At 41.7% G+C, this 144,179-nt stretch overlaps 1 protein-coding gene across 1 annotated transcript; it reads left to right on the top strand.

Moving 5' to 3' along the window:
• The first annotated feature begins 79,344 nt into the window (after positions 1 to 79,344).
• Positions 79,345 to 140,838, top strand: PREP (prolyl endopeptidase). Its single transcript, XM_033143515.1, has 15 exons — positions 79,345 to 79,561; positions 82,495 to 82,569; positions 86,238 to 86,371; positions 88,475 to 88,605; positions 88,831 to 89,040; positions 89,791 to 89,912; positions 97,750 to 97,855; positions 104,441 to 104,632; positions 109,474 to 109,671; positions 113,997 to 114,100; positions 126,964 to 127,100; positions 130,021 to 130,115; positions 136,310 to 136,441; positions 138,635 to 138,791; positions 140,108 to 140,838. Exons 1-15 carry the CDS (start codon positions 79,517 to 79,519, stop codon positions 140,400 to 140,402), a joined length of 2,133 nt encoding a protein of 710 aa, XP_032999406.1. The 5' UTR covers positions 79,345 to 79,516; the 3' UTR covers positions 140,403 to 140,838.
• Positions 140,839 to 144,179: the final 3,341 nt, after the last annotated feature.

The following is a 144,179-nucleotide window of genomic DNA, read 5'->3' as shown; positions in this document are numbered from 1 at the left end:
CTCAAGGCAAATCTTTAAAAAATGCAGTATAAGCACAGATAATTGGGAAACACTGGCCTGCAAGTGCTCCAATGGAGAATAGCCTCTACCAAAAGTGTCATGGACTTTGAAGAAGCACAAACTCAGGATGAAAGGGAGAACAAGCTAAGAGGAAGGCACGTTTGGCAAATCCTCACTGAGATCAACTCCCATCCGGAAACCTATGTCCCCACCGTGGAAGATGTGTGGATCCAGGATTGGCGTCCAAAGTCACTTATGGACACACCATTAAGACCATATTCATGGAAGATAATTTATTCGGCTAGTGAGTGATCACCAAAGAAAACTCTTAGATTCCACTGAAATGCAAGACGCATGTTCCTTTAAAGAGAGATATTAACTGCCTTATAAAATCGGAAGAAATATGCGATTAAAAGCAATCATTAGCTTTTAAAGCTCAAGCAAGCTCTTTATTAGGTGTTAATAATTTTATTAGGTGCTGAATTGCCTTAGGGTTGGGACCAGATGATTCAGTACTAAGCATCTTGATGCATCATGAGTCCCCACCCCCCTTTTCCTGCTGTGGCATGTACACATATGAAGCTATGTGTACATTGATGGAACAGGTAATTATTTACAAGGCACCTCTCTTGTCTATGGCCAGGTGTAAAGCATCACTAATGTTAGCATGTCATTATTCACATGAATTCTTTTCCTGTATCTTCATAAGAAAGGTCAAAGGAAATTGCACTATGGTGATCTAATGACAATAAATCTGACAGCTCCCTAATCAAATCCTTTTTATGTATAATAACTTTTTTTTAAAAAAATCAAATTAAATAAACTGTATTGTAAAATTTACTTTAAAATACATAGGGGTAAAAGAACAACTGTATAATTCAAACTAGGGTAAGTAACACCGCACCAGCAGCAGCCCTCATTCTAAATGATTCATGTAATGTAATGTAATGTCTATTTTGCCAACCTGGATATGAATAGAAAATTGTGTTTTGTATGTAGCAATGCAAGACAAGCACAGTTAAAGGAAAGCTTGTGATATACTCAGTTGTTGTCCAGATGTTGGATATAATCCATAAATGGATGCCAGACTGTGTGGAAGTCCAGTCATTTAGCTTTCCTTTGGTTCCTTTCAGTGCAAAAATACATTTATCTGCCATTGCTATATTCCATAATCTATGCAGCCAAGCATCAATTGTAAATACTTCCACTAATTTCCAGTGTTTACCTGTCTCCAACTAGGCTGCCAGAATAAAAGCATAGCAAGGATCCATGCGACACATATTTATCAATTTTATCACACAAATCAAATCATTCTTAAAATCAATGGGGAAGGTCTAGGTTCATGGCTCACCAAACCCATTCCTAAGCAGGCTAGGCGCTCACTCTTTTGTTTCTTAAGAGCTTTTATCAGATAAATACCTGACACATCAGGAATACAGCAAAATGAATCTTGACTTTTTAAAAAGGTTTTAAAAACAGGTTTCCTAATAATCACCAAGAGATCCGTACCCACATCCAGATGTACATGCAGGACTTTTTACAGCCATTTAAGGATCGTGCAACTGCCTTCTGCCACAATGCCAGTTCCCTCCACCAGTGGGGAACTTTTGCCCTTCCTAACGTTGTTAAACTCAAACTCCCAGCATGGTCAATGATCCACACACGATGGGAACTGAAGTCCAACAATGTCTCCTATGCACTCCTCCCCCAGCACAGACATTTCAGCCCCAGAGAACATTTGTGCCACCACATGGCTGTCACCTAAGGAGTCTTTTTTTTTCCACTCTTTCCATTCTGGTTACATGTAATGAAAAGAAATGTATCAGGGTCTCTGTGTTACATTGACATTATTGTGCTCTATTTTCCTCACCCCTGTTCCACTTCAGCCAGCTTTTCTAAGGACAGTTCTGCTTTGAAAGATGATTCAAATGTAAACTGTCTGAAGTGGCAGATATTCCACTTCAGTGCAGAAGAAAGCGAAATAGGTAGTAAGAAAAACCCAAGGCAATGCTCTGAATTTTCAGAGCAACACTGAATATGATGGCAGCAGATCTCTGCACTTACAGCTTGGATTTCAGTAATGAAGTAAGAAACAGGATAAGTCCTATCTATGGATCAAAAGGACAATGCAGCTCTGGAGAGCTGAAGGTCACCACTCCTTACCTCAATGCAACACTTCTTTTGAGGTGTTTGGTTTTATACACACCATGCATTTAAAACGCCCTCCCAAAGAATACTGGGAAATGAAATTTGCTAAGGGTGCTGGCAATTGCAGCTCTGTGAAAGGTAAAGTACAGTTCTCATGGTTTTTTCAGTGGGCAGGTGGGGATAGAATGGATGTGATGTAAATGTATGGTGTGTACACACCCAAATTCTCTTAGCCGGGGTCACTTTTATGATATCGCCACCTGGCTGAGAGAAAAATGCCTTGGGAGAGAGCTATGTGGAGATTTCTGAACTTTTCACATGCACACTTCATTTTGTGATTGTAGCAGATCCAGAGTGAAACACAGAGATCTGCCACAATCACATCTATTTTACCAGCCCTTGAAGGGAGGTTGATAAAGTTTAGCAGAAGTGGCTGGTGAGGCAGCACAGGTGGGCCTCCATTGCTCTCCTGGCTTCCCAACATAGCAGATCACTGGCGCTTGCTGAGAAGGGAGGGGTGAGGCATGGGGAACTCAATGCTGTGCCACCGTTGGAGCTAAATGAGACTCGCGATTTGGATCTGATTATGTTGGGGCACATTGCAGATGTGTTTGTATTGGCTCATGACACGGAATGAGAGAGGAGGAGGAAAGAGAAGAAGGTAGAAATCCCTAAGATAAGCCAGCACACTTGAACAGCAATCCTTGAAACAATTTAAAGTGGTTTCTTTGAATAACTACAATGCAATCTTCTATAAGTTTTGTATTACATTAACTATCATAGCTACTTCTAACTGGGTTGGTGGTTGTGGATTCTTTGTTACTATCCTTAGTAGCAGTCATGGTGCATGAGATAGGGTGGTCCTGTACCAGGGTGGGCAGGGCAGGATGGCAGAAAGGTGAGGAAACATGGGGTTGGTAGCTACAGGTGCCTATGTGCAGCAGCACCCCATCTCACAGGCTGCGACTGATCCCTAACACCTTTATTGATTCATTTTGTTTCAGGTATTTATCACAACTTATCAGCAGTGTGAATTTTAAAAGCCCCACACCATACAGAGCATAAGAGCAATAAAAGTTAATCATAAAAACAGAAAAACTGCCTTAAAGTAGTTTAGAAACCACTCTTACCTAATCTTAAATGCTTAGGTTCCCGCAGAAGAGGGAATGGCTGTGAAATGTGTAAATGTTCTGCATGTGTTAGTTACATCACGTGTTCTGGCCCATACTGCAGCCCAAGTTCCATGAGTCAATCATGTGCAATCTGTTATACGCCATTTATGTCAATGACAAAATTACTCCAGATTTCAGTGGTCCACACTATGGAGTCAGCAGCTTAAGAACTAGAGTTGGTGTTTGCTAATGTAAATTTCTAAGATTACTACAGTAAATTTCTTGAAGTAGGGCAACATTTACACTGACGACTTCACTGTAATTAACTGCAGCATATTTGGAAGGAGAAAGCTACATTTGAAACATGAATATACTTTTCAAAGGCATTGCTGTTGTTGAAAATAACATCCACCTGTATCCTCTTTCCTTGATGCCTAGAAGTCCCACAATAATGGAGCCAGGGCTATCTGAAATGATGGTGCAAGTCCAGCAAACTGATACCTTGAATGCCCATACAACTTGGGCCCAAAGTACCTGAAGGACTGCCTGATTCCTCATGCTCCGCTTCAGTCCCTGAGGTCTTCTGATGGGGCACTTTGGTGGTCCCACATGCCTGGCCTTTACCAGAGGCTGAGCCTTTGGTGTGGCAAGCCCTGCCCAGCGAAACTCGTTGCCAGTAGAAGTCTGGCAGGAGTCATCCTTGCCCATTTTTAGACATCATTGAAAACTGTATTATCCAGACAGATCTTGTAAATCTGTGTTTCTTTGCCAATCAGCTTTTGCTTTCTTCTTACTTGGTTTTACTGTGTTTCTTAGATTGAAATTTTATATGAAATGAATGAGTGAATATAAAAGCTCTGCTGTTATTTATACACTTGCTTGTATGCACCTTGCATGGATGTTTCTTGTTATTGTATCAGGGCTCAAAAATATGAATACAGTACCTGACTCTTCCTGGTATTCTGAAAGAGCACGACTAACCCTACTGGATTTCAACATGCACAGTTTTCCTTTGGATGTCAATGCCTCCAAGAATACAAATTCTTACTCACTTATATTTTGGTAGACAACACGAACTCTGCAACAGGAAGACAGATGGGAAATCCTGGGGTGGCAATCCCACCAGGCCACCCAACAAAACAAAGTGAAAGAGCACATCACCACATCATATGAAGACAAGCAAGCAATGCAATGAAACTGCTGGTCTAATTACATGGCAAGCACTGTGGGAAACCAGATCCATTTCTTCCAACCACTGTGCATATGTGTCTTTTTTAAAAAAAAGAAGAAAAGAAATAAACATTAGAAGCACATCTTGTAACACTGATTTGTTTTATCAGTTGGAGGCTAAGAAAATTCTCAAAAAATACTTAATAGCCCACTAATTGTGTGCTAAAGTCAATGGGAATGACAAATGTGTATGCACTTTCAAGATTCCAGCTGTTGGCTCATGTGGTGATAATATTTTGAGTATCAAAGCCAACGTTTTCATTTCTTTATTCATTTCTTTTGATGGGTTTTCCCCTCGCAACTATTTAGTCAGCTTGATGTAATGATATTTAGCAAGTATTTACCATGGACATGTGCAGAAGAATGGATAATCCTCAACAGTACATAAGAAAATGTTCTTTGCATTGATGCCTTACTTTACAAGGGGTCACAGAAGACATGTGGGACAATCACATCTATCTTAAATGCTTTCCTTACCTAGATATAAATGGGGGTAGGAGAGTCCATTCATTAGGCAAGAAATAGTACAAAGAAGAAGCAGGGAGAGCTGATTTACCTCGCCATGTTCCACTGCTATTAAGAAGTCCCCCTACCCACCTCATTTCTGATACTGGAAGTAAGCCAGGCAGGATTGGCTCTAGCAGGTAAGTGCTGCAACAAGGATGGAGAACATGAAGTCCTCCAGATGTTTTTGACTATAATTCTCATCACCCCTAATGCTTGGCCATAGTAGTTGGGAATGGTTGGTGGTGAAGTCCATCAACATCTGGAGGGCCACAGGTTCTCCATCCTTATTCTATAATTATTCTTAATGACAATCCAGATTGGGTTTTGGCTACTCCCCAAGCAGAGTTATTGCACAACAACAGAATCTTCCTCTTGAAACAACATCACCATAAGATCTAGGTCTACATATATTACCATTGAGAAGCTGCACTGATAATATCAGTTCATGAGGAAGAGGAGTCTCTTAAGTAAGCAGGACCTAAGAAGGGAAATCTTCCTCTCCTATTGCTGTCTTTGGTTCTGCTATTCCACGTGTTTCCATAGTTGCCCAATGATCGTATCACATTGCTACAATTATACCAAGAACACCATTATTTTTAAAAGAGACCTCTTCTCTCTCTCTCTCTCCCTTCCTTCTCATAGAGACTCCATATACTCTTCATTTTCATACAGAATCCCTGGTTCAGGTCCAAACACCAGCGTATGGTAGCCTGAGGTACTGCTGTGAATAAAACCAGATTGCTGTAGGTAGGAGATTGTAGTTAAAGGGAAACTCTGATCAATCTTGTGAAACAACTGCCATACCTAAGAGGCATCAAGACTTGATAGTCAAGTTGTACCACCATCATTTGCAACTTTTAAGGGTATGATTGTCCTTGAATAGTTTCTGTCATTATCCTGACTAAAGAGATTTGTATGGTAACAGTGTGAGGTGAAGCAATATTTAAGCCTTCTTAATCATTTTCTGTTTTTCGTTTGGAAAAAAATTAAACTAGATGGAAGGACTTGAAAAGCATTTATAGAACACAAGCTCAGGCAAACTGAATCAGAGTTTATGAATGATAATCAGCTTTAATTGAAGACCATAATCTTTGTTTCCAATTATAGCTGACTCACTTTGTTTATTTGTTCCTGTTGATCAAGGAAGTGTCTTTGTTCCTGAGGAAATACATTCTGTGGCTCCTCAGTCATGAACCATGACGGAGAGACCTTCTGAAAGTTTTCACTCATTTAAATGTAGAAGGATGTTGAGTGTGGGTTATATGTGCTCCCCCCTCTTCTTCTTTGTTGATTGGTTAGGGCCCAGCATGATGAGACTACTGAAGTAAACAGTTGGAGAAATGTTAAATATAGCTTAAACAAGAGGAAAATGACTTCCTCAATTTAGCTCAGTGATTTTGGAGAACAAGTATTGTCCGAACAATACATAACATTACTAGCTGCTTCCATATTAGTGTGGAATTGATAAGCTTTACTCATTTGCTTATTATGGGGTACCCACAAGACATTGCCATCCAATTGCTGTCCTCAGGGCTGGCCCAATATATTTTGGTATCTGAGGCAAATAAAAAAATCCACCTGAGATCCATAGTTTGTTAAGGGATATAAATACAGTGCTTAAAAATTGTTTAGGGGTACTCTCATTTTGACTAAAAATAAATAAATCACAATTTTATAGTTCAAATCTGGAAAAATAAATACAGTAAATGGACAAAAGTACAAAGATTCACAAAATGTTTAGGGGTATGTGTACCCCTGCATACCCCCAGAAAAAGCACTGTATAAAAATATATTTGCAGGTGCCTCTTTCCCAACTCCATTCATCTTTCTTTGCAAATTGCCTCTACTCTTTCCTCTTTGGAACAGATAATAGGGCTCCCAGAGAGGGAAGAAAAAGAGGAGAGCTTGCTATCTGACTCCTATTCCCCACTGCCTCACTCCCTCATGGCCTTCAGCCTCCAGCAGCTTCTTCAAACCATGGCCAGTGCCTTCAAAGTTGTCTGGGCAAGCAAATGGGGTCCTGGTGGCTGCCCTGCATTGTTGGAGTTGTTGTTCTCAGCTCCACAGGCTACCATTACTTCTTCTGGCTCCTGCCCAAGAAAACTACAATTCCCAAAACCCATTGTGAAGGGTTTACCAGGGCTTCTGGAAATTGCTGGTGGTTCTCTGATTGGTTGCAAACAAGGAGCCAGACTTAAAGGCCCAATTGTGGTTTGCCATGGTGCCCCCCACTTCCCACTACTGGTATACACCTATAATCTACAAAGCCTGATGCCACACTTACCCAAATGGCACATGAACACTCGATTCAAGGATCTTCTATCTTCTGAGCAAGAGTCAGGGACTGGGCAGAGGAGGGGGAGGAATGGTGGATACCATGCCAGAGAAGAGAAAGACAGTATAGATTTACAATAGGGGTTTGCGGAAGGTCACAGCTCAGAGGCTGCATAGGGGAGAAGATGAGAAATATTGGGAGGAGAGCAGGAAGAAGAAGAAGCACCAGGGGAGAGACAGCTGACAGACTCAGTGTCTTTAGAAAGCATTCCAGACCACACCCCTCTCCCAGAACCCTGGTGGGCATTGGTAGTAGGAGAACAGAAAGCTCAGAGGCAGAAAGCAGAGGTCAGCCAACAGAGGGATGGTGTATAATAGGAGAGATGGATGGGGTGGGGCTTTACTTGGAGCTACGCCATTACTGAAATAGAGGCACCTTACTAAGCCTCTCTCTTTGAGTATTGAATCAAAGACTTGGTAAGAACTCTTCTTGTTTATCTGATTCTTGGCTGCCCAGCACGGGTGGGATCAGATTCCCTGAAGCCTGACAGCAAGCTGTATTGACAACTGAGTTAACAAATCAGTTTATCCACAAAGAAAAAGCTATGGTTCTCTTTCAGGCTATACACTGGAAATGGGTAAGCTTCCCAAAACATCCCTTGGGTTAACTCAAAAGGTATTGAAGTTCTTTAAAAAATCATTCAGTCGGTAGAACTCAAGATAATTTCGCCCTGAAGGTTCAGAAAAACAGTTTTGGAGTCTTTTCCCTACCCACTTAGGAACAAATAGCCTCTTTACTTCTTGTCAGAAGTGGGCAGAAGACCTTCCATAGAGATGAAATAAGAGGGTTGGAGCCAGAGTGTCTTTATTGTAGGCCTACAGTATGACCCTAGAAACTGACAAAAGATATCAACTAAGTTTGACATCCAGTGGCATCCAGTGAAGACATGAGCAGCATTATAGAAATACTAAACTTTTCTTTTGAGTAACCTTTTCGCATCAAAGTGGGGAACATTAAACTATTCAGTTCCTGTAAATACGGATTACTTTTTTGTCTGGAATGCATAACCTTGAGGTGGTGAAATACTAGGTTTTTTTTAACACTGTTGAACAGTGAGGAAGGGGTTGTTCAGGGCTCTTCAAGCAAAAACAAGCTTCCAGTTCATTCTATAAAATGGGGAATATGACGTAGAGAACAGAGGTTATCCCACAGAAAGTCTGATGGCAGCAGTGACTAATATCTTTTATACTGCGTTGGGTAATCTGATGGAGTTTGATGAAACAGCAGGGAATGATTTAGCACAGTGTGCATAGAGCTCTAAAGACAGTTATCTTAATAAAAAATGACACTGTGGCAAAGTCACATTTGCCTTGAATGAAGCTAAAAGGCACCCTGAGGTGACTGTGAAACGGCATCACTATGGGCCACTGCTATTCATACTGATCAGCTATAGATGGTTAAACTTTTGATGAACTGACACACTTGATCACTGCAGCTTCAGCTGTAGGCTTGGTCACACCTATGTTCGTGTACTTCACTTGCTTCTCATGTGATTTCTCTACCCTTGCCTTGATTACCTGCATCATAGTGTGCGACCTTAAACCATTTAACATGGTTTAAATTTTAAATTTAAAAGAAATATGTCTGGAATATGTGACATAATATGGAAGTTCTAGTTTTTGTCTTTAACAGCATTTACAGCTATTATCTTTAACAGCACATACAGCATATAATGACATATACAGATCTATAAGTCATCACTTGCCATCAAGTGATGGCTATGGCTATGTGGACCAGACCATTGTGTCTCATGGAATTTGCCCAACAGATCCACCATACAGTCCACATCCATTATCCTCAGGGTTCATTCGCAAACCAAATACTAGTAGTTCAGAAACTTACTTGATCTCAACCAGAAAGTGGGGAGCAGGAGTGGGAAATCTCCAGCCTACAGGTGTAATTAGATCTAACACAAGTCCAAGTTTGAACTACGTGGTTGTTTTCCTCAAACCACACCCAGCTGTCCCTAATCTGACACCATATGTGACCTCAGGTGTAGGGCTGGTAAGAATGAATCTACAAAGGAACAATAGGGAGCTGAAAGTGAACTACTGAATGTTACTTGAAAGTGGGGCTCACTGACAACACTGATCAGCTGACCAGCACTGACAGCGAGCCCTACTGGGATTGACTGGACTAGGATGCTAATAGCACACTTTTAAAGGGGCACTCTGTAACCAACAATCAGCCGATAGGTGGCCACATTGAGCACCTCTGAAGATAGATGGGAGGGTGCCATAGGTTGGGGAAATTAAGGATCATCCCACTAGCCAGATCCAGTTCCCCTTTGTTTGTTCTGCACAAACCTGTAGCATAATTAGTTCAAATAAACAACTGTCCCACAACAAAACCCCACCGCAATGATTGAAAATGGCTCTTGCTGCCAAAACAAAATAAAAATTTCTTTCCAGTAGCACCTTAGAGACCAACTAAGTTTGTTCTTGGTATGAGCTTTCGTGTGCATGCTGCCAATTAGCTACTAGCCTAAGTTCAAATTGCTGGTACAAAGCCCTCTGCAGCTTGGGACCAGGATACCTAAAATATTGCCTCATGCTGTACATAGCCAACCAATAACTGTGCTCTGTGGGAGAAGGCATCCTGCAGTTACCATCTCATCAGGTCCTTTCTGCCTGATGTAGGAATCAGCCTTGAGTGTGGTGGCACCAGCGCTTTGGAATTCTCTTGCTCCATTGCATATCAGACAAGTGTAGTCTCTCTTGTCTTTTCAGCACCTGTTGAAGGTCCTTCTCTTCCAACAAGCCTTCTACATGGGGATTTCTTTTATCCCATTCGGTATCTGTACTGGATTTGACATTGTTTTTATATATGAAGTTCTTTATATTATGTTTCATTTTGGATGCTTTTATTGCCCTGTTCTTCATTGTGGCATTACTTTGGCATGCTTTATAAAAAGCGATTCACACATGATTCACACATGATTCATTCATTCATTCATTCATTCACCTGTATTATAATGCAGTTCCATTGCAAGAGATTTTTGTCACTTGTCACCTGGTCACATAACTAGGCCATGTGAAAACAGAGGGAGATGAAGGGGCAGGGGGGAATCTATTGGCACCCAGGAAATAGCACGTGAAATTATTGTACTAGAGAATTATTGTTATCTCACATTTCAACCAAACCATTTAGCCTAGTGGCTAGGCAGATCTGTTAATCTGCATCATGAATATTATTGTTTATGAGCAACTGCAAAAATGACAGTCCTTCTTGACAAAATTCTCTACAGTTTTGCTGTTCAAATTCCAGGAGATGCCCAAGTAGGCTGTATGTGTGTGGCAGAGATAATCAGATCTCTGAAAGCATATTGCTGAATCCTAGTCAGACCTAGTCAGAAGAATACAGCCCATCCATTGGGGGGAGTTAAAATCATTGGGAATTTTTTTTTTAAATAGTTACTTAAATAAGATTCACATGCTGAGATGTGGTGAGGTGACGCAGAGTTGATTTTCCCTTTAGTAATGCTGCCTGTGCCCACTTCAGGAATGCACTTCCCTTAAAAACAAAAGTCCAGGGAAAGGAAGAGTGTCAAATATCCTCCACCAGTTTCAGAAATAAAAACACCATTGCCGAGCCAATCCAAAATAAATATAAAGTCATCCGAGGCTGCAAAGAAGGATATAGACTAATTGAAACAGGTTTCGAGAAGGGCAATAAAAATGGTCAACAGCATGAAAAACATGTCATGTGAAGGAACTCGGTATGTTTAACCTGGAGAAAAGAAACCTGGAGAAAAGTTTGATAGCACTTCAAATATCTGAAGGGCTGTCACAAGGAAGAGGTCAATTGCACTCAGCTGCCCAAGAGGGTTGGATTAGATATAAGGAGCAATGTCAAATTTCATTATCACAATAAAATGTAAATAAGACTTCTATTGATCACAACATCTTTGCACATCTAGAGAACAGTTGCATCTTTTACTCCCTTTCCCCTCAACACTGTGTATGGTATATATGCATTAAAACTCCTTTATCTGGGAAACCTGGGCTAATCAGCATGTATTCTTATACTCAGAGATGCATGTACATTTGTATATATTGCTCACCTTCCAGTAGGAAACGTAGGTGTAAAGTCCAGCATGGTGTAAATAAACAGAATGTCTATTTTGGAATATAGGGATGCATCCGTCCAACATGAGTGTGTGTCAGGCTTCCCCAACCAGGTGCCTACCAGATGTTTCAGTCTACAGCTTTCATCATCTGCGAACATTGTCCATGCTGGTTGGGGCTGTTAGGCGTTCTAGTCCAAAACATCTGCAGAACACCGGGTTGGGAAAGGCTGGTGTACAGCATATCCCATCCCAGTATTTTTAATAGAGACTTTCCTTTTGCATCTAGAAGACACGATGTTCTGTGTAATAAATGCCCCTTGGCACTACCTTAGATAAACAGAGCCAGAGTTTTTTTGGCATATGGGAAGCACGGGTAGAGGTACCATTCTAGGATCAGAGAGAGCAGGATTCAGATAGGATGGTTTAAGTAGGCCTTGGATATGCCATCCAGTGTGTGGGACTTTAGAGAAGTGTTTCCCCTGGCTCCTTGAAGTTTCAACCAAGGGATTCTCAAAGCCAGGAAGCCAGCCAGACATTGAAAGTACGCACTGACTCCGAGGCTGTGTAAACCGGAAACAGCCATGTACTGTGTACTTTCCCAATCCAATTGACTGCAGATATCTGGCAGAAGTGTTGGAGTTTTGAGGGGAAGCCAAGACATATAACCTGGAAGATTGGTCATACATCGCTCAGGCAAATTCCAGAGGGGTAGTTCTCTAAGTCTGCTGCACAAACGCTACAGAGACTCTTACAGCATCTTAAAGACTAACATACTTCTCATAAAGCAAGCTTCTGTGGAGTAGACTCCACTTCGCCTGATACATGCATAATTGTTCATAAATAGGCACAGAACAGCAAGGGGGGTTGGATATGAAGTGGGGTCAAAATGCCATGAAAGTCTGGTCCTGTGCTATCTCTTGTATTCCATGGCTTTCCTGTGTGGAGAGTGATCCCAACAGGAATGAGCAGGATACTGTCCCTCCCCCCTTCTCTCCTTTGTAAACACTAGCAGCAAGGAACCATTTTTTGGGCCTGAGGGCTACATTGTCTTCTGGGCATCCTTCCAGAGGCCGCATGCCAGTACAGTGGTACCTCAGGTTACATACGCTTCAGGTTACATACTCCGCTAACCCAGAAATAATGCTTCAGGTTAAGAACTTTGCTTCAGGATGAGAACAGAAATTGTACTCTGGTGATGCAGTGGCAGCGGGAGGTCCCATTAGCTAAAGTGGTGCTTCAGGTTAAGAACAGTTTCAGGTTAAGAACGGACCTCCAGAACGAATTAAGTTCTTAACCCGAGGTACCACTGTACTGGGTGGAGCCAGAGGCAAAAGTGAGCAGAACAATCAATGAGCAGCAGGCTAGTTTATTCACAATCACACAATCCGTCCAGGCAAACAAGAAGTATTATCAGAGTTCAAGAACAACCAAGGAGAGGGCAAAGTAGGTCTGGCAAGAGGTGCCTCTCAGCAGGATGCGTGGCCTGCGGGAGAGTCCTGGGGGCCAGATTGAGAGGTCTGAAGGGCCACATTTGGCTCACAGGCCAGAGGTTCCCCATTCCTGATATACATACTTGAACATGTGTGCAGGCTGGTCGATCAGCTGCTTCAGGGAATGGGAGATCTGTTCCTACTTCCCCTATCCCATCCAGACCCCCCATTCTGATCAAGTTCTGGAATGGAGGGCTGAGGCAGAATGGGGTGGGGTGGGGTGTACCAATCTCCCATTTCCTGGACCACTCTGGTTTAGGAATGGGCATTTGTTTCATAATAGATGGGATAGGGGGGTGGTTTGAACTGGATGAGGTTTATTTGGGTTAACTTTCATTCATTATGAAATGAAATGAAATGAAATGAAATGCAAAGAGCAACAAATTGTTTCCATTACCCTGTTACCTCATTCATTTGGGATAGTTTAACCTTTTGCAGTAGCAAAGCACCTTTTGGCAGTTAACTTCTGGCAGCCAGCATTTTCTTTTCCCAGAATGTCCCAATTGTTGCATAATTCCCAGCCATTTGGGGTGGTGTAATTGCAGCCACCACACACAAAAAATGGTGGCTTCCACTTGGAATATGCAAAGTTTTTGTCATGTATGCCATTTTCCCCAGAATGACACAATGTTCTTGGGGGGAAATGGTGGCCATTAGGGGGCACGAACCAAGAAAAGCTCTGCTGCTGTGACCACAGGACTCAAGAAGAAATGAAAGAAAGAAAGAAAGAAAGAAAGAAAGAAAGAAAGAAAGAAAGAAAGAAAGAAAGAAAGAAGTATAAATGCACTATAAATGCAACAAATGTGATCTAAATGAATGAAAGAAATGTGATTTTAATAAATGAATGAATCCTATAATAAAAACAAGTGGAATTTCAAAGCAAAGCAAAACCTTGCGGAGTCCTTTTCTGACGCACTGAATGCACATGTGCTGAGGAAGAGAAGGAGGGAATGGGGTTTATTTAGCTCTGTGGGGAATCCCTCTTCCTGGAGTACTGCAGCCATATGGGGAAGTATTATTATATAAGGATTTTATCCAATTTGTAAATTGATACATTGACTCCTTTTCTGCATTTTGCAGATGTTTAATAGAATTACCGGTACTCATGTAATTACAGGTATACCATGGGCCCAATGTATAAACACTACCACTAGTTTAGAAGGTTTAGAAGGCTAGACCACATGGCACACACAGTCCTGCCCTCTTAACAGGAGAGGATGGCTCAGGGGTCAGAAAGAATGGGTGGACTGTTGCCACGACTGTCACCCAGCATATGCTATCTGAGATGGTTGCCTCACTCCGTCTAATTGTAGGGCTGGGCCTGCAGAATGCCAGGATTCAAATCTCCAGCCAGCCATGAAGCTCACTGATGACTTGGAACCTGACACATTATCTCTCTCAGCCAAACCTGTCTCATAGGATTGGTGAGGGAAAAATGAAGAGAAGAACCATAGGTGCCTTCCTTTAAGGAAGGTTGTGATACAAATGTAAACAATTAAATTGACTATTTTCATAAAGTGTGTGAATCCTCTTCAATCAACAATTTACCCCCACCCCAAACACTGAAGACACTGGTACATGTGATTTCATGCCTTCTTACAATCTTTACAACCCAAGTCACATTGAAACAAACACAGCTTTCCCCCCACCATGAACATAAGTTGAGCATCAATGGAGAGGCTGAAGCAGGTACCCCCTGAGATACTATGAAACCCATGAGGAAAAACCACACACAGATGTGAAGCAGTACTACCCAACTGTGGGAGCGATGCTGAACAGCTATTATGTAGAGGCCATTTCCCCCTTTCCCCCCAAGTGACAGAGGTAATGTACAGGCCTTGCATTAAGGCTAGTGAGGTGAAGGAGATTGTTATATTTGCAGTTTTAACCAATTTCTCTGTTTTATGCTCTGTCTATATTACCATCTGCACACTGAAAAGCTGTCTTGGCTTCTCTGTGCTTGTGGGATTTTTTAAAGTAAACCCTAATAAAATGCTTCCTATCATCCTGGTTTATTGGAACAAGGAGATTTCCCACAGAAAGCGTGCAAACCCAAGAGGAGCAGTAAATCCGCTGGATGACATTTTTACATCCCAAACTATACTGAGTGAATAAGCAGTAAAATGTGTTTTTATCGTGTTTTAAGTTAAGGGGTGCTCTCTGTTTGTCTGACACATTAATTTGGATATAAGGCTATTATATTCTTTCTCAGTTTTCCTCTCAGACAGAAACTGTAGTTATGGCAAGACACTTGGTTGCGTATCTTGCCACAGGTAATTATAAAAGCTTGTATCCAATGTAGTGCTAAGCATATCATCCTACCAGCGCAAGGTTTTCTGGTCATTCAATGAGATTTTCACCTCCCTCTTCCTCCTGCCTCAGATCTGCTGTGGAGGGTTTGGGGAAACCCCAGAACAGATGGGAGGGGGAAGAGAGAGGGAGAAAAGTCCCATTGTGGAAACATAGATCCTTGCAAGGATGGAATGCTTACTTTTTTTTAAAGGAGCCATCTGCAACCTTTAAAACAATGGCAGAATTGGATGAAATTTGCAGGTTTATCTCTTTCTGAGAAGCTCAGTCCTGCCAGATTTCTGAAGGGTTAGCTCTAGTACGTGTCCTGAAAGTGCAGCTTTCACAGTTTTAAGGTAGTGGGGGTGGGAAGGTTTTGTGTGTGCATATTAGAGTGTGTGTGTGTGTGTGTGTGTGTGTGTGTCAATTTGTATGAAAGTACCATACACAAGGGAGATTCCTGTAGATAAGAAACATGTCAAATTACAGACTAACTGGTCCAGGTTTGTGTTTGCATGTTAGGTGCTTTTAAAGCTCATGGGGGTGGGATGTGAGAGAGAACTAAAATAGATTCATTTCACTCCCTGAAATGTGGCATGTCCTGTTTTGCCTCCTGAGGTGAAACAGGAAAGAAGTGCTGCCTTACCTTGCTGCCACTGCTGGCAGTACTCCTGCACAGGGCGCTGAGCTGAGGGGGACGCATACTTTTAAAAAGGAAAAATATGTTTTGTGGGAGGGCACTAAAAATTTTCCTTGCTCCGGGTGCCATATTGCCAAAGTCTGCTCTGAGTTGCCCCTGTGGTGAGGAGGGGACAATGCAACTGGAGCAGGCCCTGATGTTCTATATCCCTGCCTCCCTTGCTCTCTTCCTCCTTCCCACTTTCCTAAGACACACCTGAACAAACTGTATGCCACAAGCAGCTTTTGTAGTGTCATTTAGGTCTCATGGCTTTTGACTATGATTTTGATAAGACGTTTGGAGGAGGCTAAAACAGGATTGCCAAAGAATTGATGCTTTTGAATTATGGTGCTGGAGGAGACTCTTGAGAGTCCCATGGACTGCAAAAAGATCAAACTTATCCATCCTTAAAGAAATCAGCCCTGACTGCTCACTGGAAGGACAGATCCTGAAGTTGAGGCTCTGGTACTTTGGCCACCTCATGAGAAGAGAAGACTCCCTAGAAAACACCCTGATGTTGGGAAAGATGGAGGGCACAAGGAGAAGGGGACAACAGAGGATGAGATGGTTGGACAGTGTTCTCGAAGCGACTAGCATGAGTTTGGGCAAACTGTGGGAGGCAGTGAAAGATAGGCATGCCTGGCATGCTCTGGTCCATGGGGTCACGAAGAGTCGGACACGACTGAATGACTGAACAACAACAACAACAACAAAAACAGGATACCAATACTTACCATTTATATTGTCCTATGCAGCATTCAAAACATTTTGCATATGCTAGCTCAATGAAACCAACAACAACTCTATAAGGTTTCATTATTCTCACATTGCGTATCAGGAGCTGAGGCTGAAAGAGTGAGTGGGTTGCCCAAGTCTGCCTGTTGGGCTCCTGGCTGAAGGGAGAGTTGAAATGGGGACTTCCTGGTGATTTATAAAGATCTAGTTATTTAGACTAGTAAGTCAGTTTAGGAGACAGAATAAACTATTATTTTTCTGGGGTACATTTGCTTAACACAGCAACATGGGCACAACACACACATACCACATTATACCAAACACTATAGAAGAGAGGAAGGCTTTGCAGTGTATACATTTGCACTGTATATCATCCATGACTTCCCTTATCAGCAGAGAAGATCAGTACCAGGCTATTAACATTAACTACTGTACATATCAGATTTCACCGAGATAGATGGTGCCACAATGAGCTCTGTTTCGGAGTTAATGTCAGCACATACATTTCCGAGTTTTCACTCTAAATGGACCTGAAATGTTGTGTTCTCCGAAGCAGCCCAGAATATTTCCTGCCACTGGCAGAGTTGGCATTAGCCATTTCTGTGTTTTGCTTTCACTTCCCACCCGGGCGCCTTAGAGCTGTACCAAGCCAATTATACAAATGCATCCCATCACATCCATCAAGGCAGCAGCTCTGTAGGTCCAATTAGACTAATCCTGAAATCCCCTTGGTGGCTTAAGTATGTTTAAATTAAAGCACATTTATACTGAGCTATGCTGTTATATTTATAGATAGCCTGAATATCTCATTGCTCCCACTTCGGAAAATTTAATTCATACATGAAGCCATGTACACAGAAAGAGGACAGGCGAGATAAACACAATAAGAGATGTGCCTTTCTCTCTCCCTCTCTCCCCCCTCTTTATTTTTGTACATAAACGCAAATCAAATTAATGAGAGAAATCTATTGAGGTCAAGAAACTTAAGATACACAGCGTGCCAGACGGCTCAAATCAGGGCAATGAGACAGCTAGTCACAGCTACCCTTAGGCTCCATCAGTGCACCAGACTAGGAGTTAGTACAACAAATTGGGACCAAAATAGTTCCATCAGGCCCTATAAAGCTTCAGATTTTGGACACGCCCCTTGGTGTGATCAACTTGCTGCCTACCTAAAGACCAAGCAGCTTAACAGACCGTCCATGCCTGCAGGCTTGACCATTGCATACCTTGCAAATCCCTGTGCTGTCACCATACTGGGGCACAAATTTTGTGTGGCCCTGGGATAGTCCCAAAGGCTAGACAGAGCAGCCTGAAAGGCCCCAGGTCCTGAGGTTCCTTATCCCTGGTTTCGATGGTTAAGATTTGGATCAAAGGGAGCAATCCTTACTTCAAGTCAGGAGCAAGCAAGGCTGAATGGAGCAAAGGAGCCAGCGCCACACCCCAGGCCTGGTCCCTCATGCCAGTCTGGGTGGAGGGGGCAGCAAAGTGAAATTGCTGTTTTTCACTGCTCATGGTTGTCGTAGCAGAGAGACCTAGATCTGGCTTATCACTAATAGCTAGACCAGCTTTGGATTCAGAAGATCTGTGGCCTGTCCAGTTCCATGCCATCCCATAAATTTCCCATTTTGTGGGTTGACAGTGGCTATTGCCAGAAGAAGTACTGCTGGTGGTAGCTTATACCAACCTGCATCCACAGTACAGAGACCTCCCATCAGCAGACCCAGGCAGGCAAACACCTTCACTGATACCTAAACCTCTCCAGGATGGCAGTTTAAGGTTTGGGAATGTTCAGCTCCACTTAATCGGTTCCTTCCTGAAAGAGGGCACGTATTGCATTGAGACCTGGAAACCGACACCCTGTGTTGTGGGTGGGTATGATTGGTCAGCCACAACACGTACTTTTCAATACTTTTCTGGTACGGGTCTCAGCACAACAAAATGCACGGCCTTTCCCCATTCTGCTCCCACCTCCCAATTAATGTCTTTTTGCTTATTTGTTTGTTGGGATGCTGCATTTCATGCTCTTCGGGGAACACCACCAGCACATCTCTGAGTTGGCCGTGCCCTGCTGTGTCACCACTCCAGCTTCATGCAGAAAGCCAATTGTCTGAAATTAGCCCCACATGAAAATTGCAAAAGTTCTCCTATGCTACGCTAGTTTTGAAGGGTTTTCTCTGATGTGGTAACTTTGGTGATTTTCACACAGAGGTTTCAGACAAATGGCTCTTCACATGAAAAGGTAGTGGTAAAGTCTCTGCGTGGAGACTTTACCCCCTCAGTTGTACATGCATGACTCATCCCTTTCAGACTTTTCACTGCAGTCAGTAAATAATTTGAGTCTGTTACCCATGTGACTTGTTGCTATGCCAACAGCTCTCAGTCATATCTTGGAGTCTTAGCTGCTCTTCCTTCCACTTTGACCCTGTCAGTATTTAATAAATCTCTTATAGTCAAATCTCTTCTTGTTGTTGAGTTCCTCAACACACCATTACTCAGTTCTGCTTCCAAAACTTACTGAACAGTGATCCTTCTCACATGGTGGAGGTATAGCCATGTGACCGTGGCTCTCACCCATCACATACATATAACCAGTGCTATTTTTCTAGAAAAAGAAGTGCCAGAACTCACCATGAACACTTCCCTTGTTCTCTTAGAATGGCAATGGCACCCACCTGAGAGGTGCCAGAACTGAGTTCAGACAAGTTCCAGCTGAAAAAAAGCCCTGAATATAACTTAATAGATGAAGGCGAGACAGGCATGTGACCTGAGGACTTGTACACATGGAGGCTTTTCTCACCTTCAGAAAAAGGGCAAATAATCCTGCAAATCTGACTTATGCACAGCCAATTCTCTGCATGAAGCACACAACCCACACATTCTATTAAGTGTGTGTAGGGGGAGAGAAGGTTGTGCACTCACTCCTAGAGGTGTGTGAAATGCCACTGCTCCCCTCAGCTCCAACTGGTTGTGTTTCTGCAATAGACAAGGAGGTACAAAGTGTCAGTGAAGTTGGTGCGATGCAAACACACCAGTGGAACTACCTGATTGGCTCTGCCAGACTGCACCGGCCTTGCTGCTGTTTCACGACTCCTTCCCCCAGCCTCCAAGTAAGCAACCATCATGTGACCAACCAGGAATTAGGTGAGCATCCATGCCCTCAACTCTTGGTGACTACCAGTTAATCATCAGACACTCGTCGCACTGGCAAAGTATATCTTTCAGTGCCTTATTAATTTCTTGGCTGGGTCACTGAATTTTTATTTACACAACTTATAACCTGCACCTTCAACGTAAATCTGTGTTTCCAGGAAAGCTAAGAAAGTAGCAATCTAAAAACAATAGAAAACAAAATAAAAGGATATAAACTAACACAACAAGCTAAAATGACAACAATCTACCTGTACTTAAATAAACGTGAAAAATAAAAACAGCTCTAACTTTTTAAAAATGTTATCATTAGCGGTACTAAAAAGCTCAAGTGGGGTGGAGAGTACAATGAGGGTGTGAGGTAGGTCTTCCTGAAAAGGAAATTCCAAAGGTGAGGAGCCACAATGGCAAAGGCTTTCTCTCCACTTCGGATCCACCCAAATAAATGTCTCAGATGGCAATCTCAGTGGATGGGTAGATTAATGTGAGGCAAGGTGATCTAGCCAGTATTTGGGTCATATGGGCCTTCTTATAAGGGCCTTAAACTACCACACCTATACTCTCCCCCCATTGTTTCAGTATCTTCTCTCTGTTGTTAACTGCAATAAATGACAAATTTCATGCTAAAGAACAGCGGAAGGGTTCTTTCCAAGAATAGGTAGGATTTTCAAAATTAATTAATTTGAGAGGGAGAAATGTGGAACGCTTAGCATAGTGATAAAATAATTCCCAGCGAGCAAAAACTTGCCATGTGGCTGTGGCAGGAGGGGGAGATTCATGACTAATAAGAAAGTATGTTTCACTTTCAGACCCCCTAATATGTGAGTCAGTCATCACGAGGGGATGTGTATCAGATGACAATCAGTCTCATGACAATCTCTACAGATCAGCTTTGCGACCAAACTCGGGAATGGGGACACGTGTTATTTAAACTATGTCTGCAAGGGATATGAGAAAAGTAGGAATCGTAACTTAAAGTCAACTTGTGCAAACCAAACCCTGCCCATGCCAAGGTGCATGACAAGACATGGCCCCAAATCTTGGGACCCATCTTACAGTGATTAGGGAGACCTTCCTTATCCCTCTCCCAGGCCTCACAACTCAGGGCAGCTGGCTTCCAGAAAAGTCCTTCATCTTCAAATGTGCCTAAGGGTGCTCACCTGTTACCTTACCTTCCCCACACCACCCAGTCAAAAATGTGACCAACTAAACTATGAAACCTACCGGTAATTACCTAAATCAGTTTGTTTAACAGCAGCAACCCCTTCTTAGTCAGCCCAGAAGCAATTGGAAAACCTATACTAGTACAGAGGGGTGTACTAGTGTGAGAAATGGTCCTAAGAGGCACTTAGGGGTGTTGCCAAGGCATATAAAGGCTATATCAGCAGCCCCAGATGCTAATATACACAATTTTTGTGTATATTTTGTAGCAATCCAAGAGTGGGCCTTTTCTGTGGTGGCTCCCCACTTTTGGAAAGCTCTCTCCAGAGAGGCTCACCCCAGGCCTTTGTTTCATATTTTTAGAAACCAGGCAAAAACATTTCTCTTCTCCCAGACCTTTGGCCAATTAAACAATCCATGGCCTTTTAAACGTGTGTGTGTGTGTGTGTGTTGTTATGGTGTGTATGTTTGTGTTTTTATACTGTAAACTGAACTGCCTCGTGATCTTTAGATGAAAGATGGTACAGAAATTTAATGAATAATAATAATAATATACACATTTTTGCAAAACAATTTCTCCTGATGTAATGCATGTTTGTATGTTACTTTCACTAATGAATGTGTTGTGCATGTTTTACTCCCAATATATGCCTTTTTGTACTCAGTACTTGGTTGGAGAACTGTATCACAATATAGTGTAAAATTTTGAAGGATGGCTGCTATGTTTCAGTTCACATCTTGTTTCAGAAAGTGCAAATTAGAAGAGTTCAGCTTTGTATACAAACCAAATCAAATTTATCCAGTATCCCTGTGGCCATAGGTTACCCAGCTAGGATTACAGATTTCTATAACTAATTTTTTTTCCTTGAATCAAAATCCGTTTTATTCTGTGCACCCACTGAGAACAAATACATCACTATAAGCACTTCAAACTCCTGTTGATTTCAGCAGGGCAAATTTAGCTCTTCCCACAATGAAAGCAATGGGAGTTAAAAGTGCTTTACTTTAGCTTGGTTCTGCCCAAAGTTCCTAGCAATCCAGTTGTTATGAATGAATGAATGAATGAATGAATGACAGGCATTACAGACTCAGTGTCCAGTACGGAATAGAGTGTTGGGCTGGGGTCAAGGAGATCAAGATTTCCATTCAGCCATCAGGTTCCCTGACCTAGAGCCACTTACCTACTTCTCAAGGTTGTTGCAGGGATAACATGAGGGGGGCAGGGACATGAATCCTGCCTTGAGTCCTATGGAAGAAAGGTAGGATAAAAACAAATTAAGTAATTTCTGTGGGTTGGAGCCATAGACAAGTTGAACTTTGTTTCCAACGAAATCAGCAGGACTCAAGTCATTACTAACTAGTCCCCCTGATTTCACTGGAAACAAAGTTCAGTTAATCTCATGTGGATCCAATACTGTGTTCTCCCTCCACACACTCAGTCTTGAGCAGAGACATGAGCAACATTACCTTACTGGAAATGAAACTTCTGAGCTCCACTTGGAGGAGTTATAGAGCATCAGAGTTTCTCAGAGGGCTACTTCCCACATTTGTGAGAGTGCTGTTGCAAGTCTCTTGTTCTAACATTGGAAGAGTTATAAGGAGCTGTTTGGCAGATTTGTGTTGGCCTCATAACGATTGGTTGGAAATTCTTTCCATCTAATTTTTGTCACAGAATAAGTTTATACTCTGGAGCCATGCAAGGGCTTTTTAGATAGGTTTCAGAGCAAACCCTTTTTGTTGTTGTTGTGTTCTCTTGCCGTAGATACATAACTATCTTGACTCTTGTACATTTCTGACGAAACTCTGAGAAAGTTAATCTGTATAAGCTCTTCTGAAAAGCCATCAGACAACACTGGGGGGGGGGGGAGGAAGACCAAATCCAGTTAAGAATCCAGACATAGCTCTGTCTGACTTTCTGATTTTAAAAAGTATTTGAAATAGTTATGGGGCCCAGCTCTTTCCCAGTTCTTGTTTACTGTTAATTTTAATTCACTCACTTCATTGAAATTCATATTAGATCAAGGCTGAGGGAACTTTTCCAGACTGTGGCCCACATTTCCTCATGGACAACCTTCCAGGGGCCACATGCCATTGGTTTAACCTGACAAACAGATTGCCCACAGGAGTGTGTGGTGCCCTTCCTACAGCTAACCACATGAAATCCCTGCTTTCTCTGCTTTAAATATATTGAAAGTTGAGGTAGTAGGTTCTGTGCTTCATATTGCTTTGAATATATTGGCCCGAATATAAGCCACACCCAACTATAAGTCGCACCTTTAAAATTCAAGAGGGGGGGAGGAAAAAAAGACAATACTCAAATATAAGACGCTCACTTAAAATTGGCGGTGACCACCTGGTCCGAGCAAAGAATTGCAGCCCTAGAGGACCCAGACGACGCACTGGGGAATGATGGGGGGGCTGCTGCTGAAGAGGCCCCAACACTCCTCCAAAGCACCAGCCCTACATGATGAAGCTGGGGGGAGATTTGCATAGGGCAGCAGTGGAGACAGCAGCCTACCTAGGCACCCACAACCCGCCGCTGGCTGCTCCCCCAATGCTGGGCAGGCACCCCCCGCTCCCTAACAGTGGGGGTGGGGGCCGACTGGGCAAGAAGAGACATTCTGCTGTCAAAATGAAGGGGGAAGGGGGGAATGCCATCAGCAAAGCGGTGTGGCTCCCCCCCCCCCGGAAACAGCACGGGAGCGTGGGGAAATGGCGTGCAGCCTGCCTGCAGCTCCCAAGCCTCCCCCCAAGCTGTCGAAATGAAGGGGGGAATGCCATTGGCAAAGCTTGGGAGTCGCAGGCGGTTGGCATGCCGTTGTCCCACAACCCCGTTGGCCCTCCTGGGCAGCTGTTTCAGCAGCATATCGTAAGCCACACTTTAACTTTTCATGATCGGAATTCAGGGGGGAAAGTGTGGCTTATAATCGGGCCAATACGGTATTTATCAAGCAAAACTCAACATGGTCTTCACTACCACCAAAATGCGTAGTTTCAAAATATTGTAGTTACAATAGAATTATTTTGTTTTGGAATTTGGTTACATTTTATTGTTAATATGGCTTTGTTATTTTTGCAACTGAAAGAGTCCCAAGATACTTGCCAATATCCAGGGGAAACCCAGGGAGACATTGCCTCAGGCAATAATCTATGGGCCAACTACACATGACCTTAACTTTTGCTCTTCAGTGCAGAACTCCCCCCCCCCAAAAAAAAATCACCAGTGCATTGCTCCTGAATTTCATCCAGATGCAAGCATCAACCTGGATCAAGGCCCCCCATACTTCTAATTTGCATTGCAAAAAAGGGCCCCATTCATATCTTCCCTGACTTGAGTTCTGTAACACAAGCTGCTCCTCAGTATTAACTTCAGGACAAACTTGAAATACCTATAAATGTACCTTTGCATTTGATGAGCATTATTTTAAAAATGCAAATAGCAGCAGCTGTCGTATGTGTGTGATTAACAGGATTGGAACAAGCAGAGAAGTTTAACCCTGTGATGGTGCCAATGGGGGATTTTGTCCCAAACAGTAGTTTCAAAGAGTGTTTTTCGTGAAGAGAGAGGTAGGAGAGGTTGCTATCCTGATAATTACCTCCTCAGCTCAGCAGTTGCTATCTGCACTTTTAAAAACATGGAAGTCAAGTTTAAAAACTCATTCAGCACCATGTGCAGTTTGACCCTAAATCTAACTGGCTGGACTGGGCGATTCATTGCTTCCTCTAACTTGCCTCCATCTGTATATCTGCTTCCTGAGACAGAACTGGAACATACTGAAAGAATCCTAATTATTTGGTGATGCTTTCAGTAATCACGTAAGGGAAGCTTGTGAGAGCGGTCTGAGGTAGCCTTGGAATGCTGAGGACCTTACAGTAATTGAATTAGATCACTTACAGTAAGAATGGGGTGTCCTTTCCTGTTCTTCTCTTTGAATTATTGCAACACAGGATTCCCCTCTTTCCCATCAGCTGCCCTCCCTCGCTTCCCATTTCCCACCTTCTGAATTACGGTATGCTTCCAGGGCTCCTTCAGAAAGTAAACCATCTTCAGGTGTTTCAATGGATTTATTTGTTTTGTGGGTGAAATCCATACACATTCGCATAGCTGCAGCTTGATGAAGAAGGAAAGGGCAAATAAACCTGAGTGCTGTGGTTTCTTTGAAAATTTGTCTGGATACTGGGTGACAGCGCCAGCCCTCAGCCACAGTACCTTGACTCATCCTGCTGCTGTCTAGCAGAAGGGATTGTCCCCTTGGGAAAGAGCTGCGCCACATTTGCAAGCACAGAGATGACTGAAATGAGGCCGTTCTTGATCTTTGTGTCATTTCCCGGGGGGGGGGGGTGTTTCAGCTGACTCTCACTTGCAGTCGTCACCCTGAGAGAAGAATGCCTACTATGAAAGTTTTCATAAAATGGTAGCAGCAGTGAAAGTCTTCCTATGATTCCCAGCTTAATTTTGAAAAAGAAGTGTCTGTATGTCAAGAATGTAATGTCACAGATACACAGAAAAGACAGACATTTGGTTTTCCCTTTGTGTATTTTCTGTAAGAAAGACAACTTTTGGCTTCAATTAAATCACTGCTACTTTGTCCACACATTTTGTACACACACACACACACACACACACTTATATCCAGCTTTTTCAGGATACAAATATTTCTGAGACAGCTTAGCAATAATGTAATATGATATTTATATTTATATCTATCATCTAGCTCTATCTATCATCTATCTATCTATCTATCTATCTATCTATCTATCTATCTATCTATCTATCTATCTATCTATCATCTGTCATCATCTATCTATCTCTCAATAATAATAATAATAATAATAATAATATTGTTGTTTGAACTTGTCAGTTGCTTGTTACACAAAAGGTATCCTTACAACATATTTGAAATTTTGATATTTACATATGTAACTTATAAAAATTAAACATTTAAGAGCATCAGCATAGGTAAAAATCAGCAATATAAACAATATCAATATATAAGAAGCACCCAGAATCCTTCCCACAGGGCAGCTGTTATGTGGTAGTGGGCAGCATGGGGTGGGTCTGCTAGAGCAGGAACAATGATTTGCAGGGAAGGTGTCAGCCTTTCAGCTACTATGATGTCTTCTGAGAAGAAGGCAGCTGGTGGCACATGACCCAGTGTGGAGGGGAGGGAGGCAGTCAAGCTGGAGCAGGCCCTGAAGTCTTGTTTACCTGCCTCTCTCCCCGCTCCTTCCTACAGAGCAGATCCTGCCAAGGGTTCCCAGGCAACCAAGCAGACATGAATGGCAGGGATTAATGTAGCAGGTGTGGCTTCTGATGCACTTCTTCCTACTCTGGTGATGTCATTTGAAAGCATGGAAATCCAGCTCAGGGCAACAACAGCTCCTTGGCAAACATCAGAAAAACCTTTAAGCAGCCAGCACTATCAGTAAAGTGCTGTTTGCCCTTTAGAAGCGGTAATTAATTTTATATTCTGTTTGTATAGCTATCTTCACCTCTGTCCCAGATACTTCAAATGTGGCTCACCATACTTGGTAAAATAACCTCTACAGTCTTGAAACTGCTCCAGGCAGCAAAAACGTGCAGTGTCTAATGGATGAGGAAGTCACTTTAATTTGTGGAACTCGTTAGTTAGACATGACCGTATTGAAGAAGCACAGAACTGAAGTGAACCATGTCTTGCCCTTTCAGTGGTTTAATATGGGCACTGTGGGTTGTTTTCAGTGCTAGTACTACTCAAAGTAGACCACTGAATTTAAAAGACATGACTAATTTAGGCCCATTAATTCCAGGTAGCTCATTTGGTAGAGCATGAGACTCTTAATCTTTGGGTTGTGGGTTCAAACCCCATGTTGGGCAAAAGATTCCTGCGCTGCAGGGGATTCAACTAGTTGACCCTTATGGTCCCTTCCAACTCTACAATATGATGATTCACAGCTAGTTTTTGCTAATAGGCGAAGACCTTCAAGGCAATGATGACAGGATTTGCTTTCCTTGGGGATTCTGGGAAGGCCTTCAGAGCTTGTGGCATGTTAAACTGAATGCAGATTGGTGTAGCACTCACAGAAGTTCAGTAACATTGCCTTTTCAATGAAGATGTGCCTCTTTGTCCAGACCTTTGAGAAAGAGTGAGGCAACAATAAATTTTGATTATTTTGGCTTTGTTGCCGCTGCCTCTTTTAACATTTATTCTGTATTGTTCTGATGTTATTGTGATTAATGCTGTTGCTTCTTACTTTGTTTTAGTTCTTATAGCATATAATTTGATTTTAATATGTATGAATTTTCTGCCCTGATACCTTCAGGTTAACTCAAGGGTGAATTATAAAGACCTTTAATAATAACTAATTGAAAAGCTGCCAGGTTTTGCTGCCTGTCTGGGTGGGGGATGGGACGGAACGGAAAGACAAGTACCTGACAACCCACAATACAGATGGATAGGTAGGATGTGTTTGGGCCTTTCCTAAACAGAAGTTTAGGTGGGCTTGGGGGCTTTAATGCCATAAGTCCTGTTTTGTTGTGAAAGGGGGGAAAATAAGGAACAAGGGTGTTTTCTTCTTCTTCCAGAAATGGAAGGAAGGCAGGGAAACAAAATGCTCTAGTATAGTTGATTCAGTGCTAACAATGTTAATACAGTGGTGCCCCGCTAGACGAATGGCTCGCTAGACGAAAAACTCGCTAGACGAAAAACTCTCTAGACGAAAGGCATTCGCTAGCGGAAGGCTGCCCCGCAAGACGAAAATGTCAATGGGGCTGCCTCGCAAGACGGGAATTTTTTTTTTTGCGCGAAAACCTCCGCGCTGCATTGCCGCTTCGCTAGACGAAAAATTCGCTCTACGAAGACACTCGTAGAACGAATTATTTTCGTCTAGCAGGGCACCACTGTACTACATATTATTACAAAAAAGTCATATTTTTTTTCCTGGTAGAGATGTAGCAGGTTTGCATATTTTCCTGAAAGTTCAGGTAAAATGGAAGGTGTTATCTCCTTTCTCCCTCATTCCACACCCAGCTAAACTACGTGATTAAGAGACCAAAAAAATGCTGTACAAAGTGAGATGACCTCCACTTTGGGTTATCTGAGTTTGAGCCATCAGTGTCTAATGCTGTCTTTAAGAAGGGCCTGTGCAAGCATTCTGCAACGCTCATGGATTTTAAACTGGGATTTACAGCATGTCTTGGGTGCTTTAATGCCATAAGTCTGTTTTTTCTCCATCGTTATGTTGCTCTCTGTTAATAGTTGACAGGTTCCTTATGTGAAGCATCTGCCAAAAAAACAACCCAAATCCAAACACTTCAAAATAAGACCTACTGAGAAGTTAAGGAAATTTGCAATGGTTACGTTATTAGAAGATGCTTATATTCCACCTCTCCTCTAAGCAGCTCAGTGAATCAAACATGGTTCTCTCTCTCTCCTCCTCCTATCTTTACAACAACCCTGTCTGGTAGGTCAGGCTGAGAGATACTCAGCCAGTTACCTTTGTGACTGAGCAGACACCACACTCGCCATCCATGAGCCCAACTGCATTGGTGATGAATGTGGTGCTAAGCTTGCATCAATCCAGTATCTGGCTAGAGATTTGTTTTTGGTTTTTTAAAAGTAGAATCACGGTTTGTACACATATAAACCTTGAGCAAGCATCTTGCTTTCTGGTTATGTTCCTGAATTTTTCCTCCAGTGCAAATTAACTTTACCTACAACAGTTACTTTGATATGGATTAGATCCATCCATTCACCAGTACCTTACATTAAAAATAAGTTGCAGTTACCCCGCTAATTCTTTTGAACTTTCAGGTACAGCTTGTTTGCTTATTTGTTTACTCGATTACTTTTAAAAAAATTGCCCTGCTTTTCTTTGTAAACTCAAAACAGCTTAGAGAAAATTCATAAAGTATATGAAACACTGTAAAAATTGGCTGCCCTGTGGATAGAGATGACATGGGCAATAACTCTGTTTCTACCATTTAATTATAATCCTCAGTGATAGATATAAATGATTGCAGGGTCAATCATACTTTATAGATGCTCACCTATTAGAGGAAGAAAAAAAATTACTAGTTTTTCTTGCCTTTCAAGTGGTTTACTTTAAAATCATGTGTAGAATCTTCAAACTATTTGCTTCATACTGATCTCATCTGCTTCCATGTGGCTATAGATTTTGCTATGTGGTATATGTGCCACAGTAAAATGAGATCAAACAATATTCCCTTTTCCTTTATCTCCACATAGATTTAGCAGATTTATCTGAACAATCAAAAACGGAAACTTGCAGATTTTGTAAACGTCCAAACACTCAGAGATGCAACTGATGAATGTTGTCTTAGTAATCAACATATTTGAAAAGTGGAAAAATTTGGACACTCATAAAATTCATGTGGGCTTTTCATCATTCACATGTGACCACCAAAATTCCCTCAAATTTCATATAGACTAAAAAGGCAGTCAAAGTGTTGTGTGCACCGCATACCTGGGATATGAGAAAGTTAAAATTCATAGAGGCTTCCTGTATCATGTTATAAGGAAGTCACTATATAAGGTATGGGGAAATTATAAAGATCTATTGGAACCAAAAACTCCCTGGTGGCTATCCACTTTGGAGGCCATAGCAGTGAAAAGAAAAAAATATGGAAACAAATTGGGCCACATATAAAGATCTATTAGAAGAAGAAGATAATAAATTGAAAGTGAAAAAATTCAAAGAAATAAAACATCACCTAACGGTCTGGCTACAACATTATCAATTAAACGAGGTGTTTAAGATAGACAAGAAAAAGGTTTTGCAATGGAAGAATCAAAAGTAGACAAAGAATTAATGCAAAATAAGAAAAGAGTAATATCTGGAAAGTACAGGCTTCTTTTAGAATAGGGGGTGAAAGATGAAGAACTATCGGCATGGGAAAGATTATGGAATAAAGAATGGAAATTTATGGCCTGTTATAAAGGAAAATCTCTTGAAAATGTTCTATAGGTGGTATATATCTCCCAACAAACTATCCAAGATGTATAAAACAAGATCTAATACTGAAAGTGTAAACAGGCAGAAGGGACACTGTTTCATATGTGGTGGGGTTGCAAAAAAATAATGATTTTTTTCGGATATTATATATGAGGAATTGAAAAAAATGTTTAAACAAACCTTCGTAAAGAAACCAGAAGCCTTCCTCTTGGGCATTTTAGACTCAGACATTCCAAATGAAAAAAGAGAATATTCTTATATGCTACAACAGCAGCAAGAATATTAATTGCCAGAAATTGGAAAGGAGAATCAGTACCAACAAAAGAGGAATGGCAGGATAAATTATTTGAATATCTCGGACTGGCAAAAATGATGGACACAATAAGGAGACAGCCAAACCAAAAGTTCAAAAAGGAGTGGGAAATATATAAAGAATATTAAAAAAAAAACAGTGCCCTCAAGTTAAAACTTGAACATGCTTTGATTAATTTTCAAAATTACAATATGAATTATATGTATAGTATTCAGATAACAGAAAAATGGTGAAATGGTTAAAGAAGCAGTTTAACAAATAGATAAGACAGACCCGCTTTGATGAAGATGGAAGTCAACTGGGGAAGATAAGGAATTGGGAATTAAGAACATGGTGGCATAAGTTTTTTTTGTAAGAACTTAGGGATTTATGGATGGATGGATTTTTTTGTGTTGTTATTATTTTATTATTTTTGTAAATTTCTTGTGTGTGTTTGTTAAGTAAGAAAACTAATAAAAAGCATATTATAAAAAGTGTTGTGTGCACAAGACCTAAAGCACTCACTGCATATCTTTGCAAAGAAAAAGACTTTAATTCCAGCTTTTAATGTGTTATTATCCATTTTAAATGTTTTATTTACCGTACATGATCTGTATTTGTAGGAATTTTAATGTTGTAAGTCACTTAGAGACTCTTTGGTAAAAGTGACAGAAAATTTAATCAATAAAAAACCCCACATACTCCAATAATGGAGAAACTATAACAGTGAAGAGAGAATAACTGAGGTACGCACAGTGGCTTCCAGCTGACAGTTTAAAAATTCTAGAATAACTCAGAACCATATTGAGAGCACCAAAGGAAACTGTAGAGCAGAGGGTGGGAGCATGGGACATGAACCGACATGATCTGCACCTCCTGGATTAAAGTGAAGACATTGGTTTTGTTCAGATTTCACACATCTGTGCATTTTATTATGCAGTTCTCAGATCAAAAACTTTGCATAAAAATATGCATTTTAGGACCAAATGTTGTTGTTGTTAATATGTTTAGAGCAGCTTACTTTGATAGAAAGCACATTTAGAAATGCACATTTTATTCCAATATACACTGAAAAGTACATAGTATTTAAATATGAATTTCCACGTAGATTTTTAAGTTGCAGATTAATATGGAAACACAACAGACTGGAAATAATAGATTGATCTACCCACCCCTAGTTAGGGGCATCACTGTAGCGCTGCACGCTCTCAGTCTGACTGAGGATGGCAACAGATTACAAAACATGTTCAGACAAAGCCATTTCCTGCACACAGGACTGCTGGCTTGCCGTGTGTTGTAGGTTTTTAGTCGGGTTACCATTGCATGAGTATTCTTCTGTCTTCTCCCTCCCATCTAATCAAGTATTCACCAGACAACTGGAACAATTTCACCTTGACAAATATTTTTATCTTACTAACTGAATTTCTGTGCTTTTCGTTCCTAAAGGGGTGAGCGAGGTGGAATGAGGCCTGGTTATTTTCTTAATCACAAAAAAGAGCTTGGATTTCACTGTCCATGAGCAAGTAAGATGTCTAGGAAGATTAAGAGGGCTTTCTAAATGTAAACATAAGCTTCATTCCCCTTCCTTGAATCTATAGATTTAGGAACATTGTGTAAAGAGCAGTTTATGGATTTTATGAGTCAAGAGAAAGTTGGAGTCAGCCCAGCAACTCAACTCAGACAGACCTGCAATAGTCTAACCACATTTCAGACATAGTGACGAGAGCCATCAGGGCATCCAAAGGATTTAAGAAACAACCAGATGCTGTGGGAAGAAGCTGTCTTCTAATGATTTTAAGCCAGACATGAGTACACCCGAAATGTTTAGAAATGTGGGGTGAGAACTGATTTTAATAGTCTCCGTTGTCCACCATTTATCATACCACAGAAATGTACTGGCACCATATTGTCCTGGGTTCCTAATTACATTTCCTGCCATTTTATTTTGTTTCTGGCTGCACTCTGTCTGTCACTTACCCCAAAGGTGCTGATTAAGAGCAATAGAAAAAGGTGATCTCCACATCAACTACTGTACACGTTGCACTGATAAAGAAAAGTAGCTCCTAAAGATAAGGGAGATAAGCATGAACATTTTTCTGGGTCAGCTTCTATTGAAAAGGAGTGGAAATGGCCAACCTGCACAAACGCTAGACATAGCATTTCCATGAAGCAAGATGGGGCCTGTCCAGGGATGGGCAAATACTTTTCCATTCTTAAATCCAGTTCTTCACATTTACACACCAGTTTGCATTTTTTTTTTAAATTCTCATGAATATTCATCAGCATTTTAGTGCAAACGTCTACTTACGTACTTTTGTATGGAATCTTGCCTAATATAATGCCTTTTTGTATGCTATTTTCTTTATTATATATATTTATATGCACACTTCACCCTAGTATATGTGTTTATGTACACCTTACTTGGCTGGAGAACTGCATTGTGAAATCTGGAGAAGTGAAATTTTCAATGGATAGCCGTGATCCAGTTCACATATTGATTTCACTGTGGCCAGAATAACTGTATTGAGTTAGACACGTACATTAGAAACGTGCAGATTTGGTGCACAAATCCACAAATATATCTATTTGTCTTCTGATATGGAACAGGACAATAGCTGGAAAGAAGAACCACACTAGTTTTGTGCAGACCAATTGCAGGAAGGCATATCTTTTAAAATAAGGAACTGGAGTACGAAACAATGGCACATCGTGGGATGTGGTGTGATTTAGGTCACCTACTTACGGGACAAACCTATAGAAGATATTTAGGAGAAGTGCCTATATAAGCATACCCTTGCTTTATTGTCATGGGATAATATCTTGTGGGGAAATGTCACAATGCATCTTTTTTGTTCATTTGCCCTCTGGAATTCAATGTAATGCTAAGGACAGCTGTTTGATGCCCCCCTGTCCCACCACCCCAACCAAAACACTAGTGACACACAGAGGAAGTTGGAAGCGAATTTCCAACGGCTAGTCATCTGAGTGGGCTTGTTTAGGAGTGCCATACTTACGAAGATTACAATGTTCCCTGTGGGTTTGCTGTGTGAGAGAACTGAATGTTCTTTGCACATTTCCCATTGACTTTAAACAACTCTCAATTCGTTCCTTCGAGTACTTTCTATAGGAAGGGACATTGCAGACTTCAGGGAACTTTTGCTCGTTGTTTTGTCACTCTTTCTCTTCACCCCCCCCCTTCATAAAATTATGTAACTAGAACTTTGTGCAGCAATGTGCTTAATCCCCATAAAAGAAACAAATGATTCACTGCAGCTCAGTGCTTTAAACCCAACATGACTGTTCTCCCAATTAAGAATTGGTAATTTTTGCAAGCTAAATAAAAGGGTGCTTCTGAGAATAAACAGCCTTCCTAAAGCATGAAACTCAGAACTGTGCTGTCACCCAGTTCTAGAAACATATGTGAAATTTTGCAAGACTTACGACGAGTTGCTGTGTTGAGATCTGAAAGGAACATGGGTGGAAAGTCCATACTTACTCATAGGAAACAGCTGCAGCTTCCTCATAGCAATTGCAAATTTGATGGAAACATGTCACTTCTCCTCTCATGGTCATTAACACAAACACACATAAACACAACCCAGTCCAAGACTTTAAGATAGCTATTCTTTTAAAAATATGAGGGGGGGGATGAACATAGCTGTCAACTTTTCCCTTTTCTTGCGAGGAATCCTATTCGGAATAAGGGAATTTCCCTTAAAAAGGGGGAAAGTTGACAGGTATGGGAATGAAGGCAGACAAAATGTGATGGGGTGGATTAATTGGTTATAAAGCCACAGATATTGAAAACCAGGCCTTGCATGAGCATGCCTGAGTATTGCCTCTGATGTTGTTTTAACAGGCCCACCACCTAATTGCCAAGCAGCTTCTTAAGTTCTGCAAGGAGGATGCGTGAAAAACCATTGGTATGCAAGCAATTCCTTTGTCCAGGCAGATTTATAGATCTCTAAAAGTAGAGGCTGCAACAAAATGTTGCAGCACGGGGCAGCACCTGATCAGGATTCCAACCAGGATACTCCATTTCATTCCCTATCAACTCCTGGTTTTGCTTCATCCCCCAACAGTCAAAACATTTGTGGCCATTGACCATCCATAGACCTCCTTGGGCTGTTTTTGTGTTCCCCTCCCCAAACATAGGGGTTTAGTTTTGTTGTTTTTTTACTTCTGCAAATCTTTGGGTTTCCTTGAGCCTGCTGATACCTTCCTCCTGTAAGTGGATGGTTCCATTTGGGCTACATAAGTATCTACATGTGGAATACTAAGCTGTTATTAGTCTATAGGGACGCGGGTGGCACTGTGGGTTAAACCACAGAGCCTAGGGCTTGCTGATCAGAAGGTTGGTGGTTCAAATCCCCGCGATGGGGTGAGCTCCCTTTGCTCAGTCCCTGCTCCTGCCCACCTAGCAGTTCAAAAGCCCGTCAAAAGTGCAAGTAGATAAATAGGTACTGCTCCGGCGGGAAGATAAACAGCATTTCCATGCACTGCTCTGGTTCGCCAGAAGTGGCTTAGTCATGCTGGCCGCATGACCTGCAAGCTGTATGCTGGCTCCCTCGGCCAGTAACGCGAGATGAGCGCCGCAACCCCAGAGTCGGACATGACTGGACCTAATGGTCAGGGGTCCCTTTACCTTTACCTTTATTAGTCTATAGGATGGAGCCCAACACTCTTCTAACCGCCTCATGACATGGGAAAGAACTGGACAAGCTCCTAAACATGAAATTGACTCACAGTCACAGCAGCTCAGGGACCTGCAGTTTTTCTTCAACACCATCCTTCCCCCAACACTTGTATGATTTTTTTATGTGTTATATTCCCTGGCATAAATATCATTTTGCCCTGAAGTGTGTGGAATTATAGTGCTTATTTTTCTGGAGGAGCAAATGTCAGTTACCACTGCCTTCCTAAAGACCGTATGTGTAGTGATTCAAGATGCCTTCACACTTGGCTTTCTTGGAAAGGACTTCATTTTATGATATTTTGTGTATACCAAGGAAGAGGGAGCTGTGCCCCTCCAGATATTGCTGAACCACCACTCCCGCCTTCTCTGGCCATTGGCCATGAAAGGAGTTGTAGTTCAACAACATATGAAGAAGTGAGGTAGGTGAGTTGGGAGACAGTGACTGATGTGAGATCACTCAATATAATAGTTGAGGGGGGATTTGAACCTGGGTCAGTCTGAACCTGGGTCAGTAAAGTTCATACCAAGAACAAACTTAGTTGGTCTCTAAGGTGCTACTGGAAAGAATTTTCTATTTTGTTTCGACTATGGCAGACCAACACAGCTACCCACCTGTAACTGGAACATCTGAAAAGTCAGAGATTCCATAAGAACATCAGAAGAGCCTTCTGGGTCAGGACAATGGCCCATTTAGTCCAGCATCCTGTTCACACAGTGGCCAACCAGGTGCCTGCAGGAACTGAGCGCAACATTCTGCCCACCTGTGATTCCCAGGAACATGGATCCTGTGGCTAGTGGGTGAGGATATGCTTTCTGAATAAGACATAATCTGAATATATAGATCTGTGCGAATGAACTCCTTCACCCTTCCAAGACTGCAGGCCCACAAAGGAACAACCTTATCTGACTAAGACTGCCTGAGGAAAAGTGTCAGAAACACTAGACAGGACATGCTTATGTTGACGCTTACTAGTGACTACTGCACAAATGCCATGTAATACAGTGTACTGTATATCCTGTCATTTAAGCCGATTTAGGTCATCAGCCCACATAATTTCCTGTGTCTTCTTTGGAAGTGAACGTATTTTTTTCACTTGAAAGGGTGCATTCCTACCTGTTTACTTGTCAGGAGCAAGGAATAGTCATGTGACAGGATGCATGTGTGCAAAAATGACAATGGCCTTGGATGAGAGCCAGCCGAGTGAACAGGGGGGGAAAGCACACATGATGTTGTAAATAACAGCTGGAACTCCAAATATGGACAGACCGCAGAGCATTTCCCCTTTCCGATGCCTTGTTTTGTTGTGGATGTCTTCCTATTGACCTAAACACGTCTGGTGTTGGTGGAATGGAACAGGGTCATTTTCGACTAATTTCATTCACTCAAAGCATGTAAAAGGACCTGAATACAAATAAAATTATGCCAGACCAATAAAACCTCAAAGCCAAGGTAAGCTAATTTCAAAAGATGCTTGTTGTGTTTTGAAGGTGAATAAAAATGATATGCATTTCTGATTACAAAAATTAAGAATGAAACCAACACTGGTTTATTTTATTGGTATGGATCAACAGACTCATGATTAGAGGGAGGAAATGTATTAGTAACACTCTGGGGGGACTCTTGCAAGCAACATATTTTAGCAGAGTGCCACAATAGATTGCGGGTTGCCATGCAGCAGAAATGGGGAACATTTGGTCCTCTGGATGTTGCCACACTCCATCACTCTGCAGCCCCAGGCAGAAGGGCTCTTGGTGAGAGATGGAGGGAGTTGTAGTCCAACTTTACAAAAGTCTTACACGTGAGCTTCTGCAAATGGTGGAACTAGTGGATCAGTTTCCCCATACAATTCCTTCCATATCTCTATTTTCCCCAGGGAAATATAGAACCATATGATAGGCCTGCTTAAATAAATATTTACAGAAGGATTGCCAAAGAGGTGGTCCGTGGGCCTGATCCAACCCACTGAGCCTTTAGTGGTGGGCCCTCAGCTTCCCTGACCCAATTTGTTGCCATCATGGGGACATGGGAGTGCAGAACACCAACACATTTTCATTACAGTCGTAATACTGGGGTGCCCACAGAGGTTTCAACCTCTCTACCTGGCCCACGACCAGGATGCAGATTACTTCCTTTCCCTCTGCCTCTGTCACAAATGACTGGTGCAATTAAGTTACCACCAACTGCTTTAAATGGGACTTAGCTTGCCATCCTAAGTACACGTACCAGGGAGCAAGTGCCACTGAACTCAGTAGGGCTGACTATTCAATTGTGTTGTTGGTGACTATTAGCTTTAATCAGATCTGGGCCTCAGATTCTTTCACTGGTACTTGAAACAGGCCTTTAATTCATCGCTGCAGCTTTGTCAGCCTATTAATTAGGGGAAAGTAAAAGAAGTTTACCAAAGTGTGTGGCTCTTTTCTTAACGGCAACTTTTATTTTTACTCAAATGTGCCTGTTTACAAATATTTGCAGAGACAGTATAAAACAGAAAGCAGCCTGTCTCCCCTGCTGCAAAGTGCAGACATAATGGCCAAACATCTCGTCTGTATACAAATACTTAGCTCAGTCTTGCAAATAATTATATTTGCCTCTTGGCCCCACTTATCTGTAGAGAAGGGAAGGGAGCGTCCCAGCACAGGACCATCCTCAACCCTGCACCATCACAGCTCTGTTCAAGCTCTCATTCCAGCTTTCCATGAGCCAGTGTGGTGTAGTGGTTAAGAGCGGTAGACTCATAATCTGGTGAACCAGGTTCACGTCTTTGCTCCTCCACATGCAGCTGCTGGGTGACCTTCGGCTAGTCACACTTCTTTGAAGTCTCTCAGCCCCACTCACCTCACAGAGTGTTTGTTGTGGGGGAGGAAGGGAAAGGAGAATGTTAGCAGCTTTGAGACTCCTTCAGGTAATGATAAAGTGGGATGTCAAATCCAAACTCTTCTTCTTCTTCTTCTTCTTCTTCTTCTTCTTCTTCTTCTTCTTCTGCTTCTGCTTCTGCTTCTGCTTCTGCTTCTGCTTCTGCTTCCTTCCATATTACAAGGGGAGCAGTAGTGAGACTATCCTGTCAGGAAGGAAGTGCCATTTCCCACTTGGGTGCTCTCCCAGAAGCAATAGCTCCTCTCCAAACAGTCCAATGGCAAGTTAGAATTCTGATTTAGCTTTAAACGCGATCATGTTTTCTCTCTCCTGTTCCTAGAATTAAAATGGTAAGCATTGTAATGAAAACACTAACTCAGATAAACCAACATACCAGTGATAGCATCTGAAGATAGGCATTGTGTGTTTCATGTCACAAATCCTAGGGCTGGCCCAAGACATTTTGGCACCTGAGACAAACCACAAAATGGCACTTTCCCCGGCCAGGGAAGAAGGGGTGAGTAAAGATCTACATTGAGGACAAGGGTGGAAGGAGACCACCCTTCTATTCACCAAGAAGTTGCTGTAGAGGAAACGTAGGTGGGGGGGCTGCTGAGATTGCAGCAGACCTAGCTTCCAAGGAGCATGCTGCAGCCACGACAACAGCAGAAACAGGTGGTGCATTCTTTGGAGGCTGAATCTGCTGCCCCTGTGGATCCTGCCACCTGAGACAGCCACCTCACCTTGTCTCATAGTTGGGCTGGCCCTTACAAGCCATATTGTGCATGTTGTAGAAGAACTCTATCTAATAGTTGTTCTTCCAACCAACTCTTTCCCCCAAGAAATGATCCAGCTTCTCCTCTTGTTCAACCATGTTCTCTTCTCACAATATCGCCAATATTCCTTTAACTCCCCTTCCCCACAGAGAAAACAATGTTTTAAATCAGGGGTCCCCAAACTAAGGCCCAGGGGCTGGATGTGGCCCAATTGCCTTCTAAATCCGGCCCGCAGATGGTCCGGGAATCAGCGTGTTTTTACATGAGCAGAATGTGTGCTTTTATTTAAAATGCATCTCTGGGTTATATGTGGGGCATAGGAAATCGTTCATATTTTTTTCCAAAATATAGTCCAGCCCCCCACAAGGTCTGAGGGACAGTGGAGTGGCCCCCTGCTGAAAAGGTTTGCTGACCCCTGTTTTAAATCTTGCCATGACATCACTGCAGCTCAGACAATAAAGGTGCTTACTTATAGGGACCACCTACTCAGGACCAGATGTTGTTTGTTTGTTTGTTTGTTTGTTTGAGCATATTTTACATGTGTTAGTCGCTGTGAGGTGATACGATAGCCATCTTCAAATATCTGTTGGGTTGTCACATGGAAAATGGAGCAAGCTTGTTTTCTCCTGCTCTGGAGGGTAAGACCTGAATAAATGGCTTCAAGTTACAAGAAAGGAGATTCTGATGAAACAGCAGGAAGAACTTTCTGGCAGTAAGAGCAGTTCGACAGTGGAGGTTGTGGGCTCTCCACTGGAGGTTTTGAAGCAGAAGTTGGAAGCCCATCTATTATGGAAGCTTTAGTTGAGATTCCTGTGTTTCAGGAGGTCGGACTAAATGACCCTCAGGGTCAACTCTACCACTCTATGATTCTATGCTACACATGAGACAGCACAGGGCCCAACGAGATATACATTCCATGCATCCGTTTTTGTTTGTCTGTAAAGTAGCAACTGCAGGGAGGAATCAGGATAATGGTGTGTATAAGGGTGGCCAGCTGAAGAAGAAGGCATGGTTCTTGCACAGCAGTGGCGCATGGTGAGGTTGAGGAGCAGTGGTTGTGCTGGGATGGGGACAGGACCGTGGTTCCAACATCAGGGGTGCTCAAGTTGGCAGTCACCTTCTCTGCAAACCTGGAGCTCCCCTGACCTTGCTGACACCTTGCCCCCCCCATCACAGTGAGCACAGTGCCGACCCTGCTCTGCCACCCCCTCTTCAGTGCTACTTCTGCTCTGGCAAATTTGCTCATTGTTTTAGATTCTAGAAGGAATTTCAGCAGGGGTGGCTTGCCACTCAACCTCCTCATCTGCTCAACCATTGAAGCTTCAGGAGCCCCTGTCATCTCTCTCACATGGCCACTTGAGTGTGCAGGGAGGGACCTTAACCCCTTTCCTGACCATGGTGTAACCCTAATAAGAACTGCCCTCTCCCTCCAGGAAGCTGCAAAAGGGACTCTGCTATTGGCGCCAACTGAAGCAGAATGGGATTGAACCTATTTGTGTGGAATGTCACACAAAGAGCTCATTACAGCCACACACTGTATCTATTCTCTTGCTGCCTGTTGTTTTCCAGGTGGTTTTCCAGGTGTAAGTTATTACCTGTAAAGCCCTATATGGTTTGGGACCTGGTTACCTAAGAGACTATGGTGAGAATGAAAGCAAGGCAAAGGGGGGAAGGAGGCAGAATTACAATTACCTGTGCTGAAGATAGCCAAGCACGCAGAAAATGTTTCACAGCCCCCACTTGTTCAGAGGTGCCATGAAAACTTTCATCGTCCCAAGTGTGTAGAGAGTAGTTTTTTATGTTTCATCTGTAACCTTTTCCAGCACTACTCCTGCATCCTATCAGATAACAATGGGTCAGGATTCCATAAAGGGCTATTATTCTCACACTGCACAAGGAACTTTATTAAAACGGGAATGTTTAAGTGATTTCTTTCATTTTTTGCTCCGCATTGTGGAGATGGGTCCTCACATCTTCCCCTTGGTTTTTAAGACACATCTGGTTTCTTCATGTAGCTTTAAAGGAACCATAATCTTATCACCAGAAACACCAAATCATTTAGCTAAAAAAAATGAGAAAAGAGGTAAATGTCTCCCCGCCTCCCAAGTTTATTTCCTATTTCCTCATGTACCAGGTCATGAATGTATATACTGATCTGAACCATCATTTTAAATTTCTAATAGAACCAACCGCAATGAAAACAAGATATAGCATATTTCTCAATTAGCCACATCCTAGCTGAATGTGTAAAGGAGAGAAACCCTGGCATTTATTTTTTTAAAAACAAGTGTTTTGTCACAGTTCTTAAGAGGAAAATAAAATATCCAAAATGGAATTTTCCTAATGCCCCACTTTGGCTACTGGAAAGAAATTAATAATGCTCTTTGTAACATTCAGCATATAATGTACAACTCATTGTGAGTCACATATCCTGTGAGTTTGGCTTATTTTAAAAATTATTTATTGTTCTATCATGCAGTTCCCCCTCCCCTGTACATATCTGTAGCTGCAGAAAATCAGATAGCATATATGAAATGAATTGCTAACGTAGCTTACTTATGATATGCAGGAATTAGGATGTTCTGTTGTGCTTTTTTGCCGGGGGGGGGGAGATTTCTCCTGTTGACTTTTAAACTAGGTAACTAGATAAATTTAAACAAAATATATGTTTAAAACCTTAGACTGCAAGTCTTACACACACTTACATGGAAGCAAATTCCATTAAACTCACTGAGGTTACTTCTGAGTAAATGTGTCTTTGTTGTTGTTGTTCAGTCGTTCAGTCATGTCCGACTCTTCGTGACCCCATGGACCAGAGCACGCCAGGCACGCCTATCTTTTACTGCCTCCTGCAGTTTGGCCAAACTCATGCTAGTCGCTTCGAGAACACTGTCCAACCATCTCATCCTCTGTCGTCCCCTTCTCCTTGTGCCCTCCATCTTTCCCAACATCAGGGTCTTTTCTAGGGTGTCTTCTCTTCTCATGAGGTGGAAATGTGTCTAGGGTTCCACTATTAGTTATTCCATTCTGAGAAAAAAGAAACATAAGTCAATTAAGCAGTTGGACAAATAATATAATTAATATACGTAATTATTCCCCCCCCCCCAATGATAGGGGTTGGTATGGAGGTGCCTTTATCACGCTTGCTATTTATGTGCTTGCTTTCTCATTGTAGTCTGGAAGTACATTTTACCAGAATCACAACTCAGCACAATTGTGATTTCATATTTTCACCTCAAGCACCACTAAACAAAGAATAATCAAAGGTCTATCTAGGCATAGGTGTCCACAGGGGGAGGGCAAGTGGCACAGTCCCTCCTCCACAGTTGAGCCATAATCCCCAGATCCCAGCATTAACAAGAAGACTAAAACCCAAGGTATGATGCAAGCTTCCCCAGCATTATTCTCATTGTCTGTTTTTTGTGACAAATTAGGTGAGTAAAATATTGAATTACAGATGCAACACTAACTAGCAACTGAGTGCATCAGCCATCTCTAAATAATGTATTTCCTCTCTTTCTCTCTACCATTGTATTTGTAAGTATAAAGCAAATGTAATGGAATGATATATTGAAATTCTTAATGCAGCAATAGAAGGGGGGACATTTAAAAAGAAATGCTCATTTGGACATGAGAGGGAAATAAAAATTCATGCCAGATTGAACCCTCAAATCCCGTAAGTAAAGAATCACTCCAAATGATACATAACAATGACAATGACTCTCTCATAGTCAGGTTTGTGATTTCATTCTGCATTGGTTATTCCTAATGCGAGAAAGCAGAAGTTTTGTTTAAAATAACTCTCCTACTTTTGTTTTGTGAGTAGGAACCAAACTCTGGCTGACCCATGCAATGAATCATCGTTTACTTAAGACACAAGCACGGCACACAAAAATCCCCCCCTTTCAGAGTCTTGGGAACAGCAATGATGGTTAGGGGGGTGCTACCAGCAGTTATCAGGTAAACTATGATAGAAAATATATAATTGCCTCTTTATGACATAATAACGAAACTGTGGAATTCTACCCTCAGAGAGTCCGGAACTAGTATGTTGGAGTATTAAATCATGGATGACCTTTTCTATAGGCAAGGAGGCTTATTCAGTTGAATGATGCCCTAAAACTCCATTTTATATGGCCTTGTGGACCAAGCACAGGAGATGTTGTGGAACAAAAGGTCAGCAATGCAGTTTTATACTCCTGCTAATGGAAGCACAATATTCTCTTATGGCACAATCCTAACCATGTCTCTCCAGAAGCAAGTCTGACTGAATTCCAATCTATGTGTGATTTACACTGGTTGCCAATCTGCTACTGAGCCAAATCCAAGGTCTTGGTGCCCTATGCAACTTGGGATCAGGTTACTTGAGACTCCACCTCATCACTTGTATTCCTTGCAGATCACCTATTTATTCACCTATTTACACCTTCAGTCTGCATGGAGGGAATCCATTTCCAGAGGCAACAGCACAAAAGATGGATCTCAACCCTTCTCCCCTTCTTCTTCCCAGAAAAACCCTTTCCCTCTCCCCTCAAACATCCCCCATCACCTTGGTAACAGCTCACTCCCCAGGCTAAAAGATTCCTCTCCTCAATGGCCCATCAACACCTTTTGTCATGTTAGGTTTGCTCCTCACTAAGCCAGCCAGGCCCAGGAATTCCTTGCATTCTCCTTTCATATCACAAATACCCCTAAACCCTAGAATTATTAATTTCCACAGTTTACCCCAAATCTATAACAATATATTCAGCTCACCTCTGCTTCAAGGTGATGCAGGCCTCTTTTTATCTCTTTTGCTGTCTCTCTGGAAACATGCTGGTGTTCTAGGCAATTTTACCTCAGGAGTAAAGATGAAGAAGGAATTTGATTTGGATTTAATGAAAACTTACCTAATCATCATTCACAAACTAATACATGAAACAAAGCACAGCTCTCCTTTTAAATTCACACTTCTCCAAATTTTGATATGCAATTGTCCAACCAAAGTGTATGAAATAGTGTATATATTTATGGAAAGTGCTAATAAAAATGCATATATTCATGAAAATAGTGTACAAAAATGCATCCCATTAGGGAAAACCTCTCATAAAAATGTGCACATTAGTCAAAACTGCATACAAAAAAAATTGCTGGGTAAAATTTGCATTAAGATGCTGATGAATCTTCAGGAGGATTTTTAAAAACTAATACTAATACTACTAATAATAATAATAATTGCTGCAGAAGTGTGGAGAACTGGATTTCAGATTGGAAAAATGGGAAACTGGGAGTACGCAGAACTGGATAAAATGACGGGAAGAATCCGAGAACAGCGGGACCAGAAATTCATCAAAGACTGGACTAAATTTACAAACTATTTGAAAGACAATGATATGAAATTGAATACGTTGGTAGGATTACAGGAAGCTTTGTAGTTAAATGAAGAAATATTGTTGTAATTATGAATTTTATAGTGATTAATTTGTGTATGATAGTTTAAAGCAATGATAGATTTAAGAAGTATAGATCAAAGAAATAGAAGTTGGTAAACCATGTGGAGGGTTTGAGGGAAGTCATGGCTGTGAAGCCAAAATGACAAAGTTTGGATGTCAAAGTGATAAATGTATTTTTGTTTATGTATAAAATTAATAAAAATGATTATAAAAAAGGGAAAGTGGGAAACTGAGAGAAACCAAAACTGAGAATTTTGTCCATTCCTACTCAGGAGAGATAATGCACAACTAGGGAGAGGCAAGAGGCAGCTGTAGGAGCCCCAAATAAAGATCAAATGAGCCTACTGTTGCACCACAGTTGCAAACAAATCCTAAATGTGCATATGCAGTGGAAGAAGGGCATGTCAAGGGGGGGAAAGGAAACATAACCATGCCTGCAAATAAGTCCTTGTGGTTTTCTAGATCCCCTCCTGTTGTTGTTTTTTAAAACACAGCTTTACAATGGAATTCTCCACTGCTAATTTTGTATATGCACAGTAGTAGCCACCAATGGTTTCTTTGCTCTCCCAAGCTATTATAAAAGCAATGGCCTCAAACCAAGTTCTGGTGGTTTCCTTCTGGAGGGATTTGGTCAAAAGGCTACACTAGTACATGTGGATTTGCAAAACCTGTTTCCCCTCAGCGCACGGCGATTTGAAGCAACGCACAACATACAGCAGAGCAAGTAAAAGTAAACTATGAATGGAAGGGGGGGGATAAAACCTTCAGGTGCTTAGAGAGTTCTGATGACAAAGTGTTTTCCTTCTATGATCTCTGCCCTCTGATTTCCTATTAACTCAGTGACAGGTTTCATCAACAAGACTTAGACGAATGAGCTTCATCTGCTGGTTTCTCCTCTTGCTATACTGTAACATGCTTGCCTCAAGGATGAAGCACTGAGGAGATTGCCATTCTGGAAGATTTGTTTTAAAAGGGGTAAATCCAAAGGTCTATATGAGAAAAGGCCCTGGGCATTGTGTTACTGTCATTTTAAAAAAAAACACAACAACAACACCGGCCACCTTGTTATTATTGTCGTAGATAAGCATCTTTCACTGCCTTTCTTGTTTTTATTTTCCAAGAGACACAAGAAGCCAGCTGAGAATGGAACAAAGGAGAATATAGGGGAAAGAACTGAATGTCAGGCAAGAATAGTTTGGATAGGGCCAAAAGTGGAAAAGGAAGTCTAATTCTGTCCTACTCCAGGGGGGAAAGAAAGGGTTTTGAGCAATGTAAACAAATCAGGAAATCCTGGCACTTACTCCAGTTCCGATTTGGCCAAACACACCAGCCCTTTCCCTGTGTGTGAGCTGCTGTTTGTGAATGAAATCCAGATTAAGTTATTCATTGAGTCTTGCCAGTCCCACCATTTCCAGGTTTCCTTTTGCCGATGGCATAGCTTAAATCTTAAAATAATAATAAAAAAACATATGCATGTTATTAACTCTCCATATTCAAATGGAAATACAATGCTATCATAAATCTCTCTCTCTCTCTTTCTTTCTCTCTCTCTCTCTCTTTCCCCCTAACATAAATTCCTTTCTCCAGCATGAAGCTGCAGGAAAGCCATTGTATCTGAGTAATCTAAACTTGAAAGGGATTTTTTTTTGTTAAACTAGTTATGATAGGGGAAGCATGTTTTTCACTGAGTCCAAAGATTAAAGTTGGTCGTAAAAGGAGGCGGAGGGGATGGAGGAAGATTATTGGTTGCTCAACTAATGATTAGATACAGAACTTCATGGACAAATTAAGGAGCATTTAAAAAAAAAAGAATCTCTGCAGATAAGTGAAACCAGTCCAAATAATATCAAATAAAAGATGCATTGTTTATCATTTATTTTAATCATCCCCAACCCCACTCTGTCCCAGTTAGCCTAATTAGACAATAAACTCCAAGCGAGGCATCAATAGCAGACAAATAGACTTGAATGTTTCAGGCTGCATACAAAGCATACATTTAAAGGACATTCATCTCCCCCTCCCCCCCAAAAAAAATTATGGGGACTGTATAGGTTACTTTAAATGTGCGTTGAGTGTGCTTTAAATGTATGGCTTGGGTTCTGCCCTACAAACCAAATGTATAAAGCACCCTCTGCCTCACTCTGCCTCGGAAATAATCCTGGGAACTGTATTAATCTATTTTATACAGATTGATGTTGCGACCAGGTGAAAAAGCAGGGCTGGAAAAGAGATAGAAACGGGCAACCTGTGAGGCTTTTTTCATTTCGTAAAAAGGCGGAATGCAGGGCGGGCATGATGGAGGTTTGTGGAATGGTGTGCAGGTGTGGAGAAATTCGCTCCCACAAGACATGGTGGTGGTCACCAGCTTTGATGGCTTTGAAACAGGATTAAACCAACTATCGGAGGATAAGGCTGTCAACGGTTTCAGGCTGCGGTATGACGTCCAGGCTCAGAGGCAGCCTGCCTGTGAGCACCCCTTACTAGGAAGAACAACCTGGGTGGCTACTGTGGGAAATAGACAGCTGGACAGGACAGAGGGATCTTTTTAGGCTATTGGATGCCACTCTCTTAGCCAGCACATTCACTTACCTCTTTGACTCCTGCTGAACTGAGTTAGGAGTTGTACCGAAGTGTATATAAGATTGAAGTTACCCACCTCTGCCAAAAGCTCCCCTTTGCAAGAACCTATGTTTTCAATGGAGTCTGTTTCTGTGTGAGGTGTTTAGTTATATGACCATTTGCCAAACCTGCCTTAGCTACATCTCTTTTACCCGGTCAAGGCAGAGCTGGAGTCAGTATTGAGCTATATTCTCCAGAGCTCCAAAAGAAGAGGAAGCAGGTGCATAATCTCCTGAGCATCTGGTTTGGATGATTACAATGCTCCCAACACCTGCACATTGCAGCCCAGCCAACTCTTGTGTCCCATTGTATTTTATCGGACTCTCTGCCTGCAGCAATAATTAGAAAAAGACATTGTGTATCTGATTTACCAGAGGAACTCAGGAATGCAGGGAATGGTAACCAAATCGGAACAAAGCTGGCATGTGACGAAAACAGAACCTAAGTGTGGTCATATTTTATCCAGTGGAAGTCAGTCACCTGCTGTTCCTAAAAATAATGAACAATACCATTTTAAAAACCCACAAATATACATTTTCCTGTTATTACTGTGAGAGAGAACTCTTTCCTGGGCTATATTTCAAAAAAGCACAAAGTCTCCAAATGAAAGTCTTGAGCTTTGGCACTTGGACATTTTTTTAAAAAAACATAGTATTTTGTGGGGGATAGCTGGACCTCGTCAGATAAATCTTTGTAAAAAAAACTTTGATGGATCGGGCTAAATCTCTCGATTTAGTCATATCTCGCCTGCAATGTACTATTCACAACTGGATCGCTGAGTTTGGATTTTGTTAACCATAACATTGAAAAATGCCGCTTATATTTCTTTTTGTGTAAATATTATTTTGAAGAGGGGAGGGGAATTGGCAAAACCACTTGAACAATATGGTGAAGCTTCTCTCTTTACAGTATTAGAATAACTGGATACATTTCAGTGGGTGAATTTTCCCTTACATAGAAAGAAATTGGTGGCATGCCTTACCTTGTTGCACTACACCTCCCACTATCCCTGGCCATTAATCACACTGGCTGGGGCTGATGGGAGTTGTAGTCCAAAAACATCCAGAGGTATCTGAAGAAGTGTGCATGCACACGAAAGCTCATACCAAGAACAAACTTAGTTGGTCTCTAAGGTGCTACTGGAAGGATTTTTTTTAAAAAAAAATTAATTTTGTTTTGACTATGGCAGACCAACATGGCTACCTACCTGTATCCAGAGGCGCAGGTTTCCTATGCCTGATTTCAACTATAATTCCCTGCATTTAATTAATTTGTGCCTTGGTTTCCCTAGCTCTAAAGCAAGGACAGTTATATTAACATTTCTCCTAAACAATATGAGCTCTTCGTGTACACCTAAGCATCTCGAGTCTGTAAGCTTTGCAGACAGGCGAATTTATTTCTGTGATGGTATAGTGAATCATTTGACAGAACAACAGTGCACTGCTACGGAGTTGAGAAAGACAATTCCTTTCAGCCTGTATCAGAGTTGCCAGCAATTTTGCTGACTTTCAAAACCATCTGGTTTTGAAACTAAGCTCTGTTTTCTTCCCTTTGGATGGAGCTCCTACTAGCGTTACAATTCTAGAACTACAGTCCTAGGGAAATAGGACTGAATTAATAAAATAGGTTTAGACTTTTGGGTTACCCTTTAACTAAGCAACGAGTTAGAGAGGAAAATGAAATAAAGAAAAACAAATTTCATCTATTTTTCTTGTTATGCAGCTTTTAGTTCATCCTGTCAAGTGGAAGGTACATTAAATGAAATCAAAGTGCAAAATAAACTACCCGCTGCTAAAAATGGAAATGAGATTTAGGAAAATAATTTAGGCAAACCACAACTAATAGTGCAATCCTAACTATGTCTACTCAGAACCAAGTCCTATTGAATCCTCCTAATTGGTTTCATTAATTTCAGTGAGATTAAGACTGCAATCCTATACACATTTACCTGGGAGAAAATCCCATTGAATCATATGTGTTTGTGTGTCACCATTCAACCATATTCCTAGGGTGTGGTTTTTTATGCTCAGGATTGCAGTACCCTTATGGACTGACCCAGACTACCTGCAATGCAGGAATCTCAACTGAAGCATCAATGACAGATGCCCAAACTACCTCTGCTTAAAAACCTCAAATGAAGAAGAGTCCACAACCTCCCGAAGGAGTCCGTTCTATAGTCGAACAGCTCTTACTGTCAGAAAATTCTTCCTGATCTTTAGTCAGAATCTCCTTTCTTGTATCTTGAAGCCATTGGTTCAAGGCCTGCAAGGGAAACTTTTTATTTCTAATACTGCTATTTTGAGTGAGTGCATTTCTGTGAAAAAAAAACCCAAAATGGTTTTAATTGCAAAAATAGAAATACCATAAATGTGCCTTCAGCAGCTGGTTGTGGGAAAAGGCAGACTGCAGCGTTTCCTTTGGGCTGACGGAAACAAAATGGAAGTAGGGGGCATGGAAAGAGACAGCACTCAGCAAAACATCACCACAGCCAGGGCATTTTTTCAGCCGGAACTCATAGAAACCCAGTTCCGGCACCTCTCAAGTGGGCACCATTGCCATTCTAAGAGAACAACGGAGGTGTTTGTTGTGATTTCCAGCACATCTTTTTCTAGAAAAATAGCACTGACCACAAGTGTGTACACACACACACACACACACACACACACACACACACACACACACTGTCACCCCCAGAAGGCAATTTCCCAATCAAACAGGTCCCCCCAAAAAACCCTCACATTTCACAACATAGGAGTAGTGTGAGTGGGGGCTTGGTGCACCACATTGGAGACTACAAGCACAGTAGCAGGGGAAATCTCATTCTTTGTTTCCACACTGTGGCTGCAGTCCAAATCAGTTGTCAGGAGAGCTATTCCCTGACAGGACAGCGGCCTCACATGAAAGGCTGCCTGTTGCTTCATTTCTTCTCCCTCCCCCCCCATCTCCTGCAAGTCCTACCCTCCAGAGCAGGAGGTTTTGCTACTAGAGCTTCCAGCAGCTGGTCAGCCACTCTGAGCCCAGCTCCAGCCGGGGAGGGCGGGGTACAAATAAATTATTATTATTATTATTATTATTATTATTATTATTATTATTATTAGAGCATTTTGCATATTTTGTATGAAATACATGTGTTTTTTGTATGAATGTGTTGGTATAATGTATTTCTTTTTCTCTTTCTCTATATTTCACATCATGTGAAGACCCTTGCGTAAGTGACTTACAAGCCAAATATACAAACGATGACATTCCCAGGCACTGACCAGACCTGCTCAGCTTCACCAAGGTGCTGGTTTCATGCACCTTCAGCCAATACCCTAGAACCAGAGCCTAAGTTCACAGAAAAACCCAATTAAAATGTAAATAGTTAATAAAAAAAACACCACACAGTGTTACAAAAGCATTATAAAGCAGTCAGTAGCATTAAATTTGCACAGAAAAACAAATGTCTTTTCCTGGCACCATATGACAATTAAGTAGGTGCTAGGTAAAGCTCAATTTTCTATAACTGGTGTGCCACCACTGAGAAGGCCCTGTCTTTGGTAGCTTTGCCTCACTTCATATTGGCAGACATACCTTCTGGAGGCCCTCCACTGAAGATCTTTATGATAAGTAGGTATAGTGGAACTTCGGTTGTTGAACACTTCGGAAGCTGAACAATTTGTAACCTGAACGCCGACAACCCAGAGGTGAATTCTTCCGTTTTAGAACGTGCCTCGGAAGTTGAACGGCTTCCGAGGCGCATTTCTCCATTTTTAAAAAGGAATTTGACAACCAGCAATTGTGTCTTGGTTGTCGAACATTTCAGAAGTCGAATGGTCTTCTGGAATGGATTACATTCGACAACCGAGGGTCCACTGTATACTAGAACTTACATACCTGTACAGGAAGCAACAGCTAACTTTTGCTGAACTGGGGCCCTTGACTTAAATAGGATTTACAAAGCAATCGTATATGTGTCTTACTCAGAAGTGAAGTCCACTGAGTTCAACATGGCTTATTCCAGGTAAGTGGGTAAAATATTACAGCCTTAGCCATGTGCAGGATTATAGCCCTTATTAATATGGTATGTAAGATTAAACTGAATGCATTTCATCACTGTGATGAGTAAATCACTGGCACCACTTTCTTAACGATTACTAATGTGTTGACTGAGAGACGTGACAACATAAGAAGATCTGGAAAATCTGCCTGTAGTTATGCAGAAAATTGAGCCATTAACTGCTCAGCTTGAGCACATAAATGGACACCTGCTAGACAGCACGGAGAACTGGAGTTTGTTAAAGAAACATTCCCCACCGCCTCTCCTTTGGCCCACAACTCTTCGCTGGACTTTCGCAATTTACTACATCTTAAAGATAAATTCCATACATTAAAATGCACAGCTACTCTTTAAAGTGAAGATGATGGTGCAACACAGAAAACTGGAACAGGCATAAGCATACCCAAGGGGGGGGTGGACATGAGAGGATACAGAACATATTGCAACTGCCAAAAAAAAACCTGGTATGCGCTAATGGCATGCTCCAACTTCCAATGCAAGCAAAAATGTACAAGCTCCAGTAGGCAAAATCACAGATAATTGTGCACACCTATGTGTTGTTGTTTAGTTGTTTAGTTGTGTCAGACTCTTCGTGAACCCATGGACCAGAGCATGCCAGGCACTCCTGTCTTCTACTGCCTCCCACAGTTTGGTCAAACTCATGTTGGTAGCTTTGAGAACACTGTCCAACCATCTCATCCTCTGTTGTCCCCTTCTCCTTGTGCCCTCCATCTTTCGCAACATCAGGGTCTTTTCCAGGGAGTCTTCTCTTCTCATGAAGTGGCCAAAGTATTCAGGATCTGTCCTTCCAGTGAGCACTCAGGGCTGATTTTCTTCAGAATGGATAGGTTTGATCTTCTTGCAATCCATGGGACTCTCAAGAGTCTCCTCCAGCACCATAATTCAAAAGCATTAATTCTTCGGCGATCAGCCTTCTTTATGGTCCAGCTCTCACTTCCATACATTACTACTGGGAAAACCATGGCTTTAACTATATGGACCTTTGTCAGCAAGGTGATGTCTCTGCTTTTTAAAAGGCTGTCTAGGTTTGTCATTGCTTTTCTCCCAAGAAGCAGGCGTCTTTTAATTTCATGACTGCTGTCACCATCTGCAGTGATCATGGAACCCAAGAAAACAAAATCTCTCACTGCCTCCATTTCTTCCCCTTCTATTTGCCAGGAAGTGATGGGACCAGTGGCCATGATCTTAGTCTTTTTATGTTGAGCTTGAGACCATATTTTGTGCTCTCCTCTTTCACCCTCATTGAAAGGTTCTTTAATTCCTCCTCACTTTCTACCATCAAGGTTGTGTCATCAGCATATCTGAGGTTGCTGATATTTCTTCTGGCAATCGTAATTCCTGCTTGGGATTCATCCAGTCCAGCCTTTCGCATGATGAATTCTGCATATAAGTTAAATAAGCAGGGAGACAATATACAGCCTTGTCGTAGTCCTTTTCCAATTTTGAACCAATCAGTTATTCCATATCCAGTTCTAACTGTAGCTTCTTGTCCCACATAGAGATTTCTCAGGAGACAAATGAGGTGATCTGGCACTCCCATTTCTTTAAGAACATACACCTGGCATTTCAGCACCTGCACCATCCTATGTATACACAATTGATTAGGAAAGCCAGATCCTTTTCTGCTCAGAGGGGGATTCTTACTCCTGTCAAAGAAAATGGGCAACTTCAAGGCTGCTTTATAACTATTACAAAGTAACCTTCTTGGCTTGTAATAAAAAACTTGATAATTTAAAGGTTGAGCTGATAAGGTTAATGCAAAAATCATTTCCTAATGTGATATGTCCATCTATCCACCCCCCCCCCCACCCAAGGCCTATTTCCTGCCCAAGGCCTATTGTAATGCAGCCTGAAGACAAGACACTTTCTATATAACAAAGTGTTCACATGGTCAGAATTTAGCAGAGAGTTAAATGGGTTCAAGACCATTCATATCTATAAGGCAGGTACCTCCCTAAAATTAATGGCACTAGAACCCAAAGTTCCCTGTGACAGAGCTGGCAGCCTTTCCGTCCTGCAATCTACGGGTGATTGTAAACTTAAAGGATATTGGCCATGGGACAAGGACTCTTTGTACATGCTCCGTAGCACTCTCTTCCTTAGTGTCTCAGAAGAAATTCTGTCTTGGCTCACAGCTTACAGTTTACATCTAGGCTGCTGGAGTTTTGCAAAATGACTGCATTGCTTTTAAACCAAAAGCCTACGAATTTCAGCAAAAAAAAAAAAAAATCACATAGAGTGGTAGTTCTTATGTCTAGATTGGCTAACTAGCTCACTTTCAGGGCAACACACTTACACTGCTAAGGCTCAGCTCACTGAAATGCGACCTCCCAACATTTCTGTTCTGACTAGTTTTAAAAAAATAAAAGAATGGCAGAGCTTTCCTAAACAATGTTCTTGGAATCTTTGCTACATGGCTCAGAGTCAACTAACTGCATTGAAAAGGAGCCAAACGAACTGCCAAATCCTTTTCAGTCTTTTATTTGTTCTTTATTTAAAACATTTATATCCTGCCTTTCCATCGATCGAGGAAAGACAAAATGTGCAACAGCTAAATGTGCAACAGGTAAATATATATACAACTGTAATTATGCTAAGCACACCAATGAGGGAGCAAACGCCATTGGACTTACTTCCAAAGTAGTGAAATGAATGGAATTGTGCTGTCAGTAATTCAGCAAGCCAGCCTTAATAATCCAACACTGCAATCCTATATACTGGTATGTCTACTTAGAGGTAAGTGCCATTGAGCTCCATGGGGCTTACTGCCAGGTAAATGTGCATTGAATTGCAGCCTGATAGAAACTTGGGTCCTGCCAGGTCAATACAAATACATGAGATTTCACTGCTAGGGCTCTGGTGGAATTTTAAATTGGAAGTCTTTTGTGCTCTCATTCATCAGTCACCATTTAAGGAAAGAAGTGCTCCATATTAATAAATATGTAAAAGGTTCTTGTGAATAATCCAGTGAAAACATGACTAACAATTACAAGGTAAAATATATATACTTACATATATGTGTATATATTTGAAATGTGCATTTATGAAATCTGATAGTGGAGGGGTATTATTATTACTAGGGACAATTCTTAAGAAATACAAACTTGGATGGAGGCCAAAACCTTTTCAACACCTCATAACAGGGTTTCTTTGGAAATGTAATTTTTCCAGTGCTCACTGGCTAGACTGATGGATGCAGTTAAATCAGTCAGGGCATGTTTGATGTATGCCTCATAGCCAAGTGCATAGAGTGTCAGTAAACACTTTAACTGTGATGATCCGGTATCAGGATCCTTTGCACAATACTTTGATTGTCTTAGAACATGCAAAATACCTCCTTATTATTCCATTTGACTCTTTAACCAGCATTGTCACTAAACAATCATGGCTGGCAGCAACAGTATCTATAGCTATCTGCCTATCTGTGTGCCTCTTAACAGCACAATCTTAGGTCTCCTCAGAAGTAAGTCCCATTGACACCCAAGTCAGTGTGTATTAGTAGATAGTTTCATAATTGCTTCTAGACTGATTATTGAAACAAGAGGAAAGCAAAATCCAGTACTGAGAGCCAGTGTGGTGTAGTGGTTAAGAGTGGTATACTCGTAATCTGGGGAACCGGGTTCGTGTCTCTGTTCCTCTACATGCAGCTGCTGGGTGACCTTGGGCTAGTCACACTTCTTGAAGTCTCTCAGCCCCACTCACCTCACAGAGTGTTTGTTGTGGGGGAGGAAGGGAAAGGAGAATGTTAGCCGCTTTGAGACTCCTTTGGGTAGTGAAAAGCGGGATATCAAATCCAAACTCTTCTTCTTCTTCTTCTTCTTCTTCTTCTTCTTCTTCTTCTTCTTCTACTGTATTATTATATAACTTATTGTTCCTTGCATTTTTAAAAAAGGAAGAAAACTATGTCGAAATCACGGTGACTTGATTTGCAATTGTATATTCACTTGCATGACATTGCACTTTTGTTCTGATCATCCTCTTTCAAAATTTGTAGCTTTTAATGGGTGAAAGTGGCAAAGGAACTGACAAGAAATCTGTATGGGATAACCACCCAGGCCTAAATGGATTTATTTAGGTTGTTTATTAATTTTTACATTTCTGTCTCACCTTTACTCCAAGAATTCAGGATGGTATATGTGGTTCTTCCCTTTCCATATTCACAACAACCCTCTGACTCAGGTTAGACTGAGAGATAGTGACTGACTCAAAGTCACCCAGTGAGCTTCATGGCTGAGTGGGGATTTGGGCCCTTGTCTCCCAGGTCCTAGTCCAACTATTCCATATGGGCTGTGATAAACTAGCTGTAAGAAACCCATAAGGATGGAGTATCATCACTGTCATCTAGAAGTAAGTTATTTTTCACCGATAACTCACTACTAGCTTTCTGCTTATGGTGGTAGTTTTCAAAGTGTGTTCCAAGTATATCACTAATGGAAGTGATGTAGGGTTGCCATATTTCAAAAAGTGGAAATCCAGACAGAAAAGTTTTTTTGCGGGTTTTTTGTGGCCAAAATCTTTTTTTAAAAAAATGAAAAAAAATGATTTTTTTGTACTATTTTTAAGGAAAACTGCCGACGGGGGTGCCATTCGTCTGGATTTTCACAGAAAGTTCAGCAATTTCTTCCTGGACACTGCTTCAAATGGCTGATTTCTGGCTATGTCTGGGAAATTCTGGACATATGGCAACCCTAAGTTATGCCTTTCCTCCCAAAGATACCATGTCCATCATGGTGGGTTTTTCTGTCCAATACAGAGCCATTTGTGGTTTATACATTTTGTGTCCCACTGTCTGCTTTGCGTACAGAATGATCTGGGTTCATCTCCAGTTCAAAGAATCAGAGAGTAGGTTTTATTGAATACCTTTGCCTTTGATGAGACCCTGAGGAGCTGCTGCCTTGCAGAGTCTAGTCGAGGTTGATAAGTAGGGTGGCCTGATAAAGTATGTCTTCCTTTGTTTCCCCTGATGCACTCTAATTCCTTCCACACCCTCCTGAATTGAAAACCCTTTTCAGGCCATAGTAGGGTCACAGCTCTGGCATAAAGCATGTGCTTTGTGTGTAAAAGGTTGCAGATTCAATCCCTGTCAAGGTCTGCAAGAGACCCCTATCTGAAACACCGCAGAGCTGATATCAAGCAGTGAAGACCAGGGGTGAAGAATCTGTGGCCTTTCAGATGTTGCTGGACAACTACAACTCCCACCATCCATGATCACTAGCTATGCTGACCAAGGGTGATAGGAGTGGTAGTCTGACAACATTTGGAGGTCCACAGCTTCCCCATTCCCGATGGAGACAATACTGAACTGGGTGGACCAGTGGCCTGACTCAGGAGAATAAGAAGTCTCCTTGTACCATATTCCAGTTCCAGCTTAGACATACTTGTGGTTTGTGCAAACCATAGTTTGCCAGATTTGGACATCATGACAAACTGTGGGTTGCTCAAACCAGAAAGGAAGGAAGGAATCAAAATATGGAGGGTAAAGGCAGAAGAGACAGTAAATAAGTACAGAGCCCTTTCATGGCAGCCAGACCTCGGACACTCTGGAAAGCATCCGTTCACATTGAAAATCACCTTCTGTTGTCTTGAATTTAAAAATGAAAATGTCTAGTAATCAGCATAGGAACTTTCACATTGGAAATTCAGTAAGAGGACTGAAAATTCAGCACTTCTTTCAAGGAAAGATTCCTGTGTGAAGCTGCTGTGGAAATTGATTTGGTGCTTTGACAATGGGCTGAAGAGAGTCCTGGAAGTGCCTATCTCGCTACAGTAGATAATTGTCCCTCATTTTGGGTGGGTGTGATTTAAAAGCACAGCAAAGAAAAAGTACATCTACCCTCAGAAGACCCTGCCAAAACAACCAGTCAGGGGCCATCTTTGTGTGCCAGAAAAAGGAAACCAGAGAGGGAACCAGGCTAGCCTCCCATGGAAGGGAGTTCCACAACCTAGGAGCACTAGGAGCAGCCACCAGGAAGGCCCTCTCTCAAGTCCTTAACTCAATATGCTTGTGAAGGTGGTGGGACCAAGAGAAAGGCTTCCCCAGAATATCTCAGCATCCTGGTAATCATATAGGGAGATAAAGCATGGACCTAAGCTCTTTGGCATGGAAATGCATTCACACAAAATGGCAGTATTAAAAATAAATAGTTTCCCTTGCAGGTACAGGAGATGGGGAGGAAAAGGGGAAGAAATGAAGCGACAGGCAGCCTTTCATTTGAAAAATCCATACCCAGTTTGGAGCAAGGCATTGCATTGCTTATTTTTATTTTTGGACTGCTCTTTTGTGCAAGCATGGCAGATCACAAAAGGTGTATGTGCACATATAAGCAAATATCCATGGATCTCAGGTTTCCTGGTTTGGAGCAACACACACACACACACATACACACACACACACACACACACACACACACATACCACTGCTATTTTGAGCAAATCTGGCAGATTGAGAAACTTGTATTTATTTAAAAAAATAAATAAAGGTGTGTGCTTACAGGTAAACAGATACCAGTGTGCATGCCCACAATTACCTCAGGCAAGGCCATGCCACCCCACCCCACCCATGAAATGACATGAAGTAGCTGCCTCAGGGAACAGAAATCCTTGAGTACCCTCACGGTACTCTCATGGGCACCTCCTGCCATGCCTCCACCTCTGCCAGAGAAGTGGTGCCAGGATAGATGATGATTTCCTGCAAGACCTTGTGAGATCTTATCAAAGTCTTGCAAGAGGTCAAGGAGAGCAAAAGATCTCATGAGATTTGAGTGAGATCTTGCAAGCTCTTTCAGGGAATCGGCACCAATGCCAGCACTGCTTCTCCACAAGCAGTGGAGGAGATACAGCTGGTGGTACAACTGTAGTACCACTGGCAGGTGGTGCAGTAGTGGCGAGCGTCCCACTGGTGGCGGTGGTGTGGCAAAGCAGAGTGGCACTTCCTGTTTTGCCTCAGGTGGCAAAGTGGGACGTACCACCCATGACCTCAGGATTCCAGAACTAACAGCTGTCAGTTCTGAGGGAAGGCAGGAATGGACCCACAACCCAGGTGGGGCTGCCTAGGTGTGTGATTCCCAAGCTGCAGTAGGCTCAAGACAGGTGAGAGTCACACGCCTCATCAACCCCAGAAACTATAACAGGAAAGCGAGTGTTCTGGCCATGCCGGCAGGGGACCATCAGCTGTGCCAGTTCCACCCCAGCACTTCTGAGCACATGAGCTAGAGGCCTAGCTTGCTACTGTCTTTTGTTTACTATGGGCTGAAGTGAGAGGCAGCGGTGCTTCTAAAATGGATGTGGGGAGGAAGATGCCGTTTGAGCAAGCTTTGTTTTTGCAAGCCTAGCAATGCACAGCTATCTTGTACCGCTTCCCTTATGAAAGAAGAGGCACGAACCAGCTCATGCTCCTGAACATCAGGCCCAAAGCAGCACAAGCTGTTTGTCAAGGACCGAAACAAGACGTGGGTCTAACGGTTTGGCCTAATTTCAAACCCACTTGAATGGCACAGATGTGAAAGTTTGACTCAAAACTTGAAGAGCTTCTTTTTATTTTATTTTTTAAAAAGTTCACATTCTTCTTCAGTGAGATTGTAGGGTTTGAGGAATGCACAAAACCAAAAAAAAAAAAATGAGGCAGAGAAGAATTTATTTAGACAGTTGGTTTAAAGTAAAAAGAAAGGGGGCAGGAAATAACTAATGAAACACATGCAATCAAACTCGGTCCAGTCCTACAACTGAAACTGGATTTTAAGATCAGGTGTACCTTTCCCCCCCCTTTCTTCCCTCTTGTGCATGGATTTTGTAATATGTGTAACCTTAGAAAAAACTACAGTTCCCAGGATTCTTTGGGGGAACACAGATGCTTTAAATGTGCATTGAATGTGCTTTAAATGGATGGTGTAGATCAGCCCTAAGAAGTTCTTAATAATGACAACATTCTGGACCACACCAAAACTCCATCTGTTCCAGCATGCTGTCTTAAGGATCCGAAACCCATATGCATCTGGGAAGCTTACAGGCCAAACATATTGAGATGGGAGCCATGCCATCTTCTTAATCTGATGTCTGTCTCCAGCATCTGGTAATCAGGATTGCCTTGCATTTAAGCAATCTGTTTACGAGCTAGTTATGTGTTTTCATTGTTTTAGAAGACACGTTTTCACACACAACCCATGAGTACACTTCCCTGTCTTTAGACTGTACTGAGAGACGTGGCCCCAAACACACAATTAATTCCAATGGAATGTTAACAAACGAGCATGTAGAACATTGACACATGAGCAATAACAGCTGCTTGGAGGATACCTGTACTTTCTGACAATCTACCTAAATTAACATCCCCAAGATTTAATTAAGCTAGATTTTAATTAGGCATTTCCTTGTGCTGCAACGCAAGGCACTTTCTATTTTATTTTAAAAACAAAAGGGGGGAAACTTGTTAGCACAGCAGTTTTGCTCAATCTGGTATAGCTAATTAAAATAAAATGCCTCAGCAGAAGCTTTACTGATGACATGTTTGTGACCTTGTGGAATGAAAAACAACCAACAACACAGAAGGATTCTTCTTTCACATAATCAGGAAACATCTCCTTTACTTAGATTGTACTTCGCTAGCAAGTGTTTTCTTACCAGAATATTTGGGGAACAAAGCATTACCTCAGGAAGCTTTGTGTCTTCTTATAAAGATGCATCATGCTAGATGGCATTGCGCACCATACATTTAAAGCACTATTATGCCACTTAAACAGTCAGGGCTTCCCTCCCCCCTCCCACAAAGAATGATGGGAATGGTAGTTTGTTAAAAGTGTTGAGGGTTTTTAGGATATCCCATAAACCTTACAGTGGTATAATAGTGCTCAGAATGTATGGTTTGGATGTGATTGAAATCTTTCTTCCTGTGCATTTACATTACTTTTTACTACTACTACTACTACTACTACTACTACTAACAACAACAACAACAACAACAACAACAACAACATATCAGGGTTTTGTGCCACATAAAGGTGTTTATTGTAATTGTTTCAAGTTTTCATACAGAGAGAGTCCTGGATTTGTCACTGCATTCACCAAGCCTGCGAGAAACATGAGCTATGCTCACAACTAGTTCCAAAGTTATGGTTTTCCAGCTGTGGAATCATTCCCACAAATCATTCTTGTATCTGGATATCCATGACAGGCAACTTGCCAGTCTGTAATGTGTTCAGTTCCCATCCTTTGTCCCCCATCCAAATGTGCTCTGAAGAAAATAATAATCCAAAAATATGGAGGGAGAGCTAATTATGGTGTGGGTGTTTTTTATATAAAGTTTATACAGTTTAATTGTGTCTCTAGGCATGAGAATCACATGTAAGAGTTATTTGAGGTTAACAGGCTATAGCATTAGTTCTCTCCTTCATTCAACACCTTAGCAAATGCCAAGTGTTTCTTTCTCAAACATAAAAGAATTTGCGACCTGGTGTGACCAGTGTGACATAGCTACTGTATGGAACATAGGAAGAAATGCAAGAAGGGATTGAAAATCCATATTAGCACTAAAGGACCAGAGTGTGCCAAAACAAACAAGCCTTGCCTAAAAGGAGTGTGTGTGTGTGTGTGTGTGTGTGTGTGCTCATAGCCACACAAAGGCTGTAAGTAGGGAGGTTTTTAATGGTGCAATTCCATGCATGTCTACTTAGAAGTCAGTCTCAAAGGGACTTTCTCTCAGTTAAGTAGCTATAGGGTTGCAATTCTGGGCTCCTTCAGGTGAGCTATTCATGCAGCATCCACCATGGTTTGCATGCCCAAAGCTCACATGGTGGTGAGACTATGCCTGGTCTTTAATGAGCATTTAGTTCGATTTGTTTGCAGTGTAGTCATATGGCAATGAACATTCATCCTGACTTGCTTGTGGGATGTTTACATGTCTTCCCATTAATTGTTTGTTCGTCACAGTTTTCAAGGCATTTTCCTGTCACTTTCTAAACCTCCAAAAGTCTTTTTTTAAAGTGGACTTGTTGTGCACTTATTTTTTTTATAAGGTAGTACTTTAATCCATTTCAAATGCACAAACCTATAGTTTCAGTATGCACCTGACAAACTCCTGCAAACCTGGAGGTACCCTCAGTGGCGGAGGAAGACAATCGGGTGCCTGGAGTGGCATGCGTCCAGGGGCAGGGCAAGCCAGCCACGGGGGTGGGGCCAGGATGCTCCACAGGGCCTCCAGAGTCTGCCTGCCTCTTCCCACTCAGCCTCCCTACAGCTGAAGGGGAGGCAGTGGGCGGACCATTTGGGGCAGCGTGGAGCCTGCGGGCGCCCAAGCCACCGCGTCACTCCCAGGAGAGATGCATGGCTCAGGCGCGCTGGAGGCCCCGCGGTGAGTGCCACCCGGCATTTTGTCACCCCCCTCAGTGGTGACACCCAGGACGGCTTGCCCCTACCACACCCTCTTGCTATGCCTCTGTGTACCCTGAATAGAGGTGAAGGTGGCATGATGGCACCATTGTTGCCAATGGTGCCCGCAGTCTTTTGAGACTGGTAGTGACAGTTCCAAAAATGCACAAGAAAATGGGGGATAAAACAATGAGTGCAAACAGATAGTTAAAATGAAACCGTATGGAGCAAAATATCTGGTGAAACACACACTGTGGACAATGCAAATTTCATGGGAGGGGAGAGGGCATATGACTCAGTCCAAACCATTTTCATCGTACTATACTAGAAGAAGGACAAGAATTATGCCCCGATGAAACAAGAAATGGAGCATACCACTAGGCATTTCTGAGTGCAGGTTTTATTCTGTGTTCCTGACATGTAATAGTGAGAGTTCCGAGCGAGACTTCTTGCTCATTTTCGAACTATCAGACACAAAGGTTAGCCAGGTTGGAGTGTGCAAGCTGAAGAGCTGTTTCCGTACCACTTAACAAGGAGCAAAACTAAACGTACCTTAGAGACACTTGTGTAAAATGTAACTGCTTACTTAAGAGCTGTTCATTTAGCACTGATAGTGTCCTGAGTGGTTTGCAAGTCAATCAAGTACAGATGAAGCAAAGATAAATGCTTCCTGTTGAGAAATGTCACGGCATTCTTTCTGCTTCACTTCCTTGGGGCATGGCACATAAACAGCCTCAATCAGATGACAGGCTGCAGTGGAACTTCTGGGGCCATGTGACAGCTTTGCCTTTGCACCATCAAAATAGTAAACAATATTTTTGGCAGAAATCACTGGCTAGCAGGTAAAGGAAGTTGGGCCACATATTTGCTTTAGGTGCCCAGGAACATTCACAATAGTGGGCAGGTTGATGGGTGGACAGACTCTCCTTGCATTATGCCTTAAAAGCACAGACCAATCTAAACAGTGGCACACAGGCTAATGCAATTTAACACTAAAGCACTACCAGTTTTTCTTTTTTATAAATACATCTGAAGGCAGCCCTGTTTAGGGAACCTTTTAATGTTTGATGGATTATTGTATTTAAAAATTTTGTTGGAAGCCACCCAGAGTGGCTGGGGAAGCCCATCCAGATGGGCAGGGTATTAATAATAATAATAATAATAATAATAATAATAATAATAATAATAATAATAATAAATAATAAATAATGCTGGACGGGGCATAGTCAGGGCCTCTGCTCTTGCTTACCAATACAGATGGGAGCAAAAATCTGCTGCTAAGTGACAAATAACCCATCACTCCAATAGTGTGGGAAGATAACTGAGGTGTGAGGTCCTTAAAATGTTTATATTTAATCCATTGCTTACAATATCAGGAGCCTCTGGTGGAATAAATGATGGAAATGCAGCTAGTCTGACAAGTTACAATTACAAGGAAGTGTTCAGGGTAGCAGTTGCTTTACTTTCCTTCTAGGAAAAACTCTGCACATCCGAATTTGCCTCTGCCCATAAGTGGTGTATTAGCTGTATGGCCAATTGGCACGGTAAAAGGGCATTGTCCTTATATCCGACCATGAATACAGAAGTTTGCAGTAAAAAAAGGTAAAGGACCCCTGGACAGTGAAGTCCAGTCAAAGGTGACTATGGTGTTGCGGTGCTCATCTCACTTTCAGGCCAAGGGAGCCGGCATTTGTCCACAGACAGCTTTCCAGGTCATGTGGCCAGCATGACTAAACTGCTTCTGATGCAACGGAACATGATGACAGAAACCAGAGCGCACAGAAATGCCGTTTACCTTCCAGCTGCAGTGGTACCTGTTTATCTACTTGCACTGGCATGCTTTCGAACTGCTAGGTTGGCAGGAGCTAGGACAGAGCAATGGGATCTCACCCCGTCGCTGGGATTCAAACCGCCGACCTTCTGATTGGCAAGCCCAAGAGGCTGAGTGGTTTAGACCACAGCGCCACCTGCATCCCTGTAGGAGCTTGCAGTATGCAAAGGCAGACCGTCAGTCCAGAATTTCAGGCAGGAGCCTTGGCAGTCTGACTTGGAGATACTAGGGGTTGAACCTGGAATCTTCACATATGTACTACTAACAATGAGCTGCAGGTCTTCTCTTCCCCTAGATGGCCTTATAAGTTTCCAAAATCCAGTGTATGTGTCAAAAGAAACATGCAAGCAAATCTGCTTGTGCTGAATCATTCACACCAATGAGATTTCTCAGATTGTTATTTAAAACCACCACTGCTAACAATTAAGATTGATCTCATTATAATTATTTTATTCATTTTTTAAAAATCACTGTTTAGCAACTTGTTGCCATGTTAGAGCCAAGGACAAACTGCAACAAGGTAAGATATTTTGATTTAATTTGCTGATAACAGTTTCTAAACTGCCTATAATTAAATATGCTTTCTTTTTTAAAAAACACACACAAAACGTTCAACCTTGGCTCATACTATGGGTATATTTAAAATATTTTTAGGTATTTTGGGGATATTTTTACATTGTTTTTTTCTAAAATATTTATCATAATTTTTAGTTTTTCTTAACAAAACATTTTGTCCCACTCAGCAAAGATCCGTGGGTTTGTGAACTGTTCACCGATGTCACCTGTGAACATAAAATAGGTCACACAAAAACATGACCCTTGCTTGATAGAAATCCATACAAGCACCTGCTAAGTAGATAACTGGTGTTGTAAACTCTGAGAGTGCTGATTTCCTCCTTTCTGTGGCAAATGGTGCTGTCTGGAAGTGGTTGCCTTCAGCTAAGTTGTACTCAAGAGTAGATCCACTTGAAATTGATAGACCTCGGTTACTCACATCCATTTTATGAACCTATTCTGAGCATGGCCGATGTTGGATATCTCGGTAGGCTTGAAGATGTTTTAAGGTGGCATATGGTAAATCAGGTGGAATGCGGGTGGCGCTGTGGGTTAAACCACAGAGCCTAGGGCTTGTCGATCATGAGGTCAGTGGTTCAAATCCCCGCGACAGAGTGAGCTCCCGTTGCTCGGTCCCTGCTCCTGCTAACCTAGCAGTCTGAAAGCACGTCAAAGTGCAAGTAGATAAATAGGTACCGCTCTGGCGGGAAGGTAAACGGCATTTCCGTGCGCTGCTCTGCTCTGGTTTGCCAGAAGCGGCTTAGTCATGCTTGTCACATGATCCGGAAGCTGTCTGCGGACAAACGCCGGCTCCCTCGGTCTATAGAGCAAGATGAGCGCTGCAACCCCAGAGTCATCCACGACTGGACCTAACAGTCAGGGATACCTTTACCTTTACCTATGGTAAATCAGTGTGGTACAGTAGTTAGAATGTCAGATGGGGACTGGGGAGATCAAGGTTCAAAACCCTACTCAACTGTTAACCTCTGGCTGACCTGGAGCCAGCCATTCACTCTCAGCCAAACCAATCTCACAGGTTGTCTGAAGGGTAAAGTGGGGCGGTGGAGAGAGGCATTTCATTTACACTGCTTTGAGCTCCTTGGAGGAAAGGCAGGATATGCACATGATAAATAAATATTTCCTGTGATGTACTCACTCATTTGTTTCATCTTACTTTCAGGCTGTCTGAACCTCTCGTGAACAGAGGGTATAGCTGGAGAACTGTGCTTACCACAAGCAATGACGCCTTTGCACATGATCATCTGTTCTCTGGGGGGCAAAGGAACCAACCATATCCAGCCACAGGAGAAGAAAAAAACTTTTATAGCAACATTGTAAAACATTCACTTTGAGCAGTAGGAAACAAAAACATTGGAAAGGTCACAAGTGCTCAAAAAAGAATAGCAATATTCTATTTTAATAGTTGTCTTGGCAGCCTAATATGGAAGCCTTTGTTACAGAGAATGCTTCCAAGTTTCAAGGAAGCTAGTTGTAAATAGATTGCTCAGGAAATTCACAAAGTGAGGGTGGGACACATGAGTAGGAATCAGTTGGTTTCCAAGGCATTATATTTACATCTTCTGGTACATGTGGTCTTCAAATGGTGGGTCAGGAACCACAGCAGGTCATGGCCTGATCCAAGATGGGTTGCAGTAGCAGCACTGCCACCATGCAAACATATGGTAAACAAAATGAAGAATTGGGTTGCCCAGTTAAATGTCTGGGTGCAAGGTGTCTCTTCAAAGGATGGAGACAACTGTCCTAGTGCAGCTGATAATCAGTGTGGCATAATGGATGTTCAAATCTCCAAATAGCTATGAAGTCCACTGGGCAACTGTGGATTTATTAACAGGACTTACCACACAAGGTTGTTGTGAGAATAGAATAGGGCAATGGGGGAAAGAAACATGCATGCCATCTTGAGCTCCTTGCAGGGTAGGTGAGATATAAATGCAATAACAAAATTTAGGTGATCCTCTGGCAGCTTTTTCTGGCTTACTTCATCAGGATGCAATCCTAAAACTACATTTACAAAGTGGGGACTTACTTCACAGTTGCATTGTTAGACATTGAAAAGGGCCTTCTATTTCGTTCTGAAGGAGCGTTTTAATGACAGATTTCCTTTTAAAGCAGGGTTGGTCTTTGAGTAAGATTCTTTTTCCTTGCAGGGGTGGGGGAAGAAGGAAGGGCTATCACAACAAAGGTCTTTCCAATGACAACAGGAAAAACATAGAGAAAGGGGAGAGAATGATGTTGAAGGATGTGCGCCAGTGACGGAATGGAGAACGAGACTGGGGACCGGGAGGAAGAGGAAAGACAGGCCCAAAGAGCAAAAGAGATGAAGGGTTTCTGGAAGCAACTGTTGTTTTAAGAGATGGCACTGATAGGCACAGAAGAGGCTGTGGGGCTGGCCACTGACCTTTCGGGAGACTCAGGTTACAGCAGCTGTCAATCTTAAACAATGGCAGAGTTGGCTGCCTCTTCCATAGGCTAGTGATTCCCAAATCGGTTATGGCACCGTGTTAGACTCCTCCACCTAGGGGTGGCCTGATGACCCCAGCTGTATGTGTTGCTTGAAAAGGTTTCCTACCATTCAGGGCTTAGTGAACTGTAGCTCAGGTAAAGGTAAAGGGACCCCTGACCATTAGGTCCAGTCATGGACGACTCTGGGGTTGCGGCGCTCATCTCGCTTTATTGGCCAAGGGTGCCAGCGTACAGCTTCCGGGTCATATGGCCAGCATGACTAAGCCGCTTCTGGCGGACCAGTGCAGTGCATGGAAATGCCATTTACCTTCCCGCCAGAGCATTACCTATTTATCTACTTGCACTTTGACGTGCTTTCAAACTGCTAGGTTAGCAGGAGCAGGGACCGAGCAACGGGAGCTCACCCCGTCGCTGGGATTCGAAACGCTGACCTTCTGAATGGCAAGCCCTAGGCTCTGTGGTCTAATCCACAACGCAACCCGCGTCCCAAATGCAAGAATAAAGAGGACTAAATAAAACAACTTAAAATAAAATCACACTAGAAGATCAGTAAGACTTGCAGCCTATTCATCACATATTAATGTTACAAAACCTATTAATTTTCAAAGGGTCTGTTCATCAGAATAATGGTAAAACAAAATACAGCAGCTTGAAATAGATGTCTTTATTGTTGTTGTTCAGTGGAAAAGTGAAGACTGCCTCCAGATGATTCTGGGGGAAGAGGGGGGGGAGTAGTGAGTGAAAAACCCCATATAAGAAGTTTGGGGAACGTTCCTAGCTTTTTTTCTGGCAAGAGTTCCTAGGCTTTTAACACCTGTGTGACAAACAGATATTCAAGAGGTAGAGGTTCCTCAATCACTATCTGCATGTCGATAAAGTCCTCAACTGCAGGATATCAACATGTTCCATAAATAAACAAATTTGAACAAATGAATGAATCATAGAATCACAGAAGAGCAGCAACAAAGTAAATTTGACTGCAAAGCAAACACCTCCAGGTGATTTCATCAAGTGGCCTAAACTACATGGAGCTTGTCCAAGCCTGGAAGTTAGAAGTGCATGTTCTGATGTTGTGCCATATTTCTGATATGATCTGTAATCTGTTGTGTTCTGGAATTGGGTGTTGAGGCTGTAATGCTTCAGATATGGTTAGTGTCATAGAATGGTCCACAGCAGTTTCCAAAGTCTAAATACTTGATTGTAAGCTGCATTGGGTTACCTTGGGCAAGATAAAAGCAACTAGTGTATTGCATAAATATTAAACACAGCAGCTAGCTAAACCGGAAATGTTCAACCTCCCTTTGAAAGCACCACACATATCATGAGATTACTGTACTGCTACCACGATACCTTATGGGGATGATAGAAGGACTATTTAGATAATATAGTGAACATTTTGGACACTTTATAAAAAGGATGCAACTGCCAAGGGTTGCTAGTAAAAGAATTAAGAGCCATTGATTTCCACTGAGTTAATTCCAAATGCTATGGTTTAACCATTTCCAGATCAGAGCCAAAAAGAGAAAGTGGGCCACTTTTAATGTTAGATGTGTAACTGTCAACTAGATGAGAGTAAGCAGAGAGATGGTACAGAAAGATAATAAATCCCAGACACACTGTGCTTTATTTCTAAAAGAGAGCTCCTGTATAACCAGTTTTTAAGGCAACCTCCAGTTAAAACCTTCCCCTAATGGAATGATTGTTTTTGGGGTTATAGATGAGAGTTGCTGTCCATTGCTTTAATTGTATGTTGTTTTTATATTCAACCTGCAACTTTCTTTCCTTCTGGCGAAGGGTAAGAAAAATAAAATTATGCTGAAGCTAGACTAAAAACTGATATTTTAAAATGACTTTGAACATGTAGATAATATATTTCTAAAATATCCATTCTAATTATCCAGAGGCACCATTAAATGAAGCCACAGTATCCATTATTTTGTTTCCCATATTTCCATTATCATGTTTCCATTATATGAGCAGAGGATCCCAGCACCGTCTGTATGGCGCTGGAGCGGTGGCTCCAGCAAACTGCTATGCACCGCGCATGTGCGGCGTCGCTACGTATGGCGCATGCGTCGTATGTAGTGACGCCTCACATGCGCCCTACGTAGTGATGCACCGGCCCGGGTGTCACGACGCCTTCGTTCGCCCCTGTCAATATATCTTGGGACATTTCTGCATGTTATTCACACACATACAGTATTTGATCAACCTAACTCTCACTTATTTGGTCTGTTTTCGGAAGGGGACCTGGTGAATAATGGTCACAATTATTGGCTGTAAGAGAATTTTGCAAATTAGTCACAGTGTGTGAGCATGTGGTCACAATGTGGGGGAACGGCCTTTGAAAGCATGTGTTTGGGTGCATTATTAGAAACCTAACCTGCATCTCCCCACCAGTTTCTGTAAGGTCTCAGTCTGGACATTTAGGCATGCAGAAATGGTGAAACCTCTGAACTTTGTGGGTCCTCAGCTTTCAAAAATAGTTGGAGCAATGTGACTCTTTGTGGCTTGTGGGAGAAAAATGTGCACAGACAGTTACGTTTTGACAGCTTAAGTGAATCATTCTATGATTGCGCAGTTCTGCAGAGGAAAGTATGTAAACTTAAGGAAGTATTTTGAAAAGGATATAAAATTTTCATTTTTTTCTTTCTTAATTTTTATGGTTTCAGTTCATTTCACATTGTCATAAACCTTATAGCGAGAGGCTGATTAGGACCATCTCTGATTAGGTCTATGGGAGAGACAAAAGAAAAGATACTGCTTAAATTAGAACAATTTTTTTTAAAAAAAAATATTTGAATTCAGCTCATCCTTCTGGTACTGATAGTGAAAACATGGTACCTTCCTATTTCTCTTATTGTGAAGCACTTCTGAAAAAAGGAGAAAACTAAAATCCTTTACACATGGACTATTTCACTATGTATACCAGCAACACAGAATCAACTTTATTAAATTGACATATGATATGGTATTCTGGTTTAAAAGGCTAAATAATGGACAAAGGGGATGATTGACCCATGGAGATTGTCCTGCCCTTGATAAACATACCTATCTATACCTGACCTGGTCAACATGGCCAGGTTGCCATCATTAGTGGTGAACTAATATCAGTGTACTGGATGAAGCAAAGATCACCAGTGTTGAAGCAATGTTTCTTCAACAACAACGTCGTTGCACTGGTCATGTTGTGCGGATGCCTGATTATTGTCTTCCAAAGCAACTACTCTATTCCAAACTTAGAAATGGAAAGCGTAATGCTGGTGGTCAACAAAAGAGGTTTAAAGACTGTCTCAAGGCAAATCTAAAAAAAATGTAGTATAAACACTGACAACTGGGAAATACTGGCCTGCGAGCGCTCCAGTTGGAGAACAGCCTTTACCAAAGGTATCATGGACTTTGAAGACACTCGAACTCAGGACACAAGGGAGAAATGTGCTAAGAGGAAGGCACGCTTGGCAAATCCACACTGTGACCAACTCCCGCCTGGGAACCAATGTCCCCACTGTGGAAGGATGTGTGGGTCCAGAATTGGCCTCCACAGTCACTTACGGACTCATTGTTAAAACCGTGTTTATGAAAGACAATCTTACTCAGCTACGAGTGATCGACAAAGAAGAAGAAGCTTGTTAATTTTTTCTTGGCTGGCTTCCCTCACTGGATGCCAACAAGACTCTGTCAAACAGCAACACCCAAGACTGCCATTGGGCTAATGCTGGTGTCCCCAGACTTAGCGGACCTTGGGCCACTTCCTCCAGCGCCGATTGTGTGGCGGGCCGGAGTGCGGGGGAGCGCACGCCCACACGCTATTTCCGGCGCACTTTCAGGTCGACGGAGCCCTGGAAATAGCTTGTGCGCATGCGCAAGCATAATTTCCGGCACACTTTCGGGTCGGCGCAATGCTGGAAATAGCTTGTGCACGTGCGCACGGGCCTCCGCAGACCCGGAAGTGCGCTGGAAATGATGCTTGCGCATGTGCACAAGCTATTTCCGTCACTCCGCTGACCCAAAAGTGGGCAGCTGCACTGCGCCACACTGGTAAGAGCGGGCAGTGGCAGCGGGCGGTGGGGGTCACCGGGGGCCAGATAAATGAGCCCCTCGGACCGCATCTGGCCCGCGGCCCTTAGTCTGGGGACCCCTGGGCTAATGCTTGGTCACTTAACATTGGGCGCCTAGTGTTTCACCATTGCTCCAAGCTGTTGAATCCAGGATCTTCAACCAACTTCAAACTGTAGTTTAGGATCCTGTTATTTCCTGTGGATAAAACTGGGAACTATTGTAATAGACTTCCTGGTTTAAAATCATGGTCCACAGAAAGGGGTTGCATGCATGAGCTTGTCCATGTCTCAGCTTGTTACAATACAATTGTGTGAAGTGGGCTGCTCTCTACAGGGCACGTAACAGTTTAGTGCCGTCTAGAATTTCTTTCTGGTGTTATGTGGTGTTACTGACTACTTTTCCACTAATGGTATTATTCTGACAGATTTCATGGGGTTTTAAGAAATATTTGAATGCTGAATATCACCTTGAGCGATTCATAAACTTTAAAACTAAATAAATGTTTCATGTTCTTACTTCTATATACCGGTACTCTGGAAGCAAACCACCAGCAGCACAAAGAAATAGACTATAACATTATGCAACTGGTATGTTTTATGTTTCCTTAATACAAGTATGTTATACAAACACACACACACTTTCAGAAGTGGATAAAGGAGAAGTGAAATTTGTTGTCGGGATATTATTTTCTCTCATGTAATGTGATAGATTGTTGCCTGTGAATATCCTTGTTACTTTTAGAATCCTGCCTAGAGAAAAATCCAAAATAGACACCAGGACACTACATGCAAGTGTGTGCTCTGTTTGTTTGGGGGATTTTGTGTTTGAAAATATCCTTTGATCAGTCTGCTGTGCCGGAACTGTTTCCCTGAGCTATGTGATAAGGTATAGCCTCTTGGTAACTTTGTTTTGTGAGAGCAAGACAGGTTAATTGGGCATGGCTATACGGATGACTCTTTCAAGTCATGTAAAATGAGACCTGCAGAGAGCTTATCACAGGTAGATAGCCATTAATATTCCTTGTTCTGTCTAAGGGAAGAGAAAGGAAGTTGTTTGTTTTGAATGTTTCCAAAGGGATTCAACAAAGGACACAAAGGGGAAACTCTCCATGCCTGGGAGACAGGGCAGCCATACAATGAATGAAAAGGCAGCTTCCTCTTGCTATAACTGATCGCATGGATGAAAGATTTGGAACTGCAACTGCATCACTGCTTTACAAAAGGACTAAACTGTTGCATTCATGCCATGAAAGATTAAAACACATAATAAATTTCACATATAATCTCACAGGAAATCTTAGTCAAACTATTTCTCTTAGCAGATGGTTTTCTTGAGCTGAGCCATAAAATTCCTTTTCTCTTTTATACAAAAGTAATCATATTTGGGCTCATTCTTTCACCACCACTAGACAAGCGTGTGTTGCTGACACAAAACATATCTGTGGAGATTTTGGGTATTGTATAAGGCAAGGCATTATGTGAGACAGTCAACCTGGCCAGGTGCAGTCCTGGGAGTGTGCAGTCCACCACAATTGGAGGGCACCACATTGGCCATGGCAGATATAAGACTTTCCCAATCACAGACACAGAGAAGAGGCTTTTAACACCTAGTCTGTCTATACTAGGTTCGGATTGGTCCACAAGTGACCCAGCTCTTTGCTGACTTCAAGCAAATCTATCCCAGCTTCATGTCTCCAATTGTAAAATGTTAATAATAGTGATTTACTTCCTAGTTTTGTTGAGAGAAACAAAACAAATAACAATCTTGAAACAATGGGAGTGGGGAGGAAGTCTTAAAATCTATATGTTTTGAGGCAATGAATTAACAGGGGATTGGATTAGATGACCCCTGGGGTCCCTTCCTACAATTCTAATTGTTTTCTAGAACCAGCATGTTTCACAAATACAATTTCTGAATTCCCATTCTCCAAGAGCACCTGATTCTGCAGCATTTTTAAAGCTAAGCAGATATGGATCAGAACAGTCCCTTGGAAAGAAGATCACACCAACCCCATGCAAGAATTAATAGAATAAGTAAGCAGCATCCGTCCTTGACTATGGGTGTGGCTTCTTAAAGATCCCATCTCTAATATATGAACAGCTTAATACTAAGCAAATGTAAGAAAAACTGTTACCAGGGAAATGGCTTCCTCCTGTGTCTGAATGTTTACTATGTGGAAGTAGGTTGGAAGGTTTCACATCAGATATCGGAGAGCACTTAGTGTCAATTGGAATGCTTGTGTTGTTTGCAAAAGGATAAGAAGTCTGTGGTCAGGGTCAAATACCCTTGGTTTCAACAGATCACCCCTACCTCCACCATCCAAAAAAACTTGCATAACACCAAGCTGTGAACTCATGATAGGAAGATAGGGAAAAGTCACATTTTCCTCCTAGGAAAATATTTTCTGCGTATGCAATTGTTTTATAACATGGGCTGGGTAATGTGCTCAAGGTTGGAGAACAAGAATGTGATTCTAAAGAAATCATGGCTTGTCCTTTTAGCACTATTCTCCTTTCTAGCATGGATACTCCAGTGTCAATACTCTCCACCACGGCCTTCATCAACTTGGTGCCCTCCATTTGTTTTGGATCAGCCCCAGCCAGTGCAGTCATTCTAAACATCTGGAAGGCACCAGGTTGGCAGAAGCTGCTTTGCTAGGAGGCAGTAACAGAACCACTACCAGCAAAGTGACAAATCAAGGAGCATACTGTTCCCCTACAAAAACTCAAGAGAGAGAAAAACAAGAAGTGTCATATCATCAGGATGCCAACACAGAGAAGGCCACATTTCTAGTAGCTACCCACTCAGCTTCCAAAGATGAGTTCACCCAGAACAAGGTCACAGATGACCTCAGTGAATGAGCAGGTTCAGATGACAGTTTCATATGCCCCATAAAAAGAAAGCAACCTTAATCTCAGCTCCCCACCTGCAAAACAGGAATAAAAGTGACCCATCAGAGTGGTGTTGAGCATCAATTATTTTTGGAAGCTACATTTGTTTCTGGGATTATTAATGTAAATAACATGCATCTAAACATGAATATTAATATTTTATTAATATCATGTTTTGCACCTTTAAGACTGTTGATCTGGCAATATGCAGACAGACATGGTGAACCCTTCCTTACCTGGGGCTGCAGGTGTGAACTTTTGTAGGGAACATCAATTATGTCATAAGTGTGTGGGATGAAGGCTCAGCTCTCCATTCAGAATGAGGAGACAGGACTAATAAACTCTGAACATCTGGGAGTTTCTGGGCAGTTTCACACCATACATTTAAAGCACATGACTTCCACCAAAGAGTCCTGGGAACTGTACCCCCCAAACTACAATTCCCAGAACCCTTAACAAACTACAGTTCCCTGGATAGGGGAAGTCATCTGCTTTAAATGTGTGTTGGATGTGTTTTAAATGCATTGTGTGGATCTGCCTTCTGTCTTGAGAGGGGCAGGCTGTTACAACACTTTTAAGCACTCTTGGAAATCTCACTGTGAATTAATGTGCCCTAGTGGCACTTCTAATGGGAGAAAACCTTTTGCTATTTTTAAATTAAACATAGCTTTTGACACACATTTTAAAAAAAGCACATACCTTGGCAAAGTTTAATTACTCTTTAATAGTTTACCTTTATATACCACTTCTCTAAGTAATTCATTTCAACAGCTCTGTTGATAATTACTAGTACCAGACACTTACCTTACATTGAAGGTGAAAGAAAACCTGTTCACTCTTGTTTGCAATACTTATGTCTTTTGCAAGACCATTCAATGGTTGCATACTTTACACAAATATCATACACTATCTGAGGAGAAAGGTCCATTTCTTGACACAATCGGTATATTCCTCACAAGGTTTAGATAGCATTTATCTTTAAATGAACTGCAGTCTTTTGCAAGTTCACCTGATATGTTAACAACCCGTATTGCACTTCAGCAAATATTGTACAATTCACAACAATAAAGGCAAAAATAAGATCAGTCAACAGACACGATCATTAACATGTTTTTGTCCTGCAAACACACACAGCTGCTATCTTATTAATTCAGAAGGAACAAATCATGAGCAGCAGTATATAAATGGATAAAAATTAATTGTTCCAGAAGTGGAAGGAAGGGAAAGAATAAGTGTTCAATGAGATGTAACACACATTTGCACTCTTTGTAAGTCAGAAGAATTCTCAAGAGCATGAGTAGGCAAACTAAGGCCCAGGGGCCAGATCCTGCCCAATCACATTCTAAATCTGGCCTGTGGACGGTCCAGGAATCAGCGTGTTTTTACTGTACATGAGTAGAATGTGTGCTTTTATTTAAAATGCATCTCTGGGTTATTTGTGGGGCATAGGAATTTGGGGCATAGGAATTCTCCTCATTCCCCCCCCTATATATATATAGTCTGCCCCCCCCAAGGTCTGAGGGACAGTGGACCAGCCCCCTGCTGAAAAAGTTTGCTGACCCCTGCTCAAGAGGATGTCATTTTTGAGCAAAGGAATTAGGTAGCTGAGAAAAAGGACTGCTTAACCCTTTCACCAGCTATTTTTCTGTTCACAACCATTCCCCACACAGGAAATGAGTACTTACAAGTGTACTATGAGAGGCCTCAGACCTTCAAATAGGCTAGACCTGGTGGCATAAATAGGCTGAAAATAGGCTGAAATAGGCCAGGGAAAACTGGTTGAAACTTCCTAGCATTGACCTCAAGATGGACTCCGAGGCATGGATAGGATGAACCAATCCTGCACAATGAAAATCCTAATATATTATGACTTTAACATCTAATATAATGTTTAAATGTTACTAATCTTTTCAATTCTTTTAAAAATCACTTTTTGTGGAATGCCACCTTTCTGAGAAGTCTCTGCCCGCAGCACATTTAGGACTATGACCTTCACCCTACCACCACCTAGACCACCCAAAATCAATGAAGATGGCGTATAGAGTCTAGGACCGGGGAGACAGGAGTTCAAATCCTCCCTCATTCATGAAGCTTCCTGGAAGTCATTGAGCAAGTCACTATCTCTCAGACTAACCTATCATTCTGTGGATAAATGGGGTGGGGGCGGGGGCCATATACATCACCTCAAGCTGCTTGGACAGAGATAGTTTGTGCTACTGAGAAGGTGAAAACGCACACTTTTGACAAATGATTTAAAGTCTCTCTCTGTTTTGTTGGACCATAACCCCTCCTGAGCTAAGCATCCAGTACACAGGAAACAGTGGTCAAGAAACTGACACAATAGCACTGTATACAGTGTGCCCCCACGTCAGTGCAATTAAATAAAGCCAACATTGGTGGACTCAGGGGCGTAGCTAGCGGCAGGGCTGCTGGGGGCGGCAAGCCAAGTGGCACCCATGGGGGCGGGGCATCGCTCCGTGCGCATGACATCATGACGCATGCGCACGGAGCGACGCCTCCGCCCGGGCCAGTTGGCCCGCCCCTCGACCGCTGCGCTCCGTGAGCGGAGCCGTCCCAGTGAAAGGAGAGGGGTTGGGCCAGCGAGGGGGGTGTCATTCCCCTTGCTGGCCCGCCCCTCTGCTTTCCCCGCGGGCTCTGCTCAGGGAGCGGAGCGGCGAAAAAAGCCGCTGAAAGGGGGAAAGCCTCCTCTTTCAGCGGCTTTTTTTGCCACTGGCTGGAGGCGGGCTGTGCGCTGCTGCTCCCGGAGCGACGGAGCGAGCGGCGGCGCGTGGGGGTGACAAGCGGCGGCCCCTCCTGCCACTCCCCACGCACCGCCGGTCACCCTGGGAGCAGCAGCGCTGCACGGACGGGGTGCTCCCTCGGCCATGCACTGCTGCTCCCGGGGTGACAAAGGGAGCGGTGGCGCGTGGGAGTGGTGGGAGGGGCTGCCGCTTGTCACCCCCACCCTCCCCTGTCACCCGGGGCGTACCGCCCCTACCGCCCCCCCAGCGACGCCCTTGGTTGAACTACAAGCTCCCATCATCCCTACTGGCTATGCTGACTGGGGCTGATGGTAGGTAGAGCCCATCAACATCTGGAAGAAAAACCATAGGGTTCCCTCCCTGGAGAGTGGAGGATAGTTTGGACTGCCTGCATTGTGCTATGGTCCAGAGGCTACCTGAAGGCAGCTCTGTTGTTTAGATTGCATACACACAGGCAGAGAAGCACAGATGCGCACACCCACACCCACACCCACAAAGAACATAATAAACCTACTGTTTTCCAAACCTATTGCTTACCACAAGAGATTTTGGTACAAAGGAGCAAATGCTCTGGAAGGAGTTAATTATTTCATGCACTGAAAATTATGTCTATGTATGCAAGATGTCAAGCAAGAATAAACATAAACCAGTTAAAGTCAATTAAATAGAAACCACTTAAGCAAGGTTAATTACTGGGAGGGGAACATCTGTAGGCACACAGCCATCAAGCTGGCTGTTCTTATCAAAATGTTCTAAAGATTTTAAATACTAATGTAAAGTATTCGTCTGAACCCGAGCACAATTAAGATGTTTCAACCGCTGTCGGTGAGACAGAGAAACAGTGTGGATTTGCTGCCACCTCCTGATACATTTCAGAAGCACAGGTTCCATACTAATACATAACTTTTAAAAATAGAATGATAAATTAGATTAAAATGGAAGGAAAATTCTTTAAAAGTTTCTAGTTACTGATATATCAAAATGATCAAATGAAAGGTGAAGATGGAGTGACAGATCTTTAGAGCTAACTTTGTAACTCTGGCCCCACCTGAATGCATGTGGAGCAATGAATATAAACTGATAAAATTATCAGGAAAACTAGTTAAAAACAACTATTTAATACATTTTAAAAAAAATCAAAATCAGTGATGAACTAAAAACAGGTTAAAACACATACCAACATTCTACGTATCTGGGTAGGCTTCTCTAAACAAAAATGTTTTTAGCAGGCACCCCACCCCTGTGAAGAATTTATGTTTTATAGAGCTTTTATTATAAATTTCAGGTAATATTCAACTCAGTATTTTACCGACGCACTGAAATTATTGAATATGAGTAAATTAGATCCATTAATTTCAATAGGTCTACTCTGAATAAAATATGGTTGACTACCACCCCACATATTTTGTAATCTATAAAATTATGATGTGCAGTGATCGTTAATAATTTTGTATAAAGATTATAAAAAATCCATAGGCTGCATTCCTCTATTAAATGTATATCCCACCCTTCTCCCAAAGCAGCCTAGTATGACACATACTTCTCATGTGGAAGAGGGAATTTCAACAAGTATAGCTTGTAATGCAAGTTCCACCTGCTGAAATTCCCTTTTCTTCACAATTAAAGGTTCACAAGGCCTCTCCTCTTTTGTACACGCCACCCTAACAAGAGCTTGGAAGAAAAGGGGTCAAACCTCATCAGGTCTGTATAAATTTAAAGAAGCATTTTCTCAGATGTCTCCTTCTAAGAATACCAGTATTTTTGTCCTTCATTTTTCTGAAGGAAAAGTATAATATTAAATGGAAATTGAACCCTCCTCCGCCCTGGAAGATTGACCAGATTAGTTCATTGGTATACAATTTTTTACAAAGGTTTCCGTGGTACAATGGCTTAACAATTTTAATTCTAGCAATTTTATTTGGCATTTTCAGATATACAGAACAGAAACCTAAATGGGCAGGTATATGTACATACATATGGGCACAGAGAAAAAGAAAAATAGGGTTGAAAATAGAAGCTCTCATTTGCCACAGTTGGGATTCACATTGCAAACTTATGTATTTATACTCAGAAGTATATTTTATTGTGTTCAAAGGTGTTTATGGCAAATTCAGAAAATTCTCAAATTCACTAATGGTTCCTCGTCACTGGGAAAAAGTGACAAGTGGGATGCCACAGGGTTCTGTTCTGGACTCGTTGTTGTTTAAAATCTTTATAAACCACTTGGATGAAGGAACTGAGGGGATGCTTAACAAATTTGTAGATGCCACTGTACTGGCAGGGAGAGCTGATGCCGCAGAAGACAGAATCAGTATTCAAGATGACCTTAACAGATTGGAGAACTGGGTTGAAACTAACAAAATGAATTTCAATAGAGATACATGTAAGGTTCTGCACTTAGGCAGGAATAACCAGCTGCACCAATATAAGATGGGGGACACCTGGCTTGTCAGTACATGTGAAAGGGATCTAGGGGACTTGGTGGACCACAAGCTTAACATGAATCAACAGTGTGATGTATCAGCAAAAATAAAATAAAATAAATAAAATAAAATAAAATAGCTAATGCTATTCTAGGCTGCATCAACTGAAATATAGTGTCTAGGTCAAGCAAAGTAATAGTACGACTTTATTCTGCCTTGGTCAGACCACACCTGGAATACTGTATTCTGTTCTGGGCATCACAGTTTAAGATGGATATTGACTAGCTGAAGTGTGTGCAGAGGAGGGTGACCAAGATGATCAAGGGACAGGAAACCTAGACTTGTTAGGTGTGGTTGAAGGATCTGGGTAGCAGCATAGAAAAGAGGAGACTGACAGGAAATATAAACCATCTTCAAATATCTGGAGCAAGCTTGTTTTCTCCTGCTTCTGTGGGGAGGATCCAAACCAATGGCTTCAAGTTACAAGAAAGGAGATTCAGTCTAAACACCAGGAAGAATTTTATGACAGTAAGAGCTGTTAAAGACAGGGGAACAGTCTCCCATGGAAGATGGACTCTCCATCCTTGAAGGTTTTTAAGCTGAGGTTGGGTGACCATCTGTCATGGACGCTTTAGCTGAGATTCCTGCATTGCAGCCGGGGGTTAGACTAGATGACCCTTGGGTCCCTTCCAACTCTATGACTGATAAAGAAGCAAGAGATTTCTATTTCACAAACTCATGGTTTATTGTTTCACGTGAACAGGGCTAATTTATCTCTCTGAAAGTGATGGGTGTGTGTGTGTGTGTGTGTGTGCAGTCTCTTTGTATTCCTGCATTACAGGGGGTTGGACTAGATGACATTTGGAGCCCCCTCCCTCGTTCTATGAAAAACGTAGTAGGGCGAGACCTTTTATCAGGCCCAGCAGAATACCGAGCATGGCTTTTGAGCCCTTCTGAGTTTGCTTGGCGGGGGGGGGGGGGGCTAGGTTGCATAAACACCGCACATTTAAAGCACATTCCCACCCCGACCCCGTCCAGAATCCTGGGAGCTGCTGCTGCTGCTGCAATGGGTTCAGGGGCGTTAGCTCTCTGAGAGGCTAAAACAAAATCGAAAATTCTTTCTAGTAGCACCTTAGAGACCAACTGAGTTTGTTCCTGGTATGAGCTTTCGTGTGCATGCACACTTCTTCAGATACTTGAGAGGCTAAAGTACAGTTCCCAGGATGCCTTGGGGGAGAAAGGCCAGCCATCGGCCGCGAGGCGGGCGTGGGGAGCCATGCAGGCGCTTTACTGCAGGGGGAGCCGCGCGGCCTCCTCGGCCTGCTCCGCTCGCCTCTCTTGCCTCTTGCCGGAGGTGGCAGCTCCTCGCCGGCGAGTGGGAGGGCCCTTTCGCGGCTGCTGCGGCGGCGGCGGAGCTCCAGCCCGCCTGTCTTCGGCTGAAGGGGAAGCCGAGCGGCGCCTCGCCCACCGGGCCCCTCCTCTTCCTGCACGCCACCCCATTGCCGCCCGCTCCGCCACGGCGCCTGCCTTTCCCCGCAACCCGCCGCCGCCGCCAGCAGCAGCATGCAGCTTTTCCAGTACCCCGAGGTGTACCGCGAAGAGTCATCCGTGAGTAGCTCCCTGGCCCCCATCTCCCGCCCCCGGAGCCCCCCAACACGGCCCAGAGCCCCCCCCCAGGAGTCCCGGGGCAGCTCCCGGGACCCGGTGGTTTCCTGCCTCCTCGCTTCCTCCTCGGCCACCGGCGACCCGGTGTGGAAAGGCTTCCCGCATCTATCACACCCTGAGGGCTTTCCCCGTCAAGCCTGATGCGGAAATAGAGGTGTTTGAAGATGTGATGCAGGGCCGTGCCCTTTGCACACCCATCCACACCCCAGTCTTTCCAACCTGGCCGGTTTGTCAAAAACCACCAGTGTCTTTTATCTCCTGCCTCTCTCCACTACTTGAGGGTGTTGGGGGTTGCTGGGGACGGCCGCCGTGGGTTATTTCGGCAGGTGTGGGCATGGAGAGGATCGGGGGCCACTTTTGCCACCCAACGACACAGTGTGAGCTGCATAAGTTTAATGTTGGCACATTTTTTTTGTCTTGCACAACCTACGAGCCCCAAAAACAAGCACCTGTTGCTCAAGCAGGAAGACATAATTTCCTCAAATCAGATTGGCCAGTAACCAGATTGGCTTGCTGTTTGGCTTGCCTGTATCTGCCCTGTAAATAGCTTTGTGCAGCACAGTGGTTCTCCATAGAAATTATAGAACTTTAGAGGTGGAAGGGATGGTTGTGCAGTTGGGGCTAGTGTATGGTTAGTGCTGCTTGGGAATTCTGAAAATCAAGCGGTATATACCGGTAAATCTCGAAAAGAAACAGATGGTGTTTCCTTGCAGCAGAAGACAAAGGACTTAACCCACACTTCCTCTTGTCCTGCTGCTTTCCCCACCCCAATGGTGAAAACCACACTTAAGCGCTCGATCAGAGTAAATGGCAGTTCAGGGTTTTGATAAGGTTTTCCCTTGGAAAGGAGCAGGGCAAGGGGAAAACCAATCTGTGCCTAGGAAGCATGGGGCAATCAGGAAACTCCTCGGACACATGCTTTCTAGGCATGGCACAAAGCAGAAGTGTGGGCGAGCCCTGATTTAGAGCAGGTGTTGGGAGCTGTGACCCTCAAGATGAATGTTTTGTTACAAGTCCTGTCATTCCTGACCATTTGCCTTGCTGGCTGGGACTGATGGGAGTTGGATCTTACCGACCAAAGATTCTCAGCCCTGGTCTAGAGAGGCTACCGCTTAATTCTTTGGAGCACAAGTTCTATTAATTTGGGAGCTTGCACACCCACACCCCGTTTACCATGTCCTTGTAGTTTTTTGTTGGAAATCTTAACTGTGGAAGGTTGACAAACATAGAATCATAGAGTTGGAAGAGACCACAAGGGCCATCCAGTCCAACCCCCTGCCAAGCAGGAATGTTAACAGCTTTACTTTTTCATGTTATGGAAAAAGCAGTGCCTTGTATGAAGGAAAACAAAAATGATAAAATAACAAAAGAATTTGACCAGCCATTAGATTATAGATTTAATTGTACTCCCCATTTCTTAAAATCCATGACTCTGTTCCAATCACAACATTCTCAGGCTAATATGCTACAGAAAATAATACTTTTAATCAAATATTTCATTAGGCAGAGAAGGGTCAAGCTTGCTCTGCCCTGTGCTGGTAACAAACATTCCAAATACCTTTTGTAAATAAAATTGCTGGTATTGTTCAGAAGTCCCTCCCAGAGTTTTACGTAGTAAAATTTCACTAGCAACAAAAGAACTTCCATCCATACTGCAGTCTTTTATAACCTGTTAGCAGAATGTTGCTCATTTCTTTAGGCTCCCTGTGTTTAAATTTACAGCTAGATATATCTTCCCTCACTGAAGTACTAGGTTTTAATATGCCTGAAGATCTGAATAGGAGCAGGCTGTAAGAGTAATGAGTTGTTCCTTCTCTTGAAAATTGGTGTGATATTGATCTACTACCTAAATAGCTGTCCCTTTAAACTGTTACTTGAATTACAGTGCAGCTGCAGATAGGTGGAGCTGGATTGCAGCCTGAATCAGTTTTATCATTGTCCCTTTTCCTTTAGGTTAGGGATGGTGAACCTGTGACCTCCCACTCCTATCATCCCTGCCCACTGGTCTTGCTGCTGGTGATGATGGTCTTGTTGCTGGTGATTGGGAGTCCAATCTGGAGAGCCACATGTATAGGCTTTGGATGGAGGACGTTCTCCCAAGTTTAGGTGCTGACATCTTCACCTAAAACATGAGTGGTTAACCACTTGCTATCAAGATATTGCTTGACTCCAACTCCCATGAAGATGATGGGAGTTGTAGCCCAGCAACATTTGGAGTCCCCATCCCTGCCTAATTTCCTTTCAGACTCCTATGGCACATGAATCCTTCTAGTGCTTGCTGTTTAGTGCTATAGCACCAAACCAAGAGCACAAGCATTTTCCCTTGCAGATGCACCCATATGTCCTGAACCAGCAAGTGTGACTCATTTCTGGAATTAGAAATCCCTCAGCATGTCTACTGTATTGAGAGCACAATAGGCAGCTAGTTAGGGAGTAAAAAGCCATACATCCAAAAAGACACCTGTGGCTTTAGTATAGCGATTGCAGAAGTCCTATCTTTGGTTTCTGTTCCAAACTGCTGTTGTGTTTTTAGAAGCCATTAATAGTACAGTATTGACCTCAATTTCCCATATTTTCCCCATGCCAAGTTATAATCCATGGCTGAGAGTTCTCTCTTTTGTTAATAGGAACAGAAGGTCCACAAACTACATCGGCACATAAATTCCCTGGGTTAGTTATGCTCGATTAACTTAATTTGTTTGGAAGAGGTTATTATTCTGCTGTCAGGGCAGCTTTATGAAATTAGTTGCCTGTTGCATCCTCCAGTTTTCAGCAGTGTATTAAGCTGTAATAACTTATTTAATGCCACTCATAAAGTGATTGTAAAGCATTCTTTTTTTAAAAAAACCAAATCTCTCTGTATATTTTAAAATCAGGTGGACGACTATCATGGCTGTAAAATATGTGATCCATACAACTGGCTTGAAGATCCTGATAGTGAGCAAACAAAGGTAAGCCTTTCTTATAACTCTGGACATCTTGGGGCAAATGCCTTTGCAGTGTAGAGGTGCAAAGTACTGTTCAAATGTGATATTAGTCTCAGGTAAAACATCAGTTCAGGCAAAAACTATAGTTTTCTAATACAGTGGTACCTCTCTCTGGTTACGAACGGGATCCGTTCCGGAGCCCTGTTCGAAACCTAAAAGGTCTGCATCCTGAAGCGTCTGCGCATGGGTGTGACACGATTCGGTGCTTCTGCGCATGACGTCATTTTGCACGTCTGCTCATGCGCAAATCGCTGAACCCGGAAGTAACCCGTTCCGGTACTTGCGGGTTTGTAACCCGTGACGAACGCAACACGCAGCATTCGTAACACGAGGTACGACTGTAATGATCATCTTACTCCAGAAAGGCCTGTGTTTCTAGGAAGTGTGTTACTGGTCCACAGACAATTGCTGTGATTGGTTTGGTGTTTTTGGTTAGTTGTGCAGGGTAGAAATGTTTGAATGACCCAAGTCCCTGGTTCAGGACCCCTAGTATTTACAGTGGGGTAGCTTCCCTAGACTGTATGTCTCACAGCTCATGGTCAGAGCACAAACTTTGGATGCAGTGGTCTTGAGTTTGGTGCCTTGGAGCTCTGACTGAAAAGATGGGGTGGGACTGAAAGTCGTCAGTGATGGAGCACATGCTTTACTTGTAGAAGGCACCAGGTTCCATTCACTATACCTGCATTTAAAAATACTAGGGGAGGATCGAATGTCATTGAGAGAGCAAAGGTCCTAGGTCCAATCCCTGGTATCTCCAGGTAGAACTGGAAAAGACTTATCTGAAACCCTGGAGAACCACTCCCAGTCAGTGTAGGCAATACTGAACTAGACTCGGTGGAACAGTGGTATGACTCAATGGCCATATTCACATGTAGCGGGAGTGTTCAATATACAGTTTGTTTCAGCCTTAATGTGCAAATGTTTCACGTTGGTACATGTAGCCAGAGCTCTTACACTTTGCTCCCCTCTGTTACCACTGCAGGGAAACAAACCATGGCTTAGTATTGTGTCTGAACCAGAGTTTGTAGCTTGTTTATCTCTCTAAACAAGGCACAACCTGAAGTCTAGGTTTGTTTGTGGATGCTGTGGTTAAAACGAAGCATACCTTCTGGCTTACTGTTACATCCAGTAACATCCATGTTACATATTGATCTGTATAAGCTATGACACTGTTACGTAGAATTGGGCTTGACGTTTCTTCTATGATCACTTATGGGCATGGCTGAAGGGTGAGATTTTTGGCTTGGGAGATGCAGTGATTTGAGCTGAGCAGTTGTATGCCTCCGAGAGGCTGCTGCATGCGATGACTTTACAAACTTCTTAAAGAAAGGACCTTGCTCAGGATCCATGTCGGTTTATGGAAGGTGGGAGCTGGTTGGGTTAAATGTGTAAAATTTCGTGCCTGCGTTGGAAAACAGAGAGGAAGTTTACACGAGGAAGTGACAAAGCTGGCACGTGCATGATCTTCACAAGTAAATGATATTTTAAATATACTAAGGTAGTACTTCAGTACAAGCCATAGGCAGGATACTTACAAAGCAGTGCAGATGTAGTAGCTTTAATCATTTAGCAACAGTTAAGATATTTGGGTGTGAGCTTGTGGATATTACCCCCACCTTACCATTGTCAGCTCTCCAGTGCAAATTCTCTTTCCCTTTCTGTACAGCCTTAGCTTTGATTTAGTATTGCATCTGCACCAGCATGAACTAGTACTGTTCTCATGATCTGGGTTTGAACAGCATTTGCAAACCTTTAAGGAGAAAGCTTGTTAGGATTAACCATAGTTAGTACTATACAAACACAATACTAAACAATGGATAATGCTGGGAATGTCACACTGGACAGGGGAGAAGCCTAAATCTTCATACCCAAGCTTTTAAGAGGTTGGCACCATTATGTCTCAAGCAGGCTCAAGTATGTTTTGATTAGTTTCAAGGATAGGTAGAGTGCAATTGCGAGAGTGGCTGTTACTCACCCTGAATCAAAATATTTCTGTGAACCTAGTACTCTTGGTGTGTAATGTGCTTAAACTGAACCCTGATACACTTCATTGCATATATTAAAAGTGTCAAACATCTGGCTGTTCATCATTTTCAGTTCACAGGTTCACATGCGTTTTGTGTCTCATTATTGAACAAAGTCGTTTGAAATTTACCTTTATCACTTTATTTGAGGCCTTGAACTGGAACAGTAATACTGTTCTCTCTGGTGAGCTGTTAAAAGAAATTGATTTTGATTAATGCTGTGGAGTAGTTTGCAGAAACTGCCCATTTGTTTTATCAGAACTAATAGATTATGTCCCTTCCTGGTCCTTTTATTCTCTGTTTCTCTTTGCTAAATTTATAGCTGTTGTTTTATTATTAAATTTCTATACAACCCTTCATCCGAGGATCATAGGACGGTTTACAATATAAAAACACAAAAATATATAACATACCGGTAATAGCAAACAAAACAATACCCCCTTGCCCCAGTTTAAAGACCATAGGTTGTTTAATTAGCCAAAGCCTGGGAGAAGAGGAATGTTTTCCCCTGACATCTAAAGATAATGTAATGAAGGCGCCAGGTGAACCTCCCTGGGGAGAGCATTCCGCAAACTATAATCTGCTCTTATTGATGCAAACCAGCATTCACTCACTTGGGACGAAGCCCTATTACACTCAGCAGAACTTACTTCTGAGTAAATTTTCATCGGACTGGCTTTTTCTATCCTGTTAGCATACACAGGATCAGCCTGCGCAAAAAGCTATAGCCCAGCCTTGCTATAGAGATTCTTGCAACCTTTTCACCAACAGTTATGTTGGATCATTTATTAAGCCATTCATTTATACCGTTTCAAACAGCAGTAATCTGCCTTCGCATTCATCTTGGAACTAAAGTGCTTCACTTTACTGTTCATACATTACTTCAGTTGTGGATGAACTGTTTGTCTTCATGGTATCTTGGCAATTGTGTTTAAACACCAAATGAGAGAGTTTGCATTTAGATCAAAGAGACCCGTAAAGCTCATCAGGACTCATACCTGTGATGACCTGCTTTTTTGGCTTGTTCAGCCTGGGTGGGGTGAGCAAGTGGTAAAATAGTTACCTCTTTCTGTGTTTGAATGTATGAAGTAGTTTCATCCGAAAGCTGCTTGATGACCTGCAAAGCAAGTTGGCAGACTGTAGACTTCTCTGTCAGGAAGAATCCATCTCAAAAGTCACCCTCCCCCTTTTAACACAGGATGCTGAAATTAAAAGTCAGTAATAGGAGGACTGGACAGATTGCTATCATGTTTTTCATATTAGAAAGCCACTTTATTATGTTATTATGTGCCATTGCCACTTAATGAAACGAGCAGCAGCATTCCTTAAATAACGTCTGTGGTATGCTCAGTTCTATTCTAAGACTGTTATGAAGTTGCATCCAAATCATTGCACTCTCTAGACCGGGGTGGGGGGACCTGTGACCCTGCAGATGTTGTACTCCCAACCTGAGATCATGGGCTATTCCGGGTCTGTCTGATCAGGTAGTTGAGAGTCCAACAACATCTGCTGGTTCATCGGCTCCCCATCCCTGATTTAGGTCAATACAGACTGTTGCTTTATAAAGTCCTTGTTTTATTTCATTACATTTTGTTTCTTCTCTTTCAGGCTTTTGTCGAGGCACAAAATAAGATAACAGTACCCTTTCTTGAGCAGTGTGCTGTCCGGGGACTATTTAAAGAGCAAATGACAGAACTCTATGACTACCCCAAGTATAGTTGTCATTTCAAGAAAGGGAAAAGGTATGTAAAGGACTGTGTGTGCCTTTGGATTATTGCAGGATGGTTTATAGCCAGAAATTTTGTAGTGGGGGGATCATAAATTATGTGCTAAATGTTCACACCAAGTGATTCACAGGTCAAATAAACACACACACACACACACACACACACACACACGAGAGAGGGAGGGAGGGAGACTGTGTCTCTACTAATTAAATCTTTAGCCAGGAAAATCAACAGCCAGCTTGTTAAAAAATAAAAATAAAGTCATGACCAACTGCTGTAATATTGAAGGAAAATACAGAAATCCTACCTTTTGTATTGTCAAGCAGTGAAAGAGGACAGGACTGTTTCTGTGACTTTTCAATCATATTCTTGCCTTTGCTTATATTTACTAGAATACTGGAAGTGAGAGAAGGTTTACCAATACTTACTGAGCAATTGCTTACTGCTTCTACATTTTCCTTAATATAGAGCCAGAAAAGGGGTTTGTGTGTGTCTTTTAATGAAAACCGAAAATTCAGGAAAAGGCCTAGAAGAGGCATGGTTCCCTTCAGATGATGATGGATTGCCCCAGCCTGCTTGCCCAGTTGTTGGTGATATTGAGAGTTGTAGTTCTCTATCATCAGAACAACACCTTGTTGGCTACTCCTGGCTTAGAATATCCCTGGCAGTAATTAAAGGCCTGGCTTAGAATATAGCTGGCACTAATTAAAGGTCTGAAGCAGAAAAGGGCAAAAAACCAGTACGCTAAATTGTCTATTTAAGATTACCCAGTTCACTAGTCCTCCATCTCATCAAAGTGGGGAGCTCATTTTCTCCCCTTCAGTACACAAGAAGAAGAAAAATCCATCTGGCAGGGATAGTTCATTTCTCAAATTCCCAAAGTTGTGAAGCTCCTTTTCCTGGCAGATGTGGCTATCTTGTGAACCGCTGCTTAAGAGCCCAACTAGGTCATGAGCTCTTAAAGGCTGCACTGTTGTCCATAGACTCTTGCCCATTGTTTGTCTCTCACCATCTGTCCTACGGTGCTACACTACTTCAGAGAAATATTTGGACCGAACAAACCACTAACTTAGGGTTCAGATGACATGCCAAGGCAAACCATGGTTTAGCTCTGGGTAGCGTGGCAGCAGGAGGAATCGGGAGAGGAACACAGCAGTTGTGATCTCCTCTCCAGAAACCCACACATTTGCTTGTTTGCATTAATGCTAAGCCAAATGATGGCTTATGCTTAAACTGGCTCAGCAGCATTGAATAATATTTCATAAAACAGTCGTTTACAAGTGGCAGTTTGGAACCATTTTTTTAAGTTGAACTTGAACGGTCGATTTTGTAAAAGGCGATGATGCATTTGCCCGTCTGCATATATTTTGGGTTGTTATAGCTAAGCTAGCAAAGCTAGCAAAATCTCTACAAAAGTGAGAGGCTTAGGTTTACTACAGGGATTGGGAAACTTGTGGCCCCACACCTTTTGTTGGACTAGAGCTTCTGCCATCACTGATGGTTGGCCACACCGCATGATGGGAATTGTAGTCCACCTGCTCCCCTTTCCTGGTTTACTGGCATGATTAAACTTGGTTTACCATGTGGGTGCCACTTCATACAAACAGCTTCCTATGCAGAAAGGTATGCCTGTGGTTTGTCTTCTTTGTGGCAACCATGCCATTAGTATTATGTGTTCAGGGCCTTAGACTTACTTCTTTAAGGGGCTTCTCTTATGCATGGAAATGCCAAACTGCTGCAGTATGACATTCAGATGAAGAAGATTTTGTTCCATTTTTTTAAAGTACCGGTAAGTGCATGGCTGAGAAATCTTAATGATTTGACTCATTACATACTGCAGTAATGTCAAAAGCTCTAACTGTTATAATGAACTATTTAACGTAACTTGTGAGTTGCTAATTGAATCTGATGTTGACTTAATGCAACCTGATGGGTGAAATTGTGTGCTAAATTACTGAAATGACACATTTTCCCATCAGAAACAAGCTGCTTTCCTCTGTTATATAAATCTGCCACTCTTGGGAGTCTTAACCTGCATAATTCTGTATTCAATCTCATACTATGGTTGAAAATAAAAAAAACCAAATAATTACATCATTTGTTGCATGTACATTCTAGGTATTTTCACTTTTATAATTCTGGACTTCAGAATCAACGAGTATTATATGTGCAGGATTCCTTGGATGCTGATGCCAAAGTATTTCTGGACCCAAATAAACTTTCTGATGATGGCACTGTGGCTCTGCGAGGTCAGTGTAGCAGATTTTTCAAAAATGCATCATTTTGGAAGCCAACATAAAATTTCTCTGTTTTGAGTTATTCACATCTACATGTGAAAAAATTAAATTGTGGAAGATGTAAAACATGCTTTGAGCTGCTGCCTATATGGTGAAGGCAAGTGTTAGAAGCATAAACTATGAAAGTAAAGTTTGTAACTAACGTAAACTAATACACAGTATGTCCTTAATCACCAGGTTATGCATTCAGTGAAGATGGCGAATATTTTGCATATGGCTTGAGTTCCAGTGGGTCAGACTGGGTGACAATTAAATTTATGAAAGTGGATGGTACTGAAGAACTGGCAGACACACTGGAGATGGTAAAATTCAGTTGTATGGCTTGGACCCATGATGGCAAAGGCATGTTCTACAACTGTTACCCAAAGCAAGATGGGAAAAGTGATGGTGAGTGGCATACAATCACCCGTCTCATCCTCAGGCCTTTATAGCCTTTATTTACTTTAGACTCCTTTATCCCATTACTAGCTCTGCTTCCTTCTTGTGGGTATTTTGGGTCAGGGTTTCCCAAACTTGGGTCTCCAGCTGTTTTTGCACTTAAATTCCCATAACCCCTCATCACTGGTACTGCTAGCTAGGGGTGATGGGAGTTGTAGTCCAAAACCTGCAAGAGACCCAAGTTTGCTAATGCTAATGGGATAGGTTGGTTAGAGCCAGTATCTCACAGTTGCTTAGTTTCTTTGGGTCATGGGACTTCTTATTCTGCCTGTCCATCACAATGCTGTCAAGTTTCAAGCCAAAGTAACATCTCACATCCTTGACAGGGAATATTACATATTACTGGAAGCTAAGCATTACATTTTACACAGACCAAAAATAAAAATACAGTAACTTTAGCAATGTATCTCAAATTATGTAAAGAACATATTATTCCAAATGTGTTATATTTATATAAAGAAAAATAACGCAAAAAAATGCATGCAATAATAGGAATAAAAATTATCCTTGTAGATATTATCTAGCTTCTTGGTCATAAGGACTAGTATTTCCAGGAAACGTATGGGTCATTAAATCTAGTTCTACTACCTTGTCAAATAAGAAGCTTCTAATATATTAAGTTGTGAAACTTTCAGGTTGTTAAAATTAATAACAAGTCACAACTTACATACCTGTAATTAAATATGTTGATTGCCCCAGGCACTGAGACGTCGACAAACTTGCACCAGAAGTTGTACTATCATGTCCTGGGAACTGACCAATCCAAGGATGTTTTATGTGCTGAATTTCCACATGAGCCAAAATGGATGGGTGGAGCTGAGGTATGGTACATCTCACCTCCTTTGAAACTCAGTAGATAATAAAAGTGAAAAGTTGTTTATAGGCCCAATCCTTTGTCGTTAAAAAAGATTTCTCGCTTCCTCTTTTTACCTCTGTTGCACTACCTAGGACCAATATATAACACATTATTTTAAATATGTGAAAATGGTGACATGGTATATTGGTGAGAACTCATTTTGACTTCTTCAACAATTAATTTTTGTGGTGATCAGTTTTCAGAAAGAGCCCTCCTACAAACACCGCTTCCATTTTTCTCCAACTTAAAAAAACAATAATCTCTGTTCTCAGCCATTGTTCTTTTGATCTGATGCTACTGTAGTACCACTTAAAAAAAAAATTTGAAAGGGCATTGACCACAGTGGAAACACTATTAAAAATAAAACTATGTAAAAAAGAAAAAAAAAGAAAACTATGTTTGCTATGCACTGGACACACATTTTCAGCTTTAAAAATATGGTGGAATTAACATTTGTAGAATATTAAAACCATGTTTTTTAACTTCATTACTGTCAGCTAATGCTGATCAACTTATTACAGTGGAACCTCAGTTTTCGATCATCTCCGTTGACGAACGTTTCAAAACTCGGAACGCCATAAACCCGGAAGTAAATGCTTAGGTTTTTGAGCACACCTCGGAAGTCGAACTTCTGAGGCGGCTTCCATATTGAGTTTTCCGTATTAATTTTTCCGTTTTGAGGCTTCCATATTGAGTTTTCGAATGTTTCATAACTTGAACGGTCTTCCGGAACGGATTGTGCTTGAAAACCAAGGTTCCACTGAATTTCTGTAAGTTGTACGCACTTCCATACATTTGCTGTGGGAAACATAGTGATAACTGTGGTGTATACACCACAAACACATTTGCCACACTCAGGTCTCCTTGATCCAAGTCCACCTTCAATTCACCGTACCATAACAGGCCCTCTGTGGCAGGGATGGGGAGCCTATGTTCTTCCTAATGCAGTGGATTTCATGAGAGTGAAATCAGCTTTTGCGCTTTTCGGTCTCTTGATTGGAACCGGCAATGTGTCCAGAACGTGGATTGTTTCTGATATGGGTGTTTCTGTCCATGTGCTGCAGCAGTCCCTTATGCATGCAAGTGAGTGGTTTGTGCAAAAACATTTTTCTGCATGAATCCTCTCTGTTGGTTGGATTTCAAACAAGTATGCTTAGGTTCAGGGCCTGACAATGTGATCTTGCGTGTGCTTACTCATAAGTAAGTCTCTCTGAATTCAGGAGATTGTAGTGTTAGTGTAGTATGATGGGGTTTTGACATACAAAACACATTTCACCATCAAACTTAGGGAGTATGCCTCATTTTGCTATATAAAACGAGGTTATAAATCTGTAGTGACAGAAGCTCGTAAACTTCTCAAGGTGCTTGTTTGTCTGAGGAAATTAATAACTTTTGATTACATATCTGCAGGAGGCTTCTTACACCCAGCATCTGTTGTTAATTAAAAGCATTTACCAGCTTTGCCTGCTGTTTACAATATTTTATTACTATTTTTTTCTCTTACTGCTGCCAGTTTCTGGCAAATGACCTTGTGAAAATGGTTTTTAAAAGCCCACAAGATGCACAAACCTATATGATTTTGCTACCTTTAAATATCTAAAATATTCATTTTATTGTAGTGGGGTTGAGTTTTATACCTTTAGAAAACCATCCAATCCTATATAAATGTTGATAAAAGTTGTTTCTTAGTTTCTTGTATTTATTTATCATTTTGAACAATATGCAGGTTGAGTAACAAACAATATTGAGCCAGCGTGAAAGGAGACAGTTTTGTCTTCCAAACGTTTAGAAATTAGAGAGGTGGCTTGGGAAGGAGTTACACAAAGGAGTTAACAAAAGCCACCCCCTTGTTTCCACATCCTCATCAAAGCTAGCATTTCTTCTCTTAAACTGAAGAGTGATAATCCAAATAATTCATACTTGAAATAGGCCAAGTGAAATCAATGGGCTGGGTTCAGCCACCCTATTCTGCTAGTGGAAGCCAGAACAAGGACTCCTGCTAGTGCAACAGGACAACCCCCCCCCCCAATATCATCCCGTAGCTCCTCCAGATATTGTTTGGAGGGTTGGGAGATCCCTGCTCCCATAATAGCATGTGGGGTACAAGCAGAAATACCTGTGCTGATTCTTATTGCTACGTTGAATTCCACCCAATGGAATTAAGTTACTTGGCAGTATCCAACATACCTCATCAGCAGAAGGATTTTTACTTGTGCAACAGGATTTCCCCCTGTGTACACCCTACAACCTCTCTAAATCTGCTCTGGAGGATGGGAGAACCCCTGGAGCAGATTTAGGTGGAATGAGAAGGGAGGAAAGGGGGGAGATCCCATATATTTGCAGTGGTACCTTGGAAGTTGAATGGCTTGCCTCCTGAGCAAATCGGCTCCCGAATGCCGCAAACCTAGAAGTGAGTGAAATGTTTGTGAACATTTTTCGGAAGCTGGATGTCCAACATGGCTTCCGCAGCTTCCGATTGAGTGCAGGAAGCTCCTGCAGCCAATCGGAAGCCACACCTTGGTTTTCGAACAGTTTCGGGAGTCAAACAGACTCCCAGAATGGATTAAGTTCGAAAACCAAGGTACCACTGTATGTGTTACTCACCACTACTTTGAAGACACCCCTAATGTCCATCAGTTTCAATGTGCCCACCAAGCATGACAAACCTTAGATGTCATCTCTAAGACAGGGTTGCCTAGTCTGTCATATTGGTGCTGGGGAGACATAAGGAGGAATTATGTGTCGCGTTCTTCTGATTGTTCCTTCAGCACAAGCATGTCAGCTTGCCATGGGGAATGATCCCTGTCTCCTCTCCCTGTGTACTGTTCTGGGGGTTCTCCTGACAACTGCAGAGCCAAAAAATTTTTTTTGGGGGGGGGAGCCCTGTTGCACAAGCGGAAGTCCTAGTGCAGGGCTTCCACTGCCAGGGCTCATTCAGTGAATCCTGTGTCAAGGTGATGCTGGGTGGTGCTGGGCCAGTCACTATTTCTTATCCTTGTTGTGAGGGTGCAAGGGAGGGAGCGGAAAGAGCAGTGTACACTTCATTAAGCTCCTTGGATGAAAGGTAGGATGTTAATGTGATAGGTAAATGACATAAAAAACCAGGCCCAACTCTCACCCTTCTTCCTTCAACATGGTGCTTCTACATTTCAGAGAAGGGACTAAATTTCATTCCATTGGCAGCTATCCAGGGCATTCCCCCCCCCTTCCCAAGCCTCATCCTCTGCCCCTGTCCCAAAGCAAATGTTCTGTGTCTGTATTTGCATCAATTCTAACTAAAACCAGAAATGTCATGGCCCTGTTTTTCCCCTGTACACTATATCCAGAATTTAGAATGGAAGCAGAGGGAGCAAGTTTGTGGCAGTTCCCAGAAGAGGGCACTATAGAATGATGATTTGAAGCCATGTGCGTGACATCTGAGTTAAGTGGGGAAAGCAGTGATGATTTTAAATGGACCTGTGCTGCACACGTTGTTTTAACCAAGTTCCCATGCTTGGGGTAATATAAAAAATGCCATCAAAAGTATCAAATTAGGAGATTAGGATATATATTTGCATTCCGCACTCCCTTCAAAAATAACACGTGAACACAACAGCAGTATAGGTGGTGTGTTTTGCTTCAGAAGCATTTTAAGGGTTTCTGTTGTAAAAGTACTTTCACTTTCAGCTAGAGGCACTTAACTGCTGCACAACCTAGATGAGCTGACCTGAAGGATCACCTTTGTGCTTTTGCTCAAAACAAATACCAGTAATCATAACAGAGCTGCTGCAGTATCTCAATTGCAATGTGCTGTAGGATTTGCAGCGGATGAAGTCTGGCACAAGCTGCTGTGAAGCACTGGAATCTTCACAAACATCCTGAGTCCTGGAGACTGAAAACAGGCAACAGGCACTGTTCTGGAGGAAGGGAGATTACCAAGGGCCCACTATTATTATTTAAATGTGTTTATTTGGAAGGGCCTTTTTGTCTGTCTCATGTTTGGAGGCATGTCTGACCTTTGGGGCAGGGATTATGAGAATCACTAGTTTTTGTTCTCTGAAGATCATTTTGTATTTCATGGTGCCCATGGCAGTTTTTTTAGATTTCTAACTGTGCCCCCGGGACCAAAAATGTAGCTGAATCCCTGTGATAATTATTGAGCAGGCAACTGTGCTCCCACATATTTTATGATAGGAAACAGCTCCCAGGTTAAAGAGCATGACTTCTTGGTAGTTCTGAATCCCAGGACCTATCTTAGAAATGTGGCCAAAGGGCTTCCTGTCTAGCATAATTGGAACGACTATTTTATAAAGGAACATCCCAATTATGCTTTATGGAGAGTGTAGTTCCCAATACAATACACCTGCTTCATTTTGACTGCATTGTGTGCTAATTGCTGTTTTCCTCTTGGAAAACATGATAGCGTTTGAGTAGGAACCAGCTTTGGTACTTGGTTTACTGCATGGTTGAAGTGTTTGGTACCTTCCATATGTTGTTGGACTTGGACTCCCATCATCCCCAGCTGACTAGCATGGGCAGTGGTCAGGAACGATGGGAGTTGTGGTCCATTAATATATGGAGGGCCATAGCTTCCCATCCCTGGTTTAATGGTTTTGATAAATTTAGATTATTTCAAATACAGGAGTTGGCAAGAGTGATGGTGGTGGCTGTGTACACCTGCAAGGAACAGGTAGGTAGCCGTGTTGGTCTGCGGTAGTAAAAAAAAAAATAATCCACCTTAGAGACCAACTAAGTTTGTTCTTGGTATGAGCTTTCGTGTGCATGCACACTTCTTCAGATACCAGGTGCTACTGGAAGGATTTATTTTTTATTTTTTGTTTTGTTTTGACCTGCAAGGAAGTAATTAATAAGGTACAGTGGTTAGAAATTGCACACAGGTTTTGGGTTTATGGATTCAATCAGTTCTGTGTATAAGCAGCTACAGGCTCTTGCAAAAAAGAAAGGTTTTTAATTGATTGGTTTCTCTTTCTCAAGAGCACTGGTTAAAAAACAAACTAGAAGACAAGGAAGTGTTGTATTATATCAGGGAGCTTCGTTCGAACAGACAGTGGTTATGAATTTTAAAAACAAAAGGGATTTCCCCCTCAAAAAAAATACTAATTTTGTATTTCATAAAAAGACCCAGATTGGTTTTTTATAGGAAAACAGTATAATTTCAGTTCTTCCACTGAAATACATAGGATATTTAATTTAATCCTTCCCCTGAATCAAACTACATTTAATTTGGGACCTGAGTGACTCTGAAACCTGTGGACAGAATACTACTTCAGCACAGCGTGAAATGCAAATTGACAGGGGTGGCCATCCAGCCCCATGGAGACAAAAAAGCACATTGCTGGGCCAGCGGCTGGCAGGTGAAGCAGGAAGAGGCTATTCTGTCTCACATTGCTCTCTCTCACTCTCTCTCTCTCAGACATATATTTGTCCTTTATTTTTCTCCAGTAAAATATCTGATGGTGTAGTTTTTGAATGCAGCCGTCAATAATGTTTTGCCTTAATTCTCTTGAATTCCTTTGAGTTTTGAAACGCATTGCTGTAAAGACAGCTGTAGCAATGAAGACAGACTTAATTGGCACCCTACCCATAATGTGTGTTGGGAAATTAGATTAAGAATGTGTTCTGGGAATCGCATTAAGCAAAATATTATCAACTATTCACCAGTCCAGCGGGGAATGTTGAGAACCTCATTAGATATGCTCCAAATTGCTGCTGTCAGGGGCTCTTGTTTGCCATCATGCAAAATAAAGTTTCAAAGATTGCTTTTGCTTTGATGGAGTGAAGGCAGTAAAGATTCTCAAGTTTGTGGTATATTGACATTAACTCAAAATGTTGGGTACTAGATGGGGAAGGTGCAATGGTTGATCACTTCCTTGGCCTTCAAAAGGTTCCAGGCTCAATCCATGGCATCTTCAGGTAAGGATAGGAAAGAGCAGCTTTTATTCAGTGGAGATGATACTAAGGTATATGGACAAATGTGTGTCTTGATATAAAGCTTCTCTGAAAGATGGAACCCATGGAGGAAGGGAAGGAGGTCTAAGGGTTCGAAAGAACTCTGTATTTTAATGCTGGAAATCTTTTTGTTTTATACGTGTAGTTTTTTTAAAAAAAGATATAAAGCTTCTTTGGGACAGGATTCAACTAACAAGCCCCAGCAGCAATAGCCTTTGTAAGAACTTCTGGTGCAGTGGGGCTTGGCCCCATCTCCTCTCCCCCTGCACCCACCTCAAATTGGTTCTGAGGGCGTCTGGAGAGGACAGGTGGAGCTACAGTGGTACCTCTGGTTGCGAACGGAATCCGTTCCGGAGCCCCGTTTGCAACATGAGCAGCACGTATCCTGAAGTGCCGCGTCTGCGCATGTGCGCAACACGATTTGACGCTTCTGTGCATGCGTCAACTGCCGAACCCAGAAGTAACCCATTCCAGTACTTCTGGGTTCAGCGCATTCGTAACCCGTGACGAATGCAACACACAGCATTTGTATCCAGAGGTATGACTGTATCTGCCTAGCACCAAGTTGAATTCCACCCTGGATGCAATAATAATACCCAGCCACTCTGGGTGGCTTTCAACAGAACATTAAAAACAGAATAAAACTCCAAACATTAACAACTTCCCTAAACAGGGAAGGCTGTCACTGGGCCACTTTCCCCCATGGCAGTTTGGGATGGTACCCTGCCAGTTGGGAACCCTAGCAGTCTGTGCTGGATTCATAGTAAGTTTGCTTTCGATTTATTAAATTAGAATTGAAGTGTGTTTTTATTTATACGGTTTCTAAGCCGCCGTTCATCAAGGAGATCCCATGGTGGTTCACACATCACTACAGCTAAAAACTCAAAATAATGTAACAACATTAAAACATAAAATTAAGAACCAAATAAAGGGTATTTGTTTGTTTGTTTGTTTTTTAAAATCCAGTCAATCGAACAAAGCAAAGAAAGATGCTAGGAATTGTCCTTAGGACCTTCTGCATGCAGAGCATGTTTTGATTCTTGAGCTCCCCCCTACAAACACATATGTGTAATACAAAACAGATATGTGCTTTTGTATTTTAATTGTGTATAAATCCTAGGTATCAAAGCCACACACGTAGCAATAATAGCAAACACTACCAACAACAGCAGAGGGAGGGAAAGGGGAAGAATTAGGACATGGCTTTAAAATATTTGCACGTGCCGATCATCTAAAAATTTGTACTTAAGTGTTGATATAATTAATTTAGGATGCTTTCTGTAGAGTGAATATATTTAATAAAGATCTGCCAGTATAATTTTTGACACTGTCTGCTGTCACTTTGCATTTAGCACAACAACATCAGCTTGGCATGACTTTCCATAACACAAGGGCTTCATAGATGAGAGGGATTTAAAATTAGTTTGGCTTTAATTTCAGGCAGTTGTGCTTCTATCAAAATACACTGGGTTGTTGCTTTTCAGAATGCACTGTTGAGTCAAAACACTGAATTTGACATTTGCTTCACATTTTGTATGTGTCTGAGACATGGAACAGATTTGAAGGACTAGGCAAATTTGTGGCCCTCTAGATGTTGATAGACTTGAGTTCCCATCACCTCTTACAATTGCCCATGTTGGTAACATCTGGAAGATCACAGGTTCCAAACACATCTGTACAAAGCATATCAGTAGTCCTACATATGTTTGTAAATTTATAATTCGACACGTCTGTTTTGCTTTTGGTTTGTAAAATGCTTTTGGGGGGGAAACAAACCTTTCTGAGTATTGTTAGTAACTTTTTGGTTTGGTGTATGTCAATATTTATGTTGCATTTATTGTGATAAATTTTAGGTATCTGATGATGGGCAGTATGCTTTGCTGTCCATACGAGAAGGATGTGATCCAGTTAATAGGCTGTGGTACTGTAATCTACAGAAGGAATCAAATGGCATAACTGGTAAGAGGCTGCTTTCTTCATGTCAAAGTAAAATGACTTCTTTCCGAATACATTGCAAGTTTTTGTATAACAGTAAGTTACAAATCTTGTACGAAAAATAAAAACATGGGTATGTTCCTAGTGACTGCTTGAGCTGCCCTGCCAGTATTTGTTAAACAGAGAAATCACACATTCTTTCCTTAGGCTGCATACGTGACTTGTCTTTAACAGTCACATTCTAGATTGCTACAAATTTTCCTTCTGTCATTTTAGGATTATTCAAGCATACGAAGGGGTAGCTTGGTACAAATTCCACCCTATGTGACTCAGTCTGCGCTGAAGGTTGGGCCCAAGTCAGGTAGCTGAGTGGATGCACATGTATTACACCTGTGCTGAGCAACTGATAGTCAGTGCAGTTGGCCAGCAGACCATGCTCACGGTCACATCAATAACATTTACAGCCCTGAACAACTTGGGACCAAGTTACTTGAAATACCTCCCCCCTATATAGACCTGTAAGACAGCATGGCCAATAGCCAGGGCTGATTGGAGCTGTAATCCAGCAACATTTGAATTCCCCACCCCTGCTACAGAATTTGCCCCTTCTCTTAGAATGCTTGCATTTGAAGCAATAAACTGCTCTTGGGACTTGTAGATTTTTCTCTCCCCCCCCCCCTTGCTTTCATCATATTATTTGCTTGCTGCAGAAGAAGCATTTCTGAATTTGTCGATGCATGTATGTTCCATTTTCAAAATTGCATTTATGGCTGCCACTGTAGACTACTTCCCCTCCCCCCCCATCTGAAGTTCCATCAACTTATGTGATTAGACAACTCCCTACTACAATAACAGCCAAATAATCCTTGACAGGTGGCCATCTAACCTCTGTTTAAAATCCTTCATTGAAGGAGAGTCCACCACCTTCCAAGGTAGTCTATTCCATTCAGGTATTGTATACAATGAAGGAGATCTACCGTACTTTAATAATAGAACCGCCCCACCCTATCCTCTCCTGCCCTCAATCTGTTCTGGGGGTTCCTCCAATCCTCTGGAGCAGATTTTATTTTATTTTTATTTCATTTTTTTGAGGAGGCATGCACGAGAAGAGGGGAAGTTTCATTGGGCAAGCAGGAGTCCTTGCATGAATGGGACACCTTGGTTAGATACATCCCTAACACCCTTTCTCCTTTGTGCTGGCTCTATGCTGGACTGTTGGCCTCTGCAATTTTTTTTAAGGGGAAAGGCTTGCCTTCATTTTCAAACTCTTCTATTTATTGGACTCTGTTGAACCATGTGTGTATCAAAATTTCCATCTGTTATTAAGTACCCTAAGAACATTCTAATTTCTGCTCAATGAGTTTCTAATTGGAACTTGCTGTGGAGTGAGACAGGACAAGGAAATCTCAACATACGGGAGGGGGATAAATTTATCTGATGTGCTCAAATGAACAAAACAAGAGTTCTTCTGTTCTTCAAGGCAGTTTTATTACTTCGTTGTCTGATTTATCCCACAACTTGTAGACAAACATTTTAAAGTTGAAATTGAGAGTTGTTATCCAAGGCCAACTAAGCGCATTGGAAAAAAGAAGAAATCATATATTATACGGATAGATATAAACTTGATTTAGACCATACTTCCAGTGTAGGCTTGAAAACATAGATAACTTTCTTCAGTATAAGGCCAAAACAAAAACAAAAAACCTTTGAGCCTCTACTGTATATTTGCATCTTTTTGTATCATAATTTGATTTCATCCTAAGAACATTTCTAACCTTAGATAGAACTGCATGAGAAAAAATACGTGGGAGAAGGATGTGGAATATTATCCAAGTCATTTCCACAATCTGTCCCTTTTTTCCAATGGGGGTTTAAAACCTGATTCTGAAATAAGCTTTATTTCTGTCATGCTTTGCACATGATAGCTAATTAAAAAATCTACCTCTGATACGTTTAATTCATCATCTTTACTTATCCTTTCTTTAGAGCAATCCCTTTATACATTTTCATGATTGCCAAAAGTTTTGTGTGTGTGTCTGAGCACAACTGTAAGCAATGAGTAACTTCAACGTTGCTTTCTTTTCTTTAATAACTGCTCAGGCTGATATCAAGGACGACAGTTGGCTTCTGAACTTAAGAGTGAGACTGACAAATCTATTCATTTTCATACTAAATTTAGATCTTGCCTTTTCTCCAAGGAGCTCAAGGCAGCTTCATAGTTCTCTTCCAGGCCCCCATTTATCCTCACAGCAACCCTGTGAAGTGGGTTATACTGAGAGTGGCCCAAAATCATCCAGTGAGTTTCATGATGGGGTGGGAATTTGAACCCTGGTCTTCCAGGTCCTAGTCTGACACTCTGGCTCTGCATTTGAAATGTGGAAGACTGGTGTGAGTGCAACTTGTGCTTCTGTTTCCTTTGTTTCTGTGTAAAATTTGGAATAGCTCTAAAGGAAGCTGAGGTCTTCCGGATGATGTTGGACTCCCATCATCCTTAACCATTAGCCATGAGAACTGGAAGCTGAAGCCCAACAACCTGCTGGGGGGTAAGGATAACTTCTGTCTGCCCTAAAGTACTTCAGACTGTTAACTTTTAAGTTGACTTCCAGTCAAAAGTTTCTGGCATTTGATGTGGCCAGAAAAGATGTAGTCAGCACCACTGGGCTTTGGGTGAGAGTCAAGATGAATGTTCAGCATCTATTCTACCATTCTCCTACTAAGCCACAAGGAAGAAGGTGCTGCATCCCAGAGAATGCTGGTGCTTATACTGTACATTAAAGCGAAAACTTTACTAACTCTACCAAAACAATAGGCATAGCTATTGTTTGTTAATTCAGACATACCAAGCCATGATTAGCCAAGCCATAGTTTGCAAACCCACATTACACTACAGTTCCTTGCCCCCTTTTCTTTTTCAGCTTATTACAAAGTATGGTTTGTCAATTCAGGCATCACGCCAAACCAAAGTAAAGCATAATTGATCATGGATTGGCATGATGTCTGAATTAGCCCAACATGATCCTGACCTAACGGAAATGCCTGTTGTTTTCTTAGTGTCATGCATTGTATTATATTATTGCTGAGCATTGGCAGTACCAAAAATATATATACAGTAGTAGCAAGTATTGGCAATGGCATTTCTGATTCACATTGAAATAAAGGGCAAAAGTAAAAAGATTCCTTGTGTTAGTAATTACTGTTAATTTCTTTGGGTTGTTTAATATTTTAGCCAATCTCGCCCATATTTATAGAAAAGTCAATACTGCACAGTGTATAAGTAGCTTGAGTAATTTCACTGTTGTGAGTAGATTTCTGCATACTGATGATCTCAAATCCTAAAAAGCCCACAGTAATTATTTTTTCACACAAAGAACCAACAGAGACGTGATTTTCCCTTTGCTTAACCCATATTAAGAGTTTCTAATTACTGACAGGATCTCACCATTCCCTATATATATTGATTGTATATAAGTCTTATATTCCACTGCTGGTTTTGTAACTGGATTTGTAATGGCTTTTAGTCAAATACAATAAATAAATAAATAAATTGATTGATTGATTGATTGAAGTCTTATATGAACTAGATTCAAATTTAAAGGAAGCAGATGTTAAAAGGTAGGAAGATAGAGATGGGAATCTAATCAGTTTAATGTCTTGGTTATGATGCTTTCATTTGATAGCCTCTCTGAAACAATGCTGATCTTTTAAACATAGATCAGTTAATTTGGGCATTCTCTAAACTGGATTAATAAGCATATAAAATATACTCCATGATTAGGTATTAGGTTTTTGTATATTTAACCATTGGAACATGCAAATATATCATCAGATAGTTACCACTGAGTTAATTAATTATACCCATAGACCCTTGACCTAACAGCATCGTTGAATGCAAGGGTGTGAGTCTCCATATACTCTGCTGAAAACATCCTATATTCTGTGCAGCCCATTTCCCTTATGAAGATTTTTAAATATATAATTTATTGCTATGAAGTTAGGAAGTTGCCTTATAGCAAGTCAGGCCTTTGGCCCATCTAAGTCAGTATTGTCTACACTGACTGGCAGCAGCTTTCAGACTGGGAGTCTTTGTATCTGCCATGCCTTGCCTGCTTTGCAAAGCTGTCTTGGCTCTTTTGCCTTTAAAATTGTTGGAAAGGAAGGAGGGAAGGGTGCCCACCATTAAAGGCTCCAGGCAAGTGTGACATTTTATTAGTTCTACTGTAGAGGAGGCAGCTGTGTCTTGTCTGTTCACTGATCCTTGATGTGCCTGGGATCTGCGAAGTTGACTCATTCTGTCTCTGGTAGAAAATGGATTTGACTCCTGAGATTAGGCTGTGCGCTATTACCTTTTAACTCACTGTCTGTTAAAGCAGCGTGAAATTTAGTTGTAAACCCACCCATCCCCCAAACAGCCATCGTATCCTGGATGTTTTAATGCCTAGCCAAAGGAGGAACAACCATCAGTCAAATTCCTTAACCCTGAATCTCAGGAGTGTGAAGTTTAACTCTGCGTCTTGAAATATGGGAAGTCAAAATCCGTGCCTTTCATGGGATGCCCTGGACCTGAAACGAAAGCAAATCTCCGCCATGATACTTCTCTAATGGCTGCTGCCATCTGGGTTGTTGTTGTTTTTTGTCTGCTTCAGAAGGTTGCAGCTCAGTGTAGAGCAAAGCTATTTCACAAGCACAGCAGCCCAGGTTCAGTCTCTGGGGTCACTGGCTAAGAAGAATCAAGTAACATCTGCCCTTGAAGAGCTGATGCCAAGCGAAGTGCCCTGTACTCTGTGTCTGAATCAGAATAAGGAAGCATCCGATGCTGCTGAACTTGTTTTTGACAGCACGTTCTCTTTCTTACTGGCCTGAGAAGAAGAGGTGTAAATCTTTCCCACTCTCCTCTCTGCAGCGTGTTCTGTTCAGCTTTCTTCATTTATCCTCTGGGTTATCTGCCTTTCATTGCAGGCTTCTGGCAATAGCTCAGTGCTAGAGTACGGGCTGCTAGACAATCTGCAGCATCTTTTCAAACACCTTCTCACTCCGCATGATGTGTTACCCATCACACACACACACACACACACACACACACACTTGCATTCCTTCCAGTGAGAGATTCTGCTGCAGGAATTCTTTTCAACACAGCAGCCTCTTTGTTTTCTGTCTTCTGTAGGGAGCTACCTTGGCAACTTTCTGTGTTAAATTACCTGGGGAACAATTTCTGCTATCAGGCAGAGCAATCTGTCTGGTTAACTTTTCTGAGAAGCTGTGCCCTGTGTGCTCACTCACTCTCCTCACCCTCCAGCTTCCTGTTGCTCCTTTTGCTTAACGGTGGCATGGCCGTGAAAGGCCTGCAGAGGGAGAAAGCAAAGCTGTCCTGCATGGGGTATGTTGAGGCATCTGAAAATTCCTTATATAGCTTTTGATTTTGAAAACCTTTTCATCTGAGAACTATCTTACCGGTAACAGTTGTGGTGAGGCATGTGTTTGCACCGGTGATGGTGAGGGAGGTACAGCTATTCAAAAAGTGCCACCTCTTGTTTCACAGGCCAACCCTTGGTTTACAAAAGTGGGGCAGCAACTTCGGCCAAGTTCTCTGATGAATAAAATCTTTGGTCCCTGGGGGGGACTTAACCTGCACTGCCGATTCTTCAGTGAGCAGTGGTTGACTCCTATGGTTCAGTACACTTGCTTTTGTTTGGGAACCTGGCCTGCAGGCGAGTTAAGATCTGAACAAACTATAGTCTGCTGTATTCAGAGGCAACAGCAGACAGTGGTTTGCCACTAAGTGGAAACAGAAGCTTCTAATCTCTCCTGTTTGGGGACAAGTAGGAGGTAGCACACAAGCCCAAGGCTAGTTGCTACTCGTGTCAACATGGTTTGACGGATTGCCTGAATGCGGCTCTCTCCACTCCAAGCAACTTTAGGCAACGAAGCTCTTTGCTGTCATGCACAGTATGATAAGATTTCAGAAATGCTGATAGACAGAATAAGGTTAATTATTACTCCAGCATATTTTCATGTGTCAGGGCTAATTATTATGTTCCTTTTTGTTAAGTTGCAAATTAGTGCAAGGAGATGTTGAGTTATACTTGACATTTCTTTGCCATACATGCTTATGGACACATATGCTTCTGAATAGGAACACCATTATTGTTTCTGGAGCAAAAGAGCATTAACATATATTCTAATCCTTGTAAGGTTTTCCGAATTGTCCTGTTGCTGTCAAAATAAAATTTTACTTTGTTACTTTTTCAATTGCCCTGGACTCTTTTGCGAGGAAAGGTGGGGATGGATGATGATGATGATGATGATGGATTTTCGAAGACATCAGGTCTAGACGTGTGATTGAATGTGTGCTTAAATATTAGAATGAACAGGACACCCATAAGGCAAGTCCTCCTTTTTTAAGACCCAACAAGCTATGATGCTTACAGGAAAAAGAAACTTGTGGGGTCAGAAGAACACTGAGTGGTAGTCAACCAAGTTACTCATGGTCGCTAACTTAATGGCCCTACTCTGAGTAAAAGTTAGTTGAATGCAGCCCATTGCTATTAAATATCCCCATCATGCATACTTGGTTTTACAGTTGTAAGTGCTTTCCTTTTTCTCTTAATGTAGGTCTTCTGCACTGGGTGAAACTGATAGACAACTTCGATGCAGAATATGAATATGTCACCAATGAGGGAACTGTGTTCACCTTCAAGACAAACCGTCATGCTCCGAATTATCGACTAATTAACATTGATTTTAGTGACCCTGAGGAATCCAAGTGGAAAGTGCTGGTTCCTGAACATGCAAGAGACGTTCTGGGTAAGAATATTAAGTTACAGAGGAGAAAGAGAGGCCATGTACTAAATTTTGTAATAACTCAGAAGGACTTTCAGTTAATCACCTTGCACCAACAGTCTCTTAAGTTTAAGAAATGTTGTGAGGCGGAATTGCAGGTTGTCTTTTAACAGCAGTTCTACAACCGTGGCATATGAATCACAAACAAGTAGCGCACAATGAAACAGAATAGTTGTTTTGAGTTGTATCTAAGTAATACTCAGGGTAGGCCTGTGGAAATCAGTGTGCTCAGAGTATGGCTTATCTGGATGGTGCAAAGATGGGGCAGTGGCGAGGCTGAAGTGATCTGGGTGCACCGAGAGAGCCAATCCTGTGTGCCTTCATAATCCCTACTTCACCGCTGCCCATCCAGGTAAGCAGCAGCAATGCTGGTGTTGGGAAGGTGTCCTTACAGCACCGCACCACCAGCTAATTCTCTTTTAGGCACTGTGGGGGAAAACCTTCCCCCACCCAGTTGCTAGATTCCCGTATACCAGAACTGCAGAAATTATAATACTCAAGTTGTGTGAGAGTGATTTATTCCTAAAGAGCAACTTGTCCTGATGCTAACAGGCCAAGCTGCCGTTGTGTCACATTGCTTTAGTCTCTTCCCAGATTTGCCTTGGAAAGACATAATTATATCAGAAGGCAGTTAATAATTTATTGCTCTGAAAGCTTTGCAGTCAAGTGAATTTTTGATTTTACCTGATAAAGATGACATATTAATGAAGTGCCTTCTGCAAAAACAAGATGTGTAAGAATCCAAAGGTTAAATGGTTACTTAGCATGACGTGATTCATTGCCCTGGTTTAATCAGCACTTGACACCATTGCTCTCAAATTCTAGATAGCATAATGGTTGTAAACATTCTTCTTTAGCCCTTTTCTATGTTTATTTAAGCACACAAATGAAGGCTTCTTTTTCTGGTTTAGCACATCTTTCTTGTAGAGAAACATGAAAACTACTCCTGTGCCACTTTTTGGAAGTGCCTTGGGTGTTTTATATTGTGCAACGTTCCCCACATCTCAGGCAAAATAAATGCAAAGTACATACGAATGGAAGGCCTACCAATCTGCAATCCAATCTTAAACATACATGTGTACTCAGAAGCAGAGCCAACTAATGGCAGACCTAGACCCCTAACCAAGCCAAAGTTAGTAGTGGCCAAATCCCATTTAAAACAATGGAATTGATGTCTTCCATTAGTAGTTGTAGCTGTGTAGCTCATACAAATCCACCGTATCCATTGTTGGGACTTACTCCTTAGTATGTTTAGGAATGAAGTTTTGGTCTTTGCTAAAAATGGGTTTTAGGACGTGGGTGATGCTGTGGTGTAAACCACAGAGCCTAGGGCTTGCCGATCAGAAGGTCGGCGGTTCGAATCCCCGCGACAGGATAAGCTCCCGTTGCTCGTTCCCTGCTCCTGCCAACCTAGCAGTTCGAAAGCACGTCAAAGTGCAAGTAGATAAATAGGTACTGCTCCGGCAGGAAGGTGAACGGCGTTTCCGTGTGCTGCTCTGGTTCGCTAGAAGCGGCTTTGTCATGCTGCCCACATGACCTGGAAGCTGTAGGCTGGCTCCCTCGGCCAGTAAAGCGAGTTGAGCGCCGCAACCCCAGAGTCATCCGCGTCCGGACCTAACGGTCAGGGGTCCCTTTACCTTTACCTTTAAAAATGGGTTTTAAGACTGAATCACACTAAGATGTTTTGCTCCCTACTGGATCAGTCTTTGGTATGCTCATGTGGGCACACACTGCGTGTGAACTGGAAAGTTGCAGCTACAGCAGCATCAGTTCATAGAAAGTTGCTGTAAGCCAGGTCAGGCCATTTCTCCATCTGTCCCAGTATTGTCCACTCTGAGTGGCAGTTGTCTATCCATGATCTCCAAGAGAGGTCTTTCCCATCTCCTGCTCCCTCATCATTTAAGCTAGGAGTGCCAGGAATTGGAACTTCCTTCATGTAAGCCAAATGCTTTGCCACTGATCCATATAGTCTTTGCCCTGATCATGGAGGGCACTTCTCCAGCTTTTTTCATTGTGGGGATTTCTGCTGACTACAGCAGTGACTGCCTGGTTGACACAAGATATTGTCCTCATACCTGAGGATTTGAGGAAGTGTTTGCATGTAAAGGATACTCCTTCTGTGAACCAGCCCTTGGTGAGAGTTTTCTATTAAGTGTTCATTGCCATGTTTCAATGGGGCAGGTATACCGTCAGTCTTGTAGTGGTCTTGATTCCTTAAACAGCTACTTGATAAATCTAGCTTTGCATCACCACCTCACGTTTTCTGTAGTCTGGGTTGCCATCAGCATCAACACAGAAATATTACCTTCCAAATCCTCCCCCCCACCCCCAATAGCACTGCATAACAATACACTGTTGCTATGCATTGTAGTAGCTGCTGCTGCTGCTGCTGCTGAACAGCATAATTTTTGGGCAAAAACTGCTCTCATTGATGAAAGGGTAGAAATGGCAAAAAACACATGCCAGTTTTCTCTTTCAGCTGACTCATCATTATATTTTTCCTACCCCAAAGCACAAAACAAGAGTTGGGTTATAAGGAGAGGTTTCACACAGAGTTGGGATAAATTTAGAATGCAATTCTGTGAATTGAGAAGCAGGGGGAACCATAGTTTTTGAAAGGCAGCTCCAGGATATCTAAAATTCATGAAGGTCAGAATATTTGTTCCTTTTAGAGAGCTTTTTTTTTTTTTAAAAGATGATTGGCATTATTTTCAGATATTTTTCAACCTTGCTTTTTTATCAAAATACCTTAATACCAACATAAGCTGTTAGAGAAGGCTCTGCCTGCAGCATTCTCTGAATAGGCAGTGTTTTCTTGTTCTGCAGCATAATTTTTATTTGCGAGTTGCTTTTATCAATACAATTTGTGGCTAGAGATTAAAGCACATATTTTTGGCAGGTGTATCTGTAACCTTCCACTTGCCATTCAGGATTTTCCATGCCCATGATCATGGCTTCTGCTAATACCACTTGAACTTGGTAAAAATGAGGAGCCCCTGAATTCAGACCACCTCTTGTTCTTGTACTGCATCCTGTGCCAAGCCAACTTAGTTATTTGTCTGTCTCCCTGCGATAAAAAAAAATTGCCTTTAGGCAGGTTCTCCTGCTGTAAGCAAGGAGAGATATGGGCACAGCCGCTGCGGTGATGTCCTGTGTTTATAGCTTACAGTACTATAAAAAGAAGCAATTATTTCCTTTCCTTTCCCCCATTTTGTCATTATAAAACAGCCTGTGTTTTTGTTTTGTAATTCTTTTTCCTTTTTCTTTTGGTTGGTCTGGTGGGCAAAGAACGCTAGCTGAACTAAGCCAGAAATTACTGCAAAATGTTTTGTATGATAAGTTATTTATGGAATTGATTGAAAAGAAAATGGGATAACTTGCTTCAGCAGTAGCAGTCTTTGAGTAAATAAGATGTGGTTATGTTTTTTGGTGGTCTCTTGTCTGTCTCCCTTCAATCTTAACATTCTTAAATTAATAATCTGATTTAGCTGCCTACAGAGTTTTGATGTTGAGTGGATAGTATATAAATTTTAAAAAAATTAAAGTTGTAAAGGTTCACTGGAGAACTAATACTACCAAATCCTGAAGGGATCAGATTTGGGCCATGACAGTGTGTGCTTCGTGTCTGACAGATGTGCTGCCCTCACCATCCATAGCCATGGTTAGCCATGTGAAGTTCACTGACGTTAACATAGCTTAATGTCAATAAATCCTCTTTAAGGTGAACCCTGGTTAAATCCCTATGGATGAAAGAGGCCAGCTATGGTTAAGGGTTGTGGGGAAAACATTTTGACTTACCTTGCACTCCTTCACTCTCTGCCATGAGTAAGGGGTGCACCAAGAGTGCTAGGTATGTGTTATGCAATCCCTCTGCGATATCCGTAATGCAGATCACAGTGCATCTTTGCTTCAGTTGTTTTATGAGAGAACAGATGTAGGCTATTTCTACATGCTGAGTATTCCCACAAGTTGTTAACTTTGCCGGACCCAGATGGGTTATCCGAAGGTTTCATTAATAACAATGTAGAATACATACAGATAGTCTGCCATATGCTGGCTTACAAGCCAACATTTCATGTTCTTGCTTATGTAAAACAACTACATTTACAGGTCTGGAAAGCTTTCAGGATCTAATTGAACTTGTGTTTTTGCTTAGGGCCAAGCTACATGCTACACTTGGTGCACAGTAGACAGTTTTCTCTTTTTCTTCTTAAATGCAGGCATGCCCCCCACCCCCACAGTTATCAGGATCATGATGAGCAAGGAGGGGAAGCTTATTCCTTCCTTCCTCGGCTATGGCCCCTCCCCAGTGTGGCTCCAAAGCGTTGGCACCTGCTGGAACCTTTGCTCTAAAGTCACAGCCAGACCCTGCATTAAAGCACATTTATACTACTTCACCCCAATGGAGCTACAATTCCCAGCACCCTTAACAACAATTCCTACCATCCCCAGGATGCTTTGGATGGAAGCATCAGAGTGTTTTAAATGTAAGGTGTGGGTGTGACCTATGCCTCAGAAATGTGCAGGGTTTTTTTGGGGGGGGGATCATGGCTGCGGGGGTTAAACCCCTCCCCCTGTATTGTGATACTGTTCAGTTGGGTCCTCCATGCCTGTGATCAGATTAAAACAAATGATCTTGCTATATGCTGTGCACAAGGTTTAAAGTGTTGTTTGGCCCTTGGATTTAAGAGCAAAGGAAATCTATATAACTTGTGCATTTTTAAACAAAGTGGCTTTAGGTGTGTTCTGTTATGGTGATGTTTACTGGTTATTCTGAAATGGAATCTTTCCCTTCCTGTGGACAGAATGGGCAGCTTGTGTCAGATCCAACTTCCTAGTCTTGTGTTACCTCCATGATGTGAAGAACGTCCTGCAGCTTCATGACCTTACAACTGGAGCTCATCTCAAGACATTCCCACTGGACGTTGGCAGCATTGTGGGATATAGCGGCCAGAAGAAAGACAGTGAAATATTTTATCAGTTTACTTCCTTCTTATCACCTGGTAAGTCTGTTTTGCCTTTGCGTTATGTTCTGGGCAGCTTCTCACATGACACTTCCCATACAAAATGTTAGACAAGTATAGGGAAATTCTTTTTGCAAGAACCTATTTCACAAGTCTCTTATTTTGGAACAACTTGTTTCACATGCTTGGTCGAGCATGGCAGCAGGTTGTCACTGTGTACATGCAGAGTATGGAGTGTTTGCAATACCCAAAGATCTTGCAGAATTGAATCATGCCTGTGTGGCAAATAAGCCTGCTTTTTACTAAGACTGAATGATATATTGAAAGGACCTGCACTTTAAATGGTGCTCTCATTCAATCTATTGTGCAGATTAAATCAATCCCATATTCAACTGTAAGATTCTTATTCGACCATACGGAAATCTGGCTTTTGTAAAATAACAATTTTGACAATAGAATGATGACAGTGGAAACACTTTGTGTGCCTCTTGAGTGTTGCATCAAGTATGACTGTCTATAAAGTCTAAACCACCAATGATTTGTGCTCAGTGTTTATTGGGGACCATTTACCATCTTCATAAATATTTTGCCAATTAGTGCCTTGTGTAATCTTTATTTTTCATAGCTTTCTGAAAAGCTTTATTCATGGTGATTTGTTAATGCTTCTTTTTAAATCCTGTAATTAGTTTACCATATTAGTTTTCAATTTAGAGGAAAGCAAAAGGTAGTGAGGGAACTTAACCTATTCTAAAACCTGCTTATTTACATTTTGTGAAGAAGGAGGTATTTTGATGTAAGGAAGTGATGTGGTCATTGGACAGAGTGGTAGGGCTTGTTTATAAAGTCAGGCAAATAATAAGATGAAGTTTTGATTTTTAGACAATACTGTTTCCTCCTGTGGGTGGGATATTCCAAGTTCAAATGGCTCCCCAGCTAAAAAATAACAAGCCTCTCTGCACATAGCAAGCCACGGAGAAGGGTTCAACATTTCCTCCTGCTGTTATACTTTCTATATGCACATAGAACAATTTAAACAAGCAGTTTCCCACCATTCAGACAAGCAGCTCGTACATTTCAGATAAGGTTGTACAACACCACACTGCTCACTATATAAATGGTTTTCCGCTTGTAAAGAATTAAGCGGCTGTCTCCAAACCGCTCTGAGAATGGCAGTTATTGTGAAACTACTGCCTGTACAAAAGATGCTACATAAATGGATAAAGGGCCTCTTTCTCCAGCATTCACTTCATAGGTAGCCATAATACCTTGCACTAGGCTTTTGTAAACAATCGTGGCAGTGGCCATATTAATAAGCTGGAAGATGTCAACATAAGAAAAGCCCCAGTGACCCATCTAGTCCAGCATGCAGCCTGTTCTCATGTGGCTTTATCAGCATAGTTTTTAAAGGACCATGGCTTTTTAGCAAGAAAGCTTACTTTGCGTTTTCCAAGCCCAGTAGTAGGATCAGTGCATGGACTTTGTTCTTTTAACGCTGTAATTTACAGATTAGTTCTTGTGCCAAGGGGATCTGAGCAGACAAGCTTGAAAATTGCATTCTTCTTCATTCTCCTGAATTGGTTGGACAACAAATTTGGTTCCTGTTGATAGCCTCAAGTTGTGGTTTCATTTCTGGTCTCCTTCAGATAGCGGGTGGGAAAGAGAAGAGAGGAAAGAAGTCAGGAAGCTGCTCTTAGCTGACTGCAGTTGTGCCAGCAATGTTTAATAGCATCATCTTCTTTCTTGCACTCAGTTTCTGCTTGGCACTTCTTGTAGCCGTGTGTTTTAACACTTGCAGAAGTGTTACGGTGTCTTTTGTTGTTTTATAGAATGATGGCTTGTGCTATCAGTGTTGTATTCTTGAACATTTTAATTTTACGTTAGTAAACTGTCTTGAATGTTTGCAGAGCCGGGGCTCTGACATTCTGGTTCCAGCCTGGTGTCTTGCAAGATGCTGACTACCAGCAGCTCTTGTCCCTTAGTGCCCCTTGATACTGAGCCCTCCCTCCTCCAGAAAGCCAGACAGAAGCTAGCAAATTCCTCAGAGTTAAGGAAGCATTGTAAAATCAAAATACAGCAGCGTACAGATGAGGCTGTGTGAAAATCACCTCAATGGTGAGAAATGTAAGTGCAAGAAAGGAACTGTATTAGCAACAAGATATTAGTTGAAAGCCCATTTTCCTTAATTATGGTCTTGTGGACAAAGGTGGGCACCCATTTCAGGGTCTAGGGCCACATTCCCTTGGGAGAAAGTGGTTGGGGTCTTCCCTGGGATCATACCTTGCAGCACACCCTATAAAGAAAGTAAAAAGTATGTTATATTGTGATGTTAAAGGGGGAAAGGTGCAGGGGGAGGTGGACAGGTGACCTAGGACTCTAGCAACACCACTGATTGCACATAATAATTCATTGTTGGCTGTCTATCCCTCCCAACTATCAGCACTCCCATTCTTTCCTCTCCAAGATGGAAACTGAAACAGCCATTGAGTGTGCTGCACCTAGTAATGTCCTAAGTTAGTAGTTCTCCACTGTCTGTGACCCTTCCCTCCTCAACTGGGCAGATGACTAAATACAAGCCCAGCATACAATAAAAAAGAGCAAAAATGCAGAGTGACACAACATGTTCTAAGCAGGAATGCCCATCACTGATGTCTGTGCCAAAAACCTCTGCTGTTGACTTATTGCTCTGCTAAGGGGAAACCAGTTGTATGAGAATGGAAGTACTTTTTTAATGCCACCCATCCATCATGTTTCCAGGGCAGTTTGCAAAGCTACAGACTGGAGAAGCTAGATGAAGTAGGTCTGGGGTGGTTGGCTTATTGCTTGTAGGGTTACCCTCCTCGGGCCCCTCAGAAAATATAAAGGTGGTAAATATTTTTATTTACCACCTTTATATTCCAAGGATCTCAAGGCAGTGTACACCGTGTACATCTTCCTCCCCATTTCATCCTCACAACAATCCTGTGAGGTAGCTTAGACTAAGAGATGGTGACTGGCCCAAAGCCACCCAGTGAGCTTCATGGCTGAGTGGGGATTCGAACCCTGATCTCCCAGACCACAGTCCAACACTTTAACCATTGTAAATGGTAGAATGCCCTTGTTGAAATGGTTAGTTTACTCTTCATTTGTTTGTGATTTAAGGAAGGGCCATTAATAAGGAAAGCAATTACAAAATTGGCCTTACTTTAAGAGAGTATTTTTTTATCATTCTTTCTTCATGTAAAGCTCACTTTATGCAGACAAGTATTAAGTACATTCGACTGTGAGAGCCTTGTGAGCAAATAGAATTTATTTCTAGGAGAAATGTCCATCTACAGCAAGTTTAGAAGTCACTAAAAAAGGAAGAATAGGAGCCCAGGATTACATTTGCCATGCATAATCCCCCCCAAAGTATGCAAGAATGTAGCAAGGCATTTTTGATCCATAACAATCTGTGTCTTTGCTGGATCCCTGTACATTGCTTTGAACTTACTGTTAAACTTTGGCAATTGAAAAGCCTGCTGAATCGGAGCTGAAAGCCTGTGTGTCAGACACTATTTTGATGAGTAATTCTGTCATACTTGTAACACAATACACTCTGCCCAGTTTTGTGTTAAGAACAAAATAAAAATAAAAAGGCAGCTTATTCACTATGTGACATATCACTGCTCAGGCAATTAAACACAAAGAGTAGATACCAGCTGTGTTCACAGGCCACATTAAACCATAGCTAATGCTTCACTATGTTGTAGGAAATGGGAAAATGTTGACTTAGTTTGAAGGGCTGAGCAGGGAAAGATCAGTCATCTGAGAATTCTGCAGCAAGATGAAAGGTCACAACTGAGTGTACATTTAATGGCATATCAGGCAATTTCAAAGGTGTGCTCGACTCACTTTTTGCAGGGTATGTCATTAAAAACATATCATCCCATTTCAAAGCCTTTCATTATATGAGGCCAAGGAAGATTAAAGGTGATATTACTTGATGGTGAGGATACAAAGTGTTGATTCCTAAGTGCATCTTATGCAAAAGCCAGAATGCTTTGGGGCTTTCTAGAGAGGAGACGAGTGTTTCAAGTACCATTTAATTATAAAGAAAGAAAGGGAAAATTGAGCTACTTTTTGAAATGCAAGAATTCTAGCAGACTTCATCAACTAGATCCACGGGGAAAGACTCTGCATCAGCTAAAAAGTTGAGCCTTGATAAATTATTATTCATTTGTATTTTCAAAGGTTCATACGTGTGTGTGTGTGTGTGTGTGTGTGTGTGTGTGTGCTTGGTTTTTATACATTTGTTGGTATACCAATAATAGCTACAGACTCTTGTGAATTCTGTTCCTTGAAGAGGCACTGAATCAGTAAGTGACCAAATTGAATTACATTTTCAGGTATTATCTACCACTGTGATCTGACCAAAGAAGAACTGGAGCCAAGAGTTTTCCGAGAGGTCACAGTGAAAGGATTTGATCCTTCAGCTTACCAAACAGTGCAGGTGAGTAAAGAGAAGCAGTGATCCTTTCTTACAGATTCTAATCAACTGCAGTAAAAGGCTAGCAAGTGTTGCTGTTGGTTACAATTTATTTGAATTTACCTTTTGGTCAATTTTGCACCCTGGCAAGTATACCGGTAGTTGTAGGATGGAGCCCATTAATCAACAGGACATTTTGATCTCATGTTGATGGTGACAGTACCCTGTGAAAATTAATGTGCCACCTGGGCAGACACCCTAAAGTCCATACTTTGTGATTCTGTGGTGTTAATAACAGTAGCTGGTGTTTGCTATGAGTCATGCTTTACTATCTAGTCTCAGAGTGTCCCAGGCCAATTATAGTGACTTAAAAGAGAATCTAGTGAGACTCCTTGAGAACAGGTACTGAATTTGAAGCGTTTACTTGGAATTTCAACAGTGCCAGTGCCAGAGAGACCCTGAGTCTCCTTTCCCTTTCCACCTTCCCCAGCAGCTTGGACTGCTCCTTCCTTCTGTTCCCTTCCTGACGCAGGGCAGTATCCAACTGAACAGTTACGCTGGTGAGGCAACTTTTAAGCTGTGCAGTGTAACTTCCTCACTCTTCCTGTGACACCCCTAAATCTGCTCTAGGAGCTTCCCCAACTCTCTGGAGTAGATGGGGCGGGGACATAAGGCCTGCAGGGAGAGAAGAAAGTGAGGAAGTTACATGGTGTAGCTGAAAAGTCATTGCGCTAACGTAACAGTAGGGATACCATCCCCTCTTTTTCAGTTATTAACCCCCTTCAGTTACCCTCAACCTGAAATTCTCACTACCCCCCTCCCCAATTGGAGTCAATTGCCCACCCAGGAAAATTAGGCTGCCCATCTTTCTCTGCACCCCACAGTTCCTTCTTCAGCTCTTAGGAGAAGGCTTACTGGCTGAATCCTTGCATAGGTGAAATTGTGTTAGAATGAGAATCCATAGCAACATTTTCTTGCAAGTTCCACTTGTCAGTGGCTCTCAGCCATGATGGCTGAAAAGAACCTTCATGATGCCACATGCCATTGACTGCTCCTTGCTGGAGGGGGAAAGCAGACAGTGGGGAGAGGGCATTGCCTCCATGTCTATTTGTGAGCTTTTCTGGAAGCACCTGGTTTGGTAGTGTGAAAATGGGGTGCTGGACTAGGTCAGGGACAGAGAGACTGCAGCCACTCATCTTACGACTCCACTGCAGACAGATGGGCAAGAGAGATTATCAAAGGTGCCACCATTGTTGCTTAATACAAGCATACTGTGTACTTGCACTTTTGTGACCCATCTTGTGTTCTTGCAAAAAGGACATGGGTGTGTAACTTTAATAAGTATACAGTGTTCCTACATTCAGTGAGATGACAGTAATTGAATTCAAATACCCGTGTAATTAAAGTGTTTCAGTAGGAGGAAAAGCTAATGGGAATTTTAGGTGAAAATGTTTGTAGAATCTAAAATCATTTCTGTACTTGCCTCAAGTTCCAATGTTAAAACTACGCAAACGATTGAAGAATTCAACATCAGTTATTTGAGATTTGTTTTTTAAAAGGAACCAATTCTATTCTTTTGACTGAAGCTTTTAAAGTCATCACTGCTGTGCAATGTCAACATTTTTATGACTAGGCTGTTTTCAGTACATTAAACTAGGTATCTCTAATAGGACTAACAATATACTCATGTTGCTAGAACACACAGTATTATTGAGACATAGTATTTCTGATAAGTCCATCATTGCTAGCATGGCATATATTAGTGAAGATTAAAGGATGTATTGTGATTGTGTTTTATGTTGATGTTTGTTATTTAAACGCTCAGAAAATCTTTGAGTATGTGTATGAGTGTACAGAATTGGCATCACTTTTCCATAAAGCACTGAGAGTAGATTAAACATGAATGTATAATTCAGACAAATTCTTCTCAAATATGATTGAATTTTGTGGCTGGGTGGTTTGTTTGTTTGTCGGTTGGTTGGTTGGTGTTTTTGTTCTTTCATCTGGGTAGAAGAAAGCAACTGAGACAGCTGTTTGGCTTTGCCTACTGTGGCAGGGATGGGGAGCTTGATAGAAACGGTGGAGCATCCCCATTAAACCACATCCGACTGTTGGGTGTGTCCATCCACCTGTCAATCACTTTATGTCACAAATCCAACCAGCATTCAAAGCACCGACAATGAACTGATATTTGGGTCTTGTAATGCCCCTTACAAATCGCTTTGCAAGATCGGAATTAGCTGGTGGTTTGGCCTCGCTTTGCAAGGGGCTATTCTGATCACTGGGTCCTGCAATGTGTTTTGCAGAAGATTTTGCGTGCATCGTCAGTTGTGGAGGTTTTTTTGGTATTGTTTTTTGAGAAACAAACCATGAACCTGAGTTCAGCTGTAATGCTAAGCCAAACCATGTTCTCTTTTTAACTACTGTTAAGCTTAAATGTGTCTTAAAGAGACAAGCCAGACAGGCCTTTGAAGACTAGTCCCCTACCCATTATTAACACTGTTTTCCTCCCTAAGTTTATGTAGGGACAGAGACAAGTTCGCACAGTTCTCTTTAATTGAGCTTTCCTGTTTGGTATTGTAAATCATTCATATGTGATTCATAGGTAAAAGTTAGGCATTTTCAGTCCTTGTCATGAGCCCTGTGCTCATCATATTTATACCCTAGAGTGATATTTCATCATAGATTACACCTCCAGCTGTTCCAGTTCAGAATTCAGTACAGTTATTTTGGCAGGCCAAGATTACAGGTACAGAAACGTTATGGTTGAGACCAGTTCAATTGCTCTTAATGCCAGTTAAACAGATACAAAATGATAGGCTCCAGGAATTGTCTGTTGTGAACTTCTATTTAAAGGAAAGTTGCATGAGTGGTTAAGGATAACAGTCTATTCTAAGGAATAGCATAGATTAAGGGTCATATTGTGAAAATATAAGAATATCAGAGACCTGCTAGATCAAACCAAAGGCCCATCTGATCTAGCATTCTGTTCTCACAGTGGTAAACCAGATGTCTATGGGAAACCATCAGAAATGTCTGGGTTATATAGTGAACTTAGTATAGCTCCTTTCTTACTACATTTAACAATGTAGACTGCAATATTTGTTTATTCAGGAGTAGAAACGAGATTAAAATAATCTTCGCCCTTTACACAGAATTGCCTGTATCAGGTACAGTTGTGGTAATCTTGACAGGGTTGAGGATGAGTCAGAACTGAATTTAATTGGCAGAGTTTGTAAGAGAAATTTCTTTACAATTATCTTCCCACACCATTCTTGGATCATGCTATCCTTACCAGTGTGACACTTCGTGATTATTTAATGTGCAAACTTTTTTTTTTTAATGAAAATCATTTTTTTCCATTAAAAAATGTGCTAACCAAGTTCCTGATTTACCTTATGGAGGAAAATAAGAGATTCAGATCACAATTTTTAAGGGAGAATACAAATAAATGGTCTACTGGGATTCAAAATTGGCATGTTCAGTGGCTCTGCAATCTTGCTAACAAGCATTATCCTTAAGATAACTGAAAATATTATTATTTCAGAAGGGCTGTGCCTTGCTTTGTTCTTTAGGAAGTTAATATTCTGTTGGGAGCTGCTCAGAGTGGCTGGGGCAACCCAGTCAGATGGGCGGAATACAAATAATAAAAGTATTTTATTTTATTTTATTGCTTTCTGTTGGTGTTTCTACTGTACCTTTTAGAGTGAAATAGTTACCTATAGCCTTAAGTAATAGGCAGGTGCTAATTTATTTTTAGCCAACTTAAAATTATTGGTTGCCCCCCTCAAACAAGTGGTCTGGTTTTACATAGGAAGCTGCCTTATACTGATGTATGTCTCCTACGTTGTCTACATTGACTGCAAGTGGCTGACAAAGATTTCAGGCATGGTTCTTCCCCTGTCCTGTCTGGAAAATGCTAGTGTTTGAACCTTCACCTTCTGCATGCAAAGCAGTTGCTCTACCGAAGAGATATGGCTCAGATTCTAGTAATAGTTATTATGAATGCAGGTTTAGGATGCCACCCTGTATGCTCAGGCCTGCTGTCTGGAGCTCTGCCAAATACGCTAGTTTTCAAGTAGAAATTAATTGTTATGGTGAGAAACGCTTCTTCAGATATTACCCCCCCCAGCTGTTGCTGCTGCTCCAATCAGCCTTAATTAGTCCTATGGATGATCCTATCCATTGGAGATTATGTGCTCTAATAATGCTGTGCGGCCAATTAGATTTAGCTATATGATGACATCACTGAGGGGGCGAGTGAAGCTGAGGGCAATCTAAAATAATGCAAGTCACATTGCTTTTCAGCAATGCTGAAAATGGGGGGGGGGTGAGTACTTTCAGCTTAGTGCTACTTCCATCCATTTGGGAACAGTTGGGGTGTTACCTTCTCTTGTTGGCCTTGGTGAAAAATACAGAAGGCTTTGCCTCCTAGTGTGTGCTGAGTGTTTTGCTAGCACAGGAACAAGAAATAAGTTTTCTCTAGAATAAAATTTATTGGTTGGTGTCCCCCCCCCCCTTCTTCCCCAATTCTGGCATCTAAGTGCTTCTTAGCCTACTCTTTTCTTGCTGTTGCCTGTTCCTTTTTCTGGGGAAGACCCATGATCATAGACAAGACCTGTGAACATAGTTTTCCTATTCCTATTTCTTCAAGCATTGCTACGACTTCCAAGTCTGTGCCAGTGAACTGGTTCACACATAACAATAAGCCATAAACCATTGTAAGTCATAAATGGATGGTTTACTCTGAGCATGCAGTTTACTGATGCATGCTGCTCCCCTCTCCTCCCTGTGCCAACTGCCAGGCCAATAGGAAAGGAACCAGAGTGCTGGTTTAGCAAATGGCATTTGTGGTTTGTTTCCTTCAAACCACAAGCAATAAAGCAAACAATAAACGTTGGCTTCCATTCATGGTTTGTTTGGAGAATAGCAAAGCATAAACACTCATCTGCACATAATGCAAAAGGAGATTACTGGTTTGCTTCTTTCCAGTGCAGCACAGGAAGGAGAGAGGGATGCAGTTGAGCAGCAAACCGTGGGTTTATTTTGGACCAGACCATTCCTTGCCCTTATGTACAAATAAGACCATTGTTTTAAAACAAGTACCCCTAGAGGCTTGCAGCCCAAATTGAAAGTAAGGAAGGACTGGTCTCTTCATGAATTGTTGTTGAACATGGTTTTCTTTTCAAACATCTTGAGTCCTGGGGTGCCCAGATAAAATGAAAGATACAGATAATATCAGCATGTGCAGCTTCTCTTATTGCATGAGGAGTTGTACCCACCAAACTTCACTCTTCTGTGCTGCTTTAAAAGTTTGGACCTGCTTATCCTGCATTGCAGATGAGATGTCAGAGCACTTTTTGTGAACAGGTAATGTTGGACTGCATACCTGCATGCAATATGTCGTGATAGTTTGGGTAGTATTTCTAGCAACATACGCAGCTGGAACAAACTTGTTTCCAATGAGTAGTGGAAATCTTGACTGATGGATGAGGATGTTGCAATCTGAGGCTTCATTCCAAACCTTCAGATGCCGCTTGTTAAAAGACCGTCCTGAATGGAAGCACAGTAGATCTGCTTCAATCCATACCCATTGATCCTATTGCTCTACAAATTGCTTACTGCGCAAGAAAAGCTTTTTAATGGCAATTTAAATGAAAGCTTTTCCAGTCTTTAAAGTACTCTGAATAAAGATGTATTTTGAGTTTTACTGTAAGTAATTGAGTTCATCTTTACTCAAGGGAAGGATAAAGTCTATTTGTCCTTTCTTCCCCTCCAGTATCCTTTCTGAAATGGAACATGGGTAAAACTTTTATCCCTTTTAATTGTAGTTTTGCAGCTAACACAAACATTGATCTAGGAATACAGATTGATCTTGCCTTTGTGAGTTAACAATCAACACATTATTTCACATACTCCCAAGATAGAGAAGAATTACGGTACTGCCTCTTACATTAGCAAGTGGATCTCAATTTATTTGGTTTGACAGTTCAAAATGTTTCATGAAAGTGGCAGAACATTCTAAACACTTGCTGATGGGCATCTGGGTAATTAGGAATATTGCTCTAGGCATAGGATAACCCATGTGGTGATCTCCATATATTTTGGGCTACAACTCCTATAATCCCTGACAATTGACTATGCCCGCTGAAGCCAATGGGAATTGTGATACCCTCCTGATGTTTTGGAGTATATTTTCAATTCCTGCCATATAATGTATTTTTATATAAGCTGGAATGAAAGCCTTGTTGCTTACTCTGAGGATCAACTCTGAGGGTGTATAAACCTCAGTTCAGAATTAGACTCCCTTCCTCCTTCACTTCTCTTGCAAGCCAAATCCAAAGAATTAACTGCATCCTAAGCACAAGAAGCCTTCAAAGGAACCCTGGAAATTGTATGTGAGGCTCCCAGGTACCTGGGATTCTGACAAAACAACATTGAGGAATGAGAAGTGTAGAGTGAGATGCACACCTGCATGGATTAAAATCTGAGCCAGAAAAGAACTCTTGAAAAAATGATGCTAGAGTTATAATGTCATTAAGTATTATGAACATGATTAGTAGTTTGTACTTGGAATTAGAATTAGAATTCAGTAGTTGAAAACTTGAGCAGCATCACTGTGAATTCACTTTATTCCATGGAAATTGAAGGAGGGTGAATCCAGACTGTTCTGAAACAAGTGCCAAAAACATATCGGTGTAAATGTAGCTAGAATATCATATTGGTTCTCAGTTTTAGAGGAAAAAGTTTCACCTCGACAAAATGGTGTGTCTGAGTGTTGTAATGTAGTACAGTGTGTTGTTAGGGGTTTCTTTTGAGTTGGTTTTCAAAATTTGGATGCCATATTTAAACTAACACACACTATCAAAATCCATCTAAAAGTAGTTTTAGGAAATGTGGAGCCAGGAAAAGATAACCTCCTTCCCTAGTTTGAGGGGCAGAAAGACCCATCTTGGGACAGCTACACCTCTGAGCAGTGCAGAAATGGGGTCCTCAATTATAATTTGGTCAACAAAAAGGTCTTTGTCTTGGTTGGGGTTAAGGTGTGTGGTTCCATTCTGGATGGGAGAAGTAATGTATTATGTTGCAAATCCCATTAGAGATCTTTCTTTAAGAGAAGATAAATTATAGATGGGCTTCTTTGAACTGAGTTCAGTAGTGATATGCCAGTCCAACAAACAGTATTAAATTAGCGTTAGAATATAGCATAACAGTGCTTCTTTAATAAAGAAAGGTGATATGCTCAGAAGGGTTGTTTATGCCTGTTAAAATGTTTTGAAATTAGATCTTAATTGGAAAGTAACAATCTTTGTTTAGCAGAGCAACTCAAGTTCCAATCATTTGTCCCAGCTGTTTACAAAGTGTTTATAGATGTCAGTTCCCTGCATAGTTAATATAATCCTGCACTTGATTATATTATACTTATATTGTACTGTGCATAAACAGTTTATTGAATGTCTTAAGAATCCCTTCAGTTTATGGGTAGGCATCTATAGACCACCCATTAACTATGTTCTCTACGTGGTTCACAAAAAATGTAAAACAGTAATGGTGCCATTATGGTGCTGCAGGAGACTCTTGGGAGTCCCATGGACTGCAAAAAGATCAAACTTATCTATTCTTAAAGAAATCAGCCCTGAGTGCTCACTGGAAGGACAGATCCTGAAGTTGAGGCTCCAGTACTTTGGCCACCTCAAGAGAAGAGAAGACTCCCTGGAAAAGACACTGGTGTTGGGAAAGATGGAGGCCACAAGAAGAAGGGGATGACAGAGGATGAGATGGTTGGACAGTGTTCTCAAAGCGACTGGCATGAGTTTGGCCAAACTGTGGGAGGCAGTGGAGGATAGGGGTGCCTGGCGTGCTCTGGTCCATGGGGTCACGAAGAGTCGGACACGACTGAATGACTGAACAACAACAATGATGCCATGTTGTAATTAAGGAATCTTGAATACCACCTTCCTTCTCTCTTAGGCTGATGGGAATTGTAGTCCAAAACCTCGGGTTGGGGAAGGCTGTATTTAGGGTTTTCTGGAACTAGGCAGGACACATCCTCCATCTTGTCAGGATTCAGCTTGAAGTTTATTGGCTCATCCAGCCTCTAACCAAATCCTTGATTCAGCAAAAACCACAGCTTTGCCTAACTCTGATGACAAGAAGAAATAAGAGCTGGATGTCATCTGCATACTGATGACCTCACTTCAGATCCCAGAATGACATAACCCAGTGACTTCATAAAGATGGTAAAACGCATAGCATATAGAATAAAACCTTACAGGACTCAAAGGTTATTTCTTTGCAAAAACACCTCTTACATGTAACTGCGATGATCTCCCATTCCGTTTTAGCTAGACGTTTAAAATATGTAGAGATTTCATGGTGTTGCCAGTGGTTTGTATCCAGTGAAATTGTCCTGTTCCTACAAGGATTTCCATTTACACAATGGAACTTCCTCCCCCCACAGTTGTTCTGGGCTTCACCCACAACCATCCAGAGCATATTTGGGGATAAATGGAGAGAAGGAGGGGAGGTTCTGTGGCACAAGCAAAAGTACTTTTGCAAATGGGACAGCTTTTTTGGATACCATCCAATGTTTCTACTTTCAGCATGAAAAATTAAATGAAATATGGGGTGAGTTTTGCAACTTTGTGGTAGAATTAGCTTTGATCAAGGGTGGAAGTTGTCATTTTTATTGTTGTCCTGTCATTTCTTACAGCCTGACGTTGTTTGCTTGTAGCCATTTTTTCTTGTTCTTTTTTTTTTGTACAGTGCAGTCTTTTAGCACTGGGCAGTTTTATTACAGGGATGTTTGCTTTCCGTTTCACCTGGAGAATTTACTAACTTGAGCTGTGAGAGATGTGCTTATGAGTTATTCAGAGTCAGTCACCTTTCTCAGGCTAATTGTTACTGCTTTGTCCTTGAAGCATCTCTCATGAAACTTACAAAGTAGGGTGACAGCAGAAAAAAGTCGTTATTAATCTCAACACAACGTTTTCCCACTCCTAAGATTAATGATCATAAGCCATAGGTGGCCTCCATTGTCATAGACTGATGTTCTTCTTGGCAGCAGCTACTATACAATCTAATAAATAGGCTGACAACAAAATCACTTTTTCAAGAAAGAGCAACCAAAAGAGTGTGATGGTTCTTGAAACAAAGAGTGACTTAAAGAGACTTTTTTTTTTAAAGCCTAACTAATTAAAGGAGAAGATCCTGGAGAGCAGAAACCACAACTGGGTGTGCTTGATCTGGAAGCTTCTGTTAGTGCAGAATGCTGCAGCATGATTGTTAACAGGAGTGAAACCCTGTCAGCATTTAACACCCCTGCTCAGATACCTGCATTGGTTGCCACTCTGCTACTGGGCCAAGTTCAAGGTGTTACTACTGGTATATAAAGCCCTGAACATCTTGGGATCAGTTTGCTTGTGATCACATCTTTACCCCATGCATGCCCACTGGACCACTTTGATCTGAGGAACTGGCACTGCTGCAAATGCCCCGTATTAACTTGCTCCGTGCTTGTATGAAATAGATCTTTTAGTGTGACAGCACACTTGGGAACCCCCTGCCTATTGACACTTGGCTTGCACCTTCACTGTCTCCCTTTTGGCAAGTTGACATGCTAATATCTGATCCCAAACTAGGAATGGAAACTGTGCAGTATAAGGTAAAATGTTTCGGGTAGGAGGGGTAAGAATTATCTCTGCCTAAGAGGCTTTGGAGTGTCGCTGGCAGCCAAGGTTGACACTACTAGGCTGAATGGACGGTTGGTCTCTTGTGATACAGAGAAGATGCTAAAAGGTATTAGCACATTCGTTCAATTGTTGTAGCTTCCAACTGGGAAACTGTTAAGAGCACTCAGTGTCAGAGGTGAGAAGATACTGGGGTGGGGAGGAGGAAAGGGATCAAGATTTCAAGCCACAGTTGTAAACGACATCCATTATTTATATTGCAAAGACTTCTGTGTGTGTCAGTTATATTCTCCTTTGACACTTTCCCCTTTGCTATCGACTGTTTTTTTTCAATAATTGCCTGCATCATGGCATGTTCTGGCATTAAGGGCTACTTTAATGAAAGGGATCTGACTTTAATTTCTCAGGTTTCCTAGTAATGCATTCAATGAGACACCTTTTCAAAAAGGATAAGGAATGCTCACTGATCTTCAGTGTGCTCTGCAAAAACTCAAAAAGAATAGAAGTGCAATAAGAGGGCTGCCTTCAAAAGCTTTTGATTAACCCACTTTGCATCAAACCTTTTTGACATTTGATATTTGTGTGGAGGGAATTAAACTATTTTCCTTACTTGGTTAAGCAACAATAAAAAAACTTTATTCTTTGCCTCCGCTGCAGGATTTCTGTCAGATTATTATTTTTTAATTATATTTTATTCCGTTTCTTCCGCACTTCTTTTCCTCCTCTCTCCTGCCACCTGGGGTTGTCCAGCAACCATTTGCTACTCAACTGCAAGGCTCACTAACAAGGGATTAAAAAAGAAGACGACGACTCCTGGCACTTTTCTTTTACCAGCATAACACTGCTTCACGTCCCTATGGGTGGCTGGTGAAAAAAACTTACCTGAAATCTTCCTTGATTATTTATAATTCTTCTGCTGTTTTCTGTAACAGCTTTTCTGACCATATCTAGGTATGTGCCTCCCTTGACGGAAGCCTTTATTTACTTGGAAGTTTGGCACCAAGGCTGGCAACATTAGGTCAGCTGTTCTTTCATTGGGATAAAGCAATAGAACAGTCCTTGGGGTCTGTCGTGATCAGTTGGTCAAATGGGTATCCAATATACCTGAGTCCTACAGGATAGGTATAAAGCATTGACTTGTGCTAAATTCACAAACCCTTTTCTCTGGTGCTTCTAGCATATTCAGATCAGGGCAAAGAAACTGAGATTATCCTATACTCAATGGAGACAAGATGCATCCTTAATAGATAATAGATCTGCTATTTTTTTACCATGGAAGGTGGTTTTAAGAATCTTAAGAAGAGCCTGCTGGATCAGGTCAATGGCCCATCTAGTCCAGCATCCTGTTCTCACAGTGGCCACCCAGGTGCCTTTAGGAAACCCACAAGCAGGATTTGAGAAGAGAGAACTCCCCCCTCCTGAGGTTTCCAGCAACTGGTCCTCTGAAGCATCGCTGTCTCTTGACTGTGGAGGCAGATGATAGTCCTCATGGCCTTCTCCTCTGTAATTTTGCCTAATCCCGTTTCAGAGCCAGCCAAGTTGGAGGCCACCCCTACCTCCTGTGAAAGCGAGTTCCATAGTTTTAAGTATGCACTGTGTGAAGAATGAAACGACTGTGGAAAAAAATGCTTTGCTTTGAGGCTACTAGTTGGTTGGTTCCTCTTTCTCCATGTCCACTTTCTGGTACTGCGGCTGGCACTGGCTCAGTTTTATTCAGTAGCTGCTGTCATAGGCATGCATGGAGCCTGTTATTCTGTGTAAGCCTTTGGTACTGATTTATGGAAGTGTTTGTTCTTGTGAAAGACTTGTTAAAGCAGGCTGCTTTCGGGGCTGGAAGAGTTTGTTGTCACCTGTTGCATGCAGTGTAACTAAATAATAGATGCTTTGGAAACCTTGTTCCATTTCCCGCCCCACCCCACCCCCCCCCCTTTGCATTCTCCGCCCCCACTCCAATCTTTTGAAATGCGCCCACCCACCCTCCAGCTGTGATTGAGCAGGAGCTAATTTAAGACACTGTAGTGGTGTTTGATTTTACCAACCGTGGGCACAGTGATAAATATACTCACTAAATATCACGTGGGAGAGGGATCGTATTCCTCTTGAAGTTATCTGCTAGCTACAAAAATAGCTCTCCCTTAGTTTTCTGCGTGGCTTATTTCAGCAAAGCTGTCTGTGTGTATTTTTTATAAAGCTTTAAAAGAAGAAGAAGAAGAAGAAGAAGAAGAAGAATATTGCATTCTATTCCTTAATTGCTAGGAAATTTTAGTTACAGGTAGGCAGCCATGTTGGTCTGCCATAGTCAAAACAAAATAAAAAACAATCCTTCCAGTAGCACCTTAGAGACCAACTCAGTTTGTTCTTGGTATAAGCTTTCGTGTGCATGCACACTTCTTCAGATATTTTAGTTAGCAATTCAAGGTGCTGGTTTTAAAGCGCTAAATAGCCTGGATCTTGCCTGCTTTAGGAAGCACCTCTTCCTACGTGTGATCAATTGCTCATTAATATAAGCAGGGGAGCCTCTACTCTCGGTATGAGTTCTCTGTAAAGCAGGGGAGAGGAATCTGTGCCCGCCCCCCAGGTGTCATTGAACTCCAACTCCTATCACTCCCAACCAGCACAAACAATGGTATGGAATGATGGAAGTTGCAGTCCAATAATATCTGGACATAGGTTCCCCACCCCTGCTATAAACTAATACTATCAGAAACTAGGAACAGGGCCTTTGCAGTGGGAGCCTCAGTTCTCTAATGAAGCCTGCCCCCCTTGTTCTCATTTGCTTTGGATTTCAGAGAAACACTTGTTCAAGCAAGCTTTTGGAGTCTCTTAGGAATATAATCTGAAAACTATCATTCCCCCACTCTGCTCCATTCATTCATTCATTTAATTGATCTGTATCCACTTTTTTTTTAACAGTGTCCAAAGTGGCTTACAACAGTGTTTTTCCCCAATGGGCGACTTAAAAATTGCTGAGGGCATCTGGTTGGACACAGTAACAGAATGCTGGACCTAGTGTTCTGATTTAGCAGTGCTTGTCTTATGTTATAATTCTTGCGTCCTTCAACTTCCTAACAATCAAAATGTTCCCCATTTCTATTTCCCATCCTTTCCCTTTGTAAATTAGAATGGTTGCCTATGGCTAAGATCCATCCAAGCAGATTGACTGTACCAATGATACACATATTTTTTTCTCTGTTCCAGGTTTTCTACCCTAGCAAAGATGGTACTAAGATTCCAATGTTTGTTGTCCACAAAAAAGGAATCAAATTTGATGGGTCTCATCCTGCTTTCCTTTATGGTTATGGTGGCTTCAACATATCAATCACACCAAGCTACAGGTAAGCAGAGATGGGGTGCTTATGAAGATTTGTCAGAATAGTAATAGTGCCAGTAATTTTATATTAGGAAGTTGTGCAGTGTATTATATAGCCTGAATTTAGCAGCTAATGGATACTGATACTGATACTGAAACTTAAACCCAGTGGAAAAAACCATGTTAAGGGAGTTCCCAAAACATGAGTGATCATTTGCTAATTAAGCGGCCTGCTTTGTCACCTCTTTTCTGCTTTCAGATTTTTGTTGACCGCACTGCAGGTCTCCTTTAACATGCCTATATTCCTTATTTTTCATGTGGCAGAGTTTCTGTGCTAGCTTGAAAGTCATGACCAAACTCTGAGTCCAATGGTGACACTCCTTTTCTTGCATAGATGATCTTTGTGTGTTTAGGAGAGATAATCTGACAAATGCAGAGGGTGCCAGCCCTGCTCTGCCCTAAGTAGTACTTCTGCACTGCCCTGAGAACTGCTTTGAGCCGTAGGCTCAAAGTACATTTCGAAAATAAAAAAATAAATGGAAAAAAGCTTCACTTAAATTTCCAGCTGGCTAGCAGAACAGTGCTGTAAATGTCCCAAATAGGTTCTTATACATCTCCCATGGGGATGACATTACGTTGAAATTATTGAATCCTTCCATGCCTTAAGATTCATGCTCTCAGACAATGATGTTTAGCGAAGACAATCTCTCGCTCTGCTGACTTGAATTAAGAGCCACTGTTAGGTCTATGCACAACTACTACCTGCCTGTTATTCTTACCCTTCTCTTCCCTTTATTTCACTTCCACTTATTCCTAAAGCTGTGCTATTTTCAGCATTTGTACACAATTCTGATTGTTTTAAAGCCTTATTATAGTTAACTTGTTTTATTCTAAGTTCAGATATGAAGTTTCCTTTGCAAAGAATTTAGACAGTTTTTTAAATGAAAAGTTCAAGTTTTCAGGCCTCGAGTGTTTCCCTACCAGATCCTTGTGTTCACTTAGCAGCCAAAAAAAGAGGTCAGCCTTTAGAGAAGGGGCTGTTTTCTGGCAGATGGCTCATAGGTACTCAATACCATGGAAGAGAACACTTGAAATAAAAACACGCTCTTTGCAAGATTCCAAGAACAGGTGACCAAGGGAAAACTATCCTCTCAACATCCCAAGGGCTTTCTCCATATTTTGCTGTCATGTCTTTTATTCAGCAGCCAGTCACTCAGCTATGTACCTTGCAGATGTGACCTGACAATAAAGCCCAAATGAATGAGTCATAAGTCCAGAAGCAGAGAACCAAAAATGCCTGCTTAAATGGACTTTAAAAAAACAAAAACAAAAACAAAAAAACACTTGCATAATATATAAGCTTCAAACCTTTCCCATTTTATCACTGAGCTCAGCTTTAGAATCAAAAATCATCTCGGTGCACACAGTGATCTTAGTACACATAACAAGCAGTGTGTGCAGCATGTGTGTAAGTGTCTCTCGTGCGCATCGCTTTGTCGCAGACTATTTGCAGCCACGTTTGTAAAGTCTTAGTCACTTTGGGCACATGAAGCATTAACTAGCAGCTCACCTGTACCTTTCAGTCTTAGTGCTACCAGGTTGGCTCAGTGTAGATGTAGAATACTGGCAAATGGAGGTGGTGTGTTCGACCAGAATGCAGTCTGGGACAGGAAACTTGGCCTTTGACCATGCTCACTTGGGGCTGATGGGAGTTGTAGCTCAGCAACATCTGGACAAACAAAACGTTCCCTGTAACTGGTCTAAGGGCTGGAAGCCAGTGTGGAAATAGAGCTGCTGGCCAATGGAAAACAAGAACATCAAAAGGGCACCCTAGCCTTTGTTTTGAGGGCCATACATATACATACAGATACAGTAATATGCACACTTTAAAAATAAAAGACTCTGGACCAGATTCAGCTAACCAGCTACATCAGCTTATGCAAGGACTTCTGCTAGTGTCACAGGGCTCCCTCATACCCTCTACCACTGCCCCCAATTTGCTTGTATGGTGTGTTTCTTTTTGGTAGTTAGGAACATCTTGTGCAGCCAAGCTTCCTGTTGGACTGACTGTGCCCAAGTTGCAGGAAACTATCCAAACATTAGTTGGGTGAAGAAGAAGAAGAAACAGAGATCAGTTTCCTAGAGTCGAGCTGGAACATCTAAATACCTCCTGCCAAAAAGGGATCATTAACTGGCAGGCAGTATCCTGTGAATTAAAATGGCATTAAAGGTTCTGTTCCCTCAATATCAGTCATCTTTTGGCTTTTTAAATTAACCTGACGTGTACAAAGAAGACTGAATAGCATTCCTGTGACCCCTTGGATGGTGTCCAAGGGCCCATGGGAGGTATTGTGTCTTCCTTTCTCATCACTGCAGAAATCTCTTACACCCTGGGCCATACATCAGAGCCCCTGACGTCATAGAGTGTGCTGTGGGAAGACCAGGAAGTGGCTTGGTTCTAATCCAGCTGCTTGTCTAAATGGAGGCATTGCCGCTTAGTGGCAGATCACCTGCCTTGCATGCAGGAGGTCCCAGGATCAATCCCCAGCATCTCCAAGGTAGGACTTGGGAGAGAACCTGGCCTGAAATGCTGGAGAGCTGTTGCCACTCATTGTGGACAATTCTGAGCTAGATGGACCTGTGGAATAAGGCAGCTTCCTGTGTTCCTAATTCTCTCATTTTTCTTTCCTTCCATGAGTGGTGGTGGGCTCTCCTTCCCTGGAGGTTCTTAAGCAGAGGTCGGATGGCCATCTGCCATGCATGATCTAGTTGAGATTCCTGCATTGCAGGTAGTTGGTCTAGATGACTCCCAGGTTCCCTTCCATTTCTTTGATTCTATGAATGGGAACATATTCCTCCTCCAGCTACATTTTGAGCATCATAGGCCAAGCACTGAAAATATTTACCAATTAATTGTCTTTGTATGTGTATATATATATTTGCAGTGTATCAAGACTCATTTTTGTAAGACACCTGGGTGGCATTCTAGCTGTGGCTAATATCAGAGGAGGTGGTGAATATGGAGAGACCTGGCACAAAGGTAAGAGTTCTTTGGTGCAAGAACATATGTAAAGTGCTTTATTCAATAACAGTCTGCAATCCTGGACACATACACACAACTCTCAGCAGAACTCGCTTCTGAGTGTAGTCATGTAAAGGGTTGCACAGTGGTTGTCTTTCCGCAGGTCAAATGTTTGTATGTCTCCATGCTAAACCACTGCAGTGGTCTGGTTTTGTTTTTGTTTTATTACCTTAATTTGACTCCGGAACACCATCACAAATTTATTTGAAAATGTCCATATTTCTTAATTTACGAAATAATTTTCTCCATTACTGCATCAGTTTTGTTCCTCATTATTATTTTAATTGCTTCTGTAGTCTGGAGTGTTTCCCAGTAATTGGGGTTTTCAGAAAGAGAAAACACAGTATTACTGCCCCAAAACAAAGTGCCCTTCAATAACAGGAAATTAGCTGTAGATCTTTAATGAGTTCTTAATAAAGTTAACCTTTATGTGGGAGGGCTCTGGTTTTTCTGTTTCATTTGCACACAAGACTGTGTGTTGGCATTAGGTTGAAGTCAGTTGTTTCTTAAGTGTCATGGGCAGCTATTACTGATATTCATTGAGCTTGGCACTGTAGCCTAAGCTTCACCTGGAATGTCCAGGAAACTCAACAACTTTTGTGTCTCGATTTTCACTTTTTGAAATATGGCAACCCTAACATATATTAACCACTATAAATTACAAAAATTTGCCTTGATCACACCACAATAATTGTTTTAGTGGCTAGGATCCAAAAAATTAGGATGTAATAATAAATTATAGTTTATCATTATGAGAACTTCCCGCAGGCTTATGTACTCTCTCTTCCTGCAGCACAGCTGTTAAGGATGAAACTGCAAATCTTTACTTCTGTTTTTGATTAATTTGAACAATCTGTGGTTGTGGCTTTCTGAAATAAGCCAACTTAAAACCCTGATTTATGAAGCTGGTTTATTTCAATAAACCATAGATTAACCACAAAAAAAAACTTAAGGATGAACTGGGCTGATTGAAAATAGCAGTGAAATCTTCTGATCTTGTGCTTGCAGTCCTATCAGACAAGTAGAGAGAAGGGAGCACATGGGTCCAAGGCATTGGTTTGTTCTCATAGCAATAAGCCATAGTTTACTGCTACATCCTAACAGATCCAACATTGTAATCTTAATTATTTTGTGTGTTTATGTGAAGTATGTATATGAATTCTGTACATCTTGCCTTGGATCAAAGATGTATAAGCAGAACTCCCCATTGCGGCTGCTTGTTACTCCCCAAGCAGCTTCTAAGCATTGGAGGATTTTCCAGAATAGAATGGGATGTGATGTGGGTGCTGCAGCAAGAGAAGGAAGGGCACCTTTTGTGACTTAGTGTCTTCTGCCCATGCAAGACTACTATGGATCCAAGCCTTTATGCATAATGTCATTTTCTGCCCGTGGATTTAAGAAGCTTTATTGTATTATCTTAATGTGAATATGGCTTTGACTTGTTTTGAAGTATGCCTTATCTTATCAAAGAGGGGTATACTATTGGTGAAAATCAAGGGAAATGTCTTGCCCAGTAAGATTTATTTTGTTCCACCTGATTTATTTATTTTCATTAACTTGAAAAAAAAAACCTATCTACTGAGTGGAAGGGAGGGAATAAAATGTTTGCTAGATTTGGAACAAGGAAAGGTAGGAGGGTAGGCAAGAAAACAGATCTTGCTGCACGGGGGAAAAAGCAGACTAGCTCTTAAACATCTCTGCATTCCCATACAGTTGTGTTTATGATAGTGTTGTGCTTTTCTTTGTTTTGATACCTTTAGCTGTGCACCTCAAGTTCTTTGTTGATCTGCAGTGGATAGATGCCAGATCTCAAAAGGAAGATAAATTTCTCTAGCCCTGATCACCACATGAATGAAAATTTATGGGTTTTTTACTTTTTCTTTTACTTTTTTGCAACTATAAAGTTTATAAGCCTATAAGCTTGAAATACCATAAATGAGCTGGATGATGTCGATTTCCCATTAAGACAAACCTCAGTCAGAAATGCACGTTGCTGTTTTGTCTGCAGTGTACGGTGTGACGCTTTTAGATGTGATCAGTTATTAGGAACATTACCTGGTCTCTGCTTTCCTTCCTCCCCCCCCCCCCAAGTCTTTAGCATAGGTATGTATTATTCAAGCCTTCTGAAAGCATTAAAGGTACTGGCAAGATCATCTTCTGAACTCTGTTGCAAGTGATATTCATTATCTTTTTTGTGTTCCTCAACTACATACATTATTAAAATACTTGTGGAGCTGAAAAATTCAATCCAAGCAATTCTTTTTGTGTGTAGATACACCCTAGAGTACCTGTTCTGAATCGGCAATATCAAAAGTGTGCGTATCTGTGTTTTCAAAGGGTTAACTAGCTTGCTTGGTTTCCTTTTTTTTCTGTTTGTTATTTATTTATTTTTACAATACCTGATCATACACTCATCATACTGGGTATAAAAAATATAGATACAAAATCAAAAAGCAGAAAGAACAAAAACACAAACAACACAACAATAATGATATAACATAAGATACCAGCCATGAATAGCACCAATAACAGCGTTAACGCATAACAACATATAAAGAATTATATAAAACGACTATTCTATTATTTTATACACACACCCACCCTCACCACCACACCCACACCCACACCCACCAACATTACAATTCTTCTTTAATTCTTAACTTAAACATAAGTTATTAACCTTAACTAAACTTTAATTTCATACATAAAAAACACACATATGCACACATACAGACTTCCTGTCTTTCCTGATAAGCATTCCTTTTCTGCTCTTGAAAGTACATAACATTTTCATTTCTCCTTTATTTAATTCCAAAACCTTCTACAAAACCAAACACAGCTTCTTTTTCTGACTTAGTGTATTTTCCTCCAGGATCATTCAAAGGCCACCACGGACTTTATACCATTTTGGATGCCTTGCAGGTATTTTGTATATCTCTCCCATTTTTTCACAAATGCCTGTCTATTATTTCCTCTCAAGCTACTGGTTAGCTGGGCCATCTCGACATACTCTTGAAATTTATATTGCCATTCTTTTACTTTTGGTACGCACTCCCCTTTCCAGTTTAATGCTATCAGCGTTCTTGCAGCTGCCGCTCCATACAGAAAAATTTCTTTTGAGCTCTCTGGGATGTCATTCTCAATGATACTTAGGAGGAATGCCTCTGGTTTTTTAAGGAAAGATACTCCTAAATTTTTTTTAAGTTCTTCATATATTAGGTTCCAGAACTCCTTGATCTTTTTACAGGTCCACCACATGTGGTACATGTCTCCGTTGACTTCTCCACAACGCCAACAATTGTTAGCTAGATTTTTATACATTTTGGAGAGCCGTGACGGAGTCAGGTACCACCTATACTGCATTTTTAACATATTTTCTTTGATGCTGTAACATGCAGTGAACTTCATTGTTGTTTTCCACAGTTTTTCCCACTGATGTAACATTATGGGGTGGCCAATATCTTGAGCCCATCTGACCATGACTTCTTTTACTTCTTCTTCTTGAACCTTCCATTCTAAGAGGATTTGATACATCTTAGATATTATCTTAGTTTTAGAATTCAATATTTCCGTTTCAAATTTTGACGATTTTTCGGCGAATCCAATTTTTTTATCTTTTTTAAAAATTTCGTGTAACTGATAATAGTCAAGCCAGCTCGTAAGATGTTCTTTTATTTCCTCATAATCTCTTAGGGCTATTTGGTTGTCCTTTTCTTTTAGAAGCTCGTTATACTTTAGCCAATTCCCTTTCATGTTCTTCTTCTTTAATACAATAGCCTCTTCAGGGGAAATCCATTTGGGAGTTTTGGGTTCTAAAAGTCCTTTGTATCTTTCCCAGACTTTAAATAAAGCATTTCTTATTATGTGCCCCCTAAAGCCTTTATGTACTCTTACTTTATCGTACTGTAAATAGGCATGCCAACCATAACGGTTGTCATGCCCTTCTAAGTCTAAGAGTTCCGTATTTTCCAATTGGCACCAGTCTTTGATCCAAGAGAGGCACGCAGCCTCATAATATAATCTGAAATCTGGGAGCCCAAATCCTCCTCTGTTTTTGTGATCTATTAAAAGAGTATGTTTAATTCTTGGTCTGTTTCCAGCCCAGATAAATTTGGAAACTTCCTTTTGCCAGGCCTCAATACAACTTATATTCCCTATAATAGGGATAGATTGAAAAAGGAACAGTAGCTTGGGTAGAATATTCATTTTAACCACTGAGATGCGTCCCCAAAAGGATAATTTCAGCTTGCTCCATGTTTCCATGTTCTTTTTGATGTCAGTCCATACTTTCACATAATTATCCTCATATAAATTTATGTTTTTTGTGGATATCCAAATTCCCAAGTATTTTATCTTTTGACATACTTTAATTTTTGTTAGTTTTTCAATTTCCTCTTTTTCTCCAGGTGACATGTTCTTAGCCAACAACTTGGTCTTACTTAAATTCAATTTAAATCCCGCAACTTTTCCAAATGATTTTATTATTTCCAACACTTTTATTAAACTTTCTTTAGGATCCTCAGTTGTTATAATCAGATCATCGGCAAATGCCCGTAGTTTGTACGTATTTTTTCCTAAGGTTACTCCCTTGATGGTCTTTTCATCTCTTAATTTCTTATTTAACACCTCCATGACCAAAATAAAGATAAGAGGCTAGAGAGGGCAACCCTGTCTGGTTCCCTTGTTTATTTCACAGTCTTCTGTAATATTGCCATTAATTATAATTTTTGCCCTCTGCTTGGTATAAATAGCTTGAATACCTTTACTAATTTCTTCCCCAAATTTCATCCTTCTTAATAAAACTGTCATAAATCTCCACGAAACGTTGTCGAATGCCTTTTCGGCATCGACCGCCATTATTGTAGATGGTTTATCAATATGCAAGTCCAAATATTCCAAGATGTTAATTATGCTCCTAATATTGTTCTGCATAAGGCGGCCGGGAAGAAACCCCGCTTGGTCTTTATGTATAATTTTTTGTAGAGCTTTTTCCATTCTTTTTGCCAATATATAAGCGTAGAGTTTGTAATCATTATTAAGTAACGAAATGGGTCTAAAATTAGTTATTGCCAACATGTCCGCTCCAGGTTTCGGAATCAGTGTAATGAAACTTTCTTTCCAGGATTCGGGCAAATTACCTGTCTGCATAGTATTGTTCATAACTCTTTTCAAAGGTTCCGACAGGGTGTCCTCCAGTTTTTTATAATAACTTGCTGGGAGCCCATCTGGTCCCGGCGTTTTCCCTACCTTAGCGTTCTTAATTGCCTGCTGTATCTCAAATATTGTAATTGGCTCGTTTAACATCTTATTTTGATCTGGTGTAATTTCTGGAAGGTTGTTTTGATCCAAGTATTCCTTTATATCCTCTGGGGTTTCATCTCCCTCTCTGTAAAGATTTCTAAAAAAGTTAACAAAACTCTTTCCAATTTCTTTCGGATCCGTTATTATCTTATCCTCTATTTTGATTCTGTTTATTATTCTGTCACTCTGTTGTTTTTTTAATTTCCACGCCAACAGTCTTCCTGGTTTATTCGCAAATTCAAAATTCTTCTGCTTTAGCAATTTAATTTTCCATTCAATCTCTCCGTTCATTATCATTGCAAACTGCGATTGTAAGAGTTTAATATTTCTCTTAATGTCCTGGTCCTCTGGTTTTTTATAAAGTTCCTTTTCGTTTTTAAGAATCTCATTTAAGATTTCTTGTTTTCTTTTTTCCTTTTGTTTATTTCGTATTATGTTCTCTTTTATAAAAAAAAACCCCTAAGGACCGCCTTACCTGCGTCCCAGACCATTTTTATATCAGTACCTTTGTTTAGGTTTAACTCCCAAAATTCCTCCAATGTTTTTTTAGCTCTATTTAATATATTTTCATCATATAGTAAGGTCTCATTTAATTTCCACCTTCTGTTTCCCTTGCCTTTTTCTTGTAGCCAAAGAAAGACTGCGTTGTGATCTGATATTGTTTTGGGTTGAATTTCAACCTTATTTGTTTTTAATGTGAGATCTTTGGGTATCCAAATCCCATCTATTCTCCCTGCGGAGCAATTAGGATCTGAGAAATGAGTATATTCTCTCTCCAGAGGGTGTCTAACTCTCCATGCATCGTTTAGGTTATGAATATCGCAAATTCTGCTTGCTTTGTTTCCATTTAGGTGGTATCCTGGCCAATAAGCAAAACTGCTTTGATGACTTTCAGTGTGCAGCTGAGTATCTTATCAAAGAGGGGTATACTTCTCCAAAGAAACTGACTATCAATGGAGGTTCAAATGGGGGTCTCTTAGTGGGTAAGAAGAGGCTGTCTGCTTCCTTTTCCTTTTTTAAAAAATGACAAAGCTAAGTGAATTTAATGTCATGTAAATGGAGGACTCAAGAGGATAAGCTCCGGAAGGACGTTTCCCTCCCCACACAAGTTGGACATTGCACCATTTGTTAACAAACTGAAGTAATTAGTGCAATACCCAAATATTGTCTAGGCCTGCAGAATACCAATTGGCCATTTAAGAAAACATCTGCCTTTATGAGCTGCACACATAATTACTGCACTGAGGCATCTGTCTGTTCTTCCTGTAGGGTAGAACTGGCTTCATACAAAACACTTTATTTTTATTTTTTAAGTAGTTAGGGAAGGAAAGAGCAAATTCATTTCAAAAAATAACTAGTCAGAGCTGACTTTAGCATCACTAGTTGCCACTAACTCTGATTCAGCCCACACACTCCTATTTTGAAGTATTTTGTCCTTATGTTTATCAAGGACCAAAGCCTTGTTATGGCAATGGTAGATTATCACCTGTTCCCCTTTTCATGCACAGTGGAAACCTTTTGCACAAGTGGATCTTTCCTAGAACAGCACATACGCAACAAGCACTACCGTATTTTCTGGCGTATAAGACGACCCCCAACTTTTCCAGTTAAAATATAGAGTTTGAGATATACGCCGGGTGGAGAATCTGTGGTCGAGTATAAGACGACCCCCGACTTTTGAGAAGGTTTTCCTGGATTAAAAAGTAGTCTTATACGTAATTGGTTTTAGGCATTACAGTTTTGAGTTCCATTCTCAGTTTTTCTTTATTTCTTATGGGTCTGACTGCATAATCATGGAATTATATTTGAAATATGACTGTAGCATATACCCCAAATCCACGCAACCTCACCATTTTAAAGCCTATGGCAGAATTTTTAGGGCTTTATTTAGAAAACAATTCCAAAATTAGTGTGATAAATGTCTTAATACAAGAGCCTTATCTCAAAACAGTAATCTTTTGCCAAGTCCATTTCCTTCCCAAAACCATGTTGATGGTACCAAGAAGTCTGTTCCTCTTCCACCTTTTCTTAGGAATGTTGTGAGACTAACAGTATGAAGTGTATAATATTCTTATGATATACACAGCTCTAGGGGAGCATTCATGCCTTATAACTAGGGACTGATTCATTAGAAGATCCTGCTAGATTGGGTCAATGGCCCATCTAGTCCAGCATCTTGTTTTCACAGCGGCCACCCAGATGCCTGTAGGAAACCCACTGCTCACACAAGTGTGTTTTTTCTTCCTGACCACCGCTGCATTCCATCCCATTGTTGAGAAAATTAACCAATCTGGGACTGTCTCAGGTTTTTGTTTAATTTCAGTAAAACAGCCTGTGTACTGGCATGTTTACCCCATGAATTCTTAGCCTGCAAAATGGCTTGTGGGTATTTAGACCTGACACTCTCCAATATTTGGGCATATCAGTCCCCTGGAACCTGAGCATACGGTTCCAGTTAAATTTTTCACCAGCCGTTGAAAATGTCTGAAATCTTGAAAGGCCCTTAACCCCTCTCTTCTCGGTAGACTTGCTGCTCTAAAAATGCTGTGTTTCCTTAATCTTTTGTTTTTATTTCAAGTTCTTCCTCTTCAAGTCCTTGGGAAACACAAGGACAAACTCTTTAATAATAGGCTCTTTAAATGGCTGTTCAGTGCCGATGCGTCACTTGTTGAGCTCAGCACAGATTATCGGCACTGCTTTGGACTGATTGGAGCTGACTCCACAGAACATTGCCACTAAAGTTAATAGGGTAACAACTGGGTGGCCAAACACATGAAGTTTGACAACATCTGGAAGGCCACAGGGTCCCCCATCCTTGGAACAAGTGGAGAAAGATTTTGCACCATCCCCCAGTTGCTCCTTGTCTGCATGAAATTGCCTTTCCTTCCTTTATGTTCAGCAGATTAACGTTCAGCATGTTCTAAACATGCAGATTTGTTTTTGTCATAAAGGCAGCTTCATGGATTCCAGTTCCCCACAGAATGGATGCAGGTGCTCCTGCATCTCATCCTCTTTCGCCCCTGATCTGTTCCTATGCAAGTTTGCCCTTACATGTTTCAAATGTTGACATCCTCTGATTGCTACCTTTATAACTGCTACTTGTAGATATTAGCACTGCTAGCTGCTTTAAACATTAGATTCAATTTGGGTTGGGTGTGTTTTCCTCCACTCTCCAGCTGCCTGTGCCAATCAGCGTCCTGATCTATTTGGCTGTGTTATTGCTCAAGTAGGAGTGATGGACATGTTAAAATTCCACAAATTCACCATTGGTCATGCTTGGACAACAGACTTTGGCTGCTCCGATTATAAAGAACAGTTTGCCTGGCTGTACAAGTAAGTGGAGTTTTGTTTTGTTTTTCCTGGTTTATATTCACCACTGCCTTCCTGACAGTCACCCCTTATTTTCTCTCAGTAATTGAAAATCACATCGTTAAGTGACATCATAAATCCAGGATGCATTCATTTATACATTATCTCTTGTGTTCAGTAAATTTCTCACATGTTGGCAACTTAGCTTGCAATTCTGAGTACATTGACCTGGAGATAAACTCTATATGATCAGCAGAAATTACTTCAAAATAAATATATTGAGACTGGGATGGTGAAAGGTATTCCCAATATGTTAGGAATGCAGTTAACATTTTAACTCCACTTAGTTTTACCGTGTGTGGGGGGGGGGTGTTTTATGGCTACAACCTTTAATCAGCTTTGAAAGCCAATGAAGTGTTCTGAACAGCTGGTGATCATAAGTAGTTTCCCCTTTTGAGATGTGATCAGAACGGAACACAGTTTTTTAAATGTGGCCTTGCCATAGGGCCCTACAATAATGGCAGTTTTTATTTCCAGTCTCATTTCCTAGCAATCCCTGGAATAAAATTTGCCACTTTATCCCCAAGTTAACTGCCCTGTGTACTCTTACATCCTCCTCTTGTTGTCAGCCAAATACACACACAAAAAGGGAGGAGGGGGAAACTACCATAAAATTTAAGGAGCCCCTTTCAACCTTTCCTGCCAACTGTTGGATTGGAATGAGTCAGTAGGCCACGTGTATCTTCCTTTTCTAGATCCTGACATCCCATTTCTCAACAAGAACTAATTCTCAGAGCACTAGCACATATGCACTAGCTGCCCATGCATCACCAAGGCCAGGTTCAAGGTTCTTGCATTAATTTACAAGGAGCCTAACAACACGGCTCCAGGATATCTTGAGGGCTGCCTTGGCCATATCGCAGAGATCTTTGAGGAAATCTCTGTTGGTGCCCCCGCCCCCCAGCACAGATGCACAGCTCAATGTAGAAGTCGTTCATATAGTGTGATGGGCCCAGGCCAGTGGAAAACCTCCCCAGCTGAGATTAGTCCGCATCCTCCTCGCTCAACTTTATGCAGATGATTAAGACTTATTTGTTCCAGCAGGCATTTTAAGATAGCATTTGGTTTTGTGATAATTGTCCTATTGTCTCATTTTTTGTGGGTTTTGTTTGTTTGTTTGTTTTACACCACTTAAAAATGCAAATAATTAGATGGTATAGAAATGTCTTGAATAAGTCGATCATGTTCCCAGCCCCTAGGATTCCTTATTCTTTTCCCACTTTCCTGCCAAGTTGGCAGCATTTTATCAAATCTCCAACAAATGTGTGTCCCTCGAACAGGTATTCTCCACTCCACAATATCAAAATTCCGGAAGGAGAAGGAGTTCAGTATCCTGCCACCTTACTTCTAACAGCTGATCATGATGACCGTGTGGTGCCTCTTCACTCCCTGAAGTTCATTGCTACTCTACAATATGTCGTAGGCCGAAGCCCCAAGCAAACCAACCCATTACTAATTCACGTGGACACCAAGGCTGGCCACGGGGCTGGGAAGCCCACAGCCAAAGTTATAGAGGAAGCATCTGACATGTTTGCCTTTATAGCAAGATGCCTAAATCTTGAATGGATAGAATAGGCCGTTACTGTCTCAGTTAAATCAAGGGCTTGAACAACATTTTAAAACTATACAGGAGCACTTGGTGTAGTACTTACATTTAAGAACTGCCACGCCCAGCTTCCCATGAACTTTATCTCTCTTCTGCTTCTGTTCAGTGTTTACTCTTGGCTCTTCATTTTAGTTCCAGTCATACCTTTTAAATAGCATGTTTGGATAATTAGGCAGATTGCAGATGACGCTGTTAACGTGAATTCTTAAAAGTCAAAGGTGTTGGTGGTGAAAAGGTTTTAATGTGGTTTTTCTCCTTGTAAACATATCCAACGCTCTCGTAATTAAATGTAAGTACTGTTCCAGTATAGACTGTCAACTCGTATTTTCTTTACAGCCACGACGAGTGTTGGGATTATTGCCAATGCCTCTCCATTAAAATAACTATATTACAAATGCGGAGTAATTTCAGGTTGTGTGTCAGTTCTTTTAAAGGTCGAGCTTTTATGCAGCACTGCTTTGAATCAGTACGCAGTTGCAACACACACACACACACACACACACCTTTTTCCTTTTAACATCTATTTTTAACCAGTCTTGTTATCTATAATCTCTGGGCTGTTACAGTTAAAAAGAGGTGCTGCAAATTGAGTAGCAATGCAACTGGAAGAGCCCCTGTTTCTCTTGGCTGTGTTGGTACTTCAGGCCTTTTCTCAGAAGATAAGAATTTGCCCTAGTTGCCTCAGACCATTGATCCATCTAGTACGGTATCATTGGCACACTGTTGTCAACAGCAGCCCTCCAGAGGTTTTTTCCAGCCCTTCCCGAAGATGGCAGGGGTTGAACCCGAGCCCTGTGTGCAAAATAAATGTTCTGCCATTAAGACATGGTCCTTTTCTCAAGATGTGCCTAAGTTATACATACTTACCAAATGCTAAAGGAGAAGATCAAGCTTTCCCTTTAATATAATGAAATATTTTTCAATGTCTGATATACTCTTGATTGACAAATAGTAAATGTTTTTCTCTACAGTAAAATCTTGATTTGGAAATGTCATCTGTCCAAGGCAGGGCACTGTTTCTTCTTTCCTTTTGTTTGAAATACCAAGGAAGTAAATCATCTTTGGAGGAGGGGGAGAGTGAAAAGAAAGGAGGATTGATTAGCACCTGTCATTTCTTCTGCTTTCTATTGTTCTTTAGAGAATATGCTTACAATAATGACACATTATGACCCCATAGCTTTAGGTATGCCAGAACTAACCCCTACCATGGTTACATCAGACATGTAACTGCACTGACACACTAGTACAATGCCATACCAGGTCTGCTGTGCTGTCACTTCCTATCAGCCAAAATGAGTGGAGATGCGGGTGGGACATGGGAGGAGCAGAGTTAAGCAAAATTCTGTACACCCTGAACAATACTGGCAAAACTTTCCACCAGCTACAGAGCTAATGTAAAGGAAATGTCTGCCATTCAACTCAAATGGAAAGGAGAAAGAGCGGGGAGGAAAAGAAAAAAGCATCCCCTCTCCCCTGCCTCTTGTTCCACCCATGTCATATGCTGTTGAATCAGTCGACACCCTATTTCAGTATACCACCAGTACATAAACCACACAGAGGGACACCATAACTCCAGATAGTGAGATGCATTGACCTATATTTATCCAGCCTCAGATCATGCACACTTAGAGCACACAAGGGTGATGGGACACAGCACGTGCCAGGTAACCAAGTGAATTTGAAAGTTTATCTCCTGCAACCGTCTCCTCCTCGTAGCTGTATGTGAATGCTGTGTCTTGTCCAAGCGATGGCTATAGACTCCCAACAGCTGGGAGAAGTGTCTCTCTTCAAAGAATATGTGCTTGCCATGCTATGCAGGTAAGTTCCCTGGGAAGACCAGGCAGTCTACTCTAACCATTACCACTGCTAGTCAAACACTCAATGAGCAACTTTTCCTTGCAGGTCTGTAGCCTGGACACAGAACAAGCCACCCCCCCCCCCCGAGAGATCCAGTGCAACCCCTAAGGGGAAAGGGAGAAAAATGCTGACAGTTACTGTGGTTTCCTCCTCCAAAACTGCACCATGTTTATCTCCACAATTTGACACATCATCCCCATGACATCACCGCACATGATGTGATTGGTGGGCACTGGTGGTGTTGCCATGGACACAGGATGGGAGGTTGTAGCTGTTACCACTCTGCTTTTCAGAGCACTGTGACTTCCCCCACCTGTTCTGGGCTGGATGTGTGTAGGATATGGCAGCCATATTGATAGGATATATCTCCCCTTGATGTATTGGGGTATTGGAGTGCGTGCATGTTGCCCACCAGCTTAAAATAAGACTTCCTCCTCTTGTGAGGAATGATTATGCATTAACTGCCAGAATAGATACAATAATGCTGCGGAACAATTAACCTTTGATCTAAAGCTGACAACAATACAACTGTGGTTTACAAGCGACTTCATTTTTATATACTGACATGATCCTTTCCCATGGAAAATCCAGACCTTTCATATTTTATCTTGAAAGAAATGGATTGTTAGACCTTACTTTCATACTTCAAAAATTTGAATATTTATTTGTCTCTGGAACATCCAGCCACTCACTAAACCTCCCTAAGAACATCAAAAAGTCACAAAATATGTTGGTGATCCAAGGTACGCTACCACAAAGCACATATACAACTCTTAACACCCAGTCCACCATCACTTATCTTGCCTTGTGACTTAGTAAAAAAAAAATTTTTTTACCATTTGGCATGATTTTTTAAAAGCCTTCAGTGGGGTAAAGGAGTTTGCTCTGGGACCAAAAGTGGACAAACTACCCCAGAAGGAACATGGTCTGCCCCCCACCAGAGCCACTGCCCCTCCTCCTCCCCTAGCACCTTCATACACCCCAAACAGTGATATCATTATAAAAAGAACATTAGAAGCAGGAAACCAGCTAGGGACGCAGTTCGGGGCATTTGGATGACAAAAGCGTGAAAGGCGTGCTAAAAGAAGAAAAGGAAATTGCCAAAATGACTACATTAATTGCTGTGTCGGTTTTGTCCTCTGGCCCTGCCCACACCAGCACGTGTCCTTCAGAAGGGAATGTGGTCATTGGGCTGAATGATGTTCCCCCACCCCTGACGTACAAAGTAGTCATTCCATGCCTGCTGCTCTTAAGTTACCATTTGACAAATGGTGATCTCTAGCACATCCAGGCCAGCCAGCTGTGAAGAGCATTAGCCATTTGTCTTGCTACTTTACCACAAACTGAGGGAGCTTTTCAGAATGTCAGCTGGCAACACTTAAATGAAGAACAGCGCTTTCTACTTCATTACCCTTTTTACATTACTTCCTAGCATGAGGCAACTTGTCATACCCGTAGCAAATAACAAATGCCGTTTTAATGGGGTGGTGAAGATGTGTCCTTTTCTCTCCCTCCACCCCAGCATTTCCTTCCTAAAGCAACTGCCTGATATTGATGGAGTTACATTCCCTTTGAAGGAGCAGGTTCATAGCTTGGGGGAGGGGGACTTCTGGATCCTTTGCTTTCACTTGAAGCTCAGGTGGCCTCAGTGGAATGGACTGCCTTCCATCAGCTTTGGCTGGTGGCCCAGTTGTGCCCCTATCTGGGCAGGGACTTTTAAAACCTTAAATGGTTCTTCTTAACCTAAAAGAGTCTTAAATGTGCATTGGAAAGATGGAAATGTTTTAAATTTTATTATTTTAATTAGTTAAAGGCATTTCTGAATATTTAAAAGTAAGTGGTATACAAAAATACAACATAAAAACAGTATACAGAAACACAACATAAAA

Source organism: Lacerta agilis, chromosome 3, assembly GCF_009819535.1.
Source record: "Lacerta agilis isolate rLacAgi1 chromosome 3, rLacAgi1.pri, whole genome shotgun sequence".
NCBI lineage: Eukaryota > Metazoa > Chordata > Lepidosauria > Squamata > Lacertidae > Lacerta > Lacerta agilis.
This window is presented reverse-complemented; position numbering and strand designations above follow the sequence as displayed.

Bases quoted from the DNA above. Each gene is read 5' to 3' on its own strand.
- PREP (XM_033143515.1), top strand. From the start codon at position 79,517: ATGCAGCTTTTCCAGTACCCCGAGGTGTACCGCGAAGAGTCATCC. The intron at 86,372-88,474 runs GTATGTAAAGGA...TGTACATTCTAG, and splicing joins CATTTCAAGAAAGGGAAAAG to GTATTTTCACTTTTATAATT. The intron at 89,041-89,790 runs GTGAGTGGCATA...TGATTGCCCCAG, and splicing joins GCAAGATGGGAAAAGTGATG to GCACTGAGACGTCGACAAAC.